At 35.5% G+C, this 144,179-nt stretch overlaps 5 protein-coding genes and 1 long non-coding RNA gene across 7 annotated transcripts; 3 read left to right on the top strand and 3 right to left on the bottom strand.

The window, feature by feature from the left end:
- Positions 1 to 8,604: 8,604 nt before the first annotated feature.
- LOC100373722 (glutamine--fructose-6-phosphate aminotransferase [isomerizing] 1-like) lies at positions 8,605 to 41,447 on the bottom strand. Of its 2 annotated transcripts, XM_085508015.1 has the most exons (19): positions 41,377 to 41,447; positions 39,330 to 39,437; positions 37,637 to 37,741; positions 36,873 to 36,998; positions 34,431 to 34,624; positions 32,266 to 32,413; positions 28,541 to 28,597; positions 24,415 to 24,591; positions 23,710 to 23,802; positions 22,953 to 23,048; positions 22,355 to 22,452; positions 20,547 to 20,667; positions 19,640 to 19,797; positions 17,315 to 17,429; positions 16,208 to 16,335; positions 13,980 to 14,108; positions 13,785 to 13,823; positions 13,240 to 13,401; positions 8,605 to 9,975 (listed from the first exon to the last, which is right to left on the bottom strand). In XM_085508015.1, exons 1-19 carry the CDS (start codon positions 41,381 to 41,383, stop codon positions 9,931 to 9,933), a joined length of 2,106 nt encoding a protein of 701 aa, XP_085364141.1. In that variant the 5' UTR covers positions 41,384 to 41,447; the 3' UTR covers positions 8,605 to 9,930. The 2 variants fall into 2 exon arrangements, with proteins under 2 accessions (XP_085364141.1, XP_002736444.1); XM_002736398.4 differs by lacking the exon at positions 28,541 to 28,597.
- Positions 41,448 to 53,435: 11,988 nt separating this feature from the next.
- Positions 53,436 to 63,733, top strand: LOC144352040 (uncharacterized). Its single transcript, XM_085508014.1, has 8 exons — positions 53,436 to 53,588; positions 55,300 to 55,390; positions 55,598 to 55,918; positions 56,115 to 56,356; positions 56,801 to 57,160; positions 57,611 to 57,730; positions 58,664 to 58,780; positions 61,826 to 63,733. Exons 1-8 carry the CDS (start codon positions 53,460 to 53,462, stop codon positions 62,162 to 62,164), a joined length of 1,719 nt encoding a protein of 572 aa, XP_085364140.1. The 5' UTR covers positions 53,436 to 53,459; the 3' UTR covers positions 62,165 to 63,733.
- Positions 63,734 to 63,987: 254 nt separating this feature from the next.
- LOC100373869 (cyclic AMP-dependent transcription factor ATF-3-like) lies at positions 63,988 to 66,709 on the bottom strand. Its single transcript, XM_002736400.3, has 4 exons — positions 66,645 to 66,709; positions 65,216 to 65,428; positions 64,833 to 64,940; positions 63,988 to 64,445 (listed from the first exon to the last, which is right to left on the bottom strand). Exons 2-4 carry the CDS (start codon positions 65,417 to 65,419, stop codon positions 64,299 to 64,301), a joined length of 459 nt encoding a protein of 152 aa, XP_002736446.1. The 5' UTR covers positions 65,420 to 65,428; positions 66,645 to 66,709; the 3' UTR covers positions 63,988 to 64,298.
- Positions 66,710 to 73,610: 6,901 nt separating this feature from the next.
- Positions 73,611 to 78,931, top strand: LOC102800595 (uncharacterized). Its single transcript, XR_014931622.1, has 3 exons — positions 73,611 to 73,783; positions 77,582 to 77,715; positions 78,486 to 78,931. It is a non-coding gene; the product is annotated as an uncharacterized LOC102800595 (long non-coding RNA).
- A 4,456-nt stretch (positions 78,932 to 83,387) lies between these two features.
- Positions 83,388 to 143,859, bottom strand: LOC102801717 (DENN domain-containing protein 3-like). Its single transcript, XM_085508013.1, has 26 exons — positions 143,628 to 143,859; positions 139,160 to 139,496; positions 138,484 to 138,608; positions 133,283 to 133,431; positions 132,226 to 132,340; positions 129,780 to 129,977; positions 127,495 to 127,644; positions 126,121 to 126,224; positions 125,563 to 125,718; positions 122,940 to 123,036; positions 110,567 to 110,700; positions 109,900 to 110,045; positions 109,042 to 109,088; positions 105,457 to 105,593; positions 104,679 to 104,848; positions 104,247 to 104,348; positions 103,428 to 103,602; positions 102,581 to 102,714; positions 101,559 to 101,779; positions 100,533 to 100,677; positions 96,378 to 96,505; positions 94,046 to 94,197; positions 91,284 to 91,420; positions 90,813 to 90,934; positions 89,877 to 89,999; positions 83,388 to 87,499 (listed from the first exon to the last, which is right to left on the bottom strand). Exons 1-26 carry the CDS (start codon positions 143,712 to 143,714, stop codon positions 87,308 to 87,310), a joined length of 3,783 nt encoding a protein of 1,260 aa, XP_085364139.1. The 5' UTR covers positions 143,715 to 143,859; the 3' UTR covers positions 83,388 to 87,307.
- Positions 116,549 to 118,901, top strand: LOC144355630 (tripartite motif-containing protein 3-like). The gene has a single exon (XM_078010691.2). It carries the CDS (start codon positions 116,576 to 116,578, stop codon positions 118,853 to 118,855), a length of 2,280 nt encoding a protein of 759 aa, XP_077866817.2. The 5' UTR covers positions 116,549 to 116,575; the 3' UTR covers positions 118,856 to 118,901.
- Positions 143,860 to 144,179: the final 320 nt, after the last annotated feature.

Raw genomic sequence — 144,179 nt, 5'->3', positions numbered from 1 at the left:
TTTCTGTGGTACGTTTTTTTGGGGTTTTTTTTTTGCAATTAGTTCAATATTTCAATATATTACCATAGTCAACTTTAACTGGGTGTTGTCAACCAAGACGCGGTGCAACTTATATTAATATGAAAACAAACAATCCATATTAACATACACAAGCGTCACGTGTATGCAAAATAACATTGTACGTCGCCTAATAAACACATCTGCCACCTAAAAGAAATACTTACTTAATATAGTAGTGAATTGAAGTGCTTACCTTTGCATAGTCTCTGTTGCCATGGTAACAATGGTGTTGAGGGCGGTGGTCGTCGCGCCACATTCTATTCGATACGGAGCTCATAACGACATGCGTGTAAAATATATATGTTTACATGGAATTCGAACACGCGCTGCGCGAAGACCATCACCCTTCAATCTAACATTTTTCGTCTGCTTACATCTATTTTCTTCAGTTTTTTTTTATTTAAATTTACAGTCAAAATATTTTGTTTTTATCATTATTGTGACAAACCTTGGTTAGATATAAATTCACGAATTAAAACGGCAATAGCTGTAACTACCGGTCTCTCTCCGATTTTGATTTTTAATAAAACATTTTCTGTGTCATTAGTATCAATTTATATCGGCCAGCGCCAAACTTGGACAATGAAAGCATGGCCTGAACGCTATATACGGACTTTGTACATCATGATTGAATCACGAGCAAGTGAGAACAGATGGGCGCTAGATTTGTGTTCATGTCTCCAGAGGGCGCCATATATGGAAATTCAGTTTTGTCAAGCAACCCTCAGGGATAACAGTACAAGGTGATTTACCGGGTCCCTGGGCGAAATCATATCAAGTAGTCGCCATTTTGAGAGGTCAGGCCCCTCTTTTGCGATGCTATGGCTCATTTCCCATAATAGTGTGCGTCAGGTGTCATCATTTTATACGTTCACATTACGAGACCGATTTCAACGATGGCGACTACTCGACCATATATTTTCACATCACATTTTATGGGATATAGCCTTGTGTAGGATCACTTTTGTTTCTGCAAACAGGTCTAAAACAATATTTCGGTTAGTTATGTTCCTCTCTATGTGAATATATTCAAAGAAACAAATTTCCAAAATGACAGATAATTTAATTGATGAGTTGAATATTGGTGACGTAATAGTAGTGTTTGATACGTCACTAGATGAGTTAAAATGTTGTCAAATATCTTCACTAACGGCACAGGGAGCCCAAAAACTATGATCAACTGTACGCAGTCTCTATGGGGGGAGCGGCTGGTATCTAGTGTAAGAAATAGACAAAGGATGAAGGCTCCAGCGAGCTCATATTTTTTAAACTGGAAAAAACAGACGATCAGAATGACAAATAAAATCTATAAACAATACCAGGTTGAAGAATATTAGTTGCTCTTTCAAATTTCATTCTGATTTTTCGAGTTTAAAAAATGTGAGCTGACTCAGGCTGGAGCCTTCATCCCTTGTCTATTTCTTACACTAGACACCAGCCGATATCCCCCCCCCCATAGAGACTGCGTACAGTTGATCATAGTTCCTGGGCTCCCTGTGCTAATGGTTATTGACTTATGTCCGTGTACGTGACGTCGTAGAGTATTGCTGCCATCATACATTGATTTTCTGTAGAAAATACTGATTTCTGTCGATGGTGGCGCCATCGCGATCACTCAGCGTTTCCCTGTGACGCACAGAGGCGCAAGGTGACCAGAAACATGAATATTTGTTCTGGGCATGGCATGCTAAGATACATTTTCTAATTGCTTGTTTTAACTATTTTTGTCGTTAAGTCTCTTTGGCCCAATTGTGCCGTCAAATGATTGCGTGTTTTGTGGGATTCTGTGAACAACTCTGTGTGCCACCCAAATGAAATCCCAGAAACGTCATATCATAATATTCAATCCCGTGAATCGAAACTAGGAAACGAGACCAGGGATTTTGTTTACGCCCAATCGATACTTATACTTTAACGCCGACGGGGGAAATACGTCATAACAATTTGCAACCGTCCCACTGTGTCTAGGTTGAGTGGTGATATTCTTCTTTGCGAATCGTAGTGTGTATCTGAAGTAGAATGCAAAGTAACATGGTAACTTCACTGTCAGGGGAGGCCAATACACCATTGAACAAACTCGTACTAATGTACCTTCTATGGTGTCAACACAGGGTGAATCATTGTCATGTTATTTCCTGGGTATTCATAGTAAAGTAGACATAGTAAAATAACACTGTGGCTATATGGGTGCACTTATATTTCTCTGTATAGTCAGACGAATTTCTATTAAAACTTTCGTTTATTTACGCTCTTGTGTATCGTGCACCCTCTCTGGTAAGACCAACTTGTTTTGGATCAAGCCAGTTGGCGGTACTCTCATACATACAAATGCCGATATTCCCATAGCGAGACCGAGAACTGAAATAAACTTTGCGCCTAGTCTGGTACCTAGAGTATAAGAGACGACGGCTCCGGCGATCACTCATTTTTTAAACTGCAAAAAACAGACGAAAGAAAAGTTTAATTATTTTAATTTATTAAAAAATTCCAGTTTGAAGAATATCAGTTGCTCTTTCAAATTGTGTCAACGGCTAAGTTACTTTTACTTTAAGATTTTAGTAGAATAAGTCAAGAAAGCTAAACAGATTGACTCCATTCACGAATCCTGAGTGTGTATATGTACAGTTGGGCCGTGGTCGTTTAAGAATTCGTCATACACCAATCACAATACCAGAGCGGGGTCACGAATCAGTTAGCCTCGCGCCCTAGTTCGTACTAACCAGTGTTATGATTGGTGCGTGACAAATTCGAAATAGGCCATGTGTAGTTTCCTCGATAAGCTATGTGTAATTGCTATAGATAACTTGTAAATTGCTTTTGCTATATAACTGTTGCATATTATAAACTGGCATTGCTTCGGCTAAATATGGAGGTAAATAACTGTGGAATATTTTGTAAATCATACCTTAAACCTCGACTAAGACTGTGCAACTTCAGCCATGGCGCCTGGAGTTGACGAGAAGACGGCTCTTCCGTAACTATTGAAAAAGTTGGCCAAGATAGGGATCGAAACTGCCATTCTCGCGATTTCCGACGTACGTTCAGGGGTAGTCAAAAATTAGAAGGATTATCTCAATGTCAAGTGGACTGCTATGAATTATTCATGAGCAGAGAAAAAAAAACATATTTTTCTACATATATGACAACATAGCCAGGTGACTCCGACCACACTTACCATTCCGGCACCTTTCTATTGTTTCTATTTTTTACTTATAAAGCACGTTCAGATTCATAAAACAATCCAAGTAAAAAGTCTGTAAACATGATTACATGTTCTTCCAATTTGATTTACTACGACCCCCACCCCTAGGATACAACATTTCATGACATTATGCGACTCGCGAAATTCGTCTGTCGTGGAAATATGTTATGCAAGTATATTCTATAACCTCATCTATTACAATTGACACTCAACTACAAGCATTGGTATTACCAAAATATATTTACTGGTCGTGGTGAGCGACTCAACAAGGATACTGCCAAGAATGTAACTTCAAGATTCCAGTCAAAGAATAATACACCAAGATGTTCATCAACCGATTTATTTTGTTTTACATATCTCAGGAAAATGTAGAACAATTTTAAGCAATATATGAAAATTTATTTAAGGATGAAGGCGACTTAGCACTAAAGTTTTTTGACAATTTGGCAGGGACATTTTCTAAGAAAACTATGCGTAAAGATCCACGTGGTGACGCATTCAATATATTAAATGTTGTTCATGCATACGTGAATGAGCAGTTCAATTTTAAAATAATCAATATTGCGTCACTATTGTGTAAAGTGCCACAGGAGACACGATCTAGGGACAGTGATTTGTTTAAATTCACATTATAGTGTTTGATATAAATTCGAAGCATAGAGACTTTCACCGGCCGAAGCTAACGGGACTCAGTGTCGAAAACATGCGCCCGACAAACTTACCATTTAAATTCTACACACGTGACATATGTAATTGTTGTGGTTGGCTGACTATCAAGACTAAAGTTCGATAAGGAGAAATACTCATCTGTCTGGATGATGTGTAAGTCTGTTGTGATGGCAGAGAGAGTTGATAATGTCTGTTATATGTTATATGAGTCATCTGGTCATTAGTTACTTAGCAGCAATCAAGTGTTTTTATATGTTCTGGAATACCTCAAACACAATGCATAGCTACTCACCAATGCTCTTTCCAAACAGGTGGAGTAATTGAGTCTCCTTCCCGTTACAAGAATACTCTTCTGTTGGTACAACTCCTGCGCTAACATATGAATCTCATCAGTCATCTTCAAAACATCTTTCATCAGATCTATAGTAGGGTTTATGAGATGAGACATCAACAATCGCAAATCACAATTTAGAGAATACCGTCACTCCAAGTCTATGATCATTATTGAAACCCAGTATCCAGTAAAATGTTGAGTTTCTATAGTCTCACCTTAGTACTAGTGAAACAAATTTCAGGACCAGCATTGATATGTAAATCACAATACGTATCACGTGATAATAAGCTTCCAATGATGTTAGTAATACTACCGTCAATGAACCACGTTATTTGCAGTAATGTAGAGCCATCAGAGTTTCCGCAGTTTTGCTTGTGAGAATTACAATTTAATAATTAGGTGAAACAAGAAAAAGTTTTTTTTTTTAATAATGAAGATATGCATGATTTCCAAATGTAAGTGTGTATGTAAAATAACCTTTAGTGTTCTTCTCAGATTATTTTTTTCACTACACATTCACGGAGATGTATTTCGCGATTTTACCGTTTTTTTTTATTATGAGATCTCGCTCATTTCTGTTTATGCAATTGAATCTTTACAATTGCACTCAGCGTTGCCATTGGCCAAAAATAGTTTCATTGAGAGGAATTGCAATTCACGTGGATTTAGATTGCGCATATAATCTCAGTCACTGAAGTAGCAATCACTGAAGTGAAAACTATTCATGGCTAAGCTGTCACTGAAATATTATATTTTCATTAAAGGGGAACCTTCCAGTTAAGCTTAATTTCACAACAAATTTACTTTCTGGCTTAAAATAACAATGGATAACAAAAGATAGATAGATTAACATTGTAAACAACATAAACAATAGTGTCCCATGATTCTTTGGTGCAATCCATGGGATTGAGCTGTTCCCCTTTAAGGATTTTCTAGCATTTTCTCCCTAGCATTCAACAATTGTTGTCACTATTTCGAATAATATCACGATAAATAAAAGATCATAACACTTATTTAATTAATTTGGTCGCCACTCTGAATACTTTGAAAAGTAAAAATGAAATTAAAATTATTTAAATCAACCATGTTGTTGAACATAAACGTTATTTGTGAACAATATATGTTAATTAAAATATACTAAAGTCCAACATGACATTTGCAAATTACTTTCTATTGGTTGATCGTACTTTGATATATTACCTCTTTTAATCGTGTATACAATTAAAAGTTTACATGTTTCTGTAAAATGTCGGCACCATAGAAATTCATTTCTATTTTTTACTAGTGCTTAAGATAGCTGCGTTAGTATAATTACCAATATCATCTGCAGTGACAAATATTTCAGTGTTAAACAGCTCTTATATGCAGGCACGTATACGCCCTAGTGGTACATGCTATTTTTGTTTTCTACTACTAACATTTCAAGCTCTCATTTCTTAGTGTTTTTTAGTGCTAAAGATGCTCTAAAGAATAGGATGATTACTTTTCTGTTGTTTTAGTTTTCAACGCCTAACTAACAGTTTGATTGATAAACAATCTTGCTCTACAATATGTTGATGTGAAAAACAAGACTTCAAGTGAGCAACATAAACTGACAAGAGATTCAGAAATGATTTCGGGAAGACAGTAAGACACCGATGTGTTGTAATAGTTGTTGTTGTCATAACAACGCTACATATTATTATTAATTAAATAGAATATTATTGATATGATGATGATCAATTGTTGAATGTCAGTTTGTGATTGCGCTTATGTTAGATTTGAAGATTTGATATAGGATTATTTTTCATTTTACGTTGCATTGTAAGAATTAAAAAACAGCGATCGCTTTTTATGTATTTTTGCATTGTTTTTGTTTTGATAACTTTGGACTAAACAGAGTTCTATTTGCTCAGATCTTGATCAAAAGTTTGGCACCCATAGGAGTGCTTATATATTGGTAGGTTTACAAAAATATGTATCAGACTGAGCAAAAACTCTCCATGAGTTGGTTTTGAAACCCAGTCTAGTATTCACATGGGACTTTGGAGAAACATTACCAATGATATTATTACAAGATAAATGATTTACTTCATTCAACAATGCATAATCCCACTTGAATCAGTGACCTTTGAACGTGTAACACCAGAGTTCAGTCAAGTTGAAACAGTCAAAATTTTCAGATTTTCTCGATATTGGAAGATGGAGATCAGATGAAGATGAACAGATTACATAAGCAGCCTCTCGGCTGAGATAGCTCAGCTGTTAGCAATGCACATTTCAATTAAAGAACAGAAGATATCATTAGTAAATAAACAATATGTATAGTATCAAAGCAACGGGACTTGCTGTTTTCAACAAGAATTCAAAAATATCATTTTTCACCAAAAAAAACAAACAAAAAAAATCATCAAAATTAAGTAATTGAAGATATCACCACGAAATTAACAAATCTGAAAGAGGTCCACATGTAGTAACTATATATGTAATATCAAAGCAATTGGACTTGTGCTTTTCAACAAGAAGTCGAAAATATCACTTTTTATCAAAAATATTCACCAAAATTAGAGAATTAAAGATATTATTACAAAATGAACAAATCTGGGAGAGGTCCACATGTAGTACTTATATATGTAATATCAAAGCAATTGGACTTGCGGTTTTTAACAAGAAGTCGAAAATATCACTTTTTACCAAAAATGACAAAAATATTCACCAAAATTAGATAATTAAAGATATCAAAACAAAATGAACAAATCTGAGATAAGTCCACTTGTATTACCTATGTATGTAATATCAAAGCAATTGGACTTGCGGTTTTAACAAGAAGTTGAAAATATTACTTTTTACCAAAAATGACAAAAATATTCACAAAAATTAGAGAATTGAGGATATCATCATGAAATGAACAAATCTAAGAGAGGTCTACCCAAGGTACATATACACCAAGTATCAAAGCATTCAGGCTTGTAGTTTTCAAGAAGTCGAAAAAGTAAAACATTGACACGGACGGCGATGGACGACAACAACGGGCAATCACTCATATGATAAGCTCCGCTCGACAGCGGAGCTAAAAAAGTTGGATATGATGTCAGTAGTAATGGATGAAGAAGTTCCTTTCTTCAATTCCGGTACATAATGTTTTGTCAACAGTCAACAACATAGAGGGAGGTGAAGTTCTATGTGAGAACTGTTTGTTCACATATTGTGTACTTGATTAGGTAGTAATCACATGCGGACATTTGATGATATTAATACCGCTAGAGTTTGGTTAATTACATGTTCATGTTATAGCCAGGAACTTCTGTGAACTTCTGTGTAAGGTTTTTGTAGAGTCTGACTAATCTTTTGTACAGTTTTTGTACAATTATACAGTTTTTCAGCACACACAAATCTAAACTAGTAGAAATTGCATTGTACACATGTTGGAAACTAGTATGTATATATTTATGTAATGCAATAACATAAGCCAATATGAGCATTATTCATACAAATTTTAGCAAGAGTGAAAAACCAGACCAGGTACTTTTCATTTGCTACAACAAACTGGTTAACAGGAGGATGCAATTTTTGACAACAGAGTACCTGGGTGAATATTTGTGTATGTGCATTTTATTAAGCATCAGTATCACAGATCTGAGTAGCATGAGGGCGCAATTCACATACCACTCACAAATTATTGATTAGAGCTAGACTTTTTTTTAAATACGTTTTTTGAAATGATTTTCAGTCACTCTGGTTGAAAGAGAAAATAAGCATAAAAGTTCATCATTATATACTAATATTTTACTATTTTTGAATATAAAATACAATTTTGAATAAAATAATGTATGATAATACTGATACTTTAAAAAAAACAGTTATGATTCCTGTTGTTATTTGAATCTGTGTATTCTGTTTTAAGCTTTTAAAATACGGAGTAGCATGTGTGATTGAGTTTTCAGCATTGAATGGCATCAAGTCATTCACGATTTTAACAAATGATTCTAAGATAAACATGTCACAAAATTAATATTTAATGTGAAGAATTTTTCATCAAAATTGGCTTTTAGTGGCCTTTTATGCAGCTTTCAGAATTTATAGGACAACTAAATGTTACAAGGGAAATTTGAACTTCAAATCTACTTTCTCAGTTAGCTGTGTTCAGTTAATAGCTGAAGTTGAAACAGCAATGCATGATGGGATTACAGTAAAGACAAAACGGGCCAAAATGTGTCAGATCATAACTATCCCACCCAAGTCCGAAGCTTTCCACAAAATTTTGTGGATTATACAACTCCCAACAGCTACCATTCATTCAAAATGTTTGACAAAGTTTTCTTAATATTTCCTTTTTTTTAATCAAACTGACATACTGTAATATTGTGAAGAATAGAAATTATTTAATTAATAGATATATTTGTACATGAGACAATGCAGATTATGAATACCTTCATACCAGATAAGTACACAAAACAATATATTATTCCAATTTATAAGAACATATAATAACAATGAGTGACTAACATTGTACCACACTAAATACAAATGCCATACACCACAAGTGCATTATGGAACAATTAAACACTTTCATGATACGTATACAAAATATCTAATTATTAAAAAAGTATCAATACCGCTTCAAAAGCTGACTGTCAATAAATTGAATAAAACATTTATATATTATTGAAAAGATGAAATATTAAATTCGTAAAAATTGCATTTACTCTACGCGAAAGAATTGTGAGCTTTTAACGCTAGATTTGATATATAACAGAATAACTTCTGTCTTGTTTATCTTGCGTTCTTTGGTTCTCTGGTTGCCAGGTTACCAAACACGCTTTTCAGACAGAAAGTAGGAGGGGTCTAATTTAGAACAAGTAGTTTGGGAGATCATTTAGCTCAGTCATGCCTTGAATAAACATGCTTGTATGCTATCCCAAGACACCTTAGACAAATTTTCATGGATATTGAGTTTTTATAAATTGTCCAACTTCATTGTGTGTGCAAGAATGAAAACATGTTTTTTCGTATTTTATGAGTATATTGTGATGTGGATGCCTACAATACAGGATCAACATCCTCTTTAAAAAACTAAAACTGGTATTGTGAATTTTTGTCCAAAACTGCATATTCTCGACCCCCCCCATCGTGCTTGGTGTCGCTAAGCAACCAGAGAGAGCCAACACTGTGCTATTGTACGCAACATGAATTACATAGTACTTCATATTTAGCGAACTGAGATCAATGTCAATCAGAAATATTATATGTATTGACAAATCTCATTTACTGTGAAATACTTTATTTTCACTGGAATTAATTTTCGCTGAAAAGGCTTTTTGGGCGTTTTGTATGGAACTTATTTTCACTGATTTTTGATGAGTTTAATGTGAAATATATGAAAAAAAGTATATTCGCTGGATTTTATTTTCACCGAATCATCCCTTCAGCGAAAATAGCGAAAATAAATTCCAAGCAAAAATAAAGTATTCTACAGTACTTTTCACACAAACATTTCCATTAAAGTTCCTCAAGAAAAAAACATTAAAACTTTACATTACATCCCCAAAAGCTTTGAATGAAAAAAAAATATCCCCCAAATATTGCAAGTAATGTATATATATATAATTATATGTTTGCGTAAAAATGTTACAGATATGTTTTAAAGAGTACATAAGACAGAAATAGACAAATGCTTGGATATTGTTCATTCCACTGTTACAGACTTGGCAAGATTACGAGGACAGTCCACCTACAAGAGATAAGATAGTTACAATAATAATTTGAGGTACAAATATTTATATCAACGGGTAAAACCTGTCTGAACTGAACACCAAAATATTATTTTGTTTACAAACACGTTTAGGTTTATTGATGCTCGATGCAGCAGGGAAAATTGAGTTCGAGAGAAAATTAAATATTATACCAAAGATTTATAAGCTAAAGTAACTGCAATATCAAAATGTATGTACTTGTATTATTTCTAGCCAATAGCATCACAGTATGCGATGGATTCTTGGAAAGGTTTAATTTTGTAAACAGGAATCAGTGAACTTATCACTATATTCAAAAATGCATGTAATATACAGATATATACATATATTTTGTAAATAAAAACTAATAAGGTTTTTTTTTTAACCTTTTCACTACAAGACTTTCTCATGCAAATTCTTGTGCATTCTAACTTTCTAAGAAAAATTAGGAACAAATAAAATGTGTTGCAAAATTTGACATTTGTCATGTTTGTTGGTTATGTTTTGTACATGTACTGCGGAGATCACAACACAACTAGCAACAATATTTTGATCAAAGCATAGATATAACTACAGGCAAGTCATTGATTGGATAACTGATTGACTCCATGTCATTTCTTGCGTCGTACAGTCGTTGATCGTTTGATGTTTTCAATTGTGTTATTTTGAATTTCTGATTACATTCACCCAATAATTGTTATCACTTTGAATTAATAAAATCTTAAGTTGATAATTTTTTGAGATACAAAATCCAGTCATGTTGGTTCAAAGAAGATTAAATGTGTTCTAAACTCTTAAACATTGTTTTTGTGCTGAACTTGTAAAATGTTATTTGATGTACAAAATAATAGCAATTTTAAAAATGCAACAAATCAAGACTTTCAAAGATAAGGTATGACCTTAGGACATACTTAGGTACAATGTAACAAGTGTGTATGGTGGAAATACTCAATTCAATATAAGGGATTGACCATTGGAAATCCTGGTAGGAGGGGAGGTGAGGAGTGCTAGCTAGCTAGCTAATTTGATTTTTATTGATGTTTTATTCCGCTGAGATCTGACATGAACTGTTTTATGTTGTACAGGCATTCTGACCCAGAGCTCTTAGATGTCAGACCTGTTGCCTAATAATTTAACCAGATCTCATAAGAGCAAGTTGATTGTTGTACAGTTAACAAACAAACAAACAAACCATGATGGCACAGTCTCAATTAGTTATTTTTTTTATAGTAATATAGTTTGAACATAAACATGTTAGAGATTGAACAAAATCCATCTGTAAACAGCCAGACTTTGGATGATTTTTCAGCACGAAAATGGCCACAATTCGGTTATCTTGAATCAGATTGTTAAACAAATTGATGAGCATATATATAATATTACGTATGATGCATGTATGAAGTTTGAATGTAATTTGGTCCAGGCATTTCTAAGATACAGGTCCAGACGCACACATGCATGCATGCACGCCCAGAGGTCAATCCATAAGTCCCTGTTTTCGAACGGCGTTCGAACAGGGACTAACAAGTCATTGTCAATGACACGTCCCCGTTCCGTTCATATTTGAGTGACATATACATTCAAAGCAGATCATGACCGAAATGCACCTGCATATGTACAACACATTGTGCTAAATCTGAACAAAATCCATCCATGCATGACTGAGATCCGGTTCTGGAATTGTGAAAATACGTGATTTTGATGCATTTTCGGCCTTAAAATGGCCATCATTCCACTATTGTTAAGCAGATCATGAAACAAATGCACATATCTATTTGTGACATGATGTACCATGTGTGTGTGAAGTTTGAACTTGATCAATCCAGACATGTCTTGGATACGGATCCAGAACTGAATTCTTTAACAAAATGGCCGCCAGTCGGCCATTTCGAACTTGATCCGAAAAAAAAGACGTGCATCAAGGTCCTATTATGTTTAATGTATGTACCAAATTTGAACAAAATCCATCCATGCATAACTGAGATACGGGTCCGGAATGGTGAAAATGTGCGATTTCAATGCATTTTCGGCCTTAAAGCGGCCCCCATTTGGCTATCGTTAATGAGATCATGAAACAAATGCACATACATATTTGTGACATGATGTACCTTGTGTGTGTGAACTTTGAACTTGATCAATCCAGACATGTCTCGGATACGGATCCAGAACTGAATTCTTTAAAACAAAATGGCCGCCAGTCGGCTATTTCGAACTTGATCCGAAAAAAAAAATGACGTGCATCAAGGTCCTATTATGTTTAATGTATGTACCAAATTTGAATGAAATCCGTCCATGCATAACTGAGATCTGGGTCCGGAATGGTGAAAATGTGCGATTTCAATGCATTTTCGGCCTTAAAACGGCCCCCATTTGGCTATCGTTAATGAGATCATGAAACAAATGCACATACATATTTGTGACATGATGTACCTTGTGTGTGTGAAGTTTGAACTTGATCAATCCAGACATGTCTCGGATACGGATCCAGAACTGAATTCTTTAAAACAAAATGGACGCCAGTCGGCTATTTCGAACTTGATCCGAAAAAAAAAATGACGTGCATCAAGGTCCTATTATGTTTAATGTATGTACCAAATTTGAATGAAATCCGTCCATGCATAACTGAGATCCGGGTCCGGAATGGTGAAAATGTGCGATTTCAATGCATTTTCGGCCTTAAAGTGGCCGCCATTTGGCTATCGTTAATGAGATCATGAAACAAATGCACATACATATTTGTGACATGATGTACTTTGTGTGTGTGAAGTTTGAACTCGATCAATCCAAGCATGTCTCAGATACGGATCCAGAACTGAATTCTTTAAAACAAAATGGCCGCCAGTCGGCCATTTCGAACCCGATCCAAAAAAAAAAATGACGTGCATCAAGTACCTATTATGTTTAATGTATGTACCAAATTTGAACAAAATCCGTCCATGCATAACTGAGATCCGGGTCCGGAATGGTGAAAATGTGCGATTTTGATGCATTTTCGGCCTTAAAATGGCCGCTATTCGGCTATCGTTAATCGGATCATGAAAAAAATGCATGTGCATATGTCCTATATAATGTGTGATGTATGAGTGAAGTTTGAACTTAATGGGTCCATGCATGTTCGAGATACAGGTGATCACGGACGCACGGACGCACGGACGGACGGACGCACACAGGGCAAAACATAAGTCCCCGTTTTCGGACTGCGTCCGAACGGGGACTAACAAGCTATTATAAGACATGCAGAATATATTAATATATGTGCTTACATCATATCCCCTGAGTACAGCAATATGGAAGGCTAATAACTGGAGCGGAATCACATTCAGAATGCCTTGTAAACAATCAATATTCTGCGGCATTTCCAACACTCTGGATCCATACTGCTGGTTTTCATTGTCACCTTTCTCGCATATCAGTATTGGACGACCCTATGGAACAACAAAACATTGCAATGTTGATTACTACCACCATTGATCTCAGTAGGTCAAGTATGTAAAGAGTGGTGAAATCAAACCACACTACTACAAATATTCCAATAAGTAGAGAATACAGGTCACATTTTCTCAACAATGACCAAGCGGTAACTGGTCAACTAAGTAGGAGGAAATGCAGGCCAAATTTGTTAAAATTTTTAAAAGTTGTTTTTGACTTTTTTTGACTTTTTGACAGATGATATAGTGGCTTGCAGATAATCAGCGAGAACTCTAAACTCAACGATTTTTTTTTTCAGAAACATTGTTACTGTTAGTAGTTCTAATAAACACACTAGTGTATATTCTATTTTCACGATTGAAGAAATTTGTTAACTTACCCCTCGGGCAACCACTTGTTGTAAGGCATTCTGACATTTCTGAAAAAAAAGGATTACTTTTTGTTTATAATCATTCAAAATTAATCTCAGAAGAATTGAAACTAGTTCTTGAGACACTGAACAAATATATATGTGTTGACAACAACCACCATTTTGGTTGTGGAATCATGGGAATTGTATGTAAATCAACCATACCAAATATGTATTGTCTTTCATGATAATCATAATAACAGGCATGGTTTTATCCACCAATGCCAATGGTCCATGTTTCAGTTCACCAGCTAGGATGCCTTCGGAGTGCAGGTAACATAACTCTTTAATTTTCTGAAAAACAAGAATATTACACAAGAACACAGCAATGTTATTTTATAAAAGTAATGTAGATTCACTTAAAGGTGTCTGAGGGGATACTAAAGAAAAAGAGTTTAGGGGTGATCTTGGATTCCAACACTAGGGTCCAACCTTGGTTAACCCAAACCGTCTAAACCACCCGCATAAAACCCAATTTGATCACCCCTTTTGGCACCATCTACAAAAAGATTTTCAAAATAAAATGTTGATAAAAATTGACAAAACTATTGATTGAAACATAAAAGCAACATCTAAAACTGTCTCCATAGCCCAAAATGGATATGAAATTTACGAAAATTTTTACAAAATTTGAAAATAATTGCACTGAAGTTTTGGCAGGAAAAATATTCGGCACTCAAATGATTTAAACACTTGAACATTCTATGTTTATCCAGTATGTCAAGAATGATATTGTTGTTGCAAGTGATTATGTACCGTATTTATGCACACCCAGTCCTACTTTTGTATGAATTCTGTATTTTCAGTCCAGTTATGGAAAGTGTTACATAGAAGGGGTGTGTTTTCAACATCTGTATGTGGAGCAGTTCTGGTTTTCCTTCAGATATAAATAATGTCATATCTTATGCAACATAAAAGCAAGTATTATATTTGGAAGGCCACACTTACTGTGTCACTTCCAAGTTATACCCCAAAAATAACAAGTCATTGTCAATGACACGTCCCCGTTCCGTTCATATTTGAGTGACAAATACAATCAAAGCAGCAACAATATGGATGTTGAACTGCATTCAGTAAAACAAAATAGCCACCAGTCAGCCATTTTCAACACAATCCAAAAAAAAATTTAAACTAAATTTGCCCACGCATGACATAGATTCAGTTCCGGTATGGTGAAAATGTGCAATGTTTGTGAATTTTTAACCTTAAATAGACTGGCCCAAATGCACAGGCATATGTATGATATAATGTATGATGTGTATGTGAAGTTTGAACTTGATCTGTCCAGGCATGTCCGAAATATGGATCGAAAACTAAATTCTTTAAAACAAAATGGCTGCCAGTTGGCCATTTTGAACTTGTTTAATATATGCACTAAATCTGAACAAAATCCATTCATGCATGACTGGGATCCGGTTCCGGAATTGTGAAAATACGTGATTTTGATGCATTTTCGGCCTTAAAATGGCCATCATTCAGCTATTGTTAAGCGGATCATGAAACAAATGCACATATCTATTTGTGACATGATGTACCATGTGTGTGTGAAGTTTGAACTTGATCAATCCAGACATGTCTCGGATACGGATCCAGAACTGAATTCTTTAAAACAAAATGGCAGCCAGTCGGCCATTTCGAACATGATCCGAAAAATAAAATGACGTGCATCAAGGTCCTATTATGTTTAATGTATGTACCAAATTTGAACAAAATCCATCCATGCATAACTGAGATCCGGGTCCGGAATGGTGAAAATGTGCGATTTCAATGCATTTTCGGCCTTAAAGCGGCCGCCATTTGGCTATCGTTAATAAGATCATGAAACAAATGCACATACATATTTGTGACATGATGTACCTTATGTGTGTGAAGTTTGAACTCGATCAATCAAGGCATGTCTCAGATACGGATCCAGAACTGAATTCTTTAAAACAAAATGGCCGCCAGTCGGCCATTTCAAGCCCGATCCAAAAAAAAAGACGTACATCAAGGTCCTATTATGTTTAATGTATGTACCAAATTTGAACAAAATCCGTCCATGCATAACTGAGATCCGGGTCCGGAATGGTGAAAATGTGTGATTTTGATGCATTTTCGGCCTTAAAATGGCCGCTATTCAGCTATCGTTAATCGGATCATGAAAAAAATGCATGTGCATATGTCCCATATAATGTATGATGTATGAGTGAAGTTTGAACTTAATCGGTCCATGCATGTTCGAGATACAGGTGATCACGGACGCACACAGGGCAAAACATAAGTCCCCGTTTTCGGACTACGTCCGAAAGGGGACTAAAAAGTGACCTATTGTACATGTCTCTCACTTTTAGTATAACTAGCGATAGTCTTTTAGAAATTGCTAGATGACTCAAACGTGGGATACATCTACTCACCAATGCCCCTTCCAAGCAGGTTGAGTAATTGAAACCTCTTCCCATTATCAGGATACTCTTCTGTTGGTACAACTCCTGCGCTAACTTATGAATCTCGTCGTCCATCTTTAAAACTTCCTTTACCAGACCTATTATAGGGATTGAGAGATGAGAGATTAGCTCCATGGTAACAAGAATAAATTATGATGGATTATGAACTAAATTAATATGATCCATCCTGAAGTATTATAAAGATTACGAGTTTTCGCTCCGGGATACTTTTGGCAGCATCACCCAGAAATGTTATTGGTTAATAACTAGCTTGATCTATCAGGTCAAAGGGCGCAGCTTCAGTCAACGGGTACATAAAAAAATAGTTTTGGATATGGTTTTAAATCAAGTGTTTGTGCACAGTTGAAAACATTCATGTATGAGGAAACGTACAAGCTGAACTGATTTACACACTTTCACTTCTGGGATAGAATATATTAATTAATTGTAGTTGTAATTGTAAGCCTTTGTTATGATTCATTTGGTTTGGTGTAATTAGTAACCTATGAATGACTTCACTAAGTGAACATGTCACATATTTTTTGTTATCAAACATTTTTTTTTTTTAAACTGTCAAATTTCTATGATCTGAGATGCCTATTTTGGAACCAGATTAATTAAGGCCTTCCACTCATCGTAAATAGAGTAATGCCTAAATTAGAACACATACTGTACTTAACATCAGATGACTAAGAATGGTATGTGAACTTTTTATAAAACAAGCAGCCTCTCGACTGAGATAGCTTCGCTGTTAGCAATGCACATTTCAATTAAAGAACAGAAGATATCATTAGAAAATGGACAATACTATACATAGTATCAAAGCAATCAGACTTGCTGTTTTCAACAAGAATTTGAAAATATCATTTTTACCAAAAAATGACAAAAATATTTAGCAAAATGAGATAAGTTATCATGAAATGAACAAATGTGAGTTTTTTGCTGAATTGTGAATTTAGAGCAGATTTGTCTTCCACAAATTGGTTATTGTACAATCTTCACCCTCCCCCACCAGTATTTGTGTTTACCATTGAAAACATTTAAACCATATTTAATCCAGTGTGGTAATTTACAAACCTGGTAATCTTTCGAGTGCATTGAATATTTCCGTTCTTCTCGCTTGCATAGATAACCTGTCTTCAGACATCATCAAAGCAAACATCACAAGCGCTATGAATTGACTGGTATAGGCCTTTAAAACAAATAAAACAAGTCAATATTAATGACATAGTCCCCGTTGGAATTAGGGGAAATGTTATTTATGCTAAAAATAAAGTAATATGCACCAAAAGCATAGTTAATAATTTAGAGTGAATAATTGGCTAGTCTAGTATCAACAGAAATTAGATGTATTAAAAAACTCTTCCAAAATCATAATATATGGTCAGAAATTAAACAGGATATGCTATTCATGTACTTTTTGTATCCAAACTGAATTTCATTTGTCTAGGCTTACGTACAAAACATGAAATGAATCATCATGGACATGTATCTCAACATGTATAATGTTTGAATCAAATTTGAAAACCGACAAATCCTGTCCAAGATACCACATTTTCAAAAAAAAAAGATGGATGCCAGTCGGCCATCTCTGATCTTATTATGAAATAAACTGACATGAACATGTATTCCTATATGTATGATGTATGTGCCAAATATGATTGAAAATCATCCCTAAGCATTGGAGATATAGTCGTATGATCAAAAAGCAAGATGGCCGCAAGGCAACCATTTGATTTGATTTTAAAACAAGCCATGCATGGCCCAGTCCCCGTTAGTTATCAAATTTAAGACATAAAATTTTGTTTATAGTAATATAGCTGGAATATAAACATGTCAGGAATATGATGATTCTTTAACATTTAAATGATTGACATTTGTATCTGATTGTCAAACGAGTATTGAGAGATATTGCTCTCGAACAGCATTAATTAAAACAAAATCAGCCATTATGAATATATGTATAATGAATATATGAAATTTGAACATAGTCAGTCAAAGCATGTCAGAGATATGGCTCTAAAAGCCCATTCATTAAAACAAATGGCCACGAGTCAGCCATTCAGAATCCGATCTAAAAAATAAAACAAGTTTTTTAGCACAAAAATAGCCACTATAAGGCCACTTTGAAAAGGATCGTCAAACCAATATATCCGTATATCTGTGACATGATGTATAATGAATATTATAAATTTGAACACAATCAGTCAAAACAAGTCAGACATATGGGTCTGGAAACCCATTCATTAAAATAAAATGGCCACCGGACAGCCATTTTGAGTCTGATCTGAAAAATAAAAAGATGTGCATCAGGAACCCGTAATGTCTAATGTATGTACCAAGTTTGAACGAAATCCATCCATAAATGCCAGAAATGCTTATATTTGATGATTTTTTAGCACAGTCGGCCATTTTAAATGTTATCTGAAAAACAAAATTATTTGCATCAAGGTCGCATAATGTCTAATGTATATATCAAGTTTGAACAAAATCCATCTGTAAACAGCCGAGAAATGCTTGATTTTTTAGCACAAAAATGGCCGCCATTCGGCTATCTTGAATCAGATTGTAAAACAAAAATGATGTTCATCAAGGTCCTATAATGTCCAACGTATATACAAGGTTTGAACAAAATCCATCTGTAAACAGCGAGGAAATGCTTGATTTTGATGATTTTTAGTACAAAAATGGCCGCCATTCGGACATCTTGAATCAGATCGTGAAACAAATTGACGTGCATATGTATGATATCATGTATGATGTATGTGTGAAGTTTCATTGTGATTGGTCCAGGCATTTCTAAGATACAGGTCCGGACGCACGCACAGACGCATGCACACATACACGCACGCACACACGCACGGACACACGGAGGTCAAAACATAAGTCCCCGTTTTCGGACTTCGTCCGAACGAGGACTAATAAATTGTCATGGGCATGTAATCTAAAATGTACAATGTATGTACCAAATTTGAACAATAACTGACGAAGCATGCACATAAGATACCACATTTTCAAAATACAAAATGGCCGCAGTCCACTGGTCATCTTTGATACAAACGTGAAATGAATCGTCACAGACATGTATCCTAACATGTATAATATATGTACCAAATTTGAAAAAAACTGACAAAGCATGCATAAGATACCACATTTTCAAAAAACAAAATGGCTGCCAGTCGGATATCGTTGAGTAAATCAGTAAACCACTGCATGTGCATAGGTGACAGATAAAGTAGTACGGGGACTAAAAAGTCGTGAATGACCTCTGTTAAACAGATACGCATGCCAACCAGAAACAAAATTATAATTTTTTTTTTGACCATTTTGTACAGACTATCTTAAGGAGAAATCATTCAGGGTAGACAGGACATGTTGAACATGGTGCAAAATTGAACTCACCTTAGTACTAGCGACACCAATTTCAGGACCAGCATTAATATGCACACCACATTGTGTATCACGTGATATTGAACTGCCAACGGTGTTAGTGATACCGACTGTTAGGGAACCACGTTCTGTACAGTAACGTAGAGCCATCAGCGTGTCAGCAGTCTCACCTATAGTAACAGAGAATCAGTAATTAAGTACAAAAAGAATAATCAAAAAAACAACCAGAGCCAATATGTTCCAGACACCAAGGTCAAAGCAGCAATCCTAACCAATATGTGCCAGACACTAAGATCAAAGCAGCAATCCTAGCCAGTATGTGCCAGACACCAAGATCAAAGCAGCAATCCTAGCCAATGTGCCAGACAGCAAGATCAAAGCAGCAGCCCTAGCCAATGTGCCAGACAGCAAGATCAAAGCAGCAGCCCTAGCCAATGTGCCAGACACCAAGATCAAAGCAGCAGCCGGAGCCAATATGTTGCAGACACCAAGGTCAAAGCAGCAATCCTAACCAATATGTCCCAGACAGCAAGACCAAAGCAGCAATCCTAACAAATATGTGCCAGACACCAAGATCAAAGCAGCAATCCTAACCAATATGTCCCAGACAGCAAGACCAAAGCAGCAATCCTAACCAATATGTGGCAGACACCAAGATCAAAGCAGCAACCCTAACCAATATGTGCCAGACACCAAGATCAAAAAAGCAACCTTTTGTTATAATATAAATAACTGTCATATCATTAACCTTAATTGTTTTCATGAAAGATCAAGCATGGTATTTCTGTGGTCTAGCATAATAAGACTTAGAAAAATAGCAAGTCAAAACAACTATTACCAACTGGTACAAGTGCAAGTGCAAGTGTGTTAAATTGTGCAAGACATATCTTTCACAGTTTAAACAATTCTAAAAACTCACCAGATTGGCTTATAAAAAAGCAGACATCATCTCTGAACACTGGTGTCTTTCTGTCCAAGAAATCACTGGCAAGTTCCACCATGACTGGTAATTCAGTCAGTTCTTCCATCAGTTGGCGAGTCTGTAAAGTCCAAAGAAAACACAATTTGGTTGGTTAAATAATGTGCAGACAAAAGTGATCCTTATGAAAGTGAAATTTTTCACAGTACACAGTTTAGATAGAAATTATTGTTCTGTTGCCACTAGAGGGCTGAACATCAGCTAATACAAGCAACATCTAAATTTTTGGGGTTATTCAGGCACTTAGTAGGAATTAAATCATCACTGAAACTCAGAATATTTTTAGTAGTTTAAAGTGAATTCCTGTGTAAGTCATTGAAACAATTATTTTCCCAGAATAAAATTTTAACACACCGGAGGCCACACAGATGTTACTTCAGGTGTTACATGCATGTCACAGCCCAAATAGGTCACTTTATCTAAACTAAATTTCTTCATAATGTTTAACTCATTAATACCTAATATTTATCATGGTATTACAAAATGAGTGTAACCATGGAAATATTGAATATATAATTTGATAGAGGAATCATAAACTCATGGTCAATGCTCTCCATGAATGACCTCAAATGGTCTTATTAGTCCCCGTTCGGACGAAGTCCAAAAACGGGGACTTATAATTCGGTCTCCATCCGTGCGTCTGTGCGTGCGTGCGTTTGTGCGTCCGTCCAGAGTCATATCTCAGAATCCCGATTCCGTTCATTCTTTGCATGTGCCTAGTACTTTATGTGGGACATATGCACATGCAGTAGTTTAGCGATTTGATTCAAAATGGCCGACTGGCAGCCATCTTGTTTTTTGAAAATGTTGCATTTTGGACATGCTTTGTCAGTTTTCATTCAAACTTGGTACATAGATTATACATGTTAGGATACATGTCCATGACGATTTATTTCGCAATTGGATCAAAGATGGTCGTCTGGTAGGCATCTTGTTGTTGTTTTTTATGCGATATCTTGGACATGCTCTGTCAGTTTTCATTCAAATTTGGCACATGTACTTTATACATGTTAGAATGCATGTCAAAATCTGGTCAAGGATGGCCGATTGACAGCCATCTGACTTTTTGGCCTTACTAGTTTATTTCCACAATTTATGTACCATTTTCATTCGTATTTGGCACAAACATCATACATATCAGTGTGTTTCATAATCAGATCAAAGATGTCCGAATAACGGTTGTTTTTATTTTCGGCCATATTACTACTACACGAAACACGTGTTTTGATGTAAATAAACAATCTGTTGTATACGCCACTTGGAACTCAAGTTTCAAGGACACGCTCGCGACAACCCCTCCGCTTTAATATGACAAGCTCAAAGAGAACTTTCAAAAATTTAACGGGGACTGTGTCATTTTCAATGACTTGTTAAATGTCAATTGTCTGATATAAACTTAAAAGCGTACTTCCTTAAGGACAATATCAAACGATCAATGTCCGGTAAAAAAAAACGGGCGTTCCTTTGATGGATACCCGGTGTGTAGTACAATTGTAGCAGGATTTGCTCATAATATATGACACTATACAACTTGGTACTGTGCTTTTATGTTTGTATTATTTTTCTTTTACTGATTTGTCCTTGTACTGTTTCTTGCTGTTTTCACCGACTTCTCAGCCGGCATTGCACAGCAGTTTGCACATAGCCCATAGAAATACATGATACAGTGGTGTGCATCCATGAAACGTAGAACGTCTGTGATGTAGCTCTGCCCCTGAGATTATAGTTTATTTTGAATGCATACTCACAGCAACAGCACTATGAAAGCTAGTCCCACAAGCAATGAACAGCAGCCGACGACAGCGACGTATTTCACTCAGATGGTCTTTCAATCCACCCAGCAAAACTGAAAATTACACATGCAGAAATAACTCATAAATGGAAAGTTATCATTCTAAAGTGAATGTAAATACACTGTAAAATAATAAAAGAAATAATTTAGGTAGTGTCAAGTTTTAATGACGTATCTATATACAAGTATTTGTCCATACCCAACCAAAACCTTGCTCATGAAAAATTGTAAGTGATTGTTTTGACAGAAATATTGCTTTCTGAAAAAAATGCATCAATAGATAGCCCGGGTGAGGTTCTAGAGCAAACACTCTCCTGAAAATATGAAATGGTATCAGACAAGTATGGTACAACCAGTAGACTGAATTCGTAGGAAACCACTAAAAAAACAGCAAATTGAATCAACTAGTAAGAGTAATTTACTTTCACATTGATTTGGCAAAAACTATAGGCACTCTAAAACAGGAAACAGTATTTTTTATCTGATAGTATTTGATTTTAGCTGCAATAGCTGTAAAGTGAAAAATAACACATTTTCAGAAATGGCATTCTTACCAGTATTGTTCTCGAAATTCAATCTTCCTCTCATTGTGTTAGTAACACTCTCTGGCTGTTCAAAGATTTCCTTCTGCATGAATGTACTGAAATTTCCTGTTTGTGGGAAAAAGAAGACATGAACTATTTGTGAATTTGTGATGAAAAGAGGGAGGGAACAGGTGGTGAATAAGTTAAGAACGTAATTCTCACAGCTACAAGTACTTGCTGTTGAACACTTTGAAAAAAAATTCTTTTTACATATTTTACTAACTTTTTTTTAATACTTTTGAACCAAATGAACATAATTTCCTGTCTTTATCAAAATTTTGGAAAAACAATGAAAAAATTAGGTACCGTTTTGAAAATCGTGAATGGTGACTTCGGTGTTTAAAGAGTTAATAAGTTGAATACACGACAAATCTAAACTTCATAAATTTTATACCCAACTGAATTTCAAATAGTGAATTCACATCAAGTATGCTAATTTATTTCATTTGTGAATTCCATTTCACATTTGACAAGTTTAGCAAGAATATTAGACGAGATAACCAGTTTCTATATACTGTAAAAGGGTTATTAATTATTCACTGGGTTTTAATTTTGCTTATTTCGCTGACTGGAAGATGCGCTAAATTAAAACCCAGTGATTATGTAAAATTGAGCATAGAACACATTATGTTAATGATAAAACTGAATTTAAAACACACTCTGAATATGCCTGAAATGGTAAATCAGTGAAATTTAAACCCAGTGAAAACTAATTATTTTACAGTACCTTTCATAAGCTGCTGTATTTCCATTTTCAATGTGTGTACTTCACGAGACTGAGCCACTCCAGTTTCTCTCTTAATTCTGTGAATGGACAAACCTGCAACACAACAATAACATTTAAAGCATCAGACATTGGCAATTACATTGAATGTCAACAAGTTCAAATCCTACCTCAGGCTGAACACCAAGAATTGTAGACCCCCTACCCTGGGTGAGTGTGCAACAGACTCAATGGGAAGGCCTATTCCACTGGCCGAGGTTCATTCACTAACGAATGTGACTTTATCGGAACCTTGATTAAGGTCTGCAGGTGCTTGTGTTTGACCGAGCCTGGTTGACGCCAGGATAGCGCATAGGTATTTGATAGGGAGATGGCTGCACAGCCCTGTCATGTAGTCCTAAACATAAATATGGCTTCTGTGGCACTAGTACTTGCAATTTGCATGTACAAAAAAAAGTCAGGAAATATTTCTGCAACATCAAACACACTAAAATTAAACCCAGTGGATATTTTCTAATCTAAATTGACTACAAGCTGCAACTAAAATACCGATCAGAAACGAAATGGGTTTGGTTTACACTGGGTTTGGTTATACAGGGGGTTTGGTTCACACGTTAGGTTTGCACACAATTGCAGGGCCTTTAAATCCAAGTAATTAGTGAACATAAATATTAACATATGTACTATGTACCACATGCCCACACTTACCACCATCTTTGACAGCAGCCACATCATTGTCCTCTAAGTAGATGACTCGATTAGTGTGTTCAATGATGGCACTAGCGTCACTAGCAAAATAGTATTCCACTTCCTTGTTATCACCAACTACTTGAAATCCTACCAGACTGTCAGAACGCTCCAATGTTATTCCACTATCATGGTGACCTGAGAAATAATACACCAGTTATACACATATGAACCAACATTGAGTGACAGCAAACATAACAATACTATGACATGACTCACACCATGACCAATGAAGACATCACATGATAATGTGCCATCTATTTCTCAGTATATTTGCTCACAAAATGTCACCATCTAAGAAGTAACATTTCCATTCATTTTGCGATCGTAGATTTTGATGATTACAGATTAGAATAACATATTTGAGTGCCAAATCAATGGGAATGCTGTCCTATTGTCATGGTGATGTTTATCCTTGCATCCTTATCTCATGTCACCATATTTACATCACAGAAATACAGGTTCACATTTTTAAAAAATTTACTAATTATTAGTCCCAATAGAAATTTGAGGATCATTTAAATGATAAGATATACACAGCTTTCGATTGACACAGACAAATATGAATACAACAATACTATTTTAATATGATAAAGCTTATTACGGTTGTTATCAGTGACATGGTTAGTCACTCTGGCGTTATTTTATATCAGGACGCCGAGTTACAACAAGCTGGATTACAATTTCTTATTTTCAAGCATCGGAATGGTAGTTGGTATCCTATTTCATTCATTGCAATGGAATGGTTTATTAGTTACAAACTGACATGTAATTGTGACTGAAAACCCCGCACTTAAAACGGGATAGCCGCTTGAAAAGCCAAGCAAGTGTAAAACTTTTTATTTTAAATTGAATAAATTGCTGCATTACATTAAATATGCATTAAGCACCATAAACTATTGAAATTATACATGCATAACACACCAACACAAACTTGGCTTGATTACACACAACTTCATATTCAAGTTCTGAGTAAACGAGTTATTGCAGCACCAAGAAAGAGCTACCACTAAGTTTGTACAACATCACTGCTGAGTTACTTTAATAATGTTTACTCTACCTTTCTATCAAGAAGTATTAACTTAAAGGCCATTTTACACAAGGATATGTACGCAGCAACGCACCTAGCAATGCATGTGCTGTCTTACGAGTTGCCTTGTATTTATGACATAATCATGTCACCAAGATAGATCGGGCAACGTTGCCTTATGTCTGTTTCCCAGGCAACTCATCACTCATCCCAACAGTTACTGTACCGATTACTGTTGTTGAATTGCCATATGTACTCTTCCTCAAAAATTGCCAAGTGTGAATATCTTACCATTTGTATACAGAATCAAATTAATACAATTCCTTTTAAGTCTGATTAGACTATAGCATGTAACTCAGGAATTCATTATTTACGAGAATAATCTCATAGTTATTTAATATTAAAGCTGTAATAAATTATCAATTCTTTTTCACTTCTCTAATCTGTATTAGAAGCCACATCCCTAATATAAGTTGCACCCATTCTTTTTGAGTAATTGAGAACCAAACATTCATAATTTCTCATATGTGTAGATGCTCTAATAGAAGCCGAATCCCTTCTGTTGCATTCTACCATTTTAATAGAAGCCGCAGCTTCTAATACAAATTTTACAGTAGTCTAGTTTAGTGAACAAAAATTGATTAGCCTAATCCACCTCTCCACAACCAAAAGTTGAAACACCATTGCTAGTGCAACAATGTGTGGTGGTCTTCATGCATGTTTGCTACCAAATATGTTTCACCCTGTCTTTTGACTTAAATTTAAATTATATAAAAAAAAATGATATGATATAATATGAACAGCTCCTTCTCGCAGTATATTTTATTAAAGACACAGTCAAGTACTGAAAGTAAATTTTCTGAGTCAACATTTATTGGAAACTATCAGCTAAATGCTGTTTATCCTAGTTCACATATTACCCTTTTTGAACAAAATATTTCCCAGAAAATTACAACTTTTCATGTATTTTTTATGATTTTTGAACTTTTATTGAGATTTTTTTGGTTAATTCTTGACCAAAAAGACATAATTTTGTTTCACAGGCTTGAAAGTAATCACATGATAATGATTAAAAAAAAAAAAAAATTAATGTTTCTGTACTACTATGAACAATAAATGACCTGACACATTGCAAGGTCATAGGTTATCACACAACAAATACAAAGCCTGAGTAAAGTCTATTATCGACATATTATATATTTTAACACTGAAAACAATAGCTTTTCAGGTTCTATAGAAAGTTATATTTACATTAATTCTTTATGAAACGTATATGCACTTTCCAACGTTTGAAATTTAAATGTTATTTGGATACAGATACATCATATTCAAATGCTGTCTTTTGTTTACATCAGATGTAGAAGCAATACATTCCCATCACTGAACGCCAGTGGTCGCACAGTTACAAAATCTCAACAACAAAAACAAACTGTGTAAGAATTTTGAACCTTATGTGCACTTTCCAACAGTTGAAATTTAAACGTTATTTGAGAATAACAAAGTGACCAATGTAAAACATATGGTACAGATACATCATATTCAAATGCTGTCTTTTGTTTCCATCCGATGTAGGAACAATACATTCCCGTCACTGAATGCAGGTGGTCGCACAGTTACAAAATCTCAACAAAAAACAATCTGTGGAGGAATTTTTGGTTGTTACCTCAGGCAAACTTAAAGCGAGAGGGTTGTCACCTGCGCACATGCTGAAATTAAGTCCCAAGATAACAACACACGCTAAAAACGCAAAGGCTCATGGGTAGACTCTCGTTTGTAAACAGTAACATGCTATGGCTATCTGACGCATGCGCAGGTGACGACTCCCCCGCTTTAAATATTGACTACATGTAGTAATAAGTCATTATCAATGTCAAAGTCTTCATCCAGTTTTTAGTGATCATTTTAATACACAATGAAAGGTGTAGAAATATTATAACTAGATGTTGGGATAATTCAAGGAAACCAACATGGCTTAAAATCAGCTACTTTTTTTTTGATATGACATGCACCTGTGACCAAATATAAATAATCGTGAAAAAAAACATCCAGAAATGGTTCCACACATGTTTATAGATTGATTTTAGGAATTTTGACAAATTTGATGAAATCACAAAATAACACATCCTAGAACCCCATATTAGTGTTACCGTTACAAAATTTCATATTTGTCATGACTTGGAAAATTTCAAAAAAATTTGTCTTTCAGGACACTAAAGCTATAGTACAGTAGTACTTGTGTGCAAACTTTCTACTGAATCAGGAAACATATTAGTAAGGAATCAAAATGGCCACCAGTCAGCCATTTTTGTTTGAATCTTGACAAAAACACATATCTGACATGATTTTTTAATAGGCTGTGTAGTGGTTTACACCTCAATATAATGGTATCTTCCACAACATGTTCGACTCTGTTGATGGGAAAAAATTACAGTGTTATGTTCTAATTTTAAAATTAAACGCCAGATGCTTGTCTGAACTGGCTTATTTGCAAGCTAACACACTGCTTTGATGTTCGAATGCTATGTCTGGCTGTAGTGATGTTAATGTTTTTGGAGCTTTATACCTATTCTCGGGGCGGTGCTACGTCACAAGACGTTCCACGTTGCTAAGACGCGCACCACTGTACCAGTATTTTTAAGGGCTCTGCGTGCACTGCTGAGGAGCGCGTCGAGCAAAGAGACGGTGAAAATTTGAGAAAACGATAATCCTAAACAATCAAATTTTATGCATTACACAGGCAGGGTTAATCTTGTTACACTGTTCAGGGGAGTCTCAACAACCATCCCAAAGTACTGTTTTCTAAGAGTTTTCGGCCTTTGTTTTCACCATGTTGGTTGCCATGTGGTGAAAATGCCCGGATGTCCGCCCCGAGAATATGATGCGTGTTAGCCATAATATTAACATGCATTTAGGAAATGCACTACAAAGCCACACTATTTTAAGAATACTACTGCAATAGCAATTCTACATGACTAGCGGTATGGATGGTGATCACACTACGTAGTAACACCTTATGAAAAAGACAAAATGATGACACCGTGAATTCAGTTTCCTTACATTCGGTTGAATTATCATCTTTGTCCTTTACAATATCTTCTGCCCTCAGTGGCGTACCTGAGAAGTAACAATGATGTCACCAAACGTGCAGTATATGGAAAAATATTTCAATGTCGGCACGAACATGTCTTTCTGCCTTTTCCAGAGATTGGTAGTCCCATTTGATAAACATTTTACAAAATAAATGAGTTCCTTTCAAATTAAAAAGCTGAAACTGACATTAAGAAATGCTTTTGTGAATAAAATGCACAGCTATTATGAACTTTCAATTTTATTACTCCATCATCTCTCGCATAAAATAACAAAATTAATTAATTCTTCTTTACATCTATACCTTAGTAAGATTTACATCATGCGATGTTGATATGGGATCATGGGACGAGATGATAGATTCAGTATACTGGTGACTGCCGTGGCAAGGTGGCAAGATGGCATGCTAATGTGCATGTCTAAACGAAAACATTTGTACAATGGGTGATGACATGCACTGAATATGGACAACAAACGTAACATAATCGTTGACATATTTGCAATACCACAATCCTGCGTTGATCAGTATCATCACAAATATATCTGAATGTTCTCAACAAAAGCACCATTATCTTTTGTTGTTTAGTACTCTAAATTAAAGCAGATATGCACATCCATAAACAAATCCAATTTGCTGAACAACAAGCAACTGCTATCTGCATATTCAACCATTAAGTGACATCATATGTCCATATTTGGGTTGAATTTTTCATATATGGGCTCTAGAGTATCCACACCCCTGCCATCTGCATATTCAATCATTTAGTGACATCATATGTCCATATATGGGCTCCAGACCACATCCATCTGCATAGTCAACCATTTAGTGACATCATATAATGAATTTGGGTTGAATTTTCCATATATGGGCTCCAGAATATCCACACCACTGCCATCTGCATATTCAACCATTTAGTGACATCATATGTCCATATATGGGCTTCACACCACTGCCATCTGCATAGTCAACCATTTAGTGACATCATATGCCCATATATGGGTTACACACCACTGCCATCTGCATAGTCAACCATTTAGTGACATCATATAATGAATTTGGGTTGAATTTTCCATATATGGGCTCCAGAATATCCACACCACTGCCATCTGCATATTCAACCATTTAGTGACATCATATGTCCATATATGGGCTTCACACCACTGCCATCTGCATAGTCAACCATTTAGTGACATCATATGCCCATATATGGGTTACACACCACTGCCATCTGCATAGTCAACCATTTAGTGGCGTCATATCTCTATATTTGGGTTGAATTTTTCATATACATGTACAGGCTCCAGAGTTTTCCACACTACTTCTATTAGCATATTTAATCATTTAGTGACATCATATGTCCATATTTGGGTTGAATTTTCCATATATGGGCGGGCCCAGAGTATGCACACGACTGCTATTTGCATATTCCACCATTCGATTACATCATATCTCCATATTTGGGGTTGAATACTCCATATATGGGCAGCGTGGGCAGATATTCAAATTGATGTCCAGAGCTTGGTATGTTAGTATAATTAGTGAGCAGAGTAGAAGGATACATTACCATGCAGCAAGAAAGCCAAAGTCTGTTATTAGTGGTGCATAAAGCATTATATTTGAGCAGAAATACAACAGAAATAATTGAAGATGAGATGAAACTGTTCATGCATGAAACTGCATATATTCTAGACATGCTTTAATATTTGATATTTGATTTTTTTCTCACAATGTTAATATTTATATAATGTGAAGAAATCAATTCCTAATTTCCGAGTTACTATTTTTCTCACGAAATTCGATAGAGGGCGTTCTCAAAGTACCCGGATGACAGTCCGTTCAACGTTCGTGGTGGGGTTGAATTTGAGCGGCGTCTGCTGTAAGCAATATACTAGTAGTTACTGTTGCCCAAGTCTTATTTTTTACAAACGTTTTGCAAGAATTGGTCAAAATGGTTAACTGGTATTGTAATGCTATTCCTGGGGTTTGATTAAAAAGAAAAAAACAGCGAAATATCCTGAGATGAAAGGCGTAACTTTTCATACATTTCTTTCGTCCAAGAAATCATTTCAATGCCAGTGGATTCGAATGCGTCGTCAGGAACCTGAGTGGACGCCAAACTATATTCCCGGGTTTGTTCACGGCATTTTCCATCCTGCGCCAGTATTTTTTTAGTTCAATAACTGGAGACAGCCGTCTTTCAACCGCAGTTATAGATCGATTGACAAACGAAGACTGTCATCTTCCCGAGACGAAAACATTTATGATAACTGCATCTGCTGATCGCCTGGTGAATCATATTAATTCACACTTACACTACAGTTACAAACACCAGAAACTATTTTAGAGTTTGATTTAATAATAAACCATGGCTTGTAAGGATTTTCCTTCATGGATCATTTGCCGAATACACTCTGCCATAATGAAATTAAATTCTGTATTCTGCACATGATGAAGCTTTACGGAAATTATGAAGTAAATGACCATTATCAAGTCGATATTCTTTCAGTCTGGCTGTTGTCCAGTCACTTCGATGCAACAAATATGAGAATATATCAGCTATTTCAAACAAAGGCAAAGTATGAAGGTTTTTTTGCCAAGTTTTTACGTTACACGAATCTACCAGAGTTATTGTCGACTCACTGTGTTTTACAGTACGACGACGAATGTTTGACTCTTGGCGAACATTTAACTTGTTTGCTAACTCAACAAGTTCAAACAGTTTAGCTTTATGAACATTGCTGCAAGTTATACCACGATCCTGAAGAAATTTGCGGAGTTCTGGAACTTTTTTGCTTTTCCAATCTATTGATTTACGCATGTAAGAATACAGAACTTCAATAAAAACAACCCCACTCAGGCTCGTCATCCGGGTATTTTGGATGCGCCCTCTAGCAGAATTCCGTAGAAAACTAACAACTCGAAAATTAGGAATTAGGATTCCTCAACGCTTGTCCTGACAATCTTCCCCAACTTCTCATGTTTAGGTTTTTTTTAATAAGTCATTTATTGTTATTGACTGGCAGATTATAGTTTTGTTTGGTAATCAGAGACAAATGTGCACATATGCGAGAATAATACAGATTATTATTCAGTAAAATATTATTTCATTCTCTATCTTATGCAATTCCAGCAGAATTAAACAAATATTGAAACGACCCCCCCCCCTCCCCAGAACAATTCTGTAACAATGCAGGAATTAGTCTCGAATAGTTTTCGTTAATGGAGTACTTCCTATATTAGCAATACTAACTATGTATGATGTGTACCATATTACCAAACACTCATTGAGTTCAGGTTCCATATCAGTGAGCTCATAGTTGAAACTCGGTTTGATGGTCTGAATATACGCACATAATGTATGTGGGAAAATACGTCAATATCCACCAATGGACAAAATTACCGCTGTAATTTTTACATCCAAACTGTGCTTGATAGTCTGAATGATTGAATGATGTGAAAGTGATGGGGGGAGTTTGATTTGATTTGATTTCATTGCTATGGACTTCCTAAACTTCCATATATGATGATAAAGTGAACACAACCAGCAGCATTCAGTAATGGACATGAAAGCACGATTTTATGATAAATTGGTTGCATTTTGAATGTTAAATTGCAACAGCCTAAATTATAGACATCAAACACACGTATATGACTATTATTATTAACTTTTAAATCCACCTAGTTACATACATACCTCGGTTGTCACGGTAAGAAATTGGTATATGATCAGTGCTGAATTTATTCTTGGCAGCAATCCCAACTAACAGTGGACTGCCTCGTCTGGTGGCTACTGCTTCTCCAGGGAAATGAACACTCTTGAAGACCAATGCAAAGGCTCCTTCCTTGGGGGTGATAATAAAAGTTTATGTGATAATCAATTTGTTTATGTTCATGTGGCAATAAATAAAAAAAAATACTAAAAAATGAGGAAACGTTTCAGGCAGTGAATAAATTTGTATTAGAGAGCCAAAGCAGAATGTGTTTAATACGTTTCATGGCAAAATTTAACAATTAAATGAAATTAACATATTTATTTATTTATTTATTTATTTGAAAAGACCTACAGGCACACAAGTCCCATTTACAGGCTCCTCACTCACACATACATCAAAATACAATAAATAACATATACGATAAAAAACATATACATTTAAAATATCTGAATTTAACTTTAAGAATTAAACTGATGTACCTTAGATTTGAAACGACTCAAATTACTAAAAATATCAAGTTCTGAAACATTCCGCAATAAATTATTGAAATTGCTCATGCATCTCACAAGTGGAGAATATTTAAAAATATCAATACAACAGCGCGATAGACAAAATAGAGGTGTAAAACGTAAACTACGATTTGGGACATAAAAATTTAACACTGATAAAATACTAGATGAGTCGTATAAGCTGTTAGCGCATTTGTATAAAAATAACATACCTAAGAATAAACGACGCTGACTCAAATTTAAAAACCCAAAATGAGCACACAAAGCTGAGTATTTATCAGTATTATATTGAAGGTGTGATCCATAGTACAAATATTTGACAAACTTTGGAATGGACAAGTTGATATTAAACAATTTGTACAGGTTGAAATTCATAAGAGATGATGGTCGTTGTACACCATGCATTCAAATTGCATATTTTACACATGTTGTATACATCACATGGGACCCACAGCGCAGACCCCCATAGCGCACATGACACGTCATAGATGCCATAGAGATTTGAGGTCAAATGAAACCTGACAATACTTATTTATAATGATCACAATGCAATAAATTTACCTTGAGGGACAAAAACACTATACAATAGGTAAACAGCCTTATACTTTACTGGCATATTTTGAAACAAAGTGGTACTATTTAGCATTAAATATTATAAAAATTAAACAATGCGCAGTTACAGTTAAAAATGTACACATGGTATTTGGGAAAAGTTCCTAGAATAGATTATTAGTCTCTACATGTACCGGTACGTCCCTTTCATGAATTACAGTATTGTATGTACATTTATATGCTTTTAATAAACTGTTCATTTGTCATTTTTCTTTTCCTCCCAAATTAACACGTACCAGCAAAATTAACCAATTGCATTTTCTACACTCAGATGGCATACTATGTCGATACAAGAATTTATCACACTTCCTACAATTTATTAAGAAGATTATATGTTTGTACATACTGGTGATAACGAGCTATATGCAGCTGGTCAGCATAAAAAACCTTACTTCATGACATTTCGATATATTCTTGCTTCGTCGACATTTCATTCGATATAAATGCTATAATAATCAAGTCGCTAGATTTTAATCATATTTGAATCTAAATCGAGCAGTAATTCCTGGATCACAACCAGTGTCTACAGATAAAGGTGAGCATTCATCATGATATTTAAATCATTTTGTTATGAAGTCTTTGTTGGTGGGTTTATGAATTTTTGCTTTGCTTAGTTCGGACTACAAATTTTGTATATGGAATACCAACAATTACTTTTCACTAATTCGTATCAAGCCATGAATTATTATTGTTATTTTCTGAGTGAAAGGTTATGCAAATGAATAACTATTCATAATTAAAAGAAACGATACCTGAACCTGGAATGGATATGATGATTTTCTCATTTTGATACACTAAAACCTACCCCAGCACCATTTTGAATTGAAACTTTGTTAAAATTTATACAACTTCATAATTCAAAAACTAATCAGTTTTTCCTTTGTACCAATAAATAACCATGAACAAGAAAAATATGCGCAAGATTTCATGTAATTGCAGGGTAAAAAAGTGTGTTAGCCATGACCATTTGCACTGTGTTTATTTATACCAGGGGGTAAGTAGTTTTGAGTTTACTCGTTTCTTACCAATTGTTGAACAACATCCTCAACCAGTTCACGAAACGTAACATCTTTTGTTTCATGAGTGTCGTACAGATACTTGATCAGCTTGGCGATGACCTCCGTGTCTGTTTCGGATTCAAATTCATAGTTTTTACTTTCCAAGAATTTCTTAATATCTTTATAGTTGGTGACAATACCATTGTGAATAACAACAAATTCTGTAAAGCATAAACACATATTTAGATTATTTATTGGCATTAAAAATATTACAATTTTTTGTTTCATTATTATTAATTTTCGTCACATATCTTCAACTACTGTAAAATACTTTATTTTAGCTGGAATTAATTTTCGCTGAAAAGACTTTTTGGATGATTTGTATGGAGTTTATTTTCACTGATTCTTGATGAATTGAATGTAAAATATAGGAAAAAATGTATATTCGCTGAATTTTATTTTCACTGAATTATCTCTTGAGTGAAAATAGCGAAAATAAATTCCAAGCAAAAATAAAGTGTTGTTTAGTATTTTCTGTAATAAAAAAAAAATTCTTTGTAACTATTTCAAAAGAAATAATTCATTTTTTTCCTAAAAACCTGAAAAAAAAATTTGAAAAAAATGTTATGACACACATAGTGATCAATTCAATGGTGATTGTCACTATTAGCGCTTTTGATACAAAACACCAGTTTTGCACATTTCTGTAATAACCAACATTCCATCACCTGTCACCAAAGCGTACTGCCAGGTGCAGACTTTCAGATTCAGCGTGTTACATGGAACGGCTTACCCCAGTAAGAGGATTTTCACTGCCACAATCAACAGTTTTTGACAATTTTAATTATTTGCTGATTTTATACATGAAGTATAATTTATACTAAAAAAATATGAATAATATTGACAGATCAAAACATAACTACATGAATATCAAAAGGCCAACTAAATATTTTATTTTAGTGAAAACTAAACCCTAAACTGTATTAGAATGGCATAAAAATTAGAGTCATCATGTGCATACACTTAAATTATTAAATTACTTCTGTATTAAAGCTTTTTTTAATTATCTTATTTTATTTTATTCCAGTATTAAAGATACCGACGGCAAACCCTGGGCAACAGATGGTCACAAAACACTATCAGTGCCATCCTTTTGAAATACATGTGTTAATTTCATGCCAATTAGAGCCAAGTAATTGGATAAAGTACATGTCTTTTTATCTACACTGGGTTTTTCTTAAAAATGTTTTTTTTCAAACTGATATATACCATTTATATACCATACCAACACAGTGTCGAGAAGGCCATTTTGAACATTATCTTGCAAATCAAATATAGGTGGCAGCAGCAAGACTAAGTAACCGGCAATTGTTGCACTTTTCCATATATGTTAAATGTCAACCATGGAACCCTCACCACCATATCCACCAGTGTGATAACACCCTCACCACCATATCCACCAGTGTGATAACACCCTCACCACCATATCCACCAGTGTGATTACACCCTCACCACCATATCCACCAGTGTGATAACACCCTCACCACCATATCCACCAGTGTGATAACACCCTCACCACCATATCCACCAGTGTGATAACACCCTCACCACCATATCCACCAGTGTGATAACACCCTCACCACCATATCCACCAGTGTGATAACACCCTCACCACCATATCCACCAGTGTGATAACACCCTCACCACCATATCCACCAGTGTGATAACAACTTCACCACCATATCCACCAGTGTGATAACCACACACAAGCCTATATCACATACCACACAATAAATAATAACGTGTCAGCCGCTTTGGTTTATTGGATTAGCTAGCAGCTTGGTAGGAACAATATTACCCACAGTTTTTAAATTTTTCTCTGCAGTGTGTTGCATTCACTCATATCACATGCTGCCACCATTTGTTTACAAATTTATTTCAGCTATCCTTTTAGAATTTCAGCAGCCGATGTGTTGGAGATCTTGGAGATCAAGTACACTGTAATATTTGACAAGAAAAAAAATTTACTTAATATAGACTATAACATCATTGTATTTGTCATCAAAATTCCAAGAATCATATATTCGTAAACAATCCACTCGCTTTACTAGAGCTGTGGCTGATAATAATTTGATGTTACCTTTTGTCCGATTAGAAAAAAGAAAAAATACATTTTTCTATAGAGGTATCTCATTATGGAATAGTTTGCCTGTTGAAATAAAATTACGAGATGATATTTTAGAAAGTAGTATGTTTGTATTTAATTGTATGTAATTATTTTATTAATTTTAATCTTAATTTTAATTTAATTTGTTAATGTATATATTTCATGTATATTTCATGCAGGACTCCATTGGAAATCATAGAACTCCTTTTTGAGGGAAATGAATGGATTATCCTGATTAAATATAGTGGAATAACTAAATAAATGGTTATTTGAAAATGACAGATAAAGAAATTGTATCTCACCATTGTTCTCATCAGATCTCTGTGGATGACTGTTAAGAGCACTTGGTACACCATGAGTGGCCCACCTAGTATGAGCAATACCAATGTGCATGTCATACTCTACATCCAGATTCAGATCTTCTTGTGCTGAAATAATGACAGTGAAATTATTTGAATGTGGGGGGACAAGAATTTTAAGTTGTAATCAGATGAAAGAGGATCAGAATAAATATTAGTTGCCCAAGCAATAAATATTTGTTACTGCTGCCAAGGGATTTACAAATTTTATTCTAACATCTGTTACGAGTTCAGCCACATCACAACAATAACTGTTGCCCACATTTTTAGTGTTATGTCAAGTGCTGTGTTGAACACATTGACATCAACAAATTTCTGTTAATGTAAATGTTACATCAAATGTAAGTTCAAAAACATCAACAAATCTTAAAATTTTATAATTATAAATTTAGGTACTGTAAAATACTTTATTTTAGCTGGAATTAATTATCGCTGAAAAGGCTTTATAGGTGTTGTGTATGGAATTTATTTCACTGATTTTTGATGAGTTGAATGTAAAATATAGGGGAAAAAATATATTCACTGGATTTTATTCTCACTGAAACCTTCCTTCAGCAAAATAACAAAAATAAATTCCCAGCGAAAATATCGGTATGTGATTCAAGGTAATCAAGAATATTTATAATTAGCATCGTTGTTATGGCCTATATTGTTAGCTAATAAATTATTTATTACTGGTATACAAGAGAAAAAATTCAAATAAATACCATATATTTCTTCATCTAATGCCTTCACTTTGCCACGTTTTTTAATTATACGAATAGTATTCACTTTCGTGGAATCCAATTCGTTGTCTCCATCAATAGCAACACCTGTAACAATAAGATATAAATGGGGATTACATCCATGATAGTAGAAACTCTAAAAAATGCTTTTTGATGATGGATACATACTAACATACTTTTGACATAGTAACTGTTTTTTTGTGTTTTACAATCCTACATGAAACACTGTGAAAACTCTAAAATTCAGATCACTTTTAAATAATTTGCATTGGAAAAAGGTTGGGTTTTTAGAATACAAAATAAAAAAATTTTAAAGTGTGAAAGTTGGATTATATACAGTTGCATCGCAAATTAAATGTCAAACAAAATTGCACACACTTTCCTGCGTCAACATAGTAAAGTCACGTCTCTTAACAAATTTTTGGAGTAAAAATAAATGAGCAATTTCTGGTGAGGTTGAAATTTTGGAGGTCAATAAATTACAAAAACCCGCCAAATAATTAGGTGGCTGAATTTTTAGAGTAGGTGAAGTTTTAGAGTTTTTACAGTACCTTTCGTTATTTTGGCAAACTTTGCAAAATCGAGAACATGCCTAACAGTGTGACAAGTTATTCAACTGACTGCCTATTTGAAAAGTCTAAAGAAAAACCTTGGGGTAACCAAACAAGCTTTTGAATCTTGAACCTCTACTGTATACATTTTCACTGATATACAATTCAAAATGGCCACCTAAATAGGTTTAATAATATGGGGAAATAACAAAGTTTGTGTTTCCATGAAACAAAAATGGGTACACCATTTATTTATTTGCTCTCTTTCATTTTTCCATTATTTGATGACACTTTCCGCTCAGCGAAATACCAATAACGTGCAGTGGATCTAAATTGTCCACAATAGTAATAGTTATATGACACCTCGTTGTTTTCATTTTTTTGAGTTCCAGATAATTTTTTCGTCCAAATTTCAGTGCAAATATTTACAACATTTTGAAAAATTTTCAGTAAATTTACATTATCATTTTGGACAGTTTCAGATATTGCTTTTAGTTTTTGATCAAAAGGTTTATAAATCATTCTCAGCAAATTAAATACAATCACGTCATTTAATGTCAACAATATATTTTGTTATAATTTTTGGCCGTTTTATCTCACTAAATTATGCACAAGTACTGAAATACAGCAGTCAGGCAGTAGAGGATTGCATCAACATTTGCTATGCATCAGCGGATAACTGTACTGTATGATAACTGTACACATACTACTATTGTGCATACTTTGCTAGTGGTAATCCTTTGAATAATCTTATTTATCTTCTTATCCAATCAATTGGTGTAAAAAAGCTCAAAACAAGACAAATCATATAACTGTAAGGTTAGATACAGAACATAATCATTCTATATTCAAAATTAACATTTCCTAATATGGTGGGATGCAGATATTCTCCTTGAGATTATAGCATGGTGTAACTTACGAAGATAACCTGAAGGATGACGTATAACAACAATTGTAAAAAATAGTGAAGCAGTTAAAGTTATTAAAGAGCTGTTGAATTAGAGATGTACACACCACATGTAAAATACATTGTTTACACAAACATCACATGTTGTGAACATCACATGTGGCTCATTTTAACAACTTTAATGCTTTAAATTGAAATAAGGCAAATAACCAATTACCTGCGGAATCATATCCCCTGTATTCAAGTCTTTTCAATCCTTTTATCAAAATTTCAAGGATTTCTTTGCGCTGTTTGGGGACCAGGTAGTTCAAATATGCAAATATTCCTGTGAATATAATAGGAAATGTGTCATTTTGATTATTATCGCCCCATTTACAAATCAGACTCCCGACCATACAGTGGCAACACAAAAGATTATTTTCCTCCACTTTCTTCACAGCACCACTACCGCTTTTCGATTTACCGGTACTGTTGATATGCATGAAGATCACTGATAAAACTAGCCCATAATTTAGTTACAAATTTAAAATATGTCTCTAATTGTTTAATCACTAGTCTAATCCAAATCATGTTTAGTGTTTATTGACGTAAACAAAAACAAGAGATGCGTAGCCCTGATAATACTTTCACAATGGCCATATTTGCTGCATTCACATGACAGCATTTTATCAAAGCCCTACAGCTCAAGCCAAGTTCAGCTCCTCTGGGTTGAGCACTGATAGGATTGGGCCCGACATAGCTCCGACCATATAAACACATTGGGGTCCAACGATCGTGCCGAAATCTCTGTAGTCCATCTCATCCCACCAACCAACTGCGTGCATGTCGCCACAATGCACGGACAACTGTAGATGAATGAATGGTAGCAACCATGATTGCAAAAATAAGAGCCACTGACGACAACATTAGGCAATAATTATATGCTGCATCTTTGCTTATCATCAATTCACACTTTATTCATTTTATCATTTTATTGCATCTGTAGTGTTCACAGTGCAAACCTCAGTTTATGACCAATGTGACAGATGTCACCTAATCAACTCCAAACGTCAAAGATAAACATTAATTAGCTTATTTTTAATGCGATAATATGAATGATCAAAATAAATATTCCTGACTGGGCAATTACCATACTACAAAGGAAACAAATTTATTGTTCTTATTGTGGTTCGTAAATCCATGCTTCTACTAAACATAGAGGTGAAAGACGGATCTGTCTTTTATCTCAATGTAATGAACAAGCTGACAGAAATGATCAGCTGTTGCATGTATTGTGTTCACACTATTGACATTTATATGAGCTTAAAAGTAAATAATCATTTCAACAAATACACCTTCTCCTAATCACAAAACGAGAAATGGTGTTTCCAATTTTTTTTTTAAATTGCAAAATAACATTTCAAACAGGCAAGAAACCAATGACAACTCGTTATGGTAAAACAGACATGATGGTAGCCTTGGAATACGTGAAGCCCCAAATGTAATTTGTGGAAACCTGCAACCATCTAAACACTAGAACTTAAGTTGATCCCGGTACATAACTGACGATTGATTTCCCACATCAACCATCTCCACCGGATACCCAGCTACAACACTTAGGGGGGGTCAGGAAACTTATTGGATATGTTGGTTGCACGGCACCATAGTTATCAAGATCTGCCGAAATACGCAACGTGTGTCCCGTAGTACAACAAACACACACTCGCTACAGCCCTACAGTACACGGTTCATCATCCTCTTCGCCACATAGCCCATCTCGTAAAATAAACTGTCAAGGCAACCATGAATAACTTGGCCACGTTGACAGTGAAGAATACGAGCAAATCGTCATAGTTTTTTTTAACGCATTCCGATCCGATTTCAGAGTAACACGACTTTATCAACTCGATCAATCTTTGTCATTTCTTTTCAATGAGATGTCAGTGACACGTCGTAGTTTCCTCGTATTTTCACCAATATACAGAATGAACATGATAAAAATGAAACTGTGACATGCGATCGAGCATTCTACCATAGCAAATGACCTCGCAGCAAGGGCGTCGGCTTTAAAAATCATTCAGTTTGTCAATGACGGAGGTTCAGTCACTAGACATGCAAGAAGGAACACGAGTTGTCAGTACACAACGATCGCCGTTTTTATCCAAACCAAGCAGCGCTGGAGCAAATACGCGAACATAGACACAACAATCGGGTTCAATTATGTACAGTTTCTATCCGATTGCAAGCTGGTCGGTCAGGAATTCAGGAAACTTCGTAAAACTTACCACACATCTTGCTGTAATGACTGCTGCGTGATTCAGTGGAACACGACTATTTACAAATTCAGCTGTGTATTGAAAATACGTGGCAGAAACACGATGCGATTCGTAACCTTGGCTATCATTGGACAATATTTGTGGGGCGCGACTGAATAGCCAATCGTATTTTAGGTTACTAAATCGTAATAGTTTAGACACAACCATTACCACCGGTGGGTGCGAAGCTGATTTGACGAGGGCGTACATCGTAAGCGAATGGGAAAGCCTTGAGGACTCAGTAAGCCTGTATATGGGGGGGGGGGCATTTTTTACTGCTGTGGGTGTGGTTAATAATTGAACAAGGAAACAAATATTCGATCAAATAATTGTCAGAAAAAAATGAGAAATATGACTTACATAGAGAAAAATAGATACAGTTCATTTTATTACGAAGATGATATTACATACACCACTTGTTCAAAAAATTACCTTCCCTTATATAATGCTAGTATATATACCGCAGTAACGTCACATTGTTATCGGACAATGCTCTTGTTTCGTTATAACCTATGAGAGGGTCCACGAAACTGGTGCAAAATTCAGGTGGTTGAACTTTTAGTCAACTTTCGGGTTCAGCCATTTGAAATATGGGGGTGCTAGAGTCTGGGGACAATTTAATAAAAACCCAGTTTCAAAACTTATTTCTCTGAAACACACTATTGTCGAACAGGCTTGCATACTACAGAAATTATTATTATTTTGTAATGGCGGTGATCATTGCGCTGCGCATGGGCGACATTTGTGTTGATACACATTTATTTTCCCACAATGCAATGTGCTCTTCTAATGAAATCACGGGTACGAGTTTTGACCTGGGCGCGACTTGCTGTGATTACCGCCGGTGACTCCTTCGATAATAACCAAACAAATGTCTAAATAAAGCTTCGTTACGTCGTATGTCGCCATCTTTTTTCACTAATACACGAGACCCATAACTCGCGCATGCGTGGCGCGACGACGAACACCCTTTAAAGTCGGGGCATACCAAAACCAAAGCGAAAACATCTCTACGACAATCCATCTACTCCGACTGGTTCATTTCTTAAGTTCGTTGCAAGGATACATGTGATGGCAACATGACAACAACGACAATCGTAGATACTGCCATTTAGCCATGAGATATTTGTGACTCTGAGCTGTGAAATAAAATTGTATTCATGCATCGATATATATATATTTTTTTTTTTGAAGGATTGTTTGGAGTCTGGTGTCCTCGCAGTCCTTTCTTTTGTGTATAATCTATCCGGATTTTGTTTCGGACACGAATTGTGTTCCTGCATCGATATGATTTTTTGAAGGATTTAGTTTGGAGTCAGGTGTCCTCGGAGTCCTTTCTTTTGTGTATAATATTATCCGGATTTTGTTTCGGACACGAATTGTGTTCCTGCATCGATATGATTTTTTGAAGGATTTAGTTTGGAGTCAGGTGTCCTCGGAATCTTTTCTTTTGTGTATAATATTATCCGGATTTTGTTTCGATCACGAATTGTGTTCATGTCATGTAAATAACTCAAAACATGATGTGTTTTATATACTACTTAGAGTGGACCATTACAAACTCTCGGCGAAGTAAAGGCGGAAAAACAAAATATTTTGTTTGTTTTTTTTCCATGACGATTTCGCTGTATTGTTTTATTTCTATCATGTGCGTTTTTTCCTAAGAAATGGAAGTACAGGATCGTTTCCATGTGTTTTTCTGGGTACACGCGATTCAAAGAATCGAATACAGGAACCATCAGACTCTAATTCCTTGTACAACAGTTTTGACAGTCTCGAATTCACTGCAATATTAGATTTAAATAAGCTCTTAGTTTTTTTTTTATTTGTTTTTGTTTTTGTTTTTTCAATTTTTCAAATTAAATTTATGTTTGTTTTTTATGTATCTTACTTTTTTTTATTCGATTTTATTTGCTGGTATTTATTTTTTTAATTTTTTTGATCGCAAAATCCCACTAAGATCCATGATACACGAATTAACTTCCATTGATAACATATGTTGATCTGGGTATCATCATGCAACGTTGCAAACTGACAGAGTGCCACAACAACCTGCAACGTGTTTCAGGAATAGTCTCCATTACAATCAACAAGTTGCAACATGTTGAGGGAAGTCTGTTAATATATAATACACGGTATGGTACACAGAGCAACTTGTATTGACAACAAACTGAATGTTGAACGGAGAATTGTCATTGGCAGATGTGCGCTATAGAATTTCCGTCGCAGTACAGTGGCGGCGGTACGGGGGGCAGAAGCGGTCGCCCCCTCGATAAAAATGTTGGGGGTGTCACCCCTCCAAAATCAAGCTGAAATCCTTTGTGTCTGCAAAATTTGCCTCTCAAAATGCAGGAAATAGCGTTTCAGATGGACCGGGTCTAGATTTCAAAAATGTTAAAGGGGAGCATGCCCCGGACACCCTAGTAAGATCGCGTCTTAGGCGCGAGGTGGTGAGCAGATCACGTCGCTGCCTCTGTTATATGATGTAATCTTGTTATTACAGGCCATATGAGTTAAGCTTCACGTATTCTTGACACCAGTTCGACACCAATTTTTTTGGTGTTCATGTTCACTTGTCGGTTACGGCACATACACCATACCACAGGGGCCATTATGATGATTTAACTTGCACCCCTGATCTCTGCCGTTTCTTTTTTTTTCGTTTGTTTTGTTGTTGTTGTTGTTGTTGTTGTTGTTGTTGTTGTTGATGATTTCGATAATATAACATAAACAAATAATTTGTCTTTTCTTTTGTTATGGTATTTTAAGGATGTAGTAGAGGAATTAATTTTCCTTTTTTTTACAAAAATGAATACTAATTGTACCCCTGGTTCATATATTTATTGTGTTACAACAAAGAAATCACGGAATATGCATAAACGTACACACAGTGTTTTTATTAATATATAACCAATTTTAATGTAATATTCAACCCGACTATCCACATACCTACCCCCACTGAGTGACTGCAGGGTCTGAAATACTTGCCATGAACTATCATGAACGGAATTTGTGTCATTAACGACAATTACCTTGACACAGTTTATTTTTTCAACCTCAAAGATCACTCCAATAGAAACTGATAACCAGACGAGGTATTATGAACGGCGTATGGAACCTGAAATTTGGGTGACAATTTTTTTAACTTGAGGGGGGGGGGATTTGTGGACATAACATGCAAGGTAAATAGTAGTAACTGCTGACACAAGCATTACAAACAATTTCACAAAAACAAAACTGAATTTGTAAAAATAAAACACAATAACATCACATCATCCTGGTAAATAATCTTGTTTAAGACAGAAGTATCATTATTTTTGAGAAAATGTGTCAACATCACAAGACAATTGGATTATCATGTAAAATCGTGGAGCTATTGTCACGTGGCACCGTGAAATAACATTCCTGTGTGTGTGAAGTATTTTGAGAAACTTGTTCTAATAATTTCCAAATTTCCGCTATTTTTAGAACAATTCCATAACCTGGATTTTTAAAATAATTGAGGACCGTGACAACGAAAAGTATCCCATCTTTCACAATACAGCCTACAATTTGAGATATGGCATAATATCTCTGCTATAGGAACCTATGGTAGAAGCGTCGGTTATAATACTGACAAAATGACCAGTATCCTCTAAAAATGACCCCCAGTTTTTTAAATCAATATTCTTATATAGCCCGTAAGTACAATTTATAGAAAAAATGAATAAATTCTAGGTATTTAAATTCATGAGTAGGCTTTTATGTTAAAACTTTGTGAAGGAATATATAATTTACACAGTTTAGTACTCCCTAAGTGTTCACGGTCAATTCCTAATTATAACTAAATATGCATCTGTATCTGTTGAAGCTCAGACTAGTAATGCAAGTATTACTAGGCTGGGGTTGAAGCGACCGTGACGTCATTCCTATCAACGAGCGTATTCGCTCCCTGGCTTCAAAGTAAAAAGTGGCCGAATATTTCCATTGATAAATGTCTTTCTTTATTCAAACAGGGTAAATTACGTGTGGTATAAAAACAGATTTCAACGAGTCTGGGATATTTTCTGACTTTGGTAAACGACATGGTAAATACTACGTCAAATCAAAGTAAAGAACCGGCGCTCTCGTACGGCACCTCGTTAACTAGCTTCACATCAAGGTACGTCTCCTCCCTGGCCACCCCCCCCCAAAAAAAAAAACATGCTTGTTACGTGCAGAGAGCGTGAACCCGTCCATGCCGATCCACGCCACACAGCGTGACAAAGTCCTCATCATAGGTCAGATTAGGTTCTCATTTCGAGATCCTCAAGCATGCCACCAACGGCAGTATTCGGTCGAGGCTTGGATGATGGTTGGTTGTTTTCATTCAACGGGTTCATCGATATTTCTCATCGAATCGATTATGCCCCTGTCCATCGGACACGTTCCGTTTGTTTCGTATTGCAGAGCGGCGCAAATGTCGCACATGACGATATGTCCACATGGTTGAATTTCAACCGTTCTTTCTCGGTCATGGCATATTACACATTTCTCCGAATTACTTTGGCTGGACGCCGCCCTCGGGCGAGAGGGTCTGCATTCAGCGCTCTCTTGCAAAGATATCAAACAGGCGTTCAGCGTATCAATTTGATCCCGATGTACCTCACACTGATTTGTTTCGAGTTTCATAATTGTCAGTTGGCTAAGCGCGTCACTTAAAGACGATTCTATCGTATCTTGTATGAATTCCAGTATTATTATGTGCTGTGATAGCTCGCGATTTCCATCTCGTGCATTTGATAATTCCAATTCATAAGCGAATTCCATGTTTTCCCGATACTGTAATAATTGTCTGTTGACTTCCTGTGCATCCGTGCACCCTTCCTTAACTATCGCCATTTCCTGCTTCAAGGATTCCAAATCAAACTCTACATATTGAAGCTGTTCCTCCAATATGAGTTTACTGTCTTCCAATTCCTTCAGTTCGCTCAGTATTATCTCGTACTGTGTGGCTTGTTCTCGGATTCCAGATGCTATTTTGTTCTCTTCTCGGAGTATTGTTACTTCGTTTTCAAGTTTTTGATTTTCAGTTTTCAGTTTTTCAATTCTTCGTACCAACTTCCTGTTTTCTTTCGAGAGCTGTGCCAGGCTACCTCCTCCCGGCGTTTCGCCGTTTCCGCCTTCAGACATCGTCTCCTGTATCTAGTTGAGAAAGCATAACAATTAGGTAAAATACAAATAAAAACGATTGTCCACTTATACTTCAATGTTTCCGAACTTTTCAGTTGATGCCTTCTCAGAACTCATCACTGTTCCATTCATAAGAACATGAACTGAGAGTTAATACATTTGCGGAAAAGTTTGAATAGAACAAAACGTCACCTAGGACTTCCAAGAAATTGTCTGTTCTTTTTCATTTTTATTTTTTTTTCAATCAAATAAAATAAAATGAAAGTGTCATTAGAGATTATTTGTCGATAAATTTCGTCGTCGATAGATTGGAAAATACAAACGTTGTTTTGGCCACAAAATAAAATTACGAATCAATAAAAACGCCAGTGCGCATGCGCTTCGAATTACGTGCACATGCATATGATACGTAATGATTCGGGCGCATGCGTCACTTGCGTTTCTATTGTTCCAAATTTTTTAAAAATACTAAAAAGTTGTTATTCGCGTTGCCTCTTTGATAATAAGTTTCATGGGGAAGTCATATTTTGTGTATGATGGAGTAAATACATATCCGTCATCAAAACACTTATATAAACGCGAGACTATATGCATTGTATTGAGAAAGTGTACATCCAGAGTAACCTCGACGCAATTCACAAGCCTTATACATACCGTACTTTGTCCACTAAGTCTTCAAGGTTACTTTGGTTACCCTGACGATGAGATGACACAAATATCGCGCCGATGATTTCACAAGTAGGAAATCGTATTTTGATGTTTCGAATATCATTCTCCACAAAAAGTATTAATTCCTTGTTATGTCATGACGTCAAACGTAGGCGTTAATATCCAATATTTACCGCTGCGTCAACTCGTAGTGAAACTATGCTTGAAATAATTAATCGTTACTATAGCGACGAAGATTTAATTGTCTGAGCAGAACTCCCTTGGGGTTGTTGCTCGGATGTATAAAATTACAACAATAAATTGCTTATAAATTTTTATCATATATCATTATTATGATATTACAAATAATTTTCTGTGTCTTGTATTATGATTTTTAGCATACTATACCCGCAGTAATGCAACAAACAACTAGCTGATGAAAATTAATCGCCGTTTTTTGTGTCGGGCTGGATTTTAATACGGACGATAAGTGGTCGGTTTATGACGCACTCGTCGGTTCTTCTAGCATCTTCAAAGATTTACGTAGTCTTCTTTTTTTCAACAGAGTGGTCTGTAAATTTTATTGTTTATTAATATTTTACTGTTATTGGTCTGTGTTTCACATACAAATATATTCCGTCCAATTACCAATTTCGGGAATGCTAGAATCCACATGATTGAATAAAACTACAAATACATGATATGTTGTGTGCACCAGAGTCGTTATCTACCATACTCACACACGCCTTTGTACTAAAAATAATTTATTTCTTAGCCTTTGGATATGTTTTGTTTTCTTATCTTCAAGCCCAGCCGTATTGGGAATTGGGATTGTGTTCGGAGTCGTATCTAATTTTCCGTATTCCGCGAAAACATCGCGTTTGTTTACGTGATAGCAAAATGTACAAACACATACATATACACGGAACGATTTAGAAGACAGAACCTGGGCTTATTCAAATATTTATTTTACCCTCGGCGTGGTGGGAGAAAAGAGCTTTTAAACAGCACACCAGTAAACCACCGTGACAAGAGACGAAAAATATATACAAATTGATATTAAGACCACGGTACAGTGAAGATTATTTTAACAGTTATAATACACATTTCTTATTATTGAAACTATTAATACATATATATATATATATATATAGTTACCCCCGATGGCGGAGCTACGTCACAAGACGTTCCACAATGGTAAGACGCGCACCACCGTACCACGTATTTCTATGGGCTCTGAGCGCGCTGATGTGGAACGCCGGTCGAGCCGGTGAAAATAGCTAAATTCGAACAAATAAAATAAACTCAACTTTGAAGTAATCATGAACAACCGAATTTATATATATTACACACGCAGGGGTAATCTTGTTACACTGTTCAGGGAGACTCAACAACCATCCCAAAGTACTGTTTTCTGAGAGTTTTCAGCCTTTGTTTTCACCGGTGAAAATGCCCGAATGTCCGCCCCGAGAATAAATGGTATATATGTTACCTTAGCAACGTTGGGGTGATTTACATGTCAACCAGCGGCAAATGAAGATGCGACAACTATTCAAGAACGGCGCTGGGCAAATCGACGGCTCCCACACGTGAAGAAACCCGGATCTTTGGAAATTAGTTTTGGCGTCCGGTATCAATACAACACCCAGCCTGTCACGAGAAACAATGTTGGAGATATACTTTTCAACGATGAATTAATAGTCTGTCTTGGAATTCCCCTGCTCAATCCACCGACTGGCCACTTTCATTGGTAGAGGGCGCTTTTGTAATTCAACATATTTTACATGCTGGATCCACGTCTTGATCTCGCGTAGCCCTGGATCCTCAACATTGTGAGAGTGGACGATATTTACATTCTACTTATAACGTCTTAACAAAATGAGGTGGATACGCACTGTTTTGAACCAAATAGGTGAACCAAACACAAAATAATAATGACCAGAATCTTGATTAATCTTTAAGCATCTCAATTAAGCATCAAATTTGGCACAATTTGGTTAAATTCTTGTGCACTGGAAATCATGTTCTGAAGGTTATTGTTGTTGTACGCATGCGCATTAAATATGCGACCGCCCCACCTACGTCCGTCCCATTTTTTAAAAAACCATTGTCGTACTTTAGATAGTAATTTTTGTAAAATTTGTATTTTTTATATATGTGTTTTAGTAATTAGTATAACCATTCTGAGGAATTTTAAGTGTTTCAATAAACTAAAACTAGTGTACTATAGCAGAATCCGGGGGGGGGTACTTGCAAAAATTACTGACAAGGGTGTGTAGCTGGTTGTTTGAAACCCCTACCTCTTATCAGAAAGAAATAAACTCAAATTGCCCACCCCTTTTCAGACAAACTGTGGATATTTGACACCCCTTTCCAGACAGTAAGCATACATGGTACCAAGGGAAAAGCAGGTGGACTTCTGGAGAAGGACTTTGACGATCGAAATGAAGTTACAGAAAGACAAAAATTAGCTTCATTCTCCTGATTGCTGGATCACTCAAGCTCTAGAGACAGTCTTTGGAAAATATGTACCCCTTTTTAGACAGAGATAATGAAAAAGGATAGTCCTTTTCAGACAGACAACTTGAAGGTAAAATAACAAACCCCTTTTCAGACAGAAATTGTGAATTTGGGACCTCTTTTGGAGGCACATATAATTATAGCACTTCAATGTGAGTGGGGGCAGCCGACGGCCGAGAATGTGTACATATCGCCAACTCTGAAAACACCGTCAATATCGCAGTACCGCCTCCTCCACACTATGTCAGCGTTTCTTCTATTTTCCGGCCTTCCATTGCAAATAAATTATTTGAGCCGAGCTTCCCGGTGCGATGTGATCACGTGACCGCCATGATACGCCCTCTGGCCTGAGGATTGAAGGAGATTTACGACTCACATTTCGGGCAATCTTAATTATGTATATTTCATAATGACGCCGACAATGCGACAATATTTAGTTCATTTCAGGGACATGTTTAATACATATTTTGTTCTGCCGGACGCTTAGTTTATTCGAGTCATTTCTCGCCTGGCGCTAGAGCCATATTATATATGATCGTCCCGGTGACCGAACCTTTGGTGTTCATGAAAAGTGTGGTACACAGTCTTAAGGTTGGAGCATTTATGACCTTTATTTTCAAACATTGAACGAAGTTAATCTTTATTCCTTCAAAAGGGTCGCATGTTACATACTATCCAAATTCTCCTCATATTATTTAAAGCGCAGTGGTCGTCGCGCAGCGCGTGTTCGAATTTCATGTAAATAAACAATGTATTTTACACGCAGTGTATACGTCGCTTTGAGTCCCATATCGAACAGGACACAGCACGACGACTGCCGCCCTTTAACAATGCTATTTTGAACCACGACGTTATGACGGACAAGGCGTCAAGTCATAGTTAGAAAACAATAACAGCAGGAATTGCGCGTTTTGGTATGTACATACCATTTATTTCTAAAGGCATTTTATACTAATAAGGTAAAACGAATGACATGTGTACGTGTACACAAGCAGAAACACAATAAAGGCAACAACGTGTTCAGTACAGACGAATGTAACAACTTGAAGTGAGCAATAAATAGATATGTGTAAAACTTAACTTAATTTCGCACTTAATCGAATCCTATCATTAGCTAATCACTGGAAATAAACACACAATTTTGACATACATGTAGTTTGAAAAGAAATGCTGTTTTGGAAACTAATAGTTAATCATGTTAAAGCGGAAGAGTCGTCACCTGCACATGCGTCAGATGGTCATAGCTTTTCATTGCTTACTAACAAGCGTCTGCCTATAAGCCTTTGCGTTTTTAGCATGTGCTGTTATCGCTTGGGATTCAATTCCCGCGCAGGCGACGACATTCCCGCTTTAAGAAGATTAGAAAAGTTCTAGAATACGTCTTAGAATAGTGAATCCAGCATCTATCGAAATGACGTCTACATGGCCACAGTCAGCAAATAAGTCTCAGTGAATCGGACATAGCTTGCTTAACATAAAATAATCTGCTGTTCGTACCATATGTACACACTCTAAACATTTTGACGCCTAAGACGCGTCCCATGTGTTCAGTTTGACCCATAGAAAGCGTAATATGCGTTCAAATATAAAACAGGTGTGTTCAGAAATTGAACGCTACTATTCTGATTACAACTGGCAACAGTTCTTATATGTGTGATTTTATCCAGACAACATTTTTCGTACTTTAAATACATCACGACCCTTTTAGCGGATATTGTTGTTTTTTTCTAGTTCCGGCAAACTTCTAAAAATACAAAAATAACATTGTTTTGTTTGATGCTCGTATGCGACTAAACACTGTAGGCCCTATTGTAAACCAAATATACTGTCACGTTTGCTTCACATGTTTGTTTTGTATGTTTGTTATTTAATTGTAATAAAAACAACGTAAATGCGTTTAAACGGGTTATTTTAAGAAAATAATGAGAATAAAAAGCTTACAGAACGCTAGTGTTCAATTCATGAATGTTACTATTCTAGAATAAATCATTGACGGGAGACACTAGCGTTCGATTGACGTCACAACTGAGCATGCGCAAGACGAGCGCGCCATTTCTGTGCAGACCAGGGGCAGACGACATTTTGCTGCAAGCAGGAAACTGTTTTGTGCCGCTTTCACCAAGATTACCTGTTCTCAGTATACCGTTTTTCTGACTGCGTGATAACTGTTGATACATAATCAAAGCACCTTTGTTTCTGTAAGTATTGTATTTTGTGGCAAAATGACATTGAACATGTTGCAAATTTGAACCGCGGCCATTCGGTATTTTGAAGGGTTTTTTGGCATAGTTTTTTGTTTAGTACCCACCTTTTTCGAGCAACTTTGAGTGACTTACGATCTCAATGTTATATATATTTATTTAATTTTGTGGTCTCACATACGCGAGACTAATATTTTGGAAATTCTGTGAATCAAACAACAAACGAGGCTAAATGTCGGATTTCAGAATAATTCTGTTACACGCCGCAGTGCTGAACGCTAGCGTTCATCATACTGATTATTAGCGTGCTATCCAATTGAACTAATAGTGATACTGTAGGGAAAGAGCTCTGATTATTCCGTTATAAGGTTACATTACAAAGATAGGCTAATCATTAGTACATATATTCAAATAAAAACAGAATCAAAGACAAATCTGTTTTGTTTCAAATCTAATTTGTTGATATTTCAATCGAACGAGGCTGACTTTTTCAAAATAAAATAATCAGAGGCGAAGTTTTTTTTATAGGGCCTAATCAAAACAGTAATAATACCAGGCATATTAAATGTTTTTTTGTTTGTTTTGCACTCAGTCTGTTCTAATTACAATACACACTGATTTAATATGGAGGAACCTATATTTAAGTGTTGTTTGTGTCCATATTCAAATCATTTGTTTACATCCTTCAAAAGGCACTTTGTACGCTTCCATAAAAATGGTCCCAATTTTTCTGTAGCTTGCTGCATTGATTCATGTGCTTACACAACCAATCGCTGGACAAATTATAAGGTTCATGTTCATAGAAAGCACAAACACATAGACATGAACACTGCTGAAGATGACTTTGATACAGATGAAGATACTTTTGTTCTCCCTTTTGTAAGAGAACCTGGCATCAACCATTTTAATGCCATGTTTACCCTCAGTTTAGAATCAATGCATAATGTTTCACAAGCTGGGATTGACAGTATTGTATCAACAACAGACACGTTAGTTCATAGTCAAATACATTTATACAGGAAACAAATTGCAGAAAAGTTAGAAAGTTTAGGAATTGACTCAAATGTCATTAATGACATTGATATTGTTACAGGGTTGGAATTATTTTCTAGTGATGCAAAAAGAAAGGCCTTGTATAAAAAGAAACTAGAAACTCTAGTTCAGCCTGAACAAGTAGTGATAGGTGAAAAGTTTGTCACAAAGAATGGTACAATCCAAATAGTACCAAGGTTAGGGTACATCATTCCTTTTAAGCAATGTTTACAGCAACTATTTCTCCTGCCTGAAGTCTGGGAACACATACAACATCCCTGTATGTCATCTGATGAATTCATGTATGACATTTGTGATGGAGACTTTGTCAAAACACATCCCATTTTTGTAACTGACAGGCAAGCACTTTTAATTGTTTTGAATTGTGATGACCTGGAAATTGTAAACCCACTAGGTAGTCATATTAAAAAGCACAAACTGACTATGTTCTACTTTACTTTGGCTAATATCCCCCCTGAATACAGATCTAAGCTTAATGCCATGCAGCTCTTAGCAGTATGTAAGGCAAAAGATATTAGAAATGCAGATTCAGAAAGAAAGTTGTTGTCTGATTTTATAAGCACAGTGATTGAAATGGAAACTGATGGCATAATAATAGAACTACATGGGGTAAGGCATACTATAAGGGGGACACTTGTTATTGTACCTGCTGACACTCTTGCATCTAATTGGCTAGGAAAATTTAAGGAGGGCGTTTCATTTGCTCTCAAAAATTGCAGGAGATGTGAAGTAGAGGCTGTAAACTTAAAAAATGTGTTTGACGAAAGACAAGTGGTACTTAGAAATAAAGAGGCACACATTAATAGATGTAATGACCTTATGCAAATGAGTAAACAAGCAAGGGTGTACTGGAGTAAGTTATGGGGTATAAATGGTACCAGTGAACTTCTAAAACTCAAGCAATTTGATTTGCTTTCTGGCCTTGTTCAAGACCCGATGCATGTTCTGTTGGAAGGCGTTGTCCCACATGAGCTGTCTCATGTACTCTTTAGATTTATATTTGTGCAGTCTCTGTTCACACTAAAGTGGTTTAATTCAGCAATTAGAGGATTTCCTTATTCTTATTTGCATAGTAGTTCAAAACCAGAGCCAATTGAGAAAAAACATATTGATGGTTGCGGAACTATCAAGCAAAGTGCATCAGCAATGCTAACACTTGTACACATTCTTCCTGTCATTATTGGGCATCGAATACCTCTTGATGATGTTTATTGGAAAAATACGCTGCGCCTGGTACAAATTGTACTATTTTGTACATCATCGTATTGTACAAGAGACACAGCAATGTATTTGAAAAATCTTATTGCTGAATATCTGTACAATTTTAAATCATTGTATCCCAAAGCATCATTCATTCCCAAAATGCATTATATGGTGCACCTACCTACTCAAATGTTAATGTATGGACCACTGAGACATCATTGGTGCATGAGATTTGAAGGCAAAAATGGTTACTTTACAAATAAGAGGTATAAGAACTTCAGAAACATTCCACTGACACTTGCAAGTCACCATCAAATGTATATGGCATATATGCAGGCTGGTCATGAAGGTGGACGATCATCTTCATTTTTGTATACAGGTGACAAAGTAGGTTCTGGTGTTGAGATTACATTTGGGGAAGTGTATCCAGAATTACTCCAAGCATTCTGTCAACTGACAATGGTTTGTGTGGAAAAAGTTTACCAAACTTCATTTGTCGCCATTCATGGCAATGAATACCGCAGAGGGTGTGCTCTGGTAATTGATTACGATGAGGATATACCAGTGTTTGGTATATTGTTTGATATAATTGTGCTTGATCATGTGAAATATTTCATCCTTGAAGAAGTGGAAGCGGAATTTAATGGGCATATTTTAGTCTATGCAATCAAACCATTAGGTAGCAAAATAATAGCTAAACATTCGTTATTAAAATTTAAGTGGCCACTTAGTGTTTATAGATACCAGGGTTCAGATGTTGTGATGAATGTTAACAGTCATACATTCATAAATCCATTTTAAACCACAGTTGTATAGGTTGATGGCATTTGTATCAGGCAAACAAAATGATGTTTCTGGTAATTTTGCAGAAAATATAGAATTTTATGCAAATCATGGCCGATTTATTAGAAGAAAAAATTAAAACTATTTTTTTTAAAGTCGTTGAATTTTTATAGGTATTTTTAACAATTTAATTGAATGGGCTGAGCGTGGTTAGTTTGTGTGCCTTAACCCCAAAGTTATAGTGTACATATTTTTAAATGTTTTAAAATGCCATTTTGCCACAAAAACAGTACTTACTGTGATATTCATTGATGCTAATGTACTTATGTATTAGCTCATAATGCCAGCGTTCAAAGTATGGAATGCAGCGAGGACAGTGAAACGGGCAACAGTAGCATCAAATATAGAAGAAATTAAAAAAAAAGGTGAGATGTTTTTAATTTTGCGATATTATGCAAAATTTATTTTTAATTACTGGTAAATGGATTTTAACCTGTCATGATTAATATCATTAGCCAGGACAAATTGTGATTTTTTTAAATACCAACTACAACACTTGTTAATATGAATTGATTTTAAAACTTGGCAAAATTGTTTTTATGTAATAGTAACATATGTCTCTTTTTGAATAGGTGCACAGAAAGTTCTGCCTCCTTGCATTCATCCTCTTGATATAACTATTGTTCTGGAGGAAGATGGCACTATCATAGATGAGGATGAGATCCTTCTGGAACTGACAGGCAAAACTTTGCTTCTGTTAGGGCCACAGGAATCATGGCAGCCAGTGGATGGAAATACCTGTGACTCCAGTCAGGTCCTTTTGAATCCATCATCATCTTCTTTGGCATGTGCAACATCCCAGCAAACAATAGAAATTTCACCAGTGGGGATTCCACAGACATGCCCTCTTAGTATCGTACCAGAAACATCTTCTTCTACAGACCCACTTACTGGTATGTTAGTAAGAAACATGAAACATGTTTGTATATAGTTGTAGAAATACACTTGTATTGATTTGTTGAGTGATATGTATGATATGTCATAATGACAAAATATGTTTAAAAATTCCATTACCAATGAACAGAATAAATCTATGAATAAAGAGATGAACCAATACATGTATAATTACTGCCACCTTCATCTTTTCAGATTACAGTGACCTTCTACATGCTCTGGTAAAGGCACCTTTGCCTAAATTTAGCTCCCTGGTAGAAAACCATCTCAGTGACACCTGCATTCCATCAGTGATCTGGCAGAAAATGATTAAAGAATGTGGTGTTCACTACATGGAAAATTTTCAAGGTATCCGAGACCAAAGTGGCTATAAACTTATTGGAGAAAAGATGTACAAACGATATCCTAGTATTGCTCTTGAAGGTGAAAGACCATGGGTACGTAACAATATTTGCTCTAAATTCTTTTTATCTAGAACAAAATTTAAATTGAATTCTACATGCCTTCTGTCATACAAGTGTTTCCTTATACAAGTGAAGTTGTGTAGAGACTTATCAATTTAGGTAATTTTATCAACAATCTAAAATTTATTTCTCCATTTCAATGTTTGGCGATCGGTACGGCAAACCCTAAAATGAGATCAAAGTTCCATCAAATTACCTCGGTTGGGCGTGTAGTTGCATAAATGGTTGTGATTGAATAAACATCCCAATTCCCGACAGCCGTTGTACAAATCAGGTAAACCATGATCACAAGTTGGTTAATAGCACGTAACCATGGTTCGCACTCATGATTTTACAGTACTGTGTTACCATATCACAGATAAATATCAATTACAATTCCAGTCATGTTTTACCATGAATATCACTTGTCTGTTGTAGAGTGTGTTCACCAAAAACCTCAGCCAATATATTCGTCATCAGAGGCATCAAATGAAAACAAAGAGTAAGATTGGCTTACAGCAGGAGTCATCTTGCAAAGAACCCCCAGCTAAGAGGCCATGTTTTCGACCACTACAAATGAGCAACAATTCACAAGAGGTGTCAGAAGAAGATATTAGTAGACACGTGGAAGAAATAAAAGCAGAATGGAAGAAAAAACCAGCCAATCGTAGTGTTGGACATATTAAAGCACTCATGCGCAATACAAGACAAGATCGTGTCAACATCCTTGTTGACACTCCCAATGGCAGCATATCAAAAATACTTGAGCGTTATCCCTGTCTCACAGATAGTTCCTATGTAAGTTTGTTCTTCTAACTCTAAATGTGAAAAATTGTAGATATATCAATGTACAGTACAACAGCATTTTGTACTGCACTGCTGAACAGAATGATGTGCATGTGTCAAGTAACGTAAGCTTAATGACTTAACACTCTGACTATCAGCATTATATAAGATTAGCAAAGTTTACCATCCTTCTCGTAAGGATTATGCAACATCTTGTCTGATAAGACCTCATAGTAACAAGCAAATTGATTCTAGACCGGGGTTATGTAACATCCTTCACGCCTATCTCTTGTTCTCACCTACATAGTTGTGCTCTGCCATTGATGCTATATTGAAAACTATAAATCATTGCAAAATTATTGAAAATTTTTGATATGTCAACTCTCATTGGAATTTTGAAGATTTATTACTATACTACAAAACAAAATGTTTTTTAATATTTATAATATATATATTTTGCAGATTATATATGAGCTGTCACTAATGTTAGGAAGTGAAAGAGTGACCACTATGGCAAAGAATTTGAAAACCCTTCTCTTTGTTATGGAAGACATTGGCAACATTGACCCAAAGTCACAGGATGTAAGTTTTATCTATTTATTTAAAAAAAAAAACGATTCTTCTTTTTACTTTGAAAATTGGGAATGACTGTATACATGAGAGTCATATCAAGCTAACTGCTAGTATGTAAAAACAATAAAAAGAGTTACTATATTAATTTTGCTCTATTAGTAGTGCATGTGCATGTACAAATCAGAGGTATGTCTTATATGACCAAAATAATTCATATTTTGACATTACAGTGCACAATGAGTGCAATTTTTAGGTTTAGGTACTTTTTATTGAAGATGTGCTTCTAATAGAGCAAATATGTTATTAGCTCCGCTGTCGACTTTGTCAAGCGGAGCTTATTATATGAGTGATTGTCTGTCGTCTTCGTCCATGTCAATGTTTTACTTTTTCGACTTCTTGAAAACTACAAGCCTGCTTTGATACTTGGTGTATCTGTACCTTGGGTAGACCTCTCTTAGGTTTGTTCATTCCATGATGTTATCTTCAATCTCTAATTTTTGTGAATATTTTTGGTAAAAAGTGATATTTTCGACTTCGTGTTAAAAAACGCAAGTCTAATTGCTTTGATATTATATACCGTAATAACTCAATTAATTCGCGGTCCCTATTAATTCGCACACCCATTTTATTTTTGAACGCTAATTTTTAGATGTGTACTTTTAATTCGCGGCGTTCAAAAACATGTTTAAAATTGTATCCTATTAATTCGCGGGCCAGAATAAAGTGGATTAATAAATTTCAACATTGCATTCCAACAAAATACTTCTTGCAAGTGTGTATTCCTCAAAGTGTTCTTGAGCTATGCCCTTTTCCTCAACTCTAACAAAGTAGGGAGGTGACTTAATTCACTAGTTATAATGTAAAGTGAAGGTGAAGCTTACTTTGCCAAGTTAGATAAAAGTCCTTAATTAATTTTGTCACAATATATAATTCTACTTGTAGGATCCACTGCGTATGTTGCCAGTTATTTTGTACATGGAGAAGAGGATAAAGATGAAGCATGGTGGAAAATCCTGTTCTTCAGTACCTTCAAAGACATCAGTTGTCACGCTTACAGAGGTAACTAGAATTATGGTGACATTTCTGGTGTACATAGCATGTACTTTTTTCTATTACCACATTCAGTTGAGTGAAACGCAACAAGGAATGTGCCCTGTGAATGTGCTATGTGTTGAATTTATATATACAAGACAATCTTGCTTAGTGGTTAGCAGGCCCGCCTTGCACCAGGGAGGTTGTGGGTTAAATCCCCTAGGCCGGCTGCTCACTCAGCAGTTGAAAATTAATACATTCTGACCACTTGCCAAGTTCGCGGCATTAAGGTAGGAAGAATGGCATCCTTCTGAGAGGACGTAAAGCCATCGGCCCCATGTATTGTTTATGTCCTCAGTGCTTGTAAAAGAACAAGTCTTCCTTATCAAAAAGAGTAGCGGATCTGCTGGATGTCTGTCCTTTCTCTAATGTATGTACCGTTAAAGTCCTAATATAAACCGCATACGTAATAGTAACCGCACCCCCAATTCCGGCTTCGGGGTTAAAGAGTTCTTAACAAAAATTGAAAACTTGAAAAGTACCTATTACTAACGGCACCCCCAATTCAACAAGACCGTGACTGACTTCATTGTTTCAACCAGCTGTTCCAAAACGGCATTGTTCCTAATCCTATTCATTTGTTTCGACAACATGCCTAAAAATATTCACACCTATTTATTGTTCAGCGGTGATAAGATGTCAGACAGGCAATGAAACTGCTTTTGTTCTGGCGGCGACCTCTGTCAATACTCTTTCTGAATACGTCTGTGTTTCGTAAGTTTTAGACAATGAGCTTTTATCACCGTAAAAGTGTTAAACTGAGCATTGAAGAATAATTTATCTTTCGAAAACAAATAATTTCTTGATTTAAAAAGAAAATCATGCCGTTTTCCCATGGAAATCAAAGGCAAAAGATCGCACTACATTATCGGTAAATCTCTTCCGTGTTGCGTTCACCATGAGGTCGCTGAACTGTCATTAACATATTTAAATGAGCGATGTAATTTAGACACGTGGGCACCATCCAGCATTTTGATTGGTTAATTAGCGACTTGACCTATCCGGTCAATAATACGTCACGTGAGCATTCAAAAGCATGGCGGATATCGTATCGGCTGTTTACATGTGACTGAAATCATTCGCTTACGGGGAAACTAAGTTGAATTTTACTTGCATTTTATAACAATTCAACGAATTTATTTTTCGTGCGTTATTGTAATCACTACTAAATAATAATCACCAATATCAACACTTCGAAAACAAGTAAGTTATTCACTTGTGACCAGCAGCATGGCCGGATCGAGCTACATGTGATCATTTGCTACTAAGCAGTGCATTCGTGTTTTTATTTGAAACTTCTGTTAGAATATACTTTTCGTTACCAAGAAAATTAAAAAAATAAATGCATATTACATTAAAAATACTGAGTATTTTTTGTATCATGTGGAATTTTTTTTTTGATTGACTGTAATTTTTCAACATTTCGTAACGCCTATTTTAGAACCAAAATAAGGCCTTTCACTCTTCCCCGACGCCTATTCAAGAGATTGTACGGTGTATTGTTTGTTTTGTGCATGTGTTGTGGACAAAAAATGACCACGCCCATTTAGTGATTGCAATATGTACGTAATAGAAACCGCACCCCGAACTTGAGCTTTTGATCCCAATTTTTAAATTGATACATTGTAATATAAACCGCGGTTTATAATAGGACTTTAACGGTATGTGTTGTACACAGGGCCCTATGGGAGATTAGTGTCATTTCACAGAATACCCTATAAATATGGTTTAATAATAATAATAATAATATTAATGTTGGGGGACAAGTAACAAAAACGAAAGGGAAATAAGTGGGTATGGAAAATGTTGGGTGTTGTTTGGCAGTGGGCATCTAGAAAAACATATCAGCCGCCAATGTGGACATTAGTCTAGTAAGGAAATGGTTCAGAAAGTTTCATTGACTCTCTGTGTACCAGTATTCACATTCCTCTCTATCTTTTCCGTGAACAAAATGTATTTTTTGGAACGTTTAAATGCTCTTCACTTGAAATTACAACTTAACATAATGCACCAGTCAATTGTAACTCGTGACTTTGCAAGCACTGTTACCAACACACTATCCCTTCACTCATTCTGTCGTTGGACTCAAGTGTAAAAGACAAGAATACTGCCTTGGTACAAGAGATGGTTTTGAAAACCTACTACCGGATTCTGCCGTAAATTTGCCCATCCGAAAAATCACCTTGGGCAGTTTCACAGCTGGTGGGCCCTTATTTGGGGTTCAAATTTTAAAAAAATTATCATAAAATATTTTTAGGGGGCTTATATTCTCATTGAAAAATCCACCTGAGCCGATTTTCAACGCCGGCAGTTGGACCACCCAAAACAAAAGAAACTATTACAGAAGCTAATATAAAATTTTATACATTTTTTTTTTTGCTGGATTAAAAAGTAGTCTTTCTCCAAAAAAATCACATTAACGAACCTCGTGCGCCAAATACAATTATATTGTTTCATTTTATTAGTAACAAACTTACAAAAAAACAAAAATTTGCTTAGTAGCAAATAATCACGGTTTCGCAATCCAGTCATGCTGCGTTTTACAATTGTTGATTATTACCTAGTAATGATTATAATAACGTGCAAAAAATAAATTTGTTGAATTGCTATGAAATGCAAATAAATTTCAACTTGTTTCATCGTAAGCGAATGATTCCGATCGCATTTTCAGCGCGCGATGCTGTAGAAATAAATATCCGCCATGTTTGACCTGAGACTGTGTTCTTTGACCTGACAGGTCAAATCAATAATTAATCAATGAAAACGATGAATGATGCCAATGTGTTCAAAATACTATAGCTCATTTAAATATGTTAATGTTATTGAACGCAGCACGTAAAAGATTTGCCGATGTTGTTGTACGATCTTTTCTTATGCCAAATATTTTAGTATAGCCATAAGAGTGATGAAATTTACACAGTCAATAGTATGGAAATTTGAAAACAAAAAATCTGTTTGTGTGTTGGAATTGTACATTTAGTAAATAAACTTTTTGTGTTTATATTCTATCAGGATGTGGCAGATGAAGATATCAGTACTAAACTGACTACAAAAGAATGCGAGGCTCCCCATATTATGGTCTTTACAGCAGCTGGAGAACTCTCAGGACTGTACATTGTGGGTGATACCAGATACATTACAATAGACAAAAAAGAAGGAATCATTTCTGCAGTATTAAAACTTATTGCTACTTATTATGTGTTTGACTTGTCATATCCCAAATCACATTCTATGTTTCTTGGGTTGTTGCAGTCATTTGTTGTGGAGGAAGCTTTTAAACAGAAAACATCACAAGGATATAAGGTGCTCTTTAAAGAAGTTAGGGAGAAATGGAACACCGTCAATGACTAATATAGTACCATAAGCAGTTCTTGTTGTAGAATATCTGTAACACTCATAAATTAATCTTCTACAAATCCTTGGAATTTAATATTAATACTTAATTTATTTAGCAATTTAAATATCATCTCTGTGTCTGCTGCACATGTCAGCTGGAATGCAAACTATTTTTTCTATGTTTGTCTTCATTTTTTGTAAGGTTTATGATTTTCTGATTTCCTATTTATTCTACAACCCAAAATTTTGCCAAGATTGTCGAAAAAAGGGCGCATAATGCGCCTTTTCTTGCTTGTTTCACTTTTTCGTATTGCTTTTAATTTTCCATTTCCACTGATTGGTTGTCCAATCCCTTAAGAGACACATTCTGTAATGGCATACAATTTAAATTTGGGACCTGAACCCCAGTTTTAAAGGAGGTTCAAAAAGTCGGGACCAGGTCCGGAATAAATCGTTCACATCTGGATTTACCTCTGCATAAATTAAATTGGGACCTGATGCTAGTAGATTTTCGCAAGTGTGAACCCCTAATTGTGGGGATGGAAAGCTAATAAAATAAAGTGCTTCTAAAAACTACATGAAGTCTAATGAATTCATCAATTTTGTGCCAATTTTATACTATTTTCTACTGTTTTTGATATAGTTATAAATTTTAACATTTTAATAAAACAAATGCAGTTTTTAAGGAGCACTTGTGAAAGTGGGTTTTAGTCTTGTGAAGTTTTTATACTATTTTTAAGAAAATCTGATGATTTTGTACTGTTTTCTGCTGTTCGCAAAAAATGCAGTTTTAGCAGTTTTTAGCTTTGTGAATTTATATTAGGCTGAAAATGGTTGGAGGGCTAGCTGTGAAAACCAGTGTTAATACTGTGGAATACTTTATTTTCACTGGGATTTTATTTTCATTGAAGGTTTTTTTCTGCTAAATTAAATTCCAGTAAAAAGGGTGTTTTTCTATACTTTACATTGAGTCTTGATACAACACTGACTTACACAGTGAAAATTAGATCCCAACTTAATGCCTGAAATCTGTTTTCTGCAAATATAAATTCCAGTGAAAATAAAGTATTTTACAATATTAACTTTTTTATTGTAAGTTGCTAAATTCCTGAATTACCAACTATTTTATCAATTTTAATATTCCATTGCAGGTTGAACAAATTTATGACTTTATAGCAGCATTTTAATGAAGGATTGTTTGATTGCAGTCTGATAAGTTTTAGGTTTATTATTCAGGGGCAAGTTGGCAATTTTTACGGTCATCTGCATGCACCAGCTACAATTTTATACAATTGTGTTTGACTATATTAACTCTTTCACAACCTGTTGAAAGAGTTGATAAGATGTTTTTTAACTATTATAAATTGTGCATTTTGAATTTGTGCTTGTAATTTGCTATACGCCCATTGTGTGGTGATAGTCTGGTTTCCAGAACACACGTGTTCTATTTTACTTGCTCTGAACACTTACTTTGTGTTCAAAAAGTGTTACAGTGTGCAGATGTATCAACAGTGTTCTATTTTTATGTTTTTAAACATATGTTATGCGTTCAAAAATAAAGACACTATATGTTCTAAATCTGAACACATGCGTTCTACTTTTCTTACTGAACACATACACTGCGTTCAAAAAGTGTTACAATTAAGTGTTCTAATATGTGTTCTGACACTGAACACATGACTTTAGAGTGCAAGGCAGGATTTGATGTGTCCATAAAACTCGATAACAAACAAGCTGCTCTATGATTGGCTTGGAAGTTAGATGTGAGGGTTAGACAGCCAATCAGACACACTCTTGTAAATAACCTCGCAATTACTTTCAAATATTATCCATATTGCTGGGAGTAAAATGTATGTACAACAGAGTTATTTATTTAAAATTACAAAAGTGATAATATAATATAAAAGCTTCCACCATATTTTGCAAAATACAAGAAAAGTCTGGTGTGATATTTACACTGTTTTCTGTCAAAATGTGTCTATCAATTATTGGTTGTATACATAATAAGACACACCAGTGTCAGTTAGAATTAGAAAGACGGCCTGAGCCGTCAACGCGCCCCTTGGACATGTTGGAGTACTCCTTTATGATCGCAAGTCGTTGAGGGCGTTCACCACAGTTGGTTTTACTAAGCATCTTCTGAGGCTCGTCATTGGTCGTAAATTGCTGGTGCTTGGGTTAGACTGCAAATAGACAAATGCGCCTGGAGAGTATCTGACAAAAAGCTCTTCTCAATTTGTAATTTACCGATTTCTTCTTTCAGTTTGTGATTCAGGCCTTCGAGTCGTTTTGATTCCTGCATATAAACAAAAATGATTTATTTATATGCGAGCTTTCGAACATGTTGAAACGTAACGTGATGTAATATTAAGTAATGTAACAACATTATGAAGACATGATATGAAAGTACATTATATACATTTTCAATGCATAACCCCCCCCCCCTCCTCTCCCTTTCACGAGACTCGGTAAGTCGCGACCCTCGATAAGTTGCGGTTTTTACTCGGACCCCGACACCCGCGACTTAGCGAGGGGCCACTGTACTATGAAATTTCATAAGTAATATGAAGTGACAGCGTTCGTAATGTAATGTCCCATCGCGTAACACAAACACAACGTGTTGTCTCATGACATAAAGCGACATGACAAAGTAAAGCATAATTAATTAGCAGGCGGGACTAACCTCGTCAAGTGTATTAATTTGACTTCTTTTTTTATTCCGGCATTTGGTGGCAGCGATTCGATTTCTTTCTCTGCGAATTCGCCGTCTTTCTGCTTCTGCTGGTGTTAGCTAAAATATTCAACGGAGATCATAATTATATAATCACAGGTACAGCCAGAAAAGCTCACAGTGACAATACATATAAAAGTGACGTTGTCAATTTAACTTTCGTAAGTACTTTGTTCTACAATGCCAGCAAATCAGAGAAATGATATTTTAAACGTTGATTTCACAGGTTTAAATGATTGATAAAGTAGCATTACAATTTCACAAAATAAAAATGAAGAAACAGAAAAGGCTGAGAATAACGGATATACCACGTTCAAGTTAGGATCATACAATACCTTTTCGGGTCGAACGCGTTTTTGTTCAACTGAGAGTTCTGCGAGGCCTTGAGCTCTGCGCTTTGCTTGGATTGTGTACTTCAATCCGTCTTTGATCAGCGGCATTATGTCCACGTGCATCATCGTATCGGGGGAAATCTCGAGAGCTTCGAATAAGTTCGTATCGCTGAAATCCGTCGATGTTGTCTGGTCTGTTTGGCTCATCCTTATTTCCTGTGCAATAAAGATAAAATAAAAACAAGTGATATTACGAGACAGAAAAAAGTACACATTGCTCTAGTCTAACCGCAGAGATAAAAATCGAGTATACGTCACGGTGAGTGAAGATGCACGGTGATTTTCTGTTAATCCAAGACTATATCGTATTCCACAAGATACGAACGATTTCAAAACAAGTGGAACAATATCCTCTCTCACTCGCCACATTACGGATTAATTCTCAGTATAACTTGCGTTCTCACAGTGCGCCATTCCTGACTGGTCCTGTATTAGAAATATGACAAACCGACGCGTATCGTTTTCAAGTTCCCGAAACATTCCACATATATATTTTCCACTCAAACGTCACTTTTTTTTTACATTCACACGAAATAAAGGTTGTAAGACAACTTTGGACAAAATAATGAGACCATTTCGCACTCTGGTTGTTGATAGAATGATTCAATATGCTGAATTATCCACACAGATATCACACATTGAAAGCCAAACGAGTCGGAAATTCCGAAATCATCTTTTGACGTGGAAAACACGGTAATTAAAATATCCCACCATACGGTTATGTCCCGACGTTACATCGAATAGTAGTTTTAGAAATATGTAACCTTTACAATTTCACAATCGGTGACGTGAGTAGAAAACCCTTGGAGATCCGCGTACGATTTACTGATAGAGTGACCAATAAACATAACAAAATACGGAATATTTTGTAAGAGACAGGATCGGTATTGTTGCAAACAAAACTACGTTTATTTGTCTATAACAGCTTTAGTGAATGACTCATATCTAAATTGAAGCATTAACCAAGTCAGCAATTTCGAACTGGGGAAATCCCCGACGTATCATATCCCTGGTTGTAAAGCGGTGAAAGACGACCCGAGGTCATGGAGCCTTCCACGGCACAATGCAATGTTGCGGAGGAACTAGAAAATCAGGAAGACAAAACATTAACATCTAACATAGGGAAGAAATTCATATAAAAAATATTAATTTGATATTTAAAAAACAGTTTACTGTATTATGTGTTAAACATCTCGATTGCGCTGTGCTATAAGTTTGTATATATGTGATTGATGTAACACTCCGACGATTCAGTCCTGGCAAACGAAATAACTGAATGTATTGCGAATGTTAAACGCAAAGCTCTCTCGAGACTCTAAATAGTCTTGAAATACATCTGACAAAGAATACAAATAATTTTGCAATATCTTACCCACGATTTAAAAGGACAGCGCTGGGAGAAGTGTGCGCGTGTATGTGTTGCTGTGATGGGTACAGAAAACAAGTCGGAACACGTTGAAAATGTGGCTCATTGCGCATGCGCAGAAATGTGCGTTTAGATAAACAAGTCTAACTGATGCATATGTACATGCACACATCAGCAGTTTTGGGGGAAAAAAGCATTTCTAAAAATAGATATGACGTCACATGTTAATAAGCGTTACCCGATGTTTGTATGTGTACCATTTTCTGCGTCAAGTGCAAAGATCTGTATTCGATGAATAGGTTTTCATTTTCGGATCACGAACTCCGATAAAAGAGATTTTTTTTTTCAAATCAGCTCGATATCAATCCAGAAGGCATGCCAGATTTCCCATCCGGGTATTCTTCCGCTGTATACAACCCTGGGTGTATATTAATGGTGCATGTTATGCTTTTTTTTTCCTTTTACTGATTTTTTGAATGAAAATAAATTTTAATCACACACATGTTATACATTTCTCAGTAGTCTATTCATGAACTGTAATTTGTCTCAAAATTCCAACAATTTCATTTTATTTATTTATTTATTTATTTATTTATTTATTTATTTATTTATTTATTTATTTATTTATTTATTTATTTATTTATTTATTTATTTATTTATTTATTTTTTTATTTAAAGGAAATCACTCCCAAATATTTCAGTTGGATACAAAATTAATAAATATATTAAAGTAAAAAACACACAAAAATGTGCAAAATGATACACTAATAATTTTGGGTGGAAAAAAATGCGTATGAGCCTAATTCCGCCGGCGAGGGCGCATATCCCCAGCCATGCCCGACTTGACACGGAACCCGATGAAAGCAAATTATCGAGTACATCCCCAATATGTTGGTCAAGTTATTTTATACTAAAAAAAAGACGAAATGCGTTGTTGATAAATTTTAACAATTTTAAAACGTTCTGAATTTTGCGTTAAAAACTCCCAATGCCAGTGTTCGATTACAGGTGAATTAGTTTTCGCGTATCTGTTGACCGACTTATTTAGCTGATTACTAGTGAATGGCTGTGTTATATCTGTCATCATTTAGGCAATTGGAACTAATTACGATATAACCGTCGCTATCCGGACTACTATTTCTGACAGTTGGGTATTCGCAGTTACTAATATAGTGAACGATTATTCAAAAGATATGACGGGTTCAGTACTGAATAAAAGAGTTTTAGTTGGCCTTGGCGAGAACACCACACCACAAGCGACGCAGTCTTGAGTCAGCCTTGCGATAGTCTTGGGGACTTTTCCCCAGGGCGCTGTGTCTTATAGAGTACTCGACTGACCGACTAAAGACGAGAGTTGATACGTTTTTCGTTGTGTGCGTCTATTTGACTGTAAGGCTTAAGTGACTTTCCCGATCCCGCACCTCAAGCAGACGAGACATAGAGACAGATGCGATATCCGCCCCTGGCACGTGTGGAGAACCCCGATGAGAAGAATTTCCCCGTGATACCTGTACCTTTGAATACAATATCATTGTGTTGTGTAATATTTAGCCGGTCATGTGCTGTGTTTAAATAGTAATCTAATTGCTTGAGAGATTTCGAATTATAACAATATGGGTGCCATACCTAATATGGCGGTATATTGAATCCGAAGCCGTGACTGGTGCACAACATTTCGTCGAATGAGTATATTTCGTCGGGAGTTGAGTATATCATTATTCAAAGTGTCCGTGTAACAAATGCAACGTCGATGATATTCGCCATTCGTCGAACAACACAGAGCAGCTCCGTAGCTTCGTTTGTGGTTGCAGTGTGTTTTTAGCATCTTACGGTGTCATCAAATCACCGAATCATGCATGAGATTCTCTTGTTCGACCACCGAGGATAATATTGCATCTCGCAGATCTCTTGATTAATAACCATTAGACTTTTGAAATTCACATTTGAATTTATTGGGCGACTGTAGTTTACTCGCGTTCCCGCTGCGTCCGAGCGAACATCGAACTTTACGTACTACTTAGGCTAGGTAAGTTTAGCAGCGCTCACTCAAACCAAAATTTGGGAACGGCAATGCATGACGGGATTCATTGTGGTGAAGGCAAATAATAACTGAGTCAATAAACGGTGCAATGTTTTGTATTTCGATCCATATAACTCACTCAAATGTCCAACTATCGTTATACATAGCATGATTTGGATTTAAGGTAGAATGATACTCAATGGGGGAAAATAATGTCATATTTCTACATAAGTAGCATGTTATATAACAAGAATGAACAAAAAAATGACATGGGAACATGGGTTCTCTGTACTCGGTTAAGGAAAAACCGCGAACAAAAAGTTTTAGGACGTTCTTTACCACTGTTTCCTATGTAAGGAAATATCTCAAAATTTTCGTCCGTGGCATATAGTGAAAAATGGTATAAGTTTTTTTACTTGGCCATATCTAGATATATCCCAAGATTGGCAGTATATATATGTATAAAAAAAACATACTGGTGAGTTATACTAAAACGAATAATTGTAGACATACGTCACATATGCGCAAATTTTAAAAATAAACTAGTGGCATTGTTCCTTAAATTTTGCGTGTAATTGCCGGTTGTGTCACCTGATTTCCTAATTTTACTTCCAGGATATTTAGTTTTCCGTGATTTTTACACTATGGTTTGATTTATGTTGCATAACAAATATCGTCACAGAACTACTTTTCGCGTAAAAAACGTGAATTTTTAGCTTTTTTAGCACAGATATTTCTAATTGTAATGTAGATTTTATTGGGCTTTACATTGCTTTTGTTTGTTTTTAAGTTGATATTTTTTATTTTGCTCTCCGTCTAGTTATTGTAATTGGGCGGTATACCAATTGAAATGAATTGATTAAATAATAAATAAAATTAAAACTAAACAATTATATCTATATCCCAGATTAAAACAAATGTATTAACGAATTCATGCACGCATGGTCGCAACTCCCATGATACTTCGAAAAACAAAATATAAATAACATTATTGAAAAACAATGAAATGATACTTTCGTAGTATGGGTATTTGAAAATAATAATTATACAATCTTCAACTTTCTGTAACCAGTCATTACATAAGTTAATACATCATTTTTGTTAATTATTCAGAATTAACCGAGCAACCTCTGATAATTGAATTCCAAATATCATAAGAACATGCCCTCAAACAGCGTAAATTTAATTTCTTTTGTTTTTATCCATGCTCTTTCAGTATAACCGCCAATAAGACCTTTATAGGCACTATAATTTTGTGACATCATCATTTCGTCGGATTAATTTTATCAAATACTATGTTGCTTTGGCCATGCGTTCAATTGTCCGCAAAATCAACACAATTACACACTTTAGTATAATTTAAAGTCCGAGTGTGTATAGAGCCCCGGGCACTTGGCTAGTCGAGGGATACTCATATGTGCGTTTTGAATTTCGCGGAGAAAAGAATATACTTTTCGAGGTTTGCTTGTATTTTTTTTAAATTACATCTACTCGTAAGTCAAGACAACAAACAAGTGATTATTTGGCACTGAAAAACTTTGTTATTTTGGAAGTTCCACCTGAACAAAACACGAATGCAACAGAGACTTCGAACAACAACAAAAACAAGACAACGTATCTGCCTGGTGTTTCACTTAAATAAGCGTCTTGTATGACCACTTCTATACAAAGCAAGTTTGTGCAATTTATATATTTAAAAAAACATTTCAAGACTCGCTCGACTGGTCTGAAAATGGCGTTATAATAATCTCAATAATATGCAAGTATATGTTTCGGGCGGTCTGGGCTGATTTAGGAAACTTCCTGTGCATCAAAAAAATATTTCTAAATTACACTATAACACTTATTTTTTCTTCAGCCTTTTGGGACATAGCCACAATGGGGCGTGGTAGCCGTGGATGGTCTTAACGTGGGACTACGTTGCGATAGATTTGAATTCCTTCTTTCTCCAACCAGTTACCATCCATGAAATAGAATCTGATCTAAAATTATTAGACCCGCGTAAATCTTGTGGCCATGACTATAATTATTCCCGTCTTCTAAGAGATGCTGCTCCTTTCATTAAAATACCTCTTTGTCACATTATAAATCAATCCTTTATGTCTGGCGTGTTCCCCGACCAACTAAAAATAGCCAAAATTACTCCTATTTTTAAAAAAGGTTCACCCTATTTGCCTGGTAATTACAGACCCATCTCAATCTTACCCGTTGTCAGTAAAATTATTGAAAAAACTCTACACAAACAATTATCTTCTTTTCTTAACAAATTTAATATTATCAATAAGCACCAATATGGATTTCGCAGAAAATACAGTACCAAGCTTGCGTTAATAGATCTTTTCTATGAATTAATTAATGAAATTGATGATGGTAATATCGTGATGGGGGTATTCCTGGATTTTACTAAGACCTTCGACACGATAAATCACAACATTCTTCTTTCCAAATTAAGTTCCTATGGTATTCGTGGAAAACATTTAAAGTGGCTTGAAAACTATCTATTGAATCGAAAACAGTTTGTTCAAGCTGATGGCCATACCTCCTCCACTCTCCCAATTAATTATGGTGTGCCACAAGGTTCCATCCTTGGACCGTTACTTTTTCTAATTTATATAAACGATATTCCTGCATCATCAACTTACTTCCAAATTAAATTATTTGCTGATGACTCAAATCTTTTTCATTCATTTTCCAGCAACAGTATACCCAGTGCTGAAGTTGATTTACATTTAGATATGGTGAACACATGGTGCAACACTAATAAACTTACAATTAATACCAACAAAACTAATTACACGCTGTTTTCCATCTCTAAGAAACAGCTGGTAAACAAACAAAACATACATTCAAACAATGCAGTTCTCCAGGAAGTCGATACTACTACTTATCTTGGTGTGGTGATAGATAAACATCTTACATGGAAGCCGCATATTAATAGAGTTTTAGCAAAGATAACTCCTTTAAGGTTTAATTGCTAAGCTCAGACATACACTTCCCAAATACGTCCTTATCCTTCTGTATAAATCTCTAATTCTTCCTCATATCTCCTATGGTTTAGAAATGTGGGGTACTTGTCAGGCTAGGGTAGTACGTATCGCACATTTCTAGACCCTATATATAAACAACAAAAAAGCTTGTTCGTATCATACTATTTAAAGACTACTGTGCACATAGTAAACCTCTTTTTCAGTCACTACGTATTCACAATATATATGACCAATTTAAGTATCAGCTATGTACATTTATACATGACCTACAATTTCACAGATTGCCACGTGACCTTAATTACTATTTCACTTTCCATACTCACCATTATCACACTAGGTCAAGGGATAATTCAAACTTTCTTCTACCAATGAAAAAGAGCAAATTTTAAAAAAGAAGTGAAAGACTATTTAATCAACTGTAATCATCCTTAGTTATATTCCAATATGTTTATATATAGAGGTATACAAATATGTATCTGTGTGTAAGCAAACCATTGTAAATAAGTGTTTTCTGTCTACTTGATTGCCCTTTTTAATAAATAGCTATTTAAAAATATATTTTGATGGGAAACAGACTAGACTAGCTCTGTATGAGCTAATTTCTGTTTCCCAGCCATAGATTAATATTATTATTATTTATCAATATTTATTAGTTATTATTTATTGTTGTATTGTTATTCTTTTATGTAATCTATGGAAAATAAACATTATTATTATTATTATTATAGATAACGTTACTGGAGTGAAATGACGCATGCGCATGGGGTAGCATTCTGTATGGTTACGTATCTGACTGTTCTGTTCTGGTAAATATTCCAATACTAGTTCTGGTTTTTATAGCTAAAGGACAAAAATAAAACTCGCGAGTTTATAAATTTAGTCGTTTATTTTATTGCACGTTATAATGCCTCCAAAACATTGAGAAGATCAAACTTATTTCAGTCTAACGAAAACGAGGATGCGCCATGGGAACGAGGATGTTTCCGTCGTAAGCACATTTATTTATGGCTCTTTTATGTGGTAATAAGTTGAAAACAAGGCTATTACAGCATCGGTCTACCATCCTTTATAATAAAAAACTTCTTGCCTGTACCATGCTAATGTTAATGACTTAAAAGTCGTTTGGAACTGGGAGTTCTAAAACAGTAACTTACGAAATCTTGTTTATATCGATAAGCTGTTCACACATTTCCCCGATGGTTTAAATAGGAGAAAAGGACCAGTATCACACTGCATTTTAATTAGATATTTGTAGCACATGTGTTAATTTCAGTAGCATCTCATTTACATATATATTGGTTACTTAATAGCTTGTATTTGACACATTCTATGCTTCACTGCCATACCATCTTTTGCAGCATTTACTTTTTCGTACAAGTTGACATTGTAATTCACACAGAATTGTACATATGTCCAATTTTATCAACGTCATTGTTGTCCATATCTTAACTCTTGATTGTAGTTTGATAAAAGGGGATAGAGAATATCCCGAAACGTAACTAACCTAACCTAAGTGAATAAGAACATTTACGTAGTATTATTTATTCTACACTACACTACACTGCACTACACTACACTACACTACACTACACTACAAAAGGTTTTCGCGTTTCAGTACCAATCTTATTCAGTCACCGAACATCATAGAGCGCGATCACGTGTTCCTAATTAAAAACTGAATAAAGTAACCGTGTGATTTGAACATAACTGTAGTTAGACGACAGTCCCTCTATAGAGGATAGAGGGACTGTGGTTAGACGGACTATTTCGTAAAGTAGTTCGAACATGTGTCATATATTACAGGGGAAATGTTATTGTACGTATTATTATGTACGACAGCGCTATACACAGGCTAGCTATAAACGTTAATTATGCACAAGTTTCAGAATGTTCGTTTTACATTGATTTTGAATGTAAAGTGACACAAATGACTCAGTTAATTACATATTCATGAACCATTCACGTGATCAAATTGTTATTCCAGCCAATAGGAACGACAGCATTCACATACGTGTGAATTGAAACGCACCACATCAGGAATTCACCACTCACTCAGTTTTCTCTAACTGCCTATCCCGTACGTTTTATCTCAGTCATCATGTTTCAACAACTCGCAAGACGTTTTCTCAGCAACGCAGGTAAGAAATTGTGAAAAACGACGACATTTATTCTATTTAGCGAAGTAATTGTTTTATCATCGCCTTCCAGAATGTGTGTGCGTGCGTGGGGGTGCAAGTTCTGCTGGTAACGTGCCTTGAGACACAATCTCATGTCGAGGGACTGTGCTTGAAAACATCACCGGCCAATTGCCTAACTTTTTCAGCACCGTAACTATATCTGAATATTAATTGCTTGATAAATTCCCAACTCGAACCTGCAATTATTCAAATATACCTGCAGATTAAGGTAGCGAGAAGAGAAATTTTCACTTTTTTCTTGATTTTTCAAAAATTTATAAAACGGTTACTTTAGACCTTGATACATCATCCCAGGTTTACAAAAGACCGAAATTGCGAAATAACGTTGCTTAAATTAGTGTTTTAAAACGCTAGCAGAAAAAAAACAACAACTGCCGTTTCGTGGATATTTGCATAATGTTTATCTTTGAAAGGGTTTAAATGATAACATCTTATATGTATACTCTGTTGTTGACGATTCTGATATAACGGGTGATAAGTTGTTTTAAGTCAAACCAACAGTTGTAGCAAGTATTCGATCCAGGGCAGTTTTTTATTTTCAGCCGCACTGTATGGAATCTTAATAGAAAAACAGCCGTGTACTTTGGCGATCGTCCCAGACCCGGTCACGGACCGGAAAACCTTGTTTACGGAATACAATCTGTGTGCCCTCTAAATTCATGATGAATCGTTCTGGTTCAAAATAATTACTTTGGTAAGTTGTATTTGAGAATAACCCCCACCGAATGGATTTCTCAAATGTTGTATTTAAAGCGTCAGCTATATCAGCGGGAGTTCTGTTTTAAACATGTTTTTGATTTTCACACTAGTAGACGGCATGGCGAGTTTTCTATTCGATATAGAAAGAGACGTTATTTGATACTTCACAGTGAACGAGAAAAACACTGTCTCGCTATACCCTTGGGGGTCTGCCTGGATAAATGTTAAAAAGAATCGTTGGAAACACTTTGAAAAGAAGATTCGGATGAAAACACAGCATGAATGGGTATTTCTCGTACCCACGGTCAGTAACCGTGTCGTACCCAATAACTAGTCACTATGATATAACCATATAACAAAGCCACCGTTCCGCACACTTTCCATTGGACATTAAAGCGGGAGGGTCGTCACCTGCGCACGCGCGGGAATTGGGTCCCAAGCGACGATAACAACACACGCTAAAACGCAAAGGCTCATGGGTAGACGCTTGTTTGTAAACACGCTATGGCCATCTGACGCATGCGCAGGTGACGACTCTTCGCTTTAACATTTATAGGGTAAAACGGAGCTTACTGTCGCAATTCATGGCAGTTTGAAGTAATCTTAAAAACCAAGTTAAAGTAATTACGAATGTCCCATCACCATCTTCCTGTTATATAAATACTAAGTGGGGCATTACTATTGGGTTAGAATATAGTAGAGATGACCTACTTGGAGTGGAGCCTATGTTTCGTTTATACGAGTGAATATTGAGATGTTGAGGTGATCTGTAGAATAACTATGTTACGCCCTGTTTGATATCGTAGCCTAACTCTTACGACCGTTCGTTCTTGATCATTCGACTAATCATTGAAGTCTGCAATTGATTGATTTACAATTGATCACACTTTTTGTAACAAGTTGTAGTGACCACTTAATTTTTTTCTACTCAGTGTGATGTATTTATTTTTAGAATAAACTTGAATATGGCAGAATACTAGTATAATCATAATAATGTATCATTAATAAGTGTTTGATAAGTGTTGAGGTTATTACGAGGATACCGAAAAGTATGCGCGAAGACAGTACAGCGGAAGTATCGACCGAGGTGGATGCGGCCGTGTATTGACCGTGCATACTTTTTCTTCCAAGGATACATCTGGGAATGTCGAAATACAAAAAATTTAGAACAGATTGAGCAAACTTTGTATGGGGTCCGGTCAAACTAAACTCTGGGGGCTGCCATGTTTGTTTGTATTATTAGAGGACGCTTACGCGCGTAATTGTTCATTATTTGGAATTCGCATTTCCTTATATGGCAGGATGAAAATACCCCGTAAAATACCGCAAAATTACAGCACGCTGTAACTTATGGCGTTACGGTGACATATGTATAATAATGTATAATATTCAATTCGCACTGTAGGTCACATGCCCGGACGTACACTGATATTAGTAGATTTATGATTGAGGTAATAAAAACAACCAATCGAGCAAGTACAACATATATAAACACGTAATTACAGAAATTAAAGTGGTTAAATAGCTCAATGCGTTTCACACAAAAGTTGCTAAAATGCGCAAAATAGAAAAAAATAACATTTAACCTCAGACAACCAATAAATTTAGTTGTCTGAGGTTTAACACATCTCACTGAATAATACTTTGAAATATGTACATTACTGTTGGAATATGACTGTTTGAATCAATTTCTGTTACCAAAGTGAAAAGATGCCTAACTGACAACATAGATCACTCGTTCTTGGGTTGGAAACCCTAGAGGAATCAAAGGCGGTTTCTGAAATATGGGAGTGGTCATTTTTGTAACTCGTAATTCAGCATCTCATTAGTGATCGTTATTATCATACAAGGGATAGTATCATCGCCAAAATCGTGCTCTTTTCAGACCGCCACATTCTTGAAAGATTTAAACAAATATGTGTTCATAATGTAAAATTTGAATGTACAATGTTATCGCATATTAAAGTAATTTAGCTACTCGTGTTTCACCAGCACTACGGCGAAGTTGAAACCTTTTTAAAAGTATGACATCGATTCGAGGTCGAGAATTGCAATAAAATAACATAAAATTGAAACTGGCGTTTCAGGTGGCTTGCTGGATCAAATATTCTCGAACAGCCCATTCTGGAAAGATACCTAGCTGCCGGATTAAAAATGACTAGTTTCAATACTCCCTCTGGTGGTTTTGTTTCCAGATCATGCCGTTGTTTGCGCTCTTTTCATTAGTGCAGTCTCCGAAGAGATGCTGAATTGTTCGAGTTACGAGTTGCCGCGTCCTGTTCGACATGGGACTCATAGCGACGTATACAACGTATACATTGTTTATTTACATGAATTTCGAACACGCGCTGCGCGACGACCACCGCGCTTTAACGTTCACATTCAGTAACTCTAATATTAATTAACAGTTAACACAATTTCGAGTCACGGCAACGTATATTTTTGTTATTGTTCACATCCACAAGTCTTTCAATATTTGACCACGCAATAAGTTTGCTTGTTTCAACTGTTGGGCCTAGTCGATGTGCGCGTTTACAATGTCGCAACAATGTTACTGTTATTATTGCAACAAAACGCCACAAACTAATTTCACACGCTCTCGCAGTACAAAGATGACTCCGATGACTCCGATGACTGCGTGCGTTTCGAAATTAACAATGAATCATTTACCATTGACATGTACCATTGTATATTTCCCGTAATTCGAAGTTCGTTAAAATTATAACTAAAATTTGAGTTACAAAATTTGAACGTTAAAAAAAACAAATCTATCTATAAATCTATGTTGCTCGTAACTCGAAGTTTGGTTAACTGTTATTTAAAGTTCAAGTAACTAAATGTAACTCGAAGTTCTGTTAATTGTGAATTGCGCATGAAATTACAATTTGGGCGTGGTTTTGTAAATGTGGGCGTGGTTTATGATATATGGGTGTGGTCATTTTTGTAACTCGATGTCCGCAACTCGAACAATTCAGTTTCACGCCTCCGATTTATTAACGTTTTTGTAAGTCATCATCGCATTTCCAATTATATTATTAGGTCGGCGTTTACTAAATGGAAATGGTGTGAAACAAGCTCGTTATATGGCGTCTGTTCCGGCAGTGGAAACTTTTAAATATGGCAGCATTCAACTCATTAGTGGTGTAGTGTTAGGTGTGGCTTGCTGGGGTTTTGTAAGTACACTCCTATCATACATTTTTTTCCGATTCTTCCATACAAATATCGCTACTTCCTGTATTTCGCATTCACATTTGAGGTAAATTTTATGTTTTCATCATGTATATCGGACCTCAAGTCGTTATTTCTGATAATGTTTTCGATAGAAGGCAATGTATTGTAATGCACATCAATAGAACCTTCATTCACTTTTATAAAACTACAAGTCTGGGGACTTTGCTGCCTCCAGGAACCGAGCGTTATAGGCAATTTAATCGACCATTGTACTTCGGTCGGTAACGACTGGCCGCGTTAGACAGGTGTCCACTCTATACAGTGTATTTTACATGTAAATCTGGTTAAGACTGTTCGGTTGTGGTCGCTATACTAGGCAGGCGGCTACCCTATAGAAGTGGCCGTCGACACAGGTTTTACTGCATTTTGTTCCTACCTCAGACAACTGATAAACTGATTCATTAGTTGTCCGAGTTCCTATTAAGGAATGATTGGATTTGCCATGTACCATTTCACGATCAGTTATTTACACCAATATTTTATGTATTTACTTGAAAATAAAGCTTTTTGTTTGTTTTTTCAAGGTTTATTTTCAGCTATACCTTCCACATGGAAGTAACCCTCCGATCTGTTCGTGCCCATTATTATTCGTTAGTTCAAGTTTCAAGTGAGAACGCCCAAACACATTACTAATCAAAGGTTGTTTTTTTTCTTTTCTTTGCCTTGTTTACGTTTAATTCTCACGACAACATTTTTTTTTTCAAATTTACAGATTTACTCGAAAGGCGCCGAGCTCTGTCTAGAGCCATCTAGAAATGTCAGAATTGAAGATTGGCGAACGCTCAGTAAACGTGACTAAATATTCCAAGAAGCGAAGATTTAATTGGATATTAGACAGAGGACTGGAATGTGGGATATTTTCCCGACATGCACCAGGAACGTCAGCCATAAAGGCGTTAATTAGATTAGATATACAACTAGATAATTGTAGTTTTTGTATAAACAAACCTCCTGTAAAATGTGCCATACCGGTGAAATGAACATTCACTGTACATTTCACTTGTATATTTACAAATATATCGGGTCTTGCAGGGTATTTTATCTTTTGTACACTTTTCGAAATATGTTTGAACACATTCATACTCCTTTTACCGTAGATCAAATGCAGCGACTGCAACTTTTGTTGGTATTATTATTAAAATTAAAATTTTAAATGCGTGTTCGTTTATCTGCCTATTCTAAAACATTTCATTCACACCACGGTACATATTGTAATTTCGTTACAATGTGATAGTCTCACACTCGCACGCACTCGTGTCATTACGATAGTTACTCAGTCACATGGCCAGGTGAGATTCCCTCGGTCTGTACGTCGAATCGCCACATCGTTCCAACCAATCTCTGTGAAGGTAGGGAGTTTCTGCCAGCATTTCCGACCCCACATTGTGCAGAAGGTCACTGGTGAACTTTAAAATCGTCTCAACACGCCCCTGTCGCTGCACTCTTGAATTAAACCTCGCTACGTTTTACTTTTGAAATATACACGTACATTACTACATCTATTGAAAAAATGGTAATTGTTGGTACTTTATTCACATAGCTGTAATCAGCTGAAATATACATACACGATACATTCCGGTTTGTTGTACGTACTCAGTCACATGGCCAGGTGAGATTCCCTCGGTCTGTACGTCGAATCGCCACATCGTTCCAACCAATCTCTGTGAAGGTAGGGAGTTTCTGCCAGCATTTCCGACCCCACATTGTGCAGAAAGTCACTAGTGAACTTTAAAATCGTCTCAACACTCCCCTGTCGCTGCACTCTTGAATTAAACCTCGCTACGTTTTACTTTTGAAATATACACGTACATTACTACATCTATTGAAAAAATGGTAATTGTTGGTACTTTATTCACATAGCTGTAATCAGCTGAAATATACATACACGATACATTCCGGTTTGTTGTACGTACTTGTTGACTAGAATTAAATTCAACAGGTGTTAGAATCGTAGAAAAATGGCTTATGTAATTCTGACATGGTATACTAATGAACATTGGCAACGATCCGTTCTCGACAGTCCCTCTACCCTGATGTTTTTCCCCCAACTATTAAATATTAATGATTTAATCAAATGCCGTAATGCATTTGCGAAATGCCGAAGGCATTTCTAGCGGGGCTGTAAGGTCAAAGTCTCATTTTTTTTACCTCTAAGACAGTGCATGTCGATGTACGACAAATATCTGGTAAACGGTTCTTTGCTTAGCAAAGCTCCGACGAAAGTCGCGACTTGAGACATAGTTAGTAATTTCATTACGCCATCATGATTCTACCAGTCAATTACCTTGATATACCACAGGAGAATTTCTCCACTGTGGCGAGCGATGGCGTAGTGGTCTATAACAGTACCTCTCGCCTAACTATAACTGTCCTCGCTTTGTAGAAGTCTTCTGTATTTCGCAATCGAGTTGCGGCATTTGATTAAATCGTTTTAGTTGAAAAAAAACCATTGAAATAGCTTTAACACCCCTTGTCTGTTTAAAAATTTGTTAACATACTCATCACCTTGTTTTTGTCCTCTCAACGATGTCTACAGTTTTACCATGTCTGCATTATCGTAGATGAAGGTCAAGGTATAAGAGGAAAATGTCTGTCCCCGTAGCTGTCCATGTCTCCGTCGTATAACTTTTTCTTGTAGTTACTCGTATAATTGTTGTCCAATTTCTTTCAAACTTACATTAACCAGTTTAGGATCTCAGCCATATTCGATTTTGATATTTAGAGGGCTAATTGAACTGCAACTGATTCCCCCCACCGGGATACACATAACCATAGGCGGAATGCTGGAGGTTCGCGTTTTAGAGGCGATGGAAACTGTTGTGGAAAAGTGTGGAAGCTCACAGTGAGTGTTGTGGCGTCTGATTGGAAAGATGTGTCAATCTTTCTAGTTACCAAGAGACAGCAACAAAGTAGTGTATTGTGATTTGTTAGCGTCAATATCGTGGAATGCTTTTTTGGTAATGCCTCCTGATAAAAATAGGGCGGATGGAGTAGTGACAATTGCGACTGACTGGGGCGAACTGTCATGAATTAGTTTTCGCGTATCTGTGGACCGACTTGTTTAGCTGATTACTAGCGAATGGCTGTGTTAGATCTTTCATCATTTAGGCTCATGCAAGGTTCTGGACGGAACTTGACTGAGTGATTTGGAACTAATTACGATATAACCGTCGCCATCCGGACCGCTATTTCTGACAGTTGGTTATTCGCAGTTAGTAATATAGTGAACGATTAATCAAAAGATATGACGTGGCCAGTACTCAGTGTGATTGGCTATGTGTTAGTTGAATGTGTGAAGGCCACGCCTTAGAGTCTTTTAACTGCTTTGTAATTTTTGATATGTAATAAACAGATAAGTCTAAGTTCTTGGTCACAGAGAGAGAAAGAGAGAGAGAGAGAGAGAGAGTTCCACGAGGCGAGAGAGTCTTGGTCAGTGCTGGGGAGAGACCCCGAGGAGGCAGTTTGCCTCGAGGAGTTCTTGATGTGGCTAATGACTAGCTATTGAAACGTATTTCGTTGTGTGTGTCTTATTTGACTGTAAAGCTTAAGTGACTTTCCCGGTCCGGTAGCTCAAGCAGACGAGATATAGAGAAAAATGAGATTTCCCCCTAACACGTATTGGAGAACCCCAGACCAGAAGAATTTCCCCAGTGATAGAACTCTGGACGGGAAGCTGTTTAAGTTTTGATGAACTTCCTGGCTCTGAAACGAATTGGCACCAGGTCTCTGCTGGGTTTACTAGACAGGGTGGGTTCTGTACATAATGGGATGGAACTGTACAGGATGTGAACACTAACTAGTATTCAACACATTTCCACCTTCATTCACCATTTACACGACTTACCACTGGACTTGTTTTAGCCTCTTTTGTGGTTATGTCTTGAAATGAATGAGAAAAAACAGTCAGCAGTCAATGCTGGAACTTTGGCTGTTTTAAGTTAGTTGTGTTGACAGCCTGTAGCATAGCCTGGTTCTTTAAATCAATCTCAATAGATACATTTATAGTCTTAACCACACCAGCTACCATCTGACAGTTTAAATGAGCAAAAGACTTTTCATCAGGTCAGTATGCTAAAAGGTGGTACCAGTAGATCTTGCTCATACAGAGCATAGATGGGTTAATGAGGCCTGGAAAACCATAAGTAATTGATACAAGTCTGTAGACATTATCCCTAGATGACAAAAAAGCATCCGACACGAGCTGCTTTGCAAACTGGGTGCGACAATGGGATAAAATAACCATGTAAAGCCATTCTTGAAAAAACTCCACTTCTCAATGTAGACATAGTCAATGCACAAGTTACGTGGAGCAGTTGTCAATGACCTCAAGTTAAGTCATGTTCAAACAGACTTAGTCAGTAGAGACATTTCGAGCTGTAGGGAATTAATAGACAAGCATGCAGAACTGTTGATGTAGGTGATTGGAAATTTGTGTGATCGGATGCTGAGGCGGACAAATGATGTAGTGTTTGTGATCCAACCCACAGAAGACTTGAACAAATGTGATTTCCCAGAATTGCCTGTATTTGTAGTTGCACGTGTATCACTGCCTAGAGTAACACCCCAAGACATGTTGGGTCACTGCTGCAGTGTCACTTAGACTTAAAAAGCAAGGAAGTTCAGCAAACATGGTGAATGATTCCTCTGCTGACTGCACATGGAAGGATGAAACAGGTGAGCTCGAGCTTCAGGGTGGTGTAGAGATAGTAGATTTAACTGCGAAGACTCTGGTATCAACAATCTTGTCACCGTTACTCTTCAATAGCTTTACCACAAATATTTTTTTTCAAAACAGCCAGAAGTACTATATAACTGAATATCTCATTCTGTAAGCATTGCAATGTGGTCCTCAAGTGCTTGCTTTATGACCTCAACATGTAGGGCAGACTCCAGTAGCAATACAATGTAGTCTTTTCACATCACCCTGGCATAGCTTTAGCACATAATGAAATTGGATACAATCTCATCAACTACAGAAAGGTCACTCGGAAGTACTACCTCGATCTGTAAGCATTGCAATGAGTTCCTCAAGTGCTTGCTTTATGACCTCATCATATGGAAAACAGTCAGTACAAGTAACCATAGCAGCCAGCGTGGATTGTTTTAGAAATCTAGATTAGAAAGTTCTTGTCCTGTGTTTTTTTGACAAATGTTGAACAACCATCATGAATGTGAGGGTAAGATCATTCAACTTAATGAGGGGGGTGACTTTTATTACTGTTCATTATACAAACACACATTACACCTGTGTTTGAATTGTTTCTTTGCTGGGTCAGTATTAGTAACTTACATATTTATTTTCTACATTCTAATTAGGTGATTGCTATCAAAATAATATAGAGGATTAATCTGATTAATCTGTCTGCTATGATTTCCCCTATCTAGTCAATATTTCAATCTATGCAATCATATACCTACCCTATTCTATGACCTGCCCATCCTTGTACATATACAGAGCAAGCCATGTTTAGTTTAACTATGTTAACTGTTGTACGGTTAATTTACATGAAAAAGGTCTATTCTATGAAGGATGCCAAAGGAAACCAAATGCTTTATTCGAACATTGGTATCCACAATAAACTCTATGAAGTGTAATTTAGACAGCTACCCAGTCTTCATTTTTTTTAAATATATTTATTTTTCCATGATGTCATCATGTTACATTTAGTAATATTGCACGTAACAGACTTCTATAATGTTGGTCAATGTAATCAAGGACACAACTTCAAAATTTGAATACAGAACATACAATAATGCTTTCAAGAAACAAGGTATCTTTGGTAATCTTGCGTTACTGTAAACAATATATTGATATAATGCTCCAATATGGTTTACAGTGCACTGTTGTTGTCTTTACTTGTACTGTAAAACCATTGAATTTAAAATCTAGTTAATGCATTTGTATGATATTTGCTCTGTGTCTACAGTCACACTGAGTTTTATTTTAGTGATCCTATGCAACTTATTCCCTACGTAATTGGTACGAGATGCTCAAGTGTTCAAGTTACGAACATCGAGTTTGGTAAACATCAAGTTAAATGTGGACGCTAAACAACAATAGCAATTTATTTAGCATTTTAACTTGAAGTTTGATTAATTGTCAATTAAACAGTGAGGTATAAGTTGGGCGTTGTTTCGAAAATATGGGCGTGGTCATGTTCGTAACTCGATGTCCTTAATTCCTACAATTCAGCATCTAAATAGTACAACCTCGCGGTATTATGAGAATAATAACTAAGAATACATCCAAATATGGGAATGGAATAGATGTCGCATACGACTTATGTACCACTTTCGTGTCACTGAGAATGTTCTAGAACCGTTCTGTGTCTGGGTGGAATATTCTAGATTTTTTTTAGAAACTGGTTGAATAGGTAATAGAACACTGTAGGAGGCAATAGAAGGTAATGGAACATTCTAGAAATTTGTAGTAAGTTCCAGACTCATTATGTATGCTGATGTAATGGTCTATTTATAGACAGTGGGGGTATATATAGGGGAGTTGTTCAGCACTGAGTTCAGATCGGGGATCTCGTTGAATTGTATTGGAGTTTAAGTATCTAGTCATTGGAGTAGTGGAGTTTTACCGCGTTATTGTACTTGATGTTTGCAGAGTATAATAATACCAGTACCAGTTGAAACCTCTTCTGTTGGCTCCGTGTTCGTATTTTATCATCGCCGCCAGGGAAGTCTTTCTGTTACTGTTGCCATTTTGGTATTTGAACCATCACACCTGTACTATACCAATTACGGTAATATTACGTTGCGTGTGACAATAGACCAAGAGTGTTACTAAAGATTTGAAGTGAACAAGTTATTGTTTTGCAGATTCCGCTTTTAGCGATTGTTCTTTGGCAAAAACGAGTAAAATATCCATTTTGTTTTCAATATTGACAATGGTACGGTAACATACAAATGATCAGCACCAGCAAGGTTGCAGAATATTGATATCTCTAAATTCACATGCACTCAAACATAAAATACTGAAGTGAATCTATGACAAGTATATTTTACGTACACTTCACTTGTAGTCGCATGTGTATCACTGCCTCGAGTAACACAGTGAAAATACAATATATGACTGTTATTTATAAGTTATACTGTCAACCAGAATATACATATATCACATCGTAAATAATAGATTTGCAATATCAAAATTATACAGTTAGTCTCAAATATTTATAAACCTTTGTTAAAAAAACAAGAAAAACATTATCGGGTAATTTTATATCTTCATAAATTTTTTCAAAATTATACCCTGTGTATGTAAATGAACATAGAGGTATATTAACATTAAAATAATATCAACCAATCACACACATGTTCACTTGTGAGTGTATTCTGACATGTACCGTATTTGCTCTATTAGTAGTGCATGCGCTTATATGTAGCAAGTGACCTTAAGGTCGTAATAGCTCTGCTGTTTTAAGCAGAGCACAGTCTAGCACTAATAAATGCATGCATATTGTATGAACAGCATAGTGGGCAAATAAATAACCTTGGCTATATTTAAGTCCTGTGTCATTGATTAGGATAAGTTTAATAGAAGCCAAGTTGTGGATTCATCAACTCCAGTTATTGGATATGTTTGTAGAGTGTTCCCTCTTATGTCAACGCATACCAAATCAAAGCAATCAGTAGCAGTTTTCAAGAATGGCATTTTCACCAAGAATGATAAAAATATTCGCCAAAATTAGAGAATTAAAGATATCATCACGAAATGAACAAATCTGAGAGAGGTCCACATGTAGTATCTATATATGTAGTATCAAAGCAATTGGACTTGCGGTTTTTAACAAGAAGTCTAAAATATCACTTTTTACCAAAAATGACAAAAATATTCACCAAAATTAGAGAATTGAAGATATCAACATGAAATGAACAAACCTAAGAGAGGTCTACCTAAGGTACATATACACCAAGTATCAAAGCATTCAGGCTTGTAGTTTTCAAGAAGAAGTCGAAAAAGTAAAACATTGATATCATGATCAAATCTCATAGAGGTCCACACCACACAAGGAACATAATTGTACCAAGTATAAAAGCAATCAAGTTTTTAAAAAAAGTTGATGTTGTTGACATCAATGAATAATCACCTAAATAGTCATGTTTCAATGATTTGGACAATGTGTGCCTTTATTAGAGACATGCTTTTAATAGAGCAAATATGGTAATCTAATGAGGATGAAAAAGTGTACTAGGGGTAAATAATATGCACAATCGTGAGTTATGTGCGAGTAAGTTTTGTAAAGTATTACTGTAAAGGGGTTAATTATTCACTGGGTTTTAATTTTGTTTATTTCGCTGACTGGAAAATGCGCTATATTAAAACCCAGTGAATATGTAAAATTTAGCATAGAACACATTATCTAAATGACGAAACTGAATTTAAAACCCACTGAATATGCCTGAAATGATAAATCAGTGAAATTTAAACCCAGTGAAAATTAGTCATTTTACAGTAATTTGATGATGAACAGCAGATTTCTCAGAAAAAGATAATGGTTCTTATGCACTATACAACAATATAAAGATATATGGTTTTTGTAAATATGCACATAATTTTTTATGCCATCCTGAGAAATTAGATTATAACACAAGTAAAATAACAGTTACAATAGCAATAGTAATACAGTACTGCAAATAAAAACATGTGATTACAACTGAATGAACCAATATATAACCTATTGAGAGTTTGTTGAATACACTGTAATAAACATACTGTATTTCCTCTATTAGAAGCACATTTTCTTACATACAAATCAGTGATGTGTCTGTGACCAAAATAATTCACCTTTTAACATTACAGTACACAGTGAAAGAAATTTTTGATTTGTGCAGCTTTTATAGTAGATGCGCTTCTAATAGAGCAAATACAACACTCAAGGAGAGGCAGAAATTCACTCACTAACAAGTGTGGCTTTAGAGGAGGAATCTTGCAGGTGATTGTCAGGTTGATGCCTGTATTTATTATGGTAGGATATATGGTAACACAAGTAACTCTATCTTGTGACAATTTATAGATTGCCCTCTGAATGGCTCTATGCTGCAACAATGTTGTAAGAAATTGTGCCGACCAGATTGCAGTGTTTTGAAACAAATCTTGCAGACCAGATGGCTCTACGTTGTAACAAATGTTGCCCTTCCAGATTACAATGTGTTGTAACAAATGTTGCCCTTCCAGATTACAATGTGTTGTAACAAATGTTGCCCTTCCAGATTGCAATGTTTTGTAACAAATGTTGCTCTCCAAATGGCTCTATGTTGTAACAAATGTTGCCCTTCCAGATTGCAATGTGTTGTAACAAATGTTGCCCTTCCAGATTGCAATGTTTTGTAACAAATGTTGCTCTCCAAATGGCTCTATGTTGTAACAAATGTTGCCCTTCCAGATTGCAATGATTTGTAACAAATGTTGCTTTCCAAATGGCTCTATGTTGTAACAAATGTTGCCCTTCCAGATTGCAATGTTTTGTAACAAATATTGTCACCAGATTGCAATGTTTCGTAACAAATGTTGTCGACCAGATTGCTCTATGTTGTAACAAATCTTGCTCTCCAGATGGCTATCTTACCATCCATACCCTCTGCACCTGTCATCACATATCTATCCTCAGCCGTACACATTGACCGAATCGCTGCTTCGTGTGCTATTAACTCTTTCTCGTGGGAAAATGTACGAGTATTGAACACGTGTATTGTTCCGCATTTATCACCAGCCCATATCTACAAAGTAATAAACAATTTATGGTTATATTTTATTTTATATTAGTATACACCTGTCACTGTAATGCCATAAGTTACAGCGTGCCATAATTTTTGTGGTATTTTACGGGATATTTTCATCATACCATATTAGGAAATGTGAATTCCAAATATGGAAAAGATTAAGCACGTAAGCATCCTCTAATAATAAAAACAAATATGGCTGCCACCAGGGTTTGACCAGATCCCACACAAAGAAGTTTGCTGATTCTGTTTATTCGGCATTCCTATGATGTATCCTTGGAAGGAAAAGATGTATAATAATAAGGTTATTACAAGGATACCTCAAAGTATGCACTCAGACAGTAAACCATCGCATCAGTCGATACTTCCGCTGTAGTCTTCATACATACTTGAAGGTATCCTCGTATTACTCTCATATTAATGTTATGAATCTTAAACATACGAGTCAGCAAAATTCTGATTGTTTTACCAAAAAAGAAAAGAGTAGTAAAAATAACGATATCAGCTGAATCATTCAAAACAAGACATTGAAAATTACACAATCCCCGTTAAATTTGTGAAAGTTCTCTTTGTGCTCGTCATATTAAAGTGGAGGGGTTGTCGCGAGCGTGTCCTTGAAACTTGAGTTCCAAGTGGCGTATACAACAGATTGTTTATTTACATCAAAACACGTGTTCCATGTAGTAGTAATATGGCCAAAAATAAAAACAGCCGTTATTCGGCCATCTTTGATCTGATTATGAAATACACTGATATGTATGATGTATGTGCCAAATACGAATGAAAATGGTACATAAATTGCGGAAATATCGGCCATCCTTGACCAGATTTTGAAACAAATTGTCATGAACATGCATCCTAACGTGTATATAAAGTACATGTATGTGCCAAATTTGAATGAAAACTGACAGAGCATGTCCAAGATACCGCATAGTAGACCATCTTTGATCCAATTGTGAAATAAATCGTCATGGACATGTATCCTAACATGTATAATCTATGTACCAAGTTTGAATGACAACTGACAAAGCATGTCCAAAATACAACATTTTCAAAAAACAAGATGGCTGCCAGTTGGCCATTTTGAATTGAATCGCTAAACCACTGCATGTGCATATGTTCCACATAAGGTACTAGGCACATGCAAAGAATGAACGGAATCGGTCCACAGGATTCTGAAATATGACTCTGGACAGACTGACGAACGGACGGACGAACACACGGACGGACGGACAGACTCAGGAACTCACGGACGGTCGGGGACATGTATCCTAACATGTATAATCTATGTACTAAATTTTAATGAAAACTGACAAAGCATGTTCAAAATACGACATTTTTAAAAAACAAGATGGCTGCCAGTCGGCCATCTTTGATCCAATTGTGAAATAAATCGTCATGGACATGTATCCTAACATGTATAATCTATGTACCAAGTTTGAATGACAACTGACAAAGCATGTCCAAAATACAACATTTTCAAAAAGCAAGATGGCTGCCAGTCGGCCATTTTGAATCGAAACGCTAAACCACTGCATGTGCATATGTCCCACATAAAGTACTAGGCACATGCAAAGAATGAACGAAATCGGTCCAAGGGATTCTGAGATATGACTCCGGACGCACGGACAGAGACCGAATTATAAGTCCCCGTTTTCGGACTTCGTCCGAACGGGGACGAATAATAAGTATCATCTACATGGCGGTACTTTATTTTTTTATTTTCTTCATTTTTTTATTATAGTATTAGGTTATTTCAGAAACACAGCAGGGAGTATATTGAAGAACATTTCATCAAGCACGATGAAAGAATGTACTGTCTGAATGCATACTTTGTGGTATACTAGTATGTACTTTTTCCCGATCCAACCACTTGGTTTGTAAAGCCAAGAGCTGGTGAAAATTTGTAGCAGTTCCTCACTAAAAACTTGGAAATATCCATAAACTGTCCCATATTTGGAATTTACATTTCCTAACAAGGTGGGATGCAGATACCCAATACCATGAAATTACAGCATGTTTTAACTGATGGCGATACAGTGACAGATACATTCAGTTATAATTCCTACATTATTGTATATTCACATCAACATCCCAACGTGGATACGATTACAATAAAGATATATTTTTAATTATTATCGGTATTATAGATTCAGTATACATGTATGTGCCAGCCGAGACCACAATTGCTGTTGGGAGCAAATCAAATGAATGTCGTTCCAATGCTACTATGTAAGTGAATATCTTAGTGTCAATCTCATAGTCATGTGACTATTTTCGAACTGACACAGTCACACTGGTTTACTCTGAGCATCGCAGATACTAGAGAACTACTCATCTATTCAGGACCAGTCTCACCACAATGTATTCTCACCTTATCTTGTACATAGACTAGTTTGCTGAATCCACGACATGCTACCTCCAGAGTTCCCATTCTCTCAAATGAATCAGCATTCCAGCAAACCAGCTGACCTTTCCGAGAACATGCCGTCCACAACTGATGAAGAAATATATTAAAATAATTAGATGAGAAAATGGAATGTAATTGGATCTTCATCAATACTTTTTAAAAAAACTAAATTAGTTACTAAATCATATGAATGCATTTTTATTATTATTGCGTAATATATATATCAGATATATGAATTGGTAAATATATTAAAAACACATAAATTATAATTGCCATAACATTTTTAAAACGTGTTGATGCGACTTTGTTGTAAAGCAAATGTTGTCTGAAATGCATAGGGAGGGTTCACATCACAACAACTGTGGACAGTTTCAGGAGATCTGCTAAGGGCCATTTTTAAGCTATAAATTCAAACAAACGTCATAATTATGTGTCATAATTAAAGTTTTGTTGTGACGTTAAAGTACTATAGTTACGATCATGAGCGATGTTCATATTACGATATGATACGAGGCAGATATTTATTTCCTAAGAAACCTATAAACAAAAGAATATGCAATAACTGTGACACAAATTCAATTGAAGATGAAGAACATTTTCTATTGAATTGCCCAAAATATAACACACACAGGGAAAACTTCATCCAAAAAATTATGACACAACTTTCATCCAAAAATAAAAATATACAGTTCACATATATACTCTCAAGCAAAGATCCTGGCATAATTACAGAACTTGCCAATTATATTTACACAACACAAAGATTTATATGTATATGTACTATATGTGTGTATAGCACAAAGTGTGCATGATGTAGGAGAAGGCAAACGAGAGAATGGAACATCAGAATGCATAGTTCTGATGGCATTGTCTAAAAGGTGCAGTAAATATGAAAGATACCTGGTTATCAGGCGTGATAATATACGATTCTATCGGTGTTGGAAAACTGCTACCATCATGAATTTCAAGTTTCTTCAAAATATTACCATCATCATCAATCACTCGAAGGTCTCGCTTTGTACCTACAGGACATATGATTTATAAATGTGTCTATTTCTTTTTATGGAGGTGATCAAAATTGAACCAGCACGGTTTCCAACCTAGGGAGCTGTGAAGAGCAACTGTGTCATATGCAGAGCTACTGTAAAATACTTTATTTTAGCTTGAATTAATTTTCTCTGAAATATGTTTTTGGGTGTTTTGTATGTTTTCACTGATTTCTGACGAGTTGAATGTGAAATACTAGTATAGGAAAAAAGGTATATTCGCTGGATTTTATTTTCACTGAATCATTTCTTCAGCGAAAATTAATTCCAAGCGAAAATAATGCATTTCACAGTATTTTGTCTTGTCCAAATATAGTATACTCACAACACCACAGCTGTTTTTTAATCCATTTTATTCCAATCAATGACTTCACATTTTCCAAAGTTAGTTGCTTTATTTTCTGCAACGTATCTGTATTCCAGGACATAATTTGACCGTTTAAACTCGCAGAAAATGCCACACTGAAACAAAAAAAATAGTGGTTTTTAATACATAGATCTACACTGTGTATCTCCTGTTACTGATCAGATTCATCCATTGTATACCATTATATAGTTCAGTAGAAGATAACTACCGTAAAAACTCTAAAATTTTGGCCAGTTTTGAATAATTTGTTTTTTTGAAAGTCAAATTTTTAGACTCACGAAATCACCGAAAATTGGACAAAATTTTGGAAGAAATATTGGTCATTTTGGAATAACATGGGAAGCTTTTTGGGTTTCTTTTAGAGGGTCTATGAAATAACGTGCGGTAAGTGTTCAGCTAGGGGTCACGACCTACATGACCTAATTTACACGAGAGTGAAAAAAAAACAAGCATGTAACGGCGGCGTATAAATAAAATTTACTAATAAGTTATAGACCTTAGAAAAGATTACATTTTGGGCGATCAATGAAATTGGTCTTACAGTTATTGATAGAGTGCCACAGTATCTGCAGTTATTGAGTTAATAAATAAATAAAACTGTTATTGTTGGTATGAACTCATCATGATGTAAATCATTGAAAAAAATGCAACTTTATTTTATCCAAAACAATAAACTTTGATTGTAACGGTATTTCTTTTTGGAGGATGTGGTGGCCCTGAAAAGGGCCGTTTGATTTGTGCAGCAAAATATATTGCGGATGTCGGTGAACCCCTCAAACCACAAACAGCCTGTTCGTTGTGTGTGAAGCTATTCTCACTGCCATCTAATGCATTGAATATTACATCCATGGATATGCGGATTAGTGGGCGGATGTGTACCACTCCGTCCCAAATGTGTGAGACTGGTATTACCGGACGCTGTCTTTTGGAAAATCACTGCGGTGAAATTGTGATTTTGGCGGTGTCTACATGAGGGAAAATAAACTGCGAATAGGCCTACGTCGCTTAAAAATACGCAAACCGGGAAGTCAAATAAGTGTTAAAGTTGGAAGCTTGCGAGTTTAGTTTCCGATTTATTTACTTACTCAATTTTTGTTTGATTCCATACTGAGTGTTTAAAATGCATGGGAGCTTGGCCGATGTAAAACGTACTCCGGGAAACAGACACCCCGCTCATTACAGCTCCCTGCTGGGACATTCTGCTTACATTTGAGAAATTTCTGTACTCGTTCTAGTAATAATCATACTGTACTCTTCGGTCGCCCACGTCTGTAAATTTTGACTTATTTTGTTGTCGGCCTACTTGTCATACAGACACATTTATTGTAAACACATCACTGGGGCCCACACAAGTCAAGCGTCTAAGCAAACACAGAATAGGATTCACGCAATGGGTGCTGTCCTTTGCTTTAAATGCAAATTGTTTTTCTCAACGACCGGCAAAAACGTTGCGTCCGGTTTTATTTTAGATCGACCTTTTTAAGAGCAAATACAAACTCTGATCTTTTTTTATTAAATAATAAATTTCATAGAGATAACAATGAATACATGTGACTTAAATGTTATTTTAGTTCATGCAAACTATGCGGAAGCAAACCTGACCTCGCTCACATTCGACGAGTACAGGAGTGCAGAAACCCGTAATCTGACAGGGTTGGTGCGAATTACCAAGAACTCCGCGATATGAAAGTTTGGTCGAATTTTCAGAGTCGCAAAAACCGGCATTTCTGGGCAGAGTCGAAATTTCGGAGGTTGTAAAATTACGGAAACTCACCCAAAAAAACAGCGGGCGAATTACTAGAGCGGTCGAAATTTTAGAGTTTTTACGGTACCACAAGACTGAACATGGATTAGGTTTTTCAAGGTTATGAAACGTGATGAACATCTAATACACAAATCATGTTTACATTAATTTGAAGTTGTAGTAATAAATGTAATAATTTGTCATTCTTAAATGACGGTCTGCAAGGGGTATTTTCGTGAGCTGTAATCAATTGATTTTATTTTTGTAATGTAATTTAAATAAATAAAAAACGTAAATTCATAGACATGGGCAAGTTGTAAAATGTAATCAGCTGTTTTATTCATCCGTAATTTGTACAAAGATCTTTAATATTTTTCGTAAGCGTTTAAAGCGTTTTCCACACTAAATGCAATTTCCAATTTTGATTCTTAAAAACAAATTATCAAATATATTATAAAAATTTAATTAGGAATTTGCTTTATCTGTAAAGTGTAAAAACCTATTTTTTACTGGAACTTTCATTTTATTTCTTGTAAAAATGTAAAATGCCTTTTCCTCTAACCTGTACAAGCTATCCCCTCCTTTAAATCAGACACAAAGTCAGAATGTCACTGTCAGCATAGTGGTTGTTGCATCAGACTCATGATCGGTAGACTCATGTTCAAATCCTACCTTAGGCTGAACATCAAATAGGTTGACCCATACCCTGGGTGAGTGTGCCACAGACTCAATGGGAAGGCCAATTCCACTGGCCGAGATTCATTCACTAACGAATGCGACCTTGGGGGAACCTTGGTTAAGATCCGCAGGTGCTTGTGTTCGACCGGGCCTGGTTGACGCCAGGATAGCGCATTACAAATTGCCATTTGATAAGGAGATGGCCACACAGCCCTGTCATGTAATCAGCACTAGCACTAGCACTTGCAATTAGCACTTACAAAAAAAGTCAGAATGAATCGTTTTTTGCTGTACTTACCTTTCATCATCGTTGATTGTTAAATCAGACACAAAGTCGGTATGATCTATGAGTCGTTTATTCGCTGTGTTACTTGCTACGTCTATTATGTAAATTGTGGTATCAAATGAACCAGCCCATACCTGGTGACCTTTGACACTAAGAAGACAACACTGAAATGAGAAGAGAACATAAGAAAATTTTGAAGGATTAAACATTTGAATTCCATCATTACAGTGTATTGTTATAATTAAATGAGTGCAAAGAAAGTCTGAGAACACGCCCATTCTGGCCCAACAGACTTTCCATTCATCATGAGATCCCATGTAATGTGTGAATCCAAACATAAAAACAGAACAAACAAAGGTGATATTTTGGGATATTTTAATGCTTATTAATGTACTATACACATTCGATTATGGTCAATTTTGATGAAGTAATGGTATCTTAACGCAATATTCTCTCTCAAAAATCGGCATTTGACATTGAACTATACAAACGTAAATTCAAAATCAAATTGTTTGATTTTTGTGGCAGACATTTGGTCCACGCTTTTCATACAATATGCAAGATTTTGCTGTTAAAGGAAAAGCACCTGTTATGTTTAATGTGCTGACTAAGGAGCATGAGCTGTGAGCATGAGCATGAGCACATGAGTAGATGCACAGTGATATGTAACATGTAACATGGCATATATTTATGGTAAAAACATGTAAATAGCTGAATAATAATAAACAGTCCACCAAAAATTGTTATGCTGTTTACATGTGCATAGCCAGATGTCTAGGTGCTGTTTACATGTGCATAGCCAGATGTCTAGGTGCTGTTTACATGTGCATAGCCAGATGTCTAGGTGCTGTTTACATGTACATAGCCAGATGTCTAGGTGCTGTTTACATGTGCATAGCTAGATGTCTAGGTGCTGTTTACATGTGCATAGCCAGATGTCTAGGTGCTGTTTACATGTGCATAGCTAGATGTCTAGGTGATGTTTACATGTGCATAGCCAGATGTCTAGGTGCTGTTTACATGTGCATAGCTAGATGTCTAGGTGATGTTTACATGTGCATATCCAGCTGTCTAGGTGCTGTTTACATGTGCATAGCCAGCTGTCTAGGTGCTGTTTACATGTGCATAGCTAGATGTCTAGGTGCTGTTTACATGTGCATAGCCAGATGTCTAGGTGCTGTTTACATGTACATAGCCAGATGTCTAGGTGCTGTTTACATGTGCATAGCTAGATGTCTAGGTGCTGTTTACATGTGCATAGCCAGATGTCTAGGTGCTGTTTACATGTGCATAGCTAGATGTCTAGGTGATGTTTACATGTGCATAGCCAGATGTCTAGGTGCTGTTTACATGTGCATAGCTAGATGTCTAGGTGATGTTTACATGTGCATATCCAGCTGTCTAGGTGCTGTTTACATGTGCATAGCCAGCTGTCTAGGTGCTGTTTACATGTGCATAGCCAGATGTCTAGGTGCTGTTTACATGTGCATAGCCAGCTGTCTAGGTGCTGTTTACATGTGCATAGCCAGCTGTCTAGGTGCTGTTTATATGTGCATATCCAGCTGTCTAGGTGCTGTTTACATGTGCATAGCTAGATGTCTAGGTGCTGTTTACATGTGCATAGCCAGATGTCAAGGTGCTGTTTACATGTGCATAGCCAGATGTCTAGGTGCTGTTTGCATGTGCATAGCCAGATGTCTAGGTGCTGTTTACATGTGCATAGCCAGATGTCTAGGTGTTGTTTACATATGTATAGCTGGGTGTATAGGTGCTGTTTGCATGTGCATAGCCAGATGTCTAGGTGCTGTTTACATGTGCATAGCCAGATGTCAAGGTGCTGTTTACATGTGCATAGCCAGTTGTCTAGGTGCTGTTTGCATGTGCATAGCCAGATGTCAAGGTGCTGTTTACATGTGCATAGCCAGATGTCTAGGTGCTGTTTGCATGTGCATAGCCAGATGTCTAGGTGCTGTTTACATGTGCATAGCCAGATGTCTAGGTGCTGTTTACATGTGCATAGCCAGATGTCTAGGTGCTGTTTACATATGCATAGCCAGATGTCTAGGTGCTGTTTACATATGCATAGCCAGCTGTCTAGGTGCCGTTTGCATGTGCATAGCCAGATGTCTAGGTGCTGTTTACATGTGCATAGCCAGATGTCTAGGTGTTGTTTGCATTGCCAGCTGTCTAGGTGTTGTTTGCATGCGCATTGCAAGCTGTCTAGGTGCTGTTTGCATGTGTATAGTTGGCCAATGCTTGAGCCATATTGTGGATATAGCAGGATGTTTTCTCATCATGTGATGCTCAGTTAGCCAATCAGAGAGTGCCATTTGGTACTACTTACTACTCTATCTTTTGCTTGAATGAACTGCGATTCACATATCCATGTACTTGCATCAAAAACGCGAATTTTTCCTGATCCTAAAGCACACCATAATTTAGGGCTGTTATCTTCCTCACCGTCACTACGATCTAAAAATGAAATAAAATGATTGAAGTTACCTTCTAATGATACATATACTGTGGAATACTTTATTTTCGCTGGAATTAATTTTCACTGAAAAGGCTTTTTGGGCGTTTTGTATGGAATTTATTTTCACTGATTTCTGATGAGTTTAATGTGAAATATAGGAAAAAAAGTTTATTCCTGGGATTTTATTTTCAGGGAATCATCCTTTCTGCGAAAATAAATTCCAAGCGAAAATAAAGTATTCTACAGTACATTTTTGTATACCAGCTAGTCTAACACAAGTTTGTAACAGCTGACATAATGATGGCATTCACTTAAAACATAGTGCAACTATTGTAACCCTGCCCAAATCATTATCACATGTCATAAGATGACACAGTCCCTGTTAGTTAAGGCAGAATGCTGGACAAGTTTTTCACTTGTGTGCATATTTTAGTGCATATGGTAGCGATATTTTGTGCCAAATTCTGTCTACAATTATTCGTTTTAGTATTAGTCAACAATATGTGAACTTTTTTGGTTCACTGACAATCTGTTTTTGTGAAAAAACAGTTAAATATTACGTGTAAAATACCATTTTAACAGTGGTTTCTTTTGACCACAATAAAAACAAATTCTGGTTAAAATCCCACTAAAAATATTGTCAATTTTTTAATACTTCTAGATATCAATATCTATAAACTTGAACTTGGTTGGTCAAGGCATGTCGACCATTTTGAATCTGATCTAAAAAAACAACATAGTTGAACTCTGGTGACCTTGCCCTTTGTTATATAATATAATTCCCTTTAACATAGTTTGTTTCAATATAAATATGCATTGTCATAATTAATTTTGAATACAAACAAGTTTTGGGGTTGAACCAACAGTGGGGAATCAGTCTACCGAATGTCCTTTAAAGATGTAAATATCTTACAAAAACATTGGTGCCTTATTTGTTTAATTATATTAAGGGACATAATTTCCAGCTTTATTCATTGACAAAGTAATTCAAATATTTTAATATTAAAACAAATGCCTCATCGCAAAAAAAAAAGTGCTGCATTTAGACGTGAATAGATTCATAAAACATGCAAGATAACAGAAAATCTTAGCTGGCTTTTGTTCAAGTATTTTGTACAGGTGTCTGTCAAAAATTAATGATTCACTGAGACAAATATGAACTGCCTCATTGTGTGACTACTGTATTATATGAAAAGTAAAAAAAAAAACACTCTTTATGAATAGTTATCATGTTGCAAGCTCTGCTTTGTATGCAAATCTTCAAACACTGCAATCTTTGAAGTGTGTTTTTAAACCAGTATTATAAAAACTCTATCATTCTGTTCTAATAGCTGAAACATATTCCTGTGAGTTTTCATTTGTCGAATGAACTGTTTGTCAAATACAGAATACATATATTTTAGAACAATTTTCTTTTTAAAATGTGGATGAAATGTTTTGCTTTTTATGTATTTTTTATGTATTGTTTTTGATTTGATAACTTTGAACTAAACAGATTTTCTATTAGCTTCAGATCTTGATCAAAGTTTGGCACCCAGTTCATAGGAGTGCTTATATTGATTTTCTGACATCTTGCTTTCTGTAAAGATTATATTAGTAGGTTTGCAAATGTGTAACAGACTGTGCAATCTCTCCATGAGTTGGTTTTGAAACCCAGTATAGGATTCTGAGATACATTACCAAGGATATTATTACAAGATAAATCATTTGCTTCATTGAACACATACAACAATGCATATTTCCACTGAGATCAGTGACCTTTGATGTGTATCACCAGTGATCAGTCAAGTAGAAACAGTCAAAATATTTTATCAGATTTTCTCAATTTTTGCATGATATTTTCATACAGGACATCTGTTGTTCAAACTCAGGGAAGACTTTATACTGATGAATAAGGTGACCAAGTTTGATAAAGTTTGGAATAGAATTAGTAAAGTTATTATGCACACAATAACAATTATTAACGACGACAACAACAACAACGACGACGACGACGACAACGCCGGACAAAATTTTTCCCTTAATATACCTTTCCCTTCCATCTTTGATGGTACGGGCAAGGTAAAAATGTTTGAAATACTTTTTTGAATGAATTTTAACATTAAAATTAATTATTTTCATAGCTGTAATTTTGAACATTTTTTTGTTTAAATAAGACCATTTAGGTGACAAAATGTTCACCAAAATACAGTGGCCCCTCGCTAAGTCGCGGGTGTTGGGATCCAAGCAAAAACCGTGACTTATCGAGGGCCGCGACTTACCGAGGGACGTCGTGAAAGAGGGAGGTCGTGCATTTAAAAACATATAAAAAGCACATATAAACCCTCGGTTTAGTTAATTGATGTATCATCACATGTGTCAGGCAGTATTCGAATAAAATCATGATTATGTTTGCTGTAAACATTGCGTTGATTATTTTGTTTGGGTCTGATATTATGTGGGCCGCTTGCTGTTGCTTGCGACTTCGACGGTAACAGCTTCCAAAATAAACCAGTTTCATCGCAATTATAAACATGTTCGTCAAAATAACCACCTTCATAGATAATTTCTCTCAGTTTTTCGGGAAAAGTTCCGACAGCGTCAATGTTCCCAGATCGAGCTTCGTCTTGGATTGAGACTGCGTGTGTCGATAGCGTGTCTTCTTTGCCATCGCAAGAACCACCCTGAACTGGCCTTAAATTCAAAGTCGTCATATCTGAGTTGTATGCTTTGCATTGGGTGATGGGACCAGATAGTGGAGTTCCGGCAGACCGTTCTTAAAGAAACGTAAACAGCTTTATCGGTGTCATCATTGTCGGACACTTTCGCTTGTTTTTCTGTTCAGTCCCGCCTCTTGGTCAACTTTGAAAACAAATTTACTTTTCATTTTTTACCCACCCACGAATAGTGGGCTCAACCACGTGCAACCCTTAACTTGGTTTGACACGGTCGATCGCCGTGAGTTTATGGCGTACGAACAGGCTGTATACATGTAGCTTTCGCTTTGACATGCTGCTCAATTGAGAAATAGAGATCAGAATTCTATGAATTCAACTCATTGTAGCGAGTTTTTGTAAAGGTATACCAAAATGGGACCGGCCAAGAAGTACGTACGGTCACTACTCGACACCCCTGTTGACACCTTGAGTAAGGCTGCCGTCACCCATTGCGTCTCAGCAATTGACGGACAGTAGGTGTTAAGTTGTCTCTTTAACGGTTAGTTAAAAATACTATGCCACGAAACATTAGTCTTTGTACTTCAAAACTGCTGTCAAAACACAATAGAAATTTTGGGAGCCATCCAAGTACCCGCGACTTAGCCGAATCGCGACTTACCGAGGCGCGACTTAGCGAGGGGCCACTGTATTGACATGGAAATAAATAACCCTCCATTTAAAATGTGATGTGTGTTGAGTAGTTGCTATTGCTGAAATCGGTCAAATGAAGGAGACAGGGGGAAATTATGATACACAAAGCACAGTATTAAAGTAAGTGGCACACAAAATCATCAGTGAGATGCCTTCAGAGAGAGGCTTTTATAGTTTTCTAAAATGGTGATGTATTTAACATGGTTTTCGCCCAGGGCCTTCAGTAAGTTGTCATCTTATACCGTAATCTTTGAGGTTCGCTTGACAATCTGAATTTCAATAGATGGAACCAATAGATGAAGATGTGGATGCAACCCAGTGGCCATCTCTTTTCACTTGCAAGTGATTCAATGTATACCGTCAATATATAACATATACATGTATGCTATGCTTACAGTGTCCACGTTCTGGTGATGGCAGTTACAAATTGATACTAATGTAACAGGAAATGCTTTATTAAAAACAAAAATCGGATAAAATAGATTGATAGCTACTTACAGTAATTCCTCTATTGTAGTTAAAGCGGGAGAGTTGTCACCCATGCATGCGTCAGATGGCCATAGCGTATCATTGTTTACAAACAACCGTCTACCCATGAGCCTTTTTAGCGTGTGGTGTTATCATCGCTTGGGACTCCCGCGCATGCGCAGGTGACGACCCTCCCGCTTTAAATACTTACTTCCTGGTGTATACAGTAATGCTTCTACTGTAGCTTTCTGTTCGTCTCTGGACGATGGATTAACCCTGTGTATCAATGCACTTGTTGTTTCTTGCGGTATATTCGCAACTCCTTCATCTTTACGCCGACTAAAATAACACAGGTTCTATAAGAAACAATGATAATGAGATGAAATTTATTGATTTTCATTTTAATTCTTTAATAAAAAAATATGAAAATAGAAACTATCATCCCTTACCAGCCCTTAGGTGCCCTTAGGAATATTATGTCAAAAGACTTAATAAAATGCACCGTTACCATGGTGATAACACACACTGCAATATTCACCTTCAGAAATGATGAACTCACACAATTATTGCTACCATAATGCAATTCCTGATTCCAAAATTGCTAGCGTATGCGCATTTAGTGTTTGTGCATTTGTGCATAGTGCATGACTTAAGGTCAGTGAACTAGAAGTTAGAACAGATTTTGAATGTTTTAAACGCAGTACACCGCTCATCCGTGTTTCTGACTCGCAGCGTAAAAAATTCCCTCAAATAAAAGTGCCATCAACTTTCAACTAACTTATGTCAGCCTCTGAAAATTCGCACACCATTCCGCCTGAGTAAGAAATACAATCACATAAACTATCTTTGTCTATAGCAAAATATTTTTTATATTTTGGGGGTTTGCGGGTGGTGGTGGAAAACTGTTGTATTTACTCAGCAAAACACAAGTACAATCTTTTTTTAAATTTATTCTCTCTGCAAGAAAACACCCTTTTCAACTATTCACATTTCTTCTAGCTGTTCCTGTTTGTTCCCACATACAATCACTCCACAATCTTTTAAAAATAATTCAAATATGCCGCTGTCTTTTTTCAAGGGTTGTCTGTCTGTTGTTCTTTTTACCTTCCATATTTTCTCCTACCTGCACTTATTGCTGGATAGGATACGTATAAGCAAAAAGAATTACATCATTATCCGGAATTGATACAATATAACAATTTGTAGCAATGCACATCTGTGACACAATAGTGAATACCTTTGCTGCAGCCTCTACCTCTGAGGAATGCAGGGCGTCATCAGACTCTCCACTACGTATTATAGCGTCAATCATCAAGACATTTTGAGCAGCTTGTTGGATAACTTGAGGATCTTTCTGCACATCCGATATCAGTCGTCCAGCCCACATCTCACGAATCAATATCCACCAGCAATTTCTCTCACATTTTAAACTGGCAATGTACGGAGCTTTGTCATCTTCTGAAAAGAACGAATCATAATATTAATTAGTAGACTTTTACACTTCTGTAAAAATATTTATTCATTTATCTAGGGACCTCCAGAACATGAATAAATTCACACAATTCAGGGTGTAGGACATGTTTTAGCATGCACATTTCAACATTACTGGAGTTCTCAGTACCAATGCATCCTCATAAGGAGAGTTGTTTTAATTCAATAAATACTGGCACTGAAAACCTTTTTTTTTTGTTTCTTTTCCTGCAGACGTCTCCAGGGTTATGGTTTTTCATTTATCAAATATAGAAGAAAATATTGATATGCAACTTTGATATCTACATGTCAATTCAAAACAAAGATGTAAAGTTGCATTTTTCTGGAATGAAGCAAACCAAAAAATTGACCCTGAAATGTTATGATCAAAAACAGCGCCCCCAGTGTTCAACAACTAAAACCACTTGTTTTTATTGTAAATTGAATATACTTTATGACAGATTACATAATCTTGCGTGTATAACTTGATGACTTGATATCATCAGACATTGTTAATATTCAGGTGAGTATAGAAAAGCATATTCATATTTCACAGTATATATTTGAATAATACATTTCATTGTATAATTTCATATTCATCCTTACCTCTACTCGCAAGAGACAAATGTGCTCAAATTTCGAGAGTCAGTGAAAATCACAAAGGGAGACTTTAATACATGTCACCCTGATTGCAGACCCTTGTATAATCCACCCTTGAAATGTGACACAGCTGAATACTCATTTTATGCTGAAGATGAATCCAATTTTAATATACCCAGGGGTACTCACGTTTATGGAATATCTTGAGGGCTGGAACACCTGGTGGAAAGACGTTATAAAATTCAAATTTCTCCAGAGACTTGATATCGCGTAATCGTATGACTTCTTCGAATTTACGTTTTCCTTCTGTGAGAAAGAATAGCCTGAAAGATACGATATGAGTATAGTGAAACTGGAAGACTAACACAGTGGAAATTACATTATATTAATCTAAACTTTAAACTTACGCAACAATCAAGAAACACACTAGATTTGCACACTGAACTCAGCTTTCACTATTTATAAACTTCTATAATATTTTATTTTATTGAAAAAAAAAAAACACAAAAAAATAAACATTAAACTATATGCAAGTCTAGGAACACATCACTTATGATAAAACAAGTCTGTGATAAAGCCAAAAAAAATCTGCTTGGGTCCTGAGTTGCTCATTTCTTTACCATATTTTGGCAATAGCCCACCCCCCACCCAATATCAAGGTTCATGTACACAGCCATTGTCATTCATGCATACATCATTTAAATTGGTCAATGACTGGTGAATTTCACGATGTTTGAATTTATAAATAGGATAAGATAAACATCAATACTAAATGTGTTTATTGCCATAGAGAAACAAATAGATTTCAGATTAGTGTGATTAGTGTGATTAGATGTGACAATCCATGGTTATTGTGTTTCAAATAGTTTTATGGATGGATGACTGAGTCATTTGCTTACATTTTGATTTCTTTCATTCAGTGAAATTGTATCTTTTAAGATTTGAATTGACATACAGATGATACTACCGGTAGATAGTATTTATGGAGAAAGAAGAAAAATCGCAGGTTATTGACCTATAAAAAATGATTTTTTACCTTTTTTGAGTTAATATCAATCTTCCAGTTCCATGATCCGCACGAATCAAAGACGATACTTTCAGTACACACTCATTCGCGTCTAATTTACCATGCGGTAATTCCAGTTTACTCGTCTCCAATTCGGCCTCTTTCCAGCACTGATAGAAGATGGCAAACGTTTCAGGATCTAAACCTAAAATGTCAAATTTAGTATTTCAGCATCTACCTCAAAATAATTTGATTTGTTTTTCAAGGATAATATTCAGTAAATTAAAAAAACAGCAAAATTTAAACTAAAAAAGATGATGTGGATAACACAGTTTTTACACAAGAATTTCTTGCAATTTTTCTAATCTATGCCCAAAGAAAAAACACGGAATAACCAAACTAGTTTGAACTAATTATGAACCTCATTTGTATTTGGACTTATTTTCAATTCAAAATGACTACCAGAGTAAAGCTCATTCCTGCAAAGAAACCACAAATTCAATATTTCAATGGAAATAAGTTTTGGTACTCCCAATTTTATTCTTTTATTTTTGTTGCACCCTTTTTGCTCAGTAAAACATCAAATATTTCTAGTGCTGCATTTTCTGCAAATATTTCACTGGCTAACTGTGCCCATCCTTAAAAACTGTAAACTGATTTCACTGCGCAAGAGACAAATTAGCACAAATATCGACAGTTAGTGAAACTCAAAAATTTATGTCCTACGACACAGAGTTTCAGCAACTTTGCACAATTTTGTCTCCATGCATACCATAAGATCATAAAATCATGCAAATTTCTAGCAGTGAAAATTAAGCAATTTACAGTATTCATGATAAATTTACTTACACATAACCCTTCCTAAAGTCAATGAATAAAAGAGTCTTGTAATGGCATCTATATCAATAGCAATCTCCATTAACTGAATATGCTTCACAAACTCCGACAAATCTTAAAGAAACAAAAAATAAATCACCATGCTCAAGTCAAAGAAAAGTGTACATAAAATATATATAAAACTGTTGAATTATTAGTGTTGAATTGCAAGTGCGAAACTTTCTTCACATCAAAAATCAGAATTGCTCAAAGTAGTATATTATTTTAACTGACCAGTTTACCCATGCCTATCTAGTGAGGATATACCTGAGTATATTCTGTGTTTTTGCAGAGTCACAACTCACTAATCATTTCACTATACACATTTTGCAAATAGTTTAAACACCTCTAGTTTATATTGTTGCCTTTTTTCATGAGATACATAATAATTTTAACTAAACTTACCAACTGGTTTAGTAGGGACTTTTTCCAATTCCATTGTCACCCTGACATTGGAATAACTGTTTTTTCTCTCTGATATCTTCTTCCATACTTCAGCTCGCTTGTAAAAACTTTGCTGGCTTAATTTAACTTTCTCTGATGCTGATAAGTTATCAATTATATGACCAATAATTCTGACAAAAAGAGAAAAATATGCTTAATCTTAGAACGCCAGAGTCAACTAATGTCAGCTCTCACAAAATAAAGGTACAACATTTTTTTTCAAATGTTTTCAAAAATGTTGACACAATGGTAACTTATAATATAGAAAAGTAAATGAAAATGTGTAAAATGTTCACCAGCAATTGAGATAAACCAATGCTATATTGTGCGGACGGTACGAAACATGTACCGAGAAGTAATAATAAACAAACAAACAGAATGAAAGAGCCGTGTGATGGCGCACCTTAGTCATAACTATGTACCATTGAAAATGGATATGACAATACACACAACAAGCTTGTAGGATGTGACATATGCAAATTAACACCAATAGATCATAGATCTACAAATCATAATATTGAGGTAAATCTTTTGCATATATTATAGATTTATCAGCTTTGCACAAGATCTCCTAGTTATGTTGTGTTCAGGCTATATGTACACCAGATGAATGGATGCCATACACAGGATTACAGGATGTGACATCATACACAGGATATGACATCACATATAGGATATGACATCACACATGATATGACATCATTGGTGGCAAAGTGACATCAGTATATTTAAAACTCACTGAGATGGAAATATTCTAAGATCAGCGGCAGCTAAATTATGGAAGTCTTCAATTCCATCGATGGGTCTACCACAGGCTACTTGGAACATTCCGCGTAGATAAAGATATGACGCCCTCAAGTTTGGTGACTTGACAACCTGAAAAGCAAGATACTGAATGACATATAATGTTATATGAAAAGAGAGAAAGATTGATATTATTTGGTGAAGAACAATGAAAAAATATCAAAAGAACACATATTAATTTAAAAGCACAATATTAAATAGAGCCTGACTTTAATGGAATATGACGTCTGCAATACCATTAACATAAGTAAAGATGATAGCACTGCAATGATATGAAAAACTGAAAATTTAAAATAATGTGAATGGACAAGTGTCAGTACTTCCTTCTACGCGATCTCGTGTCATGCATGATCGTTGCAGGCCATCAAATAATTTGATTTTGCATTTTCTGTTTTTATAATTCAATGTTGAAACACGGTAACCATGGTTATGGTTGAAATATAATAAATGGATAAATCATAGCATGAAAAGTCATGTGGCAGACGTGTTAGCTTGTCTGCGCTAAGAACTCTGGGATGGAGAGGGTAGTTTTGTGTGGTGCATCATACATAATTGGAGCATAGACAAATTTAGCTAAGTTATAGCGCCCTCTGGTGGCAGATGTTACAGCAATAATAAGTACAGGACAAGAATCTAAAACCCAGCACTAATGAGGAAAACCTGCATAATCAAATCATTCTCACTCAATTACTCAATTTGTAAGTATATGTAGCATTTGAAAGCATGATTATATTTACATTGTATTTGCTCTAATAGAAGTGCATCTCCAATAGGTGATTTTCTGTTCAACAGCGAGATCTCATGCATGACGTAAAAGACGTGCACCGCACGTCTGCTTTAAATTGAACGATTTGATTTTGAACTTGAATTTCTTTATTTCTTAGCTCACATCGAAAGGCCGATCTTTGACAGGGGAATATTGCGTTTGAATACCTTTACTTCATTAAAATTGACCATCATCGAAAGAGTACAGGACATTATTATGCATGGAAATATCCCCAAAATACTTTCCCATTTGTCGAATCCCACGCGATGTTTGTCGGCGTTTTTCCTGTTTTTATGTTCGATTTCATGCATAACTCGGGATCTCGCAGTGAACGGAAAATGGTCTATAGAACCACATAGATAAGTGAAAAATTACATATTAAGTTTCAGACTGAATCGTTAAATATGACATAATTTGATCATATACATGTACACACCCCTGTTATTTACACAAGCATATGCGTTACAAATAGAGCAAATACTGTAACAGATCTACCGTAGTTTTAAATAGAATACACATAGAATGGTAATACCAAATTTCAGTAATTTCATGTCTTAAAACAATCTGTTATTGATTTTCCTCCAATAAATTTATCATGCAAATCTCGTGATTGTACAAGTACATACAGCTAAAAAATGATAAAATGCTGTAGTGCCACAGCTGCCGAAGTGCATGTGTTAAATTTTGTGTTAAAAAACACTGCATTTTTTTACATGGATTGTAAACATTGATGGGACACAGTGTGCTCTCTAAGCTGATACGACACGGCAATGTTGCAGAGATTGAAGGTACTGCAATTAGTTACCCTCATTCGGTGACACAACAGACGATCATACATTGACATAGTGATCTTTAAAACATCTTACTATAGTTACGAAATTCATAATTTGGTAAAACAAAATTTTAATTTCATAAACAATCTAAGAGTAAAAATGAGGAAATTAGGGGGCCACAATATATTCGATTGTGACTCAAATCACTTATACAGCCAAATACTGTAAAATACTTTATTTTCACTTGGAATAAATTTTCGCTGAAAGGATGATTCAGTGAAAATAAAATCAAGCAAATATTTTTTTTTCCTATATTTTACATTTACCTCGTCAAAAATCAATGAAAACAAGTCATTGTCAATGACACGTCCCTGTTCCGTTCATATTTGAGTGACATATACATTCAAAGCAGATCATGACCGAAATGCACCTGCATATGTACAACACATTGTACTAAATCTGAACAAAATCCATCCATGCATGACTGAGATCTGGTTCCGGAATTATGAAAATACGTGATTTTGATGCATTTTCGGCCTTAAAATGGCCATCATTCAGCTATTGTTAAGCGGATCATGAAACAAATGCACATATCTATTTGTCACATAATGTACCATGTGTGTGTGAAGTTTGAACTTGATCAATCCAGATATGTCTTGGATACGGATCCAGAACTGAATTCTTTAACAAAATGGCCGCCAGTCGGCCATTTCGAACTTGATCCAAAAAAAAAAAGACGTGCATCAAGGTCCTATTATGTTTAATGTATGTACCAAATTTGAACAAAATCCGTCCATGCATAACTGAGAACCGGGTTCGGAATAGTGAAAATGTGCGATTTTGATGCATTTTCGGCCTTAAAGCGGCCGCCATTTGGCTATCGTTAATGAGATCATGAAACAAATGCACATATATATTTGTGACATGATGTACCTTGTGTGTGTGAAGTTTGAACTTGATCAATCCAGACATGTCTTGGATACAGATCCAGACATGTCTTGGATACGGATCCAGAACTGAATTCTTTAAAACAAAATGGCCGCCAGTCGGCCATTTCGAACTTGATCCGAAAAAAAAAAGACGTGCATCAAGGTCCTATTATGTTTAATGTATTTACCAAATTTGAACGAAATCCGTTTATGCATAACTGAGATCTGGGTCCGGAATGGTGAAAATGTGCGATTTCAATGCATTTTCGGCCTTAAAGCGGCCGCCATTTGGCTATCGTTAATGAGATCATGAAACAAATGCACATACATATTTGTGACATGATGTACCTTGTGTGTGTGAAGTTTGAACTTGATCAATCCAGACATGTCTCGGATACGGATCCAGAACTGAATTCTTTAAAACAAAATGGCCGCCAGTCGGCCATTTTAAACTTGATCCGGAAAAAAAAATGACGTGCATCAAGGTCCTATTATGTTTAATGTATGTACCAAATTTGAACGAAATCCGTCCATGCATAACTGAGATCCGGGTCCGGAATGGTGAAAATGTGCATTTTTGTGCATGCATTTTCGGCCTTAAAATGGCCGCTATTCGGCAATCGTTAATCGGATCATAAAAAAAATGCATGTGCATATGTCCCATATAATGTGTGATGTATGAGTGAAGTTTGAACTTAATTGGTCCATGTATGTTCGAGATACAGGTGATCACGGACGGACGCACGGACGCACACAGGGCAAACCATAAGTCCCCGTTTTCGGACTACGTCCGAACGGGGACTAATAAAAATCCATACAAAGCACCCAAAAAGTCTTGTCAGCGAAAATTAATTCCAGCTAAAATAAAGTATCTCACTGTATACAATTTAATTTTTTTTCTCAAAAACCTCCCTTCCAGCTGACTCATCTTAATTTGGGGAATTCCATTCCTGTTAGTCCTGTTAGAGGGCACACTGATGGGACCATATGAAATATGACACGGCTCAGCAACTGTAACACTTTAATGTAATAGTATTTATTTATTGAAATACCTCCAAACTTCTATTCAGCTCTAGAATACATCTCTCCCAGAAAATACCTAAGATGTAAATTAAAGTTGAATTTTTAATGTGCATGAATATGTGTTGAAATTGATCTACAACTGGATCACTGTTTATTTCAGAATGGAGACCATAATTACAAAACTACAATACCAAAATTGATGTGTACCCCTTTTAGAAATCTATAAAATTGTTCTGAATGTTTTAGTCGAAACACATTCTTTCTGTCAACAAAATAGACGACATTATTACAAATTCTTGTATAGTTCAAACATTTATTCTCCGTAGCAACATTTAGCTTTTTTCTCTACCAGACTTTAATAATTCTAGCCCAAATTTTTCTGCATTTTTTTCTTATATTCTCCAATAGTTCTGGAAATGAACCCTAATTTTGGAGCCAACGAACAAAATTAGAGTCAATTCTCAGTTTTTACTCAAAAAATTTGGCTTTTTTTATCCCAATTTTCTGAAGAAAAGTGCAGACGATAAGCGGGACTATTTTGTGAATTTGTGATGAAAAGAAGGAACTGGTGGTGAAAAGGTTAGATCAATGTTATCATTCAAAAAACTGTTACCTGTAATACATGAATGTTGAAAGACAATTATTTTTCACCATTCACGATTTTAACCTGCAAAATTTTTTTTCCAACAATATTTTTTTTTTTAATTTTTTTTATCCAGACATGTTGCCAATGAAAAAACTATGTCCATGTGACCCAAAATTAACACAGAAATTATAGGCAAAGAACAAAATGTGCAAATATTGCACCAAAATTTGGTGTCTAATAAAATGAGGAATTTAATGTCAACATTATATGTGCACAACATATGAACGAGAACAGGACTTACCTGACAAGAGGGGACTTTGGAATGATGGTAATATAAACAATTCTGAAGAATCTACTTGTGTGTTATTGGACTGTCGGACGTAAACACTATCTGACGTTCTTCTAATTCTGTTCATGCTAGCGGTACTACTGCCTTTCCTGCTGAGCCTTGAGAAAACAACAAAAGTTATTACTATAGTCGTCACGCCGCCTCATTTCAATATGGCTGCTTACATGAATAACTAGAAACCGTTTTAATTTCGCGCTACAAAATTTGAGAAAAAATTTATGATGTTCAAAAAAAGAATATGGATAGATTAAATTTCATATAATTCTATTTCAACCTTTTTATTTTCTGATAAAGTTATAATAATTCTATTTCAACCTTTTTATTTTCTGATAAAGTTTATATAATTCTATTTCAACTTTTATATTTTCATACCATAATGTTCCTCCCAAGATAACATTATGTTGGTTGAATTAATGTAAAAAAAAAAAAAAAAAGAATTACCTTCTCAAGCATAATGAACTAGCACTTTCATTAGTTCCTCAAGGTAAACTTTTATCATATTTACGGTACGTATAACTCTTTGAGCACCAAATTTTTTTCCAATAGTGAAAATAAAGTATTTTACAGTACAATGAATTTACAGGAAGCTGTAATATTGAAAAGTTCGTAGTAACCTTACCACTGTTGTTCGATGACGATGCCTCTAGTATCCTTTAGAACAAGTCTCATTTTCTCCTCCATGATTGCATAGTAATCTCTCTTTTGATCCAATCTATCTCGAAGAAACCGACTAAACATCTCGGTTTTGATCACCTAGGAATTATTAGATGGCCATTAGCAGCATATTTTGAAAATATTTTATTCTAAAACGTTCTATGTGATATGAATTAAGATTACTGGTTTGGCTGCCTTTTTGGATTTTCTACAAAAATGGCCGCATGAATGTTTTAACCGATCAACTTTCTATTTTACCGACAGCATGTTTGACTAAAGCATCTTCTGAGAAAAATAACATATATATCAATGGGTACATATTAGGACATATTCAGCCTTCAAACTTGAACTTGATAAAGCTGTGACTGATCAAAATTATTTTATTTTTCAAATAATAAGCTTTAGCCATACATGCTACATGAAAAATATCAAGTTAATCGGTTAAAGCATTTACGAGACACAAATGCGCCCCAAATTGTGGCTATTTTGGGGGGAATATCCAAGATGGCTGCAAAATCATGTGACAGATCTAAATTATTTGTTTGCTGTCTGAAGGAGTTTGGTATAAAGATGGCAAACTTCAAAATGATAAACGTGGCATGTGCTAAAAAACTAATATTTTGAGGAAATCAAAAATGGCAGCCAAATTAAACCATGTCACAGTCCCTCCATCACTGTGAACATGTGACGTTTCACAAAAAGTTTTGCAAACTTGTGGCTCAGTATCACATCAATTAAAAAATTGGCAAAAATGCAGAATACTGTTGAATACTTTATTTTTGCTGGAATAAATTTTCGCTGAAAAAGTTTTTCGGGCGTTTTGTATGGAATTTATTTTCACTGATTTTTGATGAGTTTAATGTGAAATATAGGAAAAAAAAGTATATTCGCTGTATTTTATTTTCACGTAATCATCCCTTCAGCGAAAATAAATTCCAAGCGAAAATAAAATATTCTACAGTATGTCCCTTTAAAAATAATTCTATCTCGCCAATTAAATCACTGGGAAATTTAGTGTTCAGATATTGAGAATTATAATAGAATTAACAACACAGTATCATGTGACAGTATCATGTGACAGTATCCTGGGTTTAATAATTATTAATAGTGTTACTGGACGGCTGGTCTCCAAACCTGATTTATTAGCTGCCATTCCCATTTAAAAGCAAACACACTTCAGTTTTACTGATCAGATGCACTATAGGTGCACTGCATTGTAACAATAATACAGCAGAGAATGTCTAATAAATCTGTTTCAAAATCCACATCGTAAACAAAATATAAACTATTATATCTACAATACTGGTATAAATATCAATTATTAATTTTTTTCTGTAAATAATAACAAAAAAGTAACTAAATGACAAAGATCTAACAATATGGAAAAAAATCAATTTAAATCGATAATTTTTTAATGCATTAATTAGTTCCATAACTGGAGACATAATGACCATAATTACCGTAAGTTATATTTAAAAAATTTTTTTGCTTCATATACATGTAGGGTAACACTTAAAGACAGTTATTAATATACGTAGCATATTATATTTCGTGCTTTCGTGCTGATGTGTGTTTGGGTGCTGAGCAATCCCTTGTGTTTTTGTCAAGCAGTTTAATCGTATCATCGCACTATGAAGTGTAACGTCTGTGGAAATGACGATCCAAGGTTAGTTAACTTGAGCAAAGCTGATTATCCACTATGTGTATCTTGTAATCAGCGTAGATTCGGTGCCCCTTCGGAAAGTGCCGCACCAATGGCGTCCGCCATTGTTACCGATAGCATTGGTACTACCACTGAAGATGGCCACGCAGACGATACACCACCAGTACCCCCAGTTATAATTAATGCTCTATTAAAGGATCTGGAAGCTTTTAGAAACATATTTGTGCAACGGAACAAATATATACTAGATTTGGAAAGCAGAATACGTAGTCTTGAATCCAAGATTAGTTCTAACGATGGCTGTATGGAAAATGTACCACCTGGTATTTCCGAAGAGCAATGTGAAGTCACTCATTCTCCACCGCAAGCTCCGCCATATGAATCTGAATCAGATTAACTTAATTCAATTATTATTGGAGATTCACTTTTCCGAGATATTGATTCAAGTAGATTATACAAAACCGAAGTGATTGCAATGTCTGGGGCGCTTTTCCCGGATGTTTCAAGGTGTATTGACAATATGTCAGATTGCAAAGAGCGACTCGGTTATCATTCATTGTGGAACCAATGATGTTCAGAATTTTATTTTTGAACATGACATCGTTAACAAATGCACATCTTCTGTTAACAAAGTTAAAGCTATTAATCCAGCAACCAAGATTTTCATTTCAAGTGTGCGTCCAAGAGACGACTATTTGCACGCAGCTGTGAATTCATTAAATTGATCACTTTGACTCGTGGCGGAAAACAATGTTGCTTCTTTCATTGACAATGACACAATATTACGTAACAATGTTGGTACCATTAACACTAACTTATACAGTGACAAGGTTCATTTGAATGCCCGGGGTACAGGCAGGTTGGTGGGAAATTTTAATACCATGTGTCCTATCACTCAATCCATCCAGTTTTCAAACCGACGTAATAGTGCTCATCGTAGAAGTATCCATGGGGATAATTTGAATCCTCATATCCACTCTAATAGCAGACGACGTGTCACATGCTACAGCTGTGGTAGTGTTGGTCATACTTTCCACGTGTGTAATTTAAATAGGCAGCAGCACAACAGTAGCGATGTAAAGTGTTACAATTGCGGCGAGGCAGGCCATACAGTTCGCAAACTCCGTTCCTTCCCTCAATCAAACAATCATGTTTCTATTCATTATAGAAATTTCAAAGTGTTCGTTGAGTCTCCATTTCCGGCTGACTTTCGGAACACGCCTCTATTTTCCGTACACAACATTACTGATACTAATTTAGCTTTTGAGACTTGGCATTCTATTTTTAATAATATTTGTGATTCGCATGCCCCATTTGTTTGTAGATGTGTGAAAAAATTAAGACAGCCAGGATGGCTGAATACGGACATTCTACTTAAAATTAGAGAAAGAGACAAACTTCGGAGGCGTGCACGTACTTTGGGTGATGTTACTGTCCTAAACCAATATAGAGCCAAACGTAATCTGGTAGTTAATTTAATCAAGGCCGCTAAGAAAAACCATTATATTCAACTTATCAAAATCAATAGCTCCAACAGTGCCGCCTTGTGGAAAACCCTTAACGATTTGATCAGTGGTGGTAAATCTAACTCTCTCAACGTTCATATTTCAGTTGGCAATAATTCGAAAAAATTGTTAATAATTTCAATACACATTTCGCTTCTGTTGCCGACAAGTTACGACCCAATGTTTCAGTGGGTGATTCATATTTTACGAATTTACGGAAATTTATTGAACCCAAATTGACCAATACTCGACAATTTTTTAACAACTGTTTTCACTATCTAGTTCTAAGTCAGCTGGCCTTGACAATACATCATCTAAACTTTTGCGTATTTCTGCTCCATTCATTTGTGAAAGTATTGTTTATTTATTCAACTTCAGCATTTCATCAGGTATTTTTCCAGACATATTTAAGCATGCCAAAGTTATTCCATTACACAAAGGTGGATCCCAGTGCATGATCACATATACCATTATTTGAACAGTAATAATTTAATTTCTAAATCGCAGTCAGGTTTTCGGAAATCACATTCTTCCCATACAGCTACGATTAAGCTATGCGATGCATTACTTAGCAATATGGATGATGGCTTATTGTGTGGTTTGCTTTTCCTTGATTTAAGCAAGGCGTTTGATATGGTAGATAAACATGTATTATTAAATAAGCTCTCAATTTATGGCATTTCTCCAATCTCCCTTGTTTGGTTTAATTCTTATTTAACTGACAGAAAGCAAGTTGTGTATTTGATGGGTAAACAGTCGGATGCTGTCAATATTCGACATGGCGTACCACAGGGTTCGATTTTAGGACCATTATTATTTCTTCTATTTATTAATGACCTACCATTATTTCTTGAAAATAGTTCCATTGATATGTATGCAGACGATAAACTCTGTTATCATCTGGACCAAGTATCAATGTATTCACAAAGTGCATTAATAATGATGTTTGGCCAATTTTGCGTTGGGTTAATTGCAATTACATGTCAATCAACACATCTAAATCAAAATCTATGCTTGTTGGATCCCGTCAAAGGCTAAATAATGTTGGTGAAGATTTTCTGGTTAACTTCAATGGTGAAATAATTAAAACAGTCAGTTTCGAAAAGTCGCTCGGGGTGGTTTTAGATAAAACTCTATCATGGGATCATCATGTTGATATGCTTTGTAAAAAGCTTAGCCAAAGAATTGGTGTTCTTATGAGAGTTCGCAGCTTCTTACCTATTTCAGTCAGAAGAACATTGTATTTTTCATTTAATCAGTCGTTATTGGACTATTGCTGTATAGTATGGGGAAATACAAGTCAATCAAATTTATGTCGGGTGTATAAGCTTCAGAAAAGGGCAGTTCGTGTGATTTCCTCTGACAACTTTAGCCAATCGTCGTTTGAACTGTTCAAAAAAACATAGTATCTTGCCTATCGATTACAGAATTTCATATTTTCTAGGTATCGTAATGTATATGGCAACCAATGGCTTGGCGCCTTTATATATAAGTGAAATGTTCAGTCCTATCTCCCAAACCCACAAGTATAGTACACGTTCCTCTCTTAAAAATAATTTACGCATTACTAAATGGAAAACATCCATGGGTCAGAGGACATTTCAGTATAGAGGGGTAACCCTATGGAATAACTTGCCATTCCATATCAGAAATTCAGCCTCTTTGGGCATTTTTAAGAAAACTTACAAAATTTATCTTAGTGAAAAATTTCTTGTAAATGGCTCAAGCCTATAGTGTGTATATTGTGTTTTTTGTCCCTACAGAGGGCCCAATGAAAATTACTTTATTGTATATTGGCCTACCTTCTTTAAATAAAGTGCTAAATAAATACCAGGTAGGTTAAATTTCCGATCTACTCAATCTTTCTAAATTAGTACTGATATGTGTAATTTTGAATCCAGCGAGAAATCGTGGTACAAAGTTCGAAAATAACAAGTAGATGTTATTACAGCAACTATGGTATGTGATTGATATCAGACCCTGAGGAAATTCTAAATAGTTATGATATCAGTAAATCTATGTCTAAATTCCAATCCTTGTTTGTATTAAGCGTTATTGTCTCAGCGTTGATCACAGGACTACAGGTCTAAATTATTTTAAACAACATGTTGACCTCTTTGATGAAAACAAAATTTGATCAAATTTTTCACAAAATTTTCAGAAAAAAATATTTTTATTTTTTTCCAGCAGTCAGTTGGAGAACTTTTTTTAGCAATGACTTAAAAATTTGTTTTCCCCACCAAATTAATATTCATAACTTCTATGTATCAAAGAGTTGTAAATTTTGTAAATGTTGGATACTGTTTTAATTGTATAAGAATTGAAGATCCAACTGTTGCAAATGAGAAAAAAAAATTGTATGAATTTTCTAAATTTCTGAGTAACATTATATACCTGTATATAAAAATTTTAAATTTTTAAATCTTTAATACTATTAAACAATTTAATAAGAATTATTAACTATTTTTAATATCACACCAAGTATTCTATCAATGAGTGTGGAATTTCATTTTATAGTCACTCCAAACAATGCTTGCCCACACAGAGGCTAAGTACAGGTTGATACGCACACAGATAAGGCCACAAAAACAGGCGTCCATAAGGTCAGGTCAGATTATAAATGAAGCCCCTTAAGTTCAACAATTTATGCATCTGATATGCATGATGAATGATTGGTCAATGGAGAGAGCTTTGGCAATATATGGTTAATAATGATTAAGATAGGGGGACCACCATCTTGTAGTTTATATTTCACCTGTATACTACTAGTGTACAAACAACTTGAAATAGGTTGATACTTTTTAACATGGCAGTCGCAGCATCGAACATGATCAACGCTGAGGAAATTTTAACTGAAGTCGGTGAGGATTTCCTCTCCTGTTCAATCTGCAAAGACCGATACAACAATCCAAAAATTCTACCGTGTCACCATACATTTTGCCAGGAGTGCTTGATAGGCTTGGCAACACAGAGTGAGAACAACACCCTGACGTGTCCAACATGTGGGTCAAAATGTCAGTATCGCGGCGAAAGAAACCTTAAACCAAACATCTTCATGATTTCATTATTAGGGCAGGTGCCGAAAAAAAAGAAAGAGGTACGTGTGGTTCCCAATAGATGCGAGCACTGCGAAGAAAATCAAGTATCATACATATGTACCGATTGCGATAGTGATCAGTACTGCTGCAAAAGCTGCAGTAAAGCGCACACGAAACTAAAGTTCACGCGATCCCATCGAGTGCTGCCGATAGACGAATTCAAGGTATTGAAGATTAAAAATCCGGCTAGCTTTCATCCGATAAACTACTGCTCCATGCACACAACAAACGAGCTACACTACTACTGTAACACATGCAATGTTGCAATCTGTCTGGAGTGCACTGTTATTGATCATCGTGTTCCACAGCATTCACATCGAAATTTGAAAGATGTTGTCAAAGACTGCACAACAGATCTTGAGAAAATGGTTGCAAAGTTGAAAGATAAAGCCAGCGAGGCCGAGAAAAATGAAATGTCAGCACGGGATACGTGTAAATTGGTGAAAGCCCTCTGCGAGCAAGAAACTGGCAAGGTGCAACGAAAAGCAGATGAAATCGAACAGATTTTGAAAAGAAAATCAGAGGATAGCATACAAAGTGTTAAGATTGAAGAAACACAGCTGGTTGGAGCGCTTAGTGCCGAGTATAATAAGCAAGCTGAACGACAAGAATGTCTGGCGAGTGATCTTGAAATAAAACATGGACATCTTTCGAGCATGTGTAGTTATGTTGAAATGCTGATGCATTGTGGGAACCCAATTCACATTCTTAAGATGGAAAATCCAACCAAATATTATGCCAATAAAATTCTAACCGTGGAAACCAACCCGAAAATTCACTACGAAGTTATGGAGTTTCAATCAATGGGCAACAACTCCATAAAACTCGGGGTGCTACGATCCGACACTGAAATATCACTATGTTCAGTCACGGGGGTTCCGACTCAACTACAGAAAGGAGATCATGCAAATATTCTGATCAGAGCTAAAGACAGAGAAGGCAAACAAGTCATATCCCGCCAAGAGGTGCAAGCGCAAGTTCTGAAACCAAATGGATCATGGGTAGATGGCAGAGTAGTTAACAACAACGATGGAACGTACAATCTGATGCTTACGGGACAGTCGGATGGGATATATCAGGTGAAAATGACAATAGGTCAACAGCCAATACCACGTACGCCAGTACAAATACCTGTCAAGAAGGGCCTTGTAAAAATCATAGGCAAGGAAGGCACCTTGGATGGTCAGTTCCAGCATCCTTGCGGCATTGCCATCAACAAACACGGTAATTACGTAGCAGCTGATGGAAACAACTGCAGAGTCCAGATCATCGACGGCAATGGCAATTGTAAGAAAGTATTAAAGTTCACAAAGTTTGAGCGGTCCTTCATACCTTTTGACATAGCGATTTCAAATGATGACAAATATTTTATGACTGACGCAGGAAATAATCAGATTGTAGTCAGTGATGAAAATGGCAAGGTATTCCGTTGCTTCGGACAGAAAGAACTCCGAGATCCATGTGGCATTGCGATAAGCCCTCTAGATGGCGCTGTCTACGTAACAGAGTGGGATCGAAACATTGAGAAGAGCGACAAAGAAGGACACTGTATTAAAAAGTTCAAACAGAATGGAGAATTCATCAAAGTAATGGGTAACTATGGCAACGGAAGAGGACAATTTAAAGGGCCATACTTCATATCTATCGACTGTCAAGGTATGATGTTTGTGACGGAATACATCAACGACCGTATTCAAGTCTTTAGCTCGGATAACAGACCGCTGTATTTTTTCGGACGACCAGGAAAAGATGGCGGAGCTGTGCATGGCCCTCGTGGTATCGCGATAGATAGAAACAGATATATCTATGTATGTGACTGCACCAATCGCATACACAAATTTGATAGTGGCGGTCGGTTTATAGCATTTGCCGATGGTGATTTGAGTGGATTGGACCATCCAGTTGGTCTAGCTTTGACCAATGACACACCATCTAAGGTTGTAGTTGCTGACAAGAAAAATAATTGTATCAAAGTATTCGTTCAGTAAATGTTCACTGTTGATATACACATTTGATGTTTTATAAAAATATAAACTGAAACGTAAAACCACCCTTTGTTGAATCACAGCATTTGATAACTCTTGGCATTATGGACCTGATATCGAGACACAATTTTGAACCAATACTGCATTGGACTGACATGGAGTGTCTCCATTATAGACCAGTACTACACTGCACTGACATGGAGTGTCTCCATTATGGACCAGTACTACACTGGACTGACATGGAGTGTCTCCACTATAGATCAGTACTACACTGGACTGACATGGAGTGTCTCCATTATTGCCCAATACTACACTGGACTGACATGGAGTGTCTCCATTATGGACCAATACTACACTGGACTGACATGGAGTGTCTCCATTATGGACCAATACGACACTGGACTGACATGGAGTGTCTCCATTATGGACCAATACTACACTGGACTGACATGGAGTGTCTCCATTATTGACCAATACTACACTGGACTGACATGAAGTGTCTCCATTATGGACCAATACTACACTGGACTGACATGGAGTGTCTCTATTATGGACCAATACTACACTGGACTGACATGGAGTGTCTCCATTATGGACCAGTACTACACTGGACTGACATGGAGTGTCTCCATTATGGACCAGTACTACACTGGACTGACATGGAGTGTCTCCATTATGGACCAGTACTACACTGGACTGACATGGAGTGTCTCCACTATAGATCAGTACTACACTGGACTGACATGGAGTGTCTCCATTATGGACCAGTACTACACTGGACTGACATGAGTGTCTCTATTATTGCCCAATACTACACTGGACTGACATGGAGTGTCTCCATTATGGACCAGTACTACACTGGACTGACATGGAGTGTCTCCATTATGGACCAGTACTACACTGGACTGACATGGAGTGTCTCCATTATTGACCAATACTACACTGGACTGACATGGAGTGTCTCCATTATGGACCAGTACTACACTGGACTGACATGGAGTGTCTCCATTATGGACCAATACTACACTGGACTGACATGGAGTGTCTCCATTATGGACCAATACTACACTGGACTGACATGGAGTGTCTCCATTATGAACCAGTACTACACTGGACTGACATGGAGTGTCTCCATTATAGACCAGTACTACACTGGACTGACATGGAGTGTCTCTATTATGGACCAGTACTACACTGGACTGACATGGAGTGTCTCCATTATGGACCAATACTACACTGGACTGACATGGAGTGTCTCCATTATGGACCAATACTACACTGGACTGACATGGAGTGTCTCCATTATGAACCAGTACTACACTGGACTGACATGGAGTGTCTCCATTATAGACCAGTACTACACTGGACTGACATGGAGTGTCTCCATTATGGACCAGTACTACACTGGACTGACATGGAGTGTCTCCTTTATAGACCAATACTACACTGGACTGACATGGAGTGTCTCCATTATGGACCAGTACTACACTGGACTGACATGGAGTGTCTCCATTATGGACCAGTACTACACTGGACTGACATGGAGTGTCTCCATTATTGACCAATACTACACTGGACTGACATGGAGTGTCTCCATTATGGACCAGTACTACACTGGACTGACATGGAGTGTCTCCATTATGGACCAATACTACACTGGACTGACATGGAGTGTCTCCATTATGGACCAATACTACACTGGACTGACATGGAGTGTCTCCATTATGAACCAGTACTACACTGGACTGACATGGAGTGTCTCCATTATAGACCAGTACTACACTGGACTGACATGGAGTGTCTCTATTATGGACCAGTACTACACTGGACTGACATGGAGTGTCTCCATTATGGACCAATACTACACTGGACTGACATGGAGTGTCTCCATTATGGACCAATACTACACTGGACTGACATGGAGTGTCTCCATTATGAACCAGTACTACACTGGACTGACATGGAGTGTCTCCATTATAGACCAGTACTACACTGGACTGACATGGAGTGTCTCCATTATGGACCAGTACTACACTGGACTGACATGGAGTGTCTCCTTTATAGACCAATACTACACTGGACTGACATGGAGTGTCTCCATTATGGACCAGTACTACACTGGACTGACATGGACCAATACTACACTGGACTGACATGGAGTGTCTTCATTATAGACCAATACTACACTGGACTGACATGGACCAATACTACACTGGACTGACATGGAGTGTCTTCATTATAGACCAGTAAATAAATTAATACGTATGGTGTCAACCATTGCTCCAAATTTAATTTTTGTATGTTTAATGTTCATAGTACAGACTAGTTTGAAGGAGATATTTAAAATTTTAATAGACATTTAGATCAAAAGAGTTATCATTCTGTTTTTTGTCAGCTGAATGTCAGTAGGGTGTTGACATTATTTTTTTTTTGTATACAATTAATTTAATTCATCACTAAGTTGATTTACAAAACTGAACAGCACATTGTATATATGACACTGGACTTTCAATATAAATAGTATTGAACTAGACAAAGAATAATTGCAAAATTTTATCTAAGGACAGTTAATAAATTATTGTGTAATGCATTTTAAATATGAAAATAATATTTAGAAGAATTAGACAAAATTATGCATAATTTTGACAGAAATCTTATTGACAAAATAGTCATTAATTTATATTTTGAGTAAGTGTTTTTTTCAAATTTCATCTCTTCTTTTTTTCACTTTATGATTCTTTCAATATAAATTGTTTACGAGATACAATTAGATTGTAAAAAATAAATTTCAGCAAATAATATGTATGTTTTGATCTGAAATCACTCTTTTTATATAATCAGTTTAAAAGTATTAAAGATGAAAATAACTTTATTTCAGATTTGTTATTTTTGTGTTAAAGATAAACTGCCAAACTAGAATACCACAAAAATTAAAAGTCACTTAAAAATGTAAGACAACTTTCAGTATTGTTGCTGAATTTGTGGGTAGCTTAGAGATATACATGTAATCTTATTCCACTGTAACTGTTTCACAATCAGATTTTATTTGCAAGATTTTAAGAACAGATTTTTCCATATTTTTGATACTCCAATGCTAAGTAGACCTAACAGATATAATGTGATTTTGCTTACCATTTTAAATAAATGTTTTCAATTAATGGTGAATAGAAACAAATAATAATCACAACTGTATGCATTGAGGAAGGTGAAAACATGGTTAAAATTTTACTCGGCTACTCAGGACATTTTATAAAAATACAAGAATTCCTTAATCTTTTCACCACCAATTGTCTCTTTTTATCCCAAATTCACAAATAATCCGGTTTATAGTCAGCACTTTCCTTCAGAAGATTAGGACAAAAATAGTCAATTTTTTTTAGTAAAAACTGAAAATTGACTCAAATTTGGTCTGCTAGCTTCAAGATTCGGGTTCATTTCAAGAAATATTGAAGAATATTAGAAAAAAGTGCAGACAAATTTGGGTGAGAAAGTCTGGTGGTGAAAAGCAAAAATTCATAAGATATATATTAATAAGCTTCACTGTACTCAATATAAAATCAAAATCTATAACATCATCGATAAATTATGAATGTAACATAATTTTTGAAGTATATTTCTAAATATCAACGGAATGAATAGGCATCTCTTGAGAGAGAGAAGAACTGAAGTGAACAAATTTCTGAAATGTAAAAATGACATTCATCAAGAATAAAGTGTTTGGACTTTGATACAAAGAATTATTTCCCGGCTACATGCTATGCTGTGTCAATAAATATAAAGTAACATATCTCCATATTTTAGGGTCATGTATACGTGCTAACATTCATGTATTTAACATGACCTGTAGATGAACTTTAACCTACGACCTCCCATAATGACCCAGAGTGTATATAACAAAATAAATGATAATTTTTTTTATATTTAAAACAATTATTTTGTTTTTATCATTCAAGTTTTATGTGATTAGAAGCTGAATAAATAAATTATACAAATCAAGTATATTTATCTATTGTATTCTGATTGGCTCTTTGGCACATTGCATTATGGGATATGTGGGAGATGCATTTCTTTAAACATGAATACAAACCTGTGCATAAAAATCTCTTTCTTCTTCTATCTGAGCGTCTAGGAACTCCTTTCTCTTGAAATGTCGCTGTGGAATGTGCAGATAGTTCGATACGTCTCTGCAGCAAATAATCACCAAATAATTCACACAAAATTTTCAAAAAATAAAAATTTAAATAAAAGGTAACACAATGAAATTACTAGTAGATCATTCACAGGACGGAAATTCAGATTTCCATGATTTCTACATTATGGTTTTGTTTGCTCATAAAACAAAAACAAGCAGCCTATCGGCTGAGATAGCTCCGCTGTTAGCAAGGCACATTTCAATTAAAGAACTGAAGACATCATTAGAAAATGAACAATATGAATAGTATCAAAGCAATCGGACTTACAGTTTTTAACAAGAAGTCGAAAATATCACTTTTTACCAAAAATTACAAAAATATTCACCAAAATAAATTAATTAGAGAATTGAAGATATCATCACAAAATGAACAAATCTGAGAGAGGTCCACATGTAGTACCTATATATGTAATATCAAAGCAATCGGACTTACAGTTTTCAACAAGAAGTCGAAAATATCACTTTTACCAAAAATGACAAAAATATTCACCAAAATTAGAGAATTGAAGATATCATCACAAAATGAACAAATCTGAGAGAGGTCCACATGTAGTACCTATATATGTAATATCAAAGCAATCGGACTTGCGGTTTTTAACAAGAAGTCGAAAATATCAGTTTTTACCAAAAATGACAAAAATAGTCACCAAAATTAGAGAATTGAAGATATCATCACGAAATAAACAAATCTGAGAGAGGTCCACATGTAGTACCTATATATGTAGTATCAAAGCAATTGGACTTGCGGTTTTTAACAAGAAGTCGAAAATATCACTTTTCACCAAAAAATGACAAAAATATTCACCAAAATTAGAGAATTAAAGATATCATTACAAAATGAACAAATCTGAGAGAGGTCCACATGTAGTACCTATATATGTAGTATCAAAGCAATTGGACTTGCGGTTTTTAACAAGAAGTCGAAAATATCAGTTTTTACCAAAAATGACAAAAATATTCACCAAAATTAGAGAATTAAAGATATCATTACAAAATGAACAAATCTGAGAGAGGTCCACATGTAGTACCTATATATGTAATATCAAAGCATTTGCACTTGCGGTTTTTAACAAGAAGTCGAAAATATCAGTTTTTACCAAAAATGACAAAAATATTCACCAAAATTAGAGAATTGAAGATATCATCACGAAATGAACAAATCTGAGAGAGGTCCACATGTAGTACCTATATATGTAGTATCAAAGCAATTGGACTTGCGGTTTTTAACAGGAAGTCGAAAATATCAGTTTTTACCAAAAATGACAAAAATATTCACCAAAATTAAAGAATTAAAGATATCATTACAAAATTAACAAATCTGAGAGAGGTCCACATGTAGTACCTATAGATGTAATATCAAAGCAATTGCACTTGCGGTTTTTAACAAGAAGTCGAAAATATCAGTTTTTACCAAAAATGACAAAAATATTCACCAAAATTAGAGAATTAAAGATATCAACATGAAATGAACAAACCTAAGAGAGGTCTACCCAAGGTACATATACACCAAGTATAAAAGCATTTAGGCTTGTAGTTTTCAAGAAGAAGTCGAAAAAGTAAAACATTGACACGGACGACGGACGACGACGGACGACGACGGACGACGACGACGGACAATCACTCATATGATAAGCTCCGCTCGACAAAGTCGACAGCGGAGCTAATAAAAACATATGGTCATGGAAGTACTTTTTGCATAAAAAATGGTTTAAGAATTATGATGTCTGTGCATATAAATATTAGTTTCCATGGGAAAAATTACATTTAGTGACATAAAGTAAAAAAATAATAATATGTTGTTACAAAATGGGAGATTTTGAGGAATTCAAGATTCTGAGGAATACTAATTATTTCCCAATGAAATAATTACTTTACATACAAACCAAAACTGTAATTAACAGTAAATCATGTAGCATTTGATATATAAAGTATTATTATAAATCTGTCACTATAATGCCATAAATTACAGCATACCATAATTTTGCGGTATTGCACTGGGTATTTTCAATCTACCATATTAGGAAATGCGAATTCCAAATATGGAGCGATTACGCGCATAAGCGTCCTCTAATAATAAAAAAACAAACATGGCTGTCTCCAAGATTTGACCGGACCCCACACAAAGAAATTCACTAAATCTGCTAAACGTTTTGGATTTCGGCATTCCCATGTTGTATTCCTGGCAGGAAAAGACAGTACGCAGTCGCATCAACCTTCACTGCACGTCGGTCAATACTCTCGCTGTACTGCCTTTGTGCATACTTTGCAGTATTCTCGTAATAACTTCATAATATGTGATGCAACAACTATTAAAGGTATTCGTTAGAATACAAAAATAGCAAAATTTGTTGAGTAAAAACTGAAATTTGACTCAAATTTTGTCTGTTGGCTCCAAAAATAGAAATATTTATATATATTATCAAATATTTCCTGAAATATTAAAAAAATATGAGAATAAAGTGCAAAAACATTTTGGATGAGAAAGTCTGGAGGTGAAAAGGTTAACTTTGACACTTACCCTAACAGCAGTACCATTAGTTCAAGACATGTTGACTGGATCTCCTGTTGGCACGTAGTCATGAACTTATGTTTCAATGAAATCATCTCAGCCAGTGATGTTGGTGTGGGTTGTCCAAGTATTGCCAAATCAAAGTGCTTCTTAAGTTTGATATAACTGTAAAAAAAATATGCAAATTAGATCTTTGAGTATGCACATTGCTCCATACATTTTGCAAAATGGTTTAAAGAAAATGCAAAAAAAAAGTGCCTAAAAAGTACCTTTTATTTGTAGAATGTGAATGAGTATAAGACATTACGAATAATTATGCAAATTAGATTATTGAATATGCAAAACAATTCACACAATATGCATATTGGTTTTTAAAAATATTCGTGCATGACAAGTACTTCCTATTTATTTACAAGACATGACTGAGCATAAGGCATTAAAGATTATTATGCAAAGTAGATAATTGAATATGGAAATTAGTCATTAGTGAACCTAAATTAAGCAATTATGAAGCACTACTCCAAAAGACATTTCCTTTTGAATAATTCAAATTCCATTAAAACTTACGCTTGTTCAAAAAACTCTGTGGCATTGAGAGGCATATTCGGGATAATAACGTCACCTTTCAGTACTTCGCCATCATCAATATTAGCAACAACTAGCCCAGGAATCTGAATAAATACATAATAACATTCTCAGTAATATGAAATAAATGATTCTTTGCATTATTGTCCCAATCAAAGTAGTACATGTATTTTGAATATTCCATATACATTGTATACATGTATATTGTCTAAAATACTTATAATAATAAGTACCTTCGTTTAATGCAGTTTGACAACTTATCTGTACTTCAAATTCCGAAATTTGTATTCTATGCTTCTAAACATAGAGACAATCTACTTAACCAGTTGTGACTAGTTGATCCAACAATTATTTAAAGGAATCCCTCTGTATGTATTTTTCTATGTTTGATTTATTGTACCATAGGCCTGAGGCCATTGTACTGAATACAATTCATATCATATCATAATAAGTAACTCTTCAGAAATGTACCAGTACATCTGTTTTACTAATCTTGTGATTTACTGTAGAATCATTTAATATTACAGTCTAATATTTGTGGACAGGAAAATTTGCTTTGGTGCCTATGGGACATGTTATTCAGAATAAAACACCAAATCTGAAAGATATGTTGCAACTGGTATATGGTGACATTATGCATGTGAAACTTGAAGTAGAAGATTCCAGGGAAAGGGTGACTGGATGATGAGTGTTCTGGCAAACTGGCAATGGGACATGCCATTATATGGTAAATGTAGAACACGACATTCGCAATGCTAATATTATTAATATAAGCTGACAAAATCAAATATCAACAAACTACCAATCAATACACTTTACATTTATCATTTCTTGATAATATCCATTTTCAGTTTTATGCTCGTATTATATTTTTTCCAAGTGTTACACAGTAATGATTTTGTAACTAAAAAGCAATGGAATATTCCAACTACGCGTCCCTCGTGACCAAACATTAAAAGCGTACCACGTCCAGTGTTTTGATATCAGTTTATCAAATGCTCAGAAAAAGTGTCTGGGATGTTGCAAAGTCCCTCGGTAATTATCTACCAGGTGCTGGAGTTACATTTGTATGTGTATATAAATATCTGGCGCCCACTGTAAAGTTTCTTCAATGTTTCTTCTTGAGTTCTCATTATTTTGCCATAGTGAAGGGCTGCTGCTACCCGGTCAGCATAAAAAACCTTAAGTTTATTCTAGAGATGCTTTATTTTTTGTTTACACTGATGTAAAAGAGTGAAATTTAATACCCCCAAAATTACGCTACATGCAAAATAATTAAATAAAATACTTGCAAAATGTATTCCATAGTAAATGACAGTATTGAAATATTTGAGATAATTTGAGATGTTCCCTTACTTGTTCTACTCTGTCAACAGACTCTATATATTTAGAATGGCATCCCATGAGAAATGTACCTGGTGCTTCTACTAAGTCCAGTAGATGATATGGCAGTATTGGTACATATGTATGCGGCCATTTTAACGGCTGGATGTACGTCATAAAACTCTGCAAACAAAATTTAATAATATATCATGTACTTTCTCAATTGAAGGTGATACTCAAGAAAAAAAGTTATTACAAATGCCTCATATTATTATATTTTTTTTAGTACTTAGAGTAATGCCTAGCTAGAACATGATTGATCGTAAACTTGGCAACGAAGGACATTTATTTTCCCTTCAAAAAGTGCCCCCCTCCCTCCCTGTCATCAAGTCCACTGTTCCCCAAATCTAGGTAACCATGGTATTTGGAATAGTGGACTTGATGACGGGGGTTGAATGGAACATTATTTGAGGGGCAAAAACATGTATCGTGACTCTTTGCTCTGAATGAAATCTCTGTAGTCATTTGCATCAAAGGCCTATTAACAGCCTGGAATCCCCAGCACTAATAATGGCAGACATGAAAGAAAAGATTGAACCAATCATCACATGTAAATCCACAACTCTTTGCTACAAGCATGCCTTGTACTGAGAAAAGAAACATGAATAGCTGACTGGTATGAATGGTTGTTATTATATCTATCCATGCAGTGCTATTCTCTAATATAGCTCATCGGTGGTCAAGGCAGAATGTATACTCTAATTTTCAGCCGTTATCTAGAACATGCCAATCAAACTTTCTATTAAACCACTATTCACACACTGATAATCTATCACTATTCCTAAGTCTTATAAGTTATTGAAATGATAGCTGTTCTGTAACAAACAAGTGCATACATTTCCATGTACATAGAATAGAATTCTTTATAAAGGTAGCGAGAGGGGAAACACAAATAATAGTTTAATAGGTGATTTTCCGTTCAACTGCGAGATGCATGAAAGACGCGCGTCGAATGTCTGCGGCAAAAATTGAACAGTTTGATTTCTCACATCGACCGGCCGATTTTCGACAAAGGAATATTGCTTTCGAATACCCTCACTAAATCGAAATTACCTATCATCAAATGTGTACAGCACAATATTAAGCATGGAAATATCCCCAAAATACTTTCGCGTTTGTCGAATCCCACGCGATGTTTGACGCCACTATGACCTTTGTTTGTCCTGTTTTTACGTTCGATTTCACGCATAACGCGTTATTCTCGCAGTGAACGGAAAATGGTCTATTGAGATTAGGACTTTCCTAACCAGTTACTATGCATGCAGTTATACAATCATATAGGTTTCGTGTTAATATTTGCTCAGTAACGATAATGTCTTTTTGGTTTAACGAGTTAATAAAGTTTTTACATAGTTGATCGATCATAAAACTATCCGTGAGACAATTTACAATATGTAAGAATATTGCATATGTAGTTTATTAATACCGGTAATGTATTCCTTATGTTGTACCACTGTTCAATGTACTTTATGGTTTCTTTGATTACTGAAGTGTTCTTATTACCATGTATGGTTTATCTAGTTTGTGGGAGATTTGTAAATTACAACTGTTATGTTAATTTTAAAGGGCCATGGTCATCATGTGACACATGTTTGAATTTCATGTAAACCAGGACACAATGCCATGACCAATGCCCTTTAATTAACAGGTGGTTGTCACAGCAGCAGAGCTTTTCTATGGCCAGGTTTAGTAGTTGTATTGGCAATTTTGGCCTAATTAATGTGGTCATACACAGATTCAATTGAGGATGAACTCCATTATGTTATGAAATTCCCAAAACATATTACAATTAGAAACAAATTGTTTGACTCAATTAGAAATAAAACTGTTACGGTAATTCCCATTTGATGGATGAAGATTCAAAATTTAAATACATTATGGGCAACACTTCCACATTGATACATCTTGGCATTTTTATAAAAAAAAAAAGTATGGTAATGTGATACAGTAATTATCAATTCCCTGGTTTTTCCAAGTCATTTTGTTAAACTGTTTTTTTTTGTTTTTTTTGTTTATGTATTGTTATTTAGTTATAGATTTGACTATGTTCTACTCAAAATGAATAATGTCAATAAAGTTATTATTATATTAATATTGGAGCATGAAGTACAAACATAACTGTAATATTGATCCGTTTGACACAGTTTATACCATTTCTAATTAAGGTGTGGAAAAGCACATTGTATAGAGTGAAAGAGTACTATGTGTATGTTTGTTAATTCTCAACTCAATACAATTGAATGTTTGTTAAATCTTACCTCCATAACCGGTGTAATGAGACTGTAGTCATTTGATAAAAACACAATTTTTTGTTGAGTTAAAATACATGTCATCAATTCAATAATATGTTCAGCACTAAATCGCAAGAATGGATATTGTAAATACATATCACAGACAGGTTTATCAGTGTCTTCTGATGGTCGTATGTGTATCGGCATACCGTACAATTTAAATACCTGGAAAAATTACAGAAAATATCATTAATACATGTATATATATAAAGCACCACCATTGTTTTGAATACTGGTACTTCCAATGGAACCCACATAGAACACAACTGTCACTTTATTGAATGCAGACTCTATATATAGAACAAAAATAATTTCATTAATTGCTTTAAAATTTTGAAAATTTTTTTTTGTTAACTTTGCAAATCAGGAAAAAATTTGAATTATGTAGTGAAAATATCATGGGGGTTCATGCGAGATTTTACAAATGCAAGTTTTAGGAGTATTTCTGTTCTTAATAATGTGCTGTACACATTTGATGATGGTCAATTTTGATGAAGGGGATTTCAGCGCAATATTCCCCTCTGAAAGACCAGCACTTTGACATTGAGCTATAAAAAGTCAAATCAAATCGTTTGTTTTTTTGGTATTTCACATATTACATGAGATCTCACAGTGAACAGAAAACCACTTATTATCAAATGGCAAATATTTTGCATAAATTAAAACAATGATTAAATATTTTCCCGACATGAAATAAGTAAGGGACGACGTCAAAAGATCGATGTCGGATAAAAAACTTATTTCCTTTAGTTTGGGGGTGGGGGGTGGTGGGTTTGACCTCAAAAAGTTTCCATCCTACAAAAACGATTTTATTTTTTAATGAAGTCAAAAACATCTTGGAGTATTTGTAGTTCGTTTTTTTCTATCCAATCATGGACAGAAATAACCGAAAAGGGAAAAAAAACAGAAAAATGTTTGGTTCAAGTGTAAATTTGTGTGTCAAATGAGGTGCATTTGTAAAATCTTTTTACACCCACCCGACAACCAACTGCTATGCAATACTACTGTCCGATTATCAATTTGTATTTAATGGTGAATGTAGTCTGACGCCGTGACCAATATTTATCAATTAAGTTTCAGTGGGGGGTAAGGGGGTTTGGAAAAAAACTAAAGGAATTAAGTTTTTTATCCGATATTGACGTCGTTCCTAAAGTAACACCCCTTAGTAGATAATGGAACAATCTGCAGACTTTGTGATGGAGGTTCAAATACATGTATGCATCATGTGAAAATTTCAAGCAGAGAAAGAGAGATTCATGTTTTGATGACGTGACTATGCAAGACTCATGTGTGGTGAAGATCTGAGACAACAAGCAGATCAAACAAAGACAAAACCATGTTAAGGTAATTGGCTACCATTAAAACAATTAAATGATCAGATGTCTTTGACGTTTACACTTTTATTTTTTTGCTGTTGTTCACGAAACCCATAAATATATGATCACCATATTGCTGAATTTAGAGCTATTTATCATTAGTTTCTATGGTAAAAACTTCTCAGCATATCTCCAAATTTTTTTTGGCTACATAAGGTGAAAAGATTATATGAGATGATGGGTACTTGTCAAGAATTATTCAAACATTAAAAGCATTATTGGTACTACCAGGGAATTTATTTTTTTATGAAATAATGCTTTAAGATGGACGCTGATTACATTTATTGTAGGTATGCAGTTTTTCTCTATACAAAAAATTTCGCACTGGGAAAAAAATCTGAAAAAATTGATAAAAAAGTTATCACCCTAGTGCAGTAGGTTGAATATCCAATCTAACCATAATCATTTCAAGTATTAGCACACCAATCACTTTATTTAGCGAAAGGAGACAATAATCACCATAGTCTTAAAGATGTCAGTATCTCTTTTGTCCTCACTTTCATCTAGATCTGAGAAAAATCTGTTTTTATTCAGTGTAAGAATGTAATGCATTAGTTACTCATTGAGTATCTGCAGATTCACAGGCAGCACCAATACATAGTCCTGTTTCTCAAGACAGCACGATTTTTTGGCCTTGTTTTTTTTTAGGTATTACACCTTACTTTCTTCTCTGTGCTCCCTTGTATTTTTGCCAGAAGCTCAATCACAAAAAATAAAATACTCAACATCCTGTCAACATGCTAGATAGATAATTCAAATTTCACATTTCAAATTGTCAAATTCTTTGTTTCCTGATTTTTTTAACTGTCAACAGAAGAGAATGGTGTCCAACTACATACAAAAATATAATTCAGTAAAATTGCATTTTCAAAGATTTATCGAAGCAGACCATGAAAAAAAGTTACCAGACCACGGGGCATGTAAGTTTTAATTTTTACCAGCCTGACTTGAATGTTACCCATTTTTCAGACATACTGGTGGGCTGTAATTTCAAACACTGGTTATATCCATGAGACCTCCAGTTCAAAGTAACTTACAATAGTGAGTGTGCCTGCTGGTGGCATGGTTACCATGGTGACCTGCAGTGTAAACTCTTTGATTACTTGATTAAATTTCACTGGATCAACCTCCTTCTTCAGTTTAGGCAGTACACTAGAAAACAAAAATGATTGCGACATGACACAAAGTCAAAGTTAATACAAAGTGTCAGTATATGTGTTGAGAACACAATTAATTTAATACAAATTTTTGCACGTTATTGTGTCACAGTTACAAGACTAATACTCAAGGAGGCAGCAACCATGTTGTGTTGGGATACGATAAGTTCTAAGGCGTAGTTTCATTTAACAAAAAATTTTCGATATTGCGTTCATTGCGAAATTCAAATTTTCAAGAAACAAATAAAAAGGTTGTCAATTGTTCAAAATAACTCAGGTAAAACTACAATGAAAACTACATTTTGACAAACTTGCATTCCAATATTAATAATAATCATAAAATAGAACCAGTTTGAAATTACCGCAAGTCAGAAATATGTAAATGAAACTTTTAATCATGTACTGTAAAATACTTTATTTTAGCTGGAATTAATTTTCTCTGAAAAGACTTTTTGGATGTTTTGCATGGAATTTATTTTCACTCATTTTTGGAGAGTTGATTGAAAAGTATAGGAAAAAGGGTATATTCACTGAATTTCATTTTCTCTGAGTCATCCCTTTAACGAAAATACCGAAAATTAATTCCAAGCGAAAATAAAATATTTTATAGTGTTTTGAGAGAATTTCGTCGAATATTTCGTAAATAATAATTTTCCAATCATGGATGTCAAACTTTTTTCAACTGTATGTTTTCACTTCGCAATCTAACCAAACATATACTGTGAAATACTTTATTTTCGCTGAAATTAATTTTTGCTGAAAAGCCTTTTAGGGTGTTTTGTATGGAATTTATTTTCACCGATTTTTGACGAGTTGAATGCAACATCTAAAAAAAAAGGTATATTCGCTAGATTTTATTTTTACTGAATTATTCCTTCAGCAAAAATTAATTCCAAGTAAAAATAAAGTATTTTACAGTACTGGAATGGTAACTCACCTTGATAGGCAGTCTTTCATAACAGAGTAATAGGGACATTTAGATATTAAGACAACACAGGTCGGTAGGTAACATCGCTGGTACACATCATCTATTAATAATGATGGTTCCGCCTCTGGCAGTAAGTCAAAGTATCCGTCATCTTCACTCTGAAATTCAAACAGTACAACACAAAGATTTTTCCAAAATGAATATTTTAGCTCCGCTGTCAACTTTGTCGAGCGGAACTTATCATATGAGTGATTGTCCGTCGCCGTCCGTCATCCCTCGTCGGCGTCGTCGTCATTAAACAGTGATATTTTCGACTTTTTGTTAAAAACCGCAACTCCAATTGCTTTTATATTACATATATAGGTACTACATGTGGACCTCTCTCAGATTTTGTTCATTTTGTAATATCTTTAATTCTCTAATTTTGGTGAATATTTTTGTCATTTTTGGTAAAAAGTGTTATTTTTGACTTCTTGTTGAAAACCGCAAGTCCAATTGTTTTTATATTAAATACATATGTACTACGTGTGGACTTCTTTCAGATTTGTCCTGTTGCTTTTTATATATATATATATATATTGTTCATTTTCTTATGATATCTTCAGTTCTTTAATTGTAATGTGCATTACTAACAGCGGAGCTATCTCAGCCGAGAGGCTGCTTGTTTAAGTTTTTTTATACTATCAGTCACCAGAATTTTTCATAATTTTCTAACTTTACAGCACTTTCCTCAAATTTACAAACAAAAAGTTCCCTTTATAATACAAAAGATGGTAATTTAAACATAATATACAGATATCCATGGAAATATTTAATATCAAAAGTAAAGCAAAGCTCATAACTATGAGGGCGCTATAACAATGTTGTTTGTTTATATTCTTCAACCAAAGGAATGATAATGTCTAGCGGTAATTGATGATGTTGAATATAGTTTCATACAAACATTGGGAATTTTATCATTTTTAGTATACTGGAGGTCAGACCTTGTTTTTGAGAAAATCGATTGTTTATATTATGCAGTTAGGGACAACGTCAAAAGATCGATGTCGGATAAAAAACTTAATTCCTTTAGTTTATTTCCAAACCCCCTACCCCCCACTGAAACTTAATTGATAAATATTAGTGAGGTTATGGCGTCAGATTACATTCACGATTAAATACAAATTGATAATCGGACAGTAGTATGGCATAGCAGTTGGTTGTCGGGTGGGTGTAAAAAGACTTTACAAATGCACCTTATTTGACGCACAGATTTACACTCGAACCAAACCATTTTTCTGTTGTTTTTTTTTCCTTTTTCGGTTATTTCTGTCCATGTTTGGATAGAAAAAAAAACGAACTACAAATACTCCAAGATTTTTTTGACTTCATTGAAAAATAAAATCGTTTTTGTAGGATGGAAACTTTTTGAGGTAAAAAACCCCCACCCCAAACGAAAGGAAATAAGTTTTTTATCCGACATCGATCTTTTGACGTTGTCCCTTATTAGACAGAAACTGGGGGGAAAAAAGTCAAACATTGTAATTTCTTTGAAACCCAAGGAAATGATGGGTTTTGTAAAGAACAACATTTTGAAATTTTTACAAATAAAAATGGGTCACCTGCCCTTTTTAAGGTAGCGAGACTATTATTTGTGTTGAAAATTACGATTTTCACATTTATTTATTAATTGATGAAATGCACTATAAACTTTCATGTGATAAAGTCAACATAACATAGAATGTCATGTAAGTTGGTTAAAATGTAGATTTTCTGAAGGGAAGCAAGGCAGCCTCAGTAGTGTTTTCCAAAATCAACAACACAGGTTTAATCTGTGTGCCTTAAGTTTCAAAGATAAACTCAAGACAAAGCAATGTCAGGATGTGTTATCAGTAGCTATCTGACACACAATTAGTGTTTCCAAACATTTGAGTGGTTTGTCTCCGCCCCTATTTGTTTCACAGATTAGTCATTTGCATATGAATGTGTCAGACACAAGGTCACACAGCCACTGAAAAAAATCATTGATTTTGGTGTTTTCATATGCCGAATTTATCCAATTATAGCTATCCCATTCCTTTATTTTTTTGGTTTCCAATAGCCTTACACATTTGGATGTCCCTACACATGTTAAAACAAACCTTGATGGGAAAAACAAATTGATTGTGCCGATAAACAAGCTTGAAAATCGTTGCTGTTACTTCATGGACGTTTTCTAGGAGTTTATGTTTTTCAAAATACAAGGTCTTTAACAAAAAATAACGTATACTTATTATCATCGGATTAACACCAAATTTTCACAGCTTTAAGGTGACAGTGAGAGGAACTTGAATGTGTCCAGACAAACTATTTCATCGATTATTTACCAACGAGTTGTGGTTTGAGTTGGAGGCAATGCGACTAAAACAGTAACTGAAATTCAGCACACTATTTTTTAAAACGCGTTGCTTGAATAAAACTGACCAGACACATTCAATTTACCAGACTATTGAACAACTAGGAAAAGTGAAAAAAATACTTCTTATCGCCAGCATAAATGCGTAATTATTTTTTTTACAGAAAAAGTAATTTTTCACCTTTGGTTGAGTAACGCGTCGTAGAATGCAGATACGGGCATGCAAAATACACTTGTAAAAAGCTTGAAGTCTGGCCATTCTAAAAATATATACTTTCCCGGGTCTATTTGTAGTCATTTAGTCACAATTAGAAGATGAAAACAAGTATGCAAATAATAGTCCCGCTACCTTAAAATAGTTTTAATATTTTGTTTTACATTAATACATGTGAAATCGCTTCTGTGTCCATTTCAAAGATTTAGCAACTAGAAGTGAAATGAACAAGTCAAGTATATTAGAATGCTACCCAAAAACATTGATATTTTCTATTGATTTGCAAATACCGTATTCGACCGCGTTAGCGCCCAGGGGCCTCAACTCAGAAAATCATGATTTTTTAGGGGTTGGCGCTTGATTCATCAAGTGACAGATTACGTCTTTGAGGGAAAATCAAATTACGAATTTAGATTGATTTTCACAATGAAGAAACAGAAATGATCACAAAAAATATGCACATTTTATTACAATATTAATTACGTACCACCAGAATTCACAAAATTAAAAACATTTGAGTCTGTTGGGACACAGTCAAGGTCAAAATTGTCATATTATCTACACTGACGAAGGTGTTGGATCGTACGCAAACTCTCGATGAAAATCACTTTCCGCCATGATGCATTTGCATTTGACCTGCAGCAGCGTCCTTTGACCTAATGGGTCAAGTTGGTTATTAACCAATCAGAATGCTGTGCTGTACTGACGCAATTCTTCGGAAATTCCCGAAGACTTTCCGGTAACGCAATGCGGAAGTGAATTATCGATGTTGAAGTACAATCTGTTGGAATTGATTTCAGCGAATAAACGACATGGTATTTTCAAAAAACTAGTAACTAGCCATTTTTGAGAGGTAAACTGAATATGGCATGAAATATTTACCGCATTTTACTTGTATTAACAGGTCATTGTCGAAGCGTAGTTTCCGCACGGTTACCGTGTTCTACGCATTCACAACATGTGTTCACAGCGGTCGATATCCACGCTGTATCATATAAAAACGATTACCAAGATTCGTTTAGCAAGACCAAGTTTTAAATTAGTTGCATTTTGAAGGGGTGGGCGCTTTGCCAAATGTGACCCCAAATATAAAAATTGTGCAAAAGTGGGCGTGAGCGCTAACGCGGTCGAGTACGGTAGATTCATGGAGATAAACTCAATATATCCCCAAAAAATTTAGCTTAATTGTGTGAAATGTGACAAAAATTGACTTTGGCCCTCAAAATGTTAATAACAAGCAGCCTGTCGGCTGAGATAGCTCCGCTGTTAGCAATGCACATTTCAATTAAGAACTGAAGATATCATTAGAAAATGAACAATATGTATAGTATCAAAGCAATCAGACTTGCTGTTTTCAACAAGAAGTCAAAAATATAAGTTTTTACCAAAAAAGACAAAAATATTCATTAAAATTAGAGAATTGAAAATATCATCATGAAATGAACAAATCTGGGAGAGGTCTACCTGTAGTACCTATATATATATATAATATCAAAGCAATCACACTTGTGGTTTTCAACAAGTCGAAAATATCACTTTTTACCAAAAATTACAAAAATATTCACCAAAATTAGAAAATTAAAGATATCAAGAAATGAACAAATCTGAAAGAGGTCTACCTGTAGTACCTATATATATAATATCAAAGCAATCAGACTTGTGGTTTTCAACAAGAAGTCAAAAATATAACTTTTTACCAAAAATTACAAAAATATTCACCAAAATTAGAGAATTAAAGATATCATCACAAAATGAACAAATCTGAGAGGGGTCCACATGTAGTACCTATATATGTAATATCAAAGCAATTGGACTTGCGGTTTTTAACAAGAAGTTGAAAATATCACTTTTTACCAAAAATTACAAAAATATTTACGAAAATTAGAGAATTGAAGATATCATCACAAAATGAACAAATCTGAGAAAAGTCCACATGTAGTACCTATATATGTAATATCAAAGCAATCAGACTTTATTTTATTTAAACTTTCAAGATCGATGCATCAGTATGCAATTGTGTCAAATTATAAAGTGTTGGTTTCATGTTTTCACGCAGACATCTCCATTTAAACCAAAGTAGCACATTTTCACTGATAGATCCAAAAAAAAACTTTTTTGTATTTTGTATTTGATTGACATTATTCTGCCATTTTGCAAATTAGGTATTTTCACTAAGGCATTATCTGATTTGTTGAAAAATCATAGAATATTGCATTTGTTGTATTTGATTCATGGAGACAAAGTGATTGATCTTATACATGCATCAGACATGAACTACATGTACATTGTTATACACATATATAATGGAACACGTTATTGTCAATGACATATTCCCTGTTTGTATTTGTACATTATAGACATATAAAAGGGAATATCGATTCGCCAAAACAAAGAGTGACAGAGAGACGAGTGACATGTTGAACTTTTGGTTTTCTTTTCCATAAAAATGCTAGTCAGACAGTTAATGGTCAGCAAAGCGAAAAAAACTAAATGTACAAACTTCGGAAAAAATCTTTTCAGGCATGGCCAAGAGATATTATTGAGTAAACAAACACACAACAAACGAAACTCAAACCATTTAAGTCACCAATTAGAAGAAAGTGTAGTGTTGTAAATATTCACCTCTGATGCGAGAAACCTTCTATAGTACGTCAAACACGTAGCATATGATCTGGTACCTTGTATATCAGTGAGCACCAACGTGTGGATTTTATCTTCACCTGGTGACTGTCTGGCATACCCACCATCTGCAAAAAAACCAGAGAACTAAGATGTAACCAGAATTTAACAAATATGTCAGTTTCTTCATACTTTAAATGACAGGCAATATATAAAAAAAAACTGTGGGTTTATTTGGGAGATTCAGAAATAATGAGTGTAACAACCAAACAGGAAAAAAAACGAGACACTTGAACAACTCGGACAAATATTAGATTCTTCACTTTTAATTTTCACTGAAGACATTACTGTATGATTGATACAGCCTAAATGTTAAGTAACTGCACATTAAAGAGAGCAGATCCTCTGGCAACCATCAAATTCTGATTGACCAGGGATCACATGTGGCAACAGCCTTCAACTGTGACCTGGCTGATAGTAATTTTGGCTCCAAGGAAGCCATAGAATGCTCCATTTTAACTTAAATTATCAAAAACACTACACCCTGGTACTAGTATGGAAAACCCTATCTCCCCAACTTGGTGGCGCGCTGAATTGCAGTGCTCCCTCTTGTAGTTTTTTTAATATACTGCCTCTAATAGGGGTGGCTATAATGTCCCCTGGAATATACATGACATACCTGGTAAACATAAAGGCATCAGTCCTGTCAATACTTCGTTACCAATAGGTAACTCTAGACTCTGTTGGTTATTACTAGTTGTAGCATTAGCCATTGATAACTGCGGGACCAGGGAAATCCGTCTCCTTGACATTCTCCTCGACACTGATCTATTTAAAGTTCTATTTGTTTTTATAGTACGTGATCCCATTGTTGCATATCCGCCAAACTCAGGCTCAAGATTCTCGACACCTCCCGCTTGAGGGAACGTGGCAACCTTCCCGGACAATGCTGCTAGTATGTGAGAGTCAAATGCCTTCCTATACAGCACTGATGTCCCGCCAAGTACAATGTCGGGCTAGAATAGAATACACACAAGTGACATTGTATTTATAAAAATGCCACATGTATATTATAATACAATCATATGTTAAAAGAAAAATATATTATAACTTATATTATTATTATTATTATAGCTTTGATTAAAATCTTAATATCCATAGCAGAACAGAAGAGAAAAAATAAATAAATGCAAAAGTTAGTACAGCTGATTTTTCAAGTGCTGGAAAAGTGCTGACTTCCAACACTGGATAATGTGGAATGCATCATTATAACATACTTTAAGAGCATACATGTTTGTGCACCACAATTGACAGCAATAAAAAATTGGAACAAAACAATTTCACACGATAACTGCATTTGACAAATCTACGTAACAGGCTATTAGCTCTCGTGCAGAACGACTGTCTCTGGTTGTCAATATCCATATTGTCATTTAAATACGTAGTCAATACGTGACCGAGGTAAGTAAAGTTCCCAACAATGTCAATACCATATATAGTAATTGCAGGTAAAGTGTCAAGTTTAAGACGTTCTGAAAAGTGCATACATTTTGTTTTTGTAAGAGTATATTCAATATCATGATGGATCGCATAGATTTCACAAACATGTACAAGTTTTCTCAAACCCTTGATAGATCACAGACATATCATCAGCATATAATATATTAGTAATTGTCAATGACATAGTCCCTGTTTTATAGGAACGAGATATATAACCTGATGTGTAATATATTTGTGAAGTTTTAACTTGATTGGTCCAGGCATGTATAAGATACGGCTCTGTAGAACTGCATTTGTTTAAACAAGATGGCCACCAGTCAGCCATTAATTTGTCTGATATGTCTGATTCATGTGTGAAGTCTGAACTTGATCAATCCAGCCATATGTTGAATATATGAATCCGAACTGGATACTAAACAAAATAGCCACCAGTATGTTATTTTATACCTGATCTGAAAATAAAATGGAGTTCATCAAGGTCCCATTATGTTCAACATATGTACAAAGATTTAACTGAATCTGTTCATGGTAGACTGAGAATCGATTCCAGAATGGTGAAAATGTGTGATTTTGATACCCGTTTTACTTTAAAATGGCGACCAATTCAGAATCGAGTCATGAAACAAATGCATGTACATATGTCCGATATAATTAAGCAATAACCCCCGCCGAAGGCGGGTATACCACGAGATATTGCACAATTCACGACATATATGCACGAGCCGCAGGCGAGTGCATATATGGAGTGAATTGTGCAATATCAAGTGGTATACCCAACTTCGGCGGGGGTTATTGCTATTATATTATACCAGTATATTGACAATTCGATAAAACTAGTAAAAAAAGAGTTTACTTTCATCTACTAAAAGATCATGATTATGGCCCTTGAACATGAATATTTATAAGAATAGTATGTAGTTGTACGCTGAATGCATACAAAAATTACATGCGCAACACAGTTCAAATTGAATACAAACTAATTTTTATTCCACATGAAAATGAAATATATTCACGTTGAATAGAGCAGCGTAAACACACAAATTAGCATAACAAAGGATGACCTTTCTGACCTTTTACTGACGCACAACGCAATTTGAAATACAGGATCGTGTACAGTTTGGATCATTTAAACAACGGATTTTCCATGTTTTCATTCCGGTTTTTGTACAATTTGGACTGTAATTTGCCCATTGAAAGTACAGTTGTGAAATAAACCGGTTTTGTGACTCATCATACTACTTGTAACTGTGGATATTTGACGTTCAGCAGTACTTGGTTTGACCGAAATTTGAGACGCGGCGGGACGCGGTGTATCATGTACGGCGACCGGCACAGCGACCTCAGTTCCAACATCTGACCTGGATACCTTTGGTATAACCAAAGTTTTGTGACAGTATGACTGACAAGTTTTGTTGTTGTTCTCGGGTAAGTTTGATGGTGTAAGATCGGATTTTCGCATCGTTTTTGTGACACGTACATGATATGCCTTGTCTCAACTCCGGCCGAAAGACTTTGCACGCCGTCGCTCTAATACAGTGGTTGGTGAACACTCGTCACAAATCTGTAGCTTTCGAAATTATCTTCATGATCTCCTGTAATTTATTTACCCATAGTGGAGAATTACAATACCATATATCGTCGTCGAATCCTGCGTTGCCCCGTGTTTTTTGAAACAGATGGCAATTACCCGGGTGCACTGCAATTTTGTCAGCTGCCGCTACCGGACACCGGTTGTTATTGGTGGCATACATTTTTGCCTGTGACTCATAGTTTTTTGCATTTTTATGTCATTAAATCCCTCAATTATATCTTGTACTTAAAGATCATGTTTTCTTTGTTGGAAGTTCGCAATCCATCTCAAAGTAACAACACTGAGAACATAGCGTTCTGGCGTTCGTGTAGGCACCTCAGACGGTGGTTTAGGTTTGTGTGGCGAACGACAATCACCCAACGACCGACGCTCACAACTTGGATCCCACCATTAACAAAAAGCAATATTATAGTTATATAACTTTTCAAATGTTTTTAATTCAGTATTTTTTTCAATATTCTTCCAAAATTCAACCACTATATTTCCCTAAAAATCAAATAATACCGGTTTTATGTATTTCCGTATTAAACCTGTAGTCAATTCATGTTCCAGGGCCACTTGGTTTAGCCGTGCATTATCAGCCAATATACCATGGATTGCATATGCAAATTTTGTGTTTGGACCAATCAAATCAATGGATTAACACCATCAATATACTGGTATAATATAATGTCTGATATATCATTGAAGTATGAACTTAATCAGTCCCAGCATGTGTGAGATACAACCAGACACATACGGACACAAAGATGCACAAAGGTCAATCCATAATTTCTAATTTTTTTATTTCATCAGAACAGGGAGTAAAAGGGATTTGTTAGATAAGGGCATACAATTGGTTGAGTGAATAGCATTGGAATGTTTACAACTCATTCCCTGTGCACTGTGCACTCTTTTTATTGGTTGGTTGGATTTAACTGCCATTGAAATTTATAAATATTTATTAACATGAAGGGAAAGTTGTTGTGCTGAAAGTATGCAAAATATCTAATATTTATTGCTAATAATGAACAAAAATAATTTAAAATAAAGTTTCTACAAGAAGTCACAGATACATTGTTCTAGGTCCAGTTTTATCTATTTTGACCTTGAAATTGGGTGCAAAAGTTCAAGCCATGATAGTATAAATACTAATCTGATCATCTGAAATCCAATGCTAGTACTGTAAAATCTGTATTAGAAGCCGCATCCCTAATAGAAATTGCATCCATTTTTTTGGAACAATTGAGAACAAAAAAAAATCTAAATTTCTCATTTGTGTACTCAGATGTTCTAATAGAAACCGCATCCCCTCTGTTGCATTGTATCATTTTAATAGAAACCGCGGATTCTAATACAGATTTTACAGTAGATAAAAGTCCCCTCAAACTACATCTGACCACATGACTAATTCAAATAACCTCCAGGAGGTCAACCAATTGGAACACATATTCTAAATTCTAGAAAGAGACCTAAGCATTGTATTTTTTTTTATTCATAAATTTAAAAAATAAATCTAGGATATTTTTGATAAACCTTAAATGACTGTGCACAATAAGAAAACAAGATCTGCACATGGAAGAGAGATGCTGAACCACAAATCAATAAAAAAAAATAATAATAATAATAATAATAATTTCTTGATTGAAATGAGTTATGACTATCGATGCCCCTTTTTTTATTATTACATCATCTTTTGAAGTCATCAAGAAATTAAATTTCTGGGAATAATCTTGTGTTTGTGAAAATGTATTAATTTACATTGTGAGCATATCACAACAAAGTGCAGTTCATCTTCTATTTCATTCTGTGTAACATTCTGATCTAATCGTAGTAAGCACGATATCTGTACATGTAAACCCATACGTTCATGTATGAAAAGTAATCCCACACGTCAACTTCCTACATAAAAATAATGCTCAACACCCCCACCCCCATATGATTCTAATTGCTCATCCCTTATAAATTATTTCTTAACATCACGCTGTAAACATGAACTAGTTTATCACTGATGATCATAAAATCGATACCCAAACACAGAGTTCCATGTGGAATTACAGCCGATGTTGTGATTTACCTGTTCATTCGCCGGTTTCAACCCTGTGTTTTCATCCATTCCCACGACTACGCACATTTCGATCACGCTGTTGTGTAGTTTTGCCATAGTGCACGAAGAAAAAGATCACTGGCCGATTATGTGAGAGTCTATGCTATCCGAAAACAATGCAGGCCGTCAGCTGACAGACACCCACAACAAAATAAACACCACTCCGAAGTCCATACTCAACAGCTTCAGGTTGCCACCATCTTTATACAAGAGGTCACGTGTCAAATAACTGGAGCCAATCAGCGACAGTGCTAGACATGAGTGCTGTAGCACGCCCACTTTCACTCGGCTTCTGACGAGTAATTTCTTAAAAATGAAATGCAACATTTCTTCTGAACGAAGGAAATTGAATTTGTATATTAATCTTTAAAAAATGAATAACCGATAAATGTCTTACTCTACACAACACGTCGGGGGTAATAACAATGATTATCTTTAATTACAGATGTGAATAAAGACAAAAACAATTAAAGTGAGAATAAAAATACAGTATACAGTAATCATATCAAAAGAGGAAAACAG

This window comes from Saccoglossus kowalevskii, chromosome 14 (assembly GCF_978046115.1).
Source record: "Saccoglossus kowalevskii chromosome 14, keSacKowa6.1, whole genome shotgun sequence".
In the NCBI taxonomy this organism is placed as follows: Eukaryota; Metazoa; Hemichordata; class Enteropneusta; family Harrimaniidae; genus Saccoglossus; species Saccoglossus kowalevskii.
Note: the sequence above shows the minus strand (reverse complement) of the source record. Positions and strands in the feature narration are given on the sequence as shown.

Coding starts and splice junctions, on each gene's coding strand:
- LOC100373722 (XM_085508015.1), bottom strand. Junction 28,598..32,265: donor TTCTTACCGTGACAACCGAG/GTATGTATGTAA, acceptor GTTACTTCTCAG/GTACGCCACTGAGGGCAGAA. Junction 9,976..13,239: donor CTGTACTCAGGGGATATGAT/GTAAGCACATAT, acceptor TATCTCTTGTAG/GTGGACTGTCCTCGTAATCT.
- LOC144352040 (XM_085508014.1), top strand. CDS start 53,460: ATGCAGCTCTTAGCAGTATGTAAGGCAAAAGATATTAGAAATGCAGAT. Junction 55,391..55,597: donor AGAAGAAATTAAAAAAAAAG/GTGAGATGTTTT, acceptor CTTTTTGAATAG/GTGCACAGAAAGTTCTGCCT. Junction 57,731..58,663: donor TTGACCCAAAGTCACAGGAT/GTAAGTTTTATC, acceptor TTCTACTTGTAG/GATCCACTGCGTATGTTGCC.
- LOC100373869 (XM_002736400.3), bottom strand. CDS start 65,419: ATGAGCCAAACAGACCAGACAACATCGACGGATTTCAGCGATACGAAC. Junction 64,941..65,215: donor AACGCGTTCGACCCGAAAAG/GTATTGTATGAT, acceptor TGAATATTTTAG/CTAACACCAGCAGAAGCAGA. Junction 64,446..64,832: donor AAATTAATACACTTGACGAG/GTTAGTCCCGCC, acceptor GTTTATATGCAG/GAATCAAAACGACTCGAAGG.
- LOC144355630 (XM_078010691.2), top strand. CDS start 116,576: ATGGCAGTCGCAGCATCGAACATGATCAACGCTGAGGAAATTTTAACT.
- LOC102801717 (XM_085508013.1), bottom strand. CDS start 143,714: ATGGCAAAACTACACAACAGCGTGATCGAAATGTGCGTAGTCGTGGGA. Junction 100,678..101,558: donor AGGTAGAGGCTGCAGCAAAG/GTATTCACTATT, acceptor TGTTTCTTATAG/AACCTGTGTTATTTTAGTCG. Junction 87,500..89,876: donor TAGTCTATGTACAAGATAAG/GTGAGAATACAT, acceptor ATTACTTTGTAG/ATATGGGCTGGTGATAAATG.